The following is a 144,179-nucleotide window of genomic DNA, read 5'->3' as shown; positions in this document are numbered from 1 at the left end:
GCTACCAGCACGATTTGCTGGAACACCTCGACTGGGGAGCCAAGCCCAGCTCTCCACAGCCTCCCCTGCAATTCTCCGAACTCCGATGGATCCCTGGGCGGTTGACCGCGGTCGATGCCCGTTGCTCTGACTTCGACCTCCAAGAAGCTTTTCTTCAGGGAAAGATCCCCGTGAGGTGATGCAGTACTGCAGGTGTGTTCGAACCTGCTCATTGCCAATGTAGTGTCCGAGTATCAATAATACACGGACTGCAGGAGAACAATAATAACAGGTATTTACTGAACAGAGGGTAAGCTTAAAACTGAAAGTACAGAAGCCTGCTATGGCTTTATATACAGGTGTGGTCACTGCCGGTACTACAGTATAAAGTCAGTTCTCTCTTAAAGGTACATACACAACAGGGATGGTGTGTGTGACTTGGAGGGGAACTTGTCTTTCTAGGCGGTGGAGGTCATGGGTTTGGAAGGTGCTGCTGAAGAAGCCTTGGTGACTTGCTGTAGTGCATCCTGTAGATAGTACACACTGCAGCCACAGTACGCCAGTGGTGGTGTTGCCCTTCTGATCCCGTCCATATTCCCATATGTGAGGGGGGGCTCCTTGTCCTGTGCTGAGGACTCATGGTGCTTCAAATAACACTTCAAGCCAATGCCATAATAGATAGGGTGTCCCATTACAGTGCTGTTGGGTAGGCAATTCCAGGGTTTTGACCCAGTGATGAAGAAGGAACAGGTCAATATATGTCCCTGCTCAGCCTGGAGAGGAAACATGATGAAGCAGAGCAGGGGCAAAAGAGGAAGCAGCCAGCAGACTGCCTGTGGCATTTTCAAAATGTTGCATTCTCTTGGTGGAACCTCTGCATTGCATAGACCCCTCTTCTGTATTTCCCCAAGGGCCCTTCTGACGACATCAGAATGCTGGATGCTGAGGACTAACAGATAACTCCAGTATCCGGCGTTAGATACTTTGGGCTCTGTCGGCCCTAGATCCACCAGGAAAACAGGCGGGATAGAGCCAGACAGCCTAGGCCTGAGTGTCTGGAGACATTTTGACTGTACACCCAGATAAGGCTCTCACCTGACATCCAAACATGAGCCCTTTCTAACGGGGGACAAAGAACAGTAATTGGAAGCAGGGACCCTGTCTAATTAAAAAAACTGAAGGAATATTTCAACATGTACATTGATAAACAAGGATCATATCAGAGAATTTATGTTAAACTTGTATAGAACCTTGGTTAGACCACACTTGGAGTACTGTGAACAGTTCGAGTCTCCATATTATAAAAAGGATATTGAGGCTCTGGAGAAGGTGCAAAAAAGATTCACAAGAATTGTTGTGTATGTTGGCCTTCATATCAAGGGGGTTCGAGTATAGGAATAGGGATACCTTACTACAGCTGTACAAGGTGCTGGTGAGACCGCATCTGGAGTATTGTGTACAGTTTTGGTCGCCCCATCTGCGGAAGGATGTTCTTGCCATGGAAAGAGTGCAGCGGCGATTCACCAGGCTGATACCTGGAATGGCGGGAATGACCTACGAGGAGAGATTGAATAGTTTGGGCTTGTACTCACTGGAGTTTAGAAGGTTGAGAGGGGATCTCATCGAAACATATAAAATTATGGCAGGCCTGGACAGGCTGAATTCAGAGAGAATGTTTCCAATGGCAGGGGAGCACAGAACCAGGGGCCACAGTCTAAAAATAGCGGGCAAATCATTTAAAACAGAGATGAGGAAGAATTTCTTCACTCAAAGAGTGGTGAGCCTGTGGAATTCCCTGCCACAGAGGGCTGTGAAGGCTAATTCAATAAATATTTTCAAGAGAGAATTGGATATATTTCTGAAGGCTAAGGGGATTAAGGGTTACGGAGAAAAGGCGGGGACGGGGTACTGAACTGGTAAGATCAGCTATGATCTCAGACGAAGATCAGCCATGATCTCATTGAATGGCGGAGCAGGCTCGAAGGGCCGAATGGCCTACTCCTGTTCCTATCTCTATGTTTACCTTTAAGAGAATAACTGGTCTCAGACTGCAGTACCGGCAGTGACCACCCCTGTATAAAAGGCGCTAGTGAGCCTCTGTTTTTTTCAGTTTCACTATTGACTTCCAGCAGTAAAGACTTGTTTTGTTCAGCTCCTGCTGTCCATGTCTCAATTATTCACGGACGTAATACTGGCGATGAGGATGGGATGGCCAGCACATGGCGAACCACTGCTGCCAGCATTCTCGCCGAGAAGAGAACAGCTGTCAGTGTGCAGAGGAACCTTGATGTGTGGATCCAGAGTAGTAATTCCACCTAAGTTGACGGATAGAGGGCTCAATGAGCTTCATGAGGGTCATCTGGGTGGGGTAAAAATGAAGAACTTAGCCAGAGCGTTTGTGTGGTGGCCGGGAATCGATAGAGAAATCGAAGAGATGACCAAGAGCTGTGCAGGATGCCAGAAGGTCCAAAACGCCCCACCACAAGCTCCTCTGCATCCATGGGAGTGGCCCTCATCTCCATGGCAAAGGGTGCACATTGATTTTGCTGGTCCCTTCATGGACTCGATGTTTTTAATTGCGGTGGATGCACATTCAAAGTGGCCAGAGGTAATAAAAATGTCCTCAACCACCACGGAAAAAACTATCACAGTTTTACGAACCATATTCGCCAGGAATGGGCTGCCTGAACAGATTTGTTCTGACAATGGACCACAGTTTGTGTCTGAAGAGTTCCGGAGGTTCTTAAAGAACAATGGTGTTAAGCATTACACATCTGCCCCATATCATCCAGCCACTAATGGATTGGCCGAGCGGTTTGTCCAAACATTCAAGAAGGCTATCAAGGCCATGTGTAATGAAGATATACCCCTACAACACAAGGTGGACAACTTCTTGTTTGCCTACCGGAATGCGACACATGCGGTTACCAACCAAACTCCAGCCATGATGTTCTTCAATCGAAGACTACGATGCCGCTTGGATTTGGTTAAGCCAAACGTCCGAAGAGATGTGGAGAACAGGCAGTTTCAGAATATGAATGAAAGGCCGACCAGGAGTTTTAAGATAGGTCAACCAGTTTTGGCCCGGGACTACCGCACTGAGAAATGGCAGCCAGGAACAATTTGTACACGGCAAGGACCTCTCATGTATACTGTGGACGTTGGAGAGAGCATTGTAAGACGCCATGCTGACCAGATTCTAGAGTCACTGGAAAACGTCAACTCCACACCACGATCTGATACACCTGGTAATGAAATCGACATACCAATTGCAGCTACCGCAGAACCGGTAATATTGGAAGCAGATGAACCAAACAACGACATTGATCCCGACTCAACATTGCCAGAAGAACCTGATACCCCAAAGAGGCGTTATCCAGACAGAATCAGGAAGCCTCCTCAAAGACTGAACTTATAATTGCTTAAACTTAACCAATGTATCTAGCAACCATAATTGTGATTGTAATTAGTTATCATTTAGTTGTTAAATGAATGTTATGTACTGTTTATCTAAAAGGGGAGGAATTGTTGTGTATGTACCTATAAGAGAATAACTGGTCTCAGACTGCAGTACCGGCAGTGACCACCCCTGTATAAAAGGTGCTAGTGAGCCTCTGTTTTTTTCAGTTTCACTATTGACTTCCAGCAGTAAAGACTTGTTTTGTTCAGCTCCTGCTGTACGTGTCTCAATTATTCACGGACGTAATAAGAATGATACCAGAACTGGGAGGTTATACCAATTGGGAAAGGCTGAACAGGCTGGGGCTCTTTTCTCTAGTAAAGAGAAGGCTGAGGGGTGACCTGATATAGGTCTTTAAGATTATGAAGTGGTTTGAAAAGATAAAGAAAGACTTGCATTTATATAGCTATATGTATTGATAGGGTAGACGTAGAGAAGATGCTTCCACTTGTGGGAGAGACCAGAACTTGGGGGCCATAAATATAAATAGTCATTAATAAATCCAATAGGGAATTCAGGAGAAAGTTTTTTACCCAGAGAGTGACTAGAATGTGGAACTCGCTACCACAGGGAGTCGTTGAGGTGAATAACATTCAAGGGGGAAGCTAGATAAACACATGAGGGAGAAAGGAATTGAAGAATATGCTGATGGGGTACGGTAGCATAGTGGTTATGTTACTTGACTAGTAATCCAGAATGCCTGGATGTAATGATAGAAGACGTGAGTTCAAATCCCACCACGGACAGCTGGGGAATTTAATTTCAATTAAATAAATCTGGAATTTAAAAACTAGTATCAGTAATGGTGACCATGAAACTACCGGATTGTCGTAAAAACCTATTTGGTTCACGAATGTCCTTTAGGGAAGGAAATCTGCCGCCCTTACCCGGTCTGGCCTATATGTGACTCCAGACCCACAGCAATGTGGTTGACACTTAGCTGCCCTCTGCAATTCAAGAAGACGGCTTACCACCACCTTCTCGAGGGCAACTAGGGATTGGCAATAAAGGCTGGCCTTGCCAGTGACACCCAAATCCAATGAACAAATTTAAAAAAAGTAAGGTGGGAGGAGGTTCGTGTGGAGCATAATCACCGCCATGGACCTGTTGGGTCGAATGGTCTGTTTCTGTGCTGTAAATACTATGGCTGCCAATTTAATCGTGCTGAGGGGGTGGGTTTGGAGGCGGCTCCTCTGTCAAAATTGCAAAGATTGACAGCGGGTAGGAAACTCGCTGTCGACACGCTACCATGCGAGTCTCCCAGGTATCGGGTCTGAGACAGAGAACTGACCCAACTCCAAGCGGTGGGGGAGACAATTCAGGTACTTAAATGGCTTGTTAAGAGTATTTTGAGGCCTACTTGTAATTTTACCTTCTCTCCCGTGGGTTACCCGCTGTTCGGGGAACACGCCAGCTCAACCTGGCATGTTGTGAGTCTGCTCTGAGGTTTGTGAAAAGCTGACAGTTGCAGAAATGGTGTAAAGGATGACATGTTGCAGATGATGAGTTTTAGAGCACAGGAACTGTTGGTTACTGCATTTTTAATACATACAGAGATTTCTTTAGCTTACAAGTTTTCAGATCCAACTGTATGTCCTGTGCCACCTCATTGAGAGAACCTCTCTCACCAGTGACAGATAACTTCTGTCATCTTACCTGCAGCTGCCATCTATTCCAGCAACATCGGAGCCAATGAAACAATCAGACCTTGGTCCTCCGAATCCATCCACAATCATCCCCAACACAATCATCATCAACCTCGTCACCAAATTTCATCACCATCACCTGATGCTGCACTGGATACAGGGCATCAGCCCCTGACAAATTTGCTGCCCGGGAGGCCAGCGATGGCATCACCATGGCCAGATTTTCTTCACTTGAAGCTGTAAACCCTGGCTGCCACATGATGCGCCAGGTTGACACCATCCCAGACCAGCACTGTGAAGCATCCCTTTAATGTCCAAGCCATTCCATGCACACTCATCACTAAAATGGTTGGGGTGAGGGGGGGGATGCGGGCGGTGGACTTATGATTGAACAATCACTGGAACTCAATAAGACAATTCTCAAGGTGCGCTCAGATCTGTCCAATAAGGGGCACTTTTTGAAAAAGAGATTTCACTGTATGACATCACATTACCAGAAACTTCACATGGACATTGGCTAAACCTTTCAAGTGCCTACCCTTGTGTGTTGTTAGTTGGTATGCTTGCAGTAGGATGAGGATGAGTGTGAGGGGTGGCTAGTCAGATGGGGAAGTGAAAAAGTAGATAGAGATGGTTGGGTGGAGGTACAAGGTAAGTTGGGCTCCTGGGGAGGTCTCTTCTGCCCTTGGAAGGGAAGAGAACCTCCCTGCGTGCTGTGACTCTCTACATAAGCATATGGAGGGTGTCATTGGAGAGCCAGGGTGCAAGCGTTCACCTTTGTGCAGTGATTGTCAGTGTTTGCTGCACCTGAATGCTGTCAAACACTGACAGAACAACTGTCAAACACCATGTGGACGTTGTCCCATTAAGGAAACCGGCTAATGATGTCATCAGATCCACTTCCTGTTAATTGGACGGACTTAACAAGGCCAATCAAGTTAAAATCACATCTGCAGAGCGGATGCAGCTGGGAGTGGGACTGGAACCCAGAAACCAGCTGTCCTGCCCACATCCCGCCTCCTCAATTAAATTCGCAGCCTATGTAACTATATATATCATTTTGTGACAAAAAATTTGGGCTCGTAAATCTGTACTGAAGGTGAATAATTTTCCAAATTCTTGCTTTGAAATGTGGAGTACGGAATATGTAAATTTTAAATAAGTAAAGTAGTATATTATTCCTTTTCTCCTAATAATACTCTTCTTAGTTTCATATGTTGAAAGCAGTCCATCTGGTCAATTTAATTAACAAGTCATATTTTGTATTTGAACGCATTTCTAATTTATGGTACCTCAAACTGAATTAACACTGAGGAAAATAACATTATTCTGATTCCAAGATCAAAAGTTGCAAGCTTTTACTTTATTCCAGGAATACATTTCTCAGATCTAATAACATCTTCTATTGGAGTAAAAATTGGAGGAAGGCAAATTTCAGTGGGTTGAGAATGGATCTTGTAACATTTGCATATTAAATTATCATTGGCCCGCAGGCATCTGTAAGGAATACCTATTATATTCACATGTGATCACATGCTGAGTTGTCATTGGCCTGCAGGCATCTGTAAGGACTGCTATTGTTTTGGAAGACCCAGGCTAGGGGTCTTAACTCCATCTTGTCCTCACTGTGCTGTATGAGAAAGTTTACAGACCTGATGCTTCATAAAAGAGTTTAAACTGTAAATACTCCGTTGTCCTGCAAGTTATTATTTTATACAAAGTGTGTAAAACAAGACATGGTGTCAGAACAGGGATTTGAAATGGACATCGTTGGAGCTTCCTTACCGCGAATGAATTGGGAATCTTTGAACTTACATAGAGAATGGTGCAAGTTCAAGCAACATGTGCAGTTGATATTCTCGGGTCCGTTGAAAAGCAAAGGGGAGGAAGAAAGATGCAGCTACATACTCCTGTGGATCGGAGAAAAAGGGAGAGACATTTTTAACACATGGTCTCTCACCGCAGATGAAGCGAAGGTATTGAAAAGTTATTTTGACCGTTTTGAAGCATATGTGATGCCCAAGACAAATACGATATTCGCTAGGTACAAGTTTCAGGAGAAAGTACAAGGAGCTAGTGAGTCGTTTGAGCAGTTCGTGACTGAGTTAACACTGCTGGTAAAAGACTGTGAATATGCAGATAAAGATGAGATGGTCAGAGACTGCATCGTGTTTGGAATACACTCAGCTAAAGTGAGAGAGAAACTTTAGAATGTTGGGTCCGGGCTAACGCTGGACAAAGCTATGGACATAGCTAGATTGCACGAGATAGCCCAAGCACAGTTGAAAACCATAACCGGTGCCACGAGCAGCTCGTGTGAACAGACAGTGCACGCAGTTAATAGACACACACCAAAGAACACCGCCCAGAGAGCATGTTTCAGAACAGAAAGAACAGAGAGTGTTCTAAAAATGGGCGACACAGACATAAAACGCTTCAAAAACTATGGATATTGTGGAAACAACTGGCATGGAGAAAAGGAGCATTGCCCTGCCAAAGGAATGCAATGTGCTAAATGTGGTAAACGGAACCATTTCGCTAAAGTTTGCAGGACTGTTTTCGGAAAAACCATACACACAGTGAGTGGCAGCCAAATGCCAGATAGAGAGCCAAATGCAGAGGAACTGTTTATTGATTCTGTGTCGCAGAAAAAACAGATTTCAGAGACTGAGCAAGCCTTTGCCGATATTGAGATAGGAAAACAGGGCAAAGAGCTTAAGTTTAAACTAGACACTGGATCTCAGGGTAATGTAATTCCTCTGAGTGAGTATCATAACTTGAAGGATGAGTGTGAGCTACAGCCCACCTCACGCAGACTGACCAGCTATGGGGGTGAGCAACTCATTGTAAAAGGCACATGCGTGATGAAATGCAAGTACAAAGAAAGCGACATTATGCTGGACTTATACATTATTGACACTCAAGCACCTCCAGTGCTAGGTCTAAAGGCATGTTTAGACATGGACCTCGTCAAGCTAGTGCTATCATTGACAGCACCAGTTGACAAGCAGACAGTCATGGAGGAGTTTGCTGACGTTTTCAAAGGAATCGGAGTATTCACCTTGATCCAGCAGCAACCACTGTGGTTTGCCCACTGAGAAGGATACCCCTTGCTCTATGTAGTCACCTGAAGGAGGAGCTGCATAGCATGGAGAATACAAAAATCATCGTCTGGGAAGCAGAACCGACAGAGTGGGTCAACGCATTAGTAGTGGTTGAGAAACCACGTACAGGCAAGCTCAGAGTCTGTCTCGACCCCAGAGATTTGAACAAGGCTATCAAATGCCCTCACTATCCTCTACCAATTCTAGATGACATCACGCCCAAGCTAGTAGGAGCACGTTACTTCAGTGTAATGGACGCACGATCAGGATACTGGACTATCAAGCTCACGGAAGAGTCATCTAAGCTAACAATGTTCAACACACCATTTGGACGCTACTGATTTCTGTGTTTACCATTTGGTCTTATCTCAGCTCAGGATGAATTCCAGTGGAAGATCGACGAAACCTATGAAGGCCTCAACGGAGTAGTTGCAATCGTAGACGATATCCTCATCTATGGCAGGAATAGAGAGGAACATGACAGGAACCTTTGTGCGATGCTACAAAGATCACGGGAGAAAGGTATCTGGCTCAACCCCGAGAAAAGCATAATCGGATCCACCGAGATCAGTTATTTCGGGCATCGCCTCTCAACTGATGGCATTAAGCCGGATCCAGAGAAAATCACCGCCATCAAGAAGATGGAGCCGCTGAAGAACCACGCAGAGCTAGAGACAGTACTAGGCATGGTTAACTAATTAGTCAAGTTTGCCCCAAGCCTCTCCGAAATCAACGCACCCATGCGTCAATTGCTCAAACAATCCAATGAGTTCCTGTGGGACAAACAACATGACACAGCATTTCAGAAAATGAAACACCTAATCACCAGAGAACCAGGACCCGTTCTTGCCTACTTCGACCCCAACAAAGAGCTCAGACTACAAGTGGACGCGTCAAAGTACGGGCTAGTTGCAGTATTACTGCAAGAAGGAAAGCCCATCAGCTACGATTCCAGATCTCTCACAGACAGTGAAATCAACTATGCTCAAATCGAGAAAGAGCTTTATGCAATTCTGTTTGGATGTAAGCGTTTCCACCAGTATGTCTATGGCTGACAAGTCATTGTGGAATCTGACCACAAGCCCCTCGAATCAATCATGAGGAAACCACTAGCTGCAGCCCCACCAAGGCTACAGAGAATGATCCTTCAGCTACAGAAGTACAACTTCACAATCATTCACCGTCCAGGCAAAGACATTCCTGTCGCAGACACGCTCTCCAGAAAGTCGCTTAGCTACCAGGACAGCAGCCTCAGTGAAGGCATGGATGTGCAGGTGCACATGGTGTACAACAGCTTACCTGTGAGTGACACAAAACTGAAGGAGATCTGAGCAGGAACAGAGAAAGATGCACAACTCACACTGCTGAGCAAAGTCATACATGAAGGATGGCCTGAGGAAAGGAGGAAATGCCCTCAGAGCATATCTGAATTCTGGAACCACAGAGACGAACTGTCACAAATCAACGGAATCATCTTCAAAGTGGAGAAAAATCATCATTCCTACCAGTCTCAGAGAAGAGATGTTGACAAAAACTCATGCTGGACATATGGGCATGGGAAAATGCAAACAAAGAGCACGTGACATTATGTTTCGGCCCGGAATGTGCAAACACATTGAGGACATTGTCGGAAAATGTTCCATTTGTCTAGAATGCCGCCCATCAAATGTCAAAGAGCCCATGATACCTCACCATATCCCAGACAGGCCCTGGCAGGTCGCGGCAACGGATCTGTTCACATGGAACAACGAGGACTACATAGTGACTGTTGATTACTACAGCAGATTTTTTGAATTGGACAAGCTTCACAGCACCACATCTGCAGCTGTGATCCACAATCTAAAGGCAGCCTTTGCCAGGCATGGCATGGTAGAGACTTTAGTCTCAGACAATGACCCACAATACAAATCAAAAGAGTTCGAGTTGTTTGCCAACGCATGAGATTTCACACATGTCACATCAAGCCCACATTACCCTCAAAGTAATGGCCTTGCTGAAAAAACTGTCCAGATTGCAAAAGCACTCATGGACAAAGCCAAAGTGGACAAAAGAGACCCCGACATCAGTCTCCTTGAGTACCGCAACACTCCGGTTGACAACTTCAAGTCACCAGCACAGCTGTTGATGAGCCGCAGACTTCGCTCAATCCTTCCAAGCACCAACCAGCAGCTGCAGCCAGAGGTCGTCAGCTGCAAGCAAGTGCATGCAAAATGTGTACAGAGACAGCAACACCAAAAGAGATACTATGACAGGTCAGCTAGACTACTGCCGTCGCTGCACAATGGAGAATCCATCAGAATCCAGGAGCATGACTACTGGAAGCCAGCAGTCGTCATCCAACCAGCTGACACTGAGCGATCATATCACGTCCGCACCCCAGAAGGACAGGTGTACCGCCGCAATCACAGGCACCTCCTGAACACCAAGGAACAACACCATCATTCCGACGAGAGGATCAGTTCAACAGAGTGTGATGAACAGAGCAATACCCAAAACACATCATACTTACCTGAATCTAAACCTGAACCTGAATTGTTGACCGATTCAGGAGCATGCTTAGTTCCATACCACACAAGGTCGGGACGAGAGGTCAAGCCTAGAGTTATCCTTGACTTGTGAACTGTCAAAGGGTGTAGGCGGATTGCTGCCCTAAAAAAAAACTGTACATCGTTATTGAAATGTTGAGATGTTTTCAGCGCTAGTTAAATGCTGAGTTTACTTATATGTTTATGCTACCGAGAACATTATGTAGAAGAAAGGTTTAAAAGTAATGCATAACATTTTTCTTTTAAAAGAAAGGGGATGTAACATTTGCATATTGAATTATCATTGGCCTGCAGGCATCTGTAAGGAATACCTATTATATTCACATGTGATCACATGCTGAGTTGTCATTGACCTGCAGGCATCTGTAAGGACTGCTATTGTTTTGGAAGACCCAGGCTAGATGTCTTAACTCCATCTTGTCCACACTGTGCTGTATAAGAAAGTTTACAGACCTGATGCTTCATAAAAGAGTTTAAACTGTAAATACTCCATTGTCCTGCAAGTTATTATTTTATACAAAGTGTGTAAAACAAGACAGATCTGGCCCGGGTAAATTGGAATCAAAGATTGGCAGGCACAACTGTAATCGAACAATGGGCTGCCTTTAAAGAGGAGATGGTTCACTTCCCACGAGGGAGAAAGGTAGGGCAACTAAAGTCAGAGCTCGCTGGATGATGAAAGAGATAGAGAGTAAGATGATGCAGAAAAAGGGCGCGCATGACAGATGTCAGGTTGCGAATACAAGTGAGAATTACACTGAATATAGAAAGTTCAGAGGGGAAGTGAAAAAGAAAATAAGAGGGGCAAAGAGAGAGTATGAGAATAGATTGGCAGCTAACTTAAAAGGGAATTCAAAAATCTTCAATAGGCATATAAATAATAAATGGGTAGTAAGAGGAGGGGTGGGACTGATTAGGGACCAAAAAGGAGACCTACGCATGCATGGCTGAGGGCATGGCTGAGTTACTAAATGAGTACTTTGCATCTGTCTTCACCAAGGAAGAAGATGCTGCCTAAGTCAAAGTGACAGAGGAGGTAGTGGAGTTACAGGATGAGATAAAAATTGATAAAGAGGAGGTACTAGAAAGGCTGTCTGAACTTAAAGTTGATAAGTCACCAGGACCAGATGGGATGCATCCTAGGACGCTGAGGGAGGTTAAGGAGGAAATCACGACAGTGCTCGCCATAAGCTTCCAATCCAGAGGACTGGAGAATTGCAAATTTTACACTCTTGTTCAAGAAAGGGTGTAAGGATAATCCCAGCAACTACAGGCCAGTCAGTTTAACCTCGGTAGTGGGGGAGATTTTAGAAATGATAACCCGGGACAAAATTAACAGTCACTTGGACAAGTGTGGATTAATTAAGGAAAGCCAGCACAGATTTGTTAAAGGCAAATTGTGTTTAACCAACTTGATTGAGTTTTTTGATGAGGTAACAGAGAAGGTTGATGAGGGCAATGTGGTTGATGTGGTGTACATGGACTTCCAAAAGGCGTTCGACAAAGTGCCACATAATAGGCTTGCCAGCAAAGTTGAAGCCCATGAAATAAAAGGGACAGTGGCAGCATGGATACGGAATTGGCTAAGTGACAGGAAACAGAGAGTAGTGGTGAATGGTTGTTTTTCGGACTGGATGAAGATGATGTTCCCCAGGGTTAGTACTAGGACCACTGCTTTTCTTGATATATATTAATGACTTAGACTTGGATGGACAGGGCATAATTTCAAAATTTGCAGGTGACACAAAACTTGGAAGTATAGTGATGAGTGAGGACGATAGTGATAGACTTCAAGAAGACATAGACAGGCTGGTGGAATGGGCGGACACATGGCAGATTAAATTTAACGCAGAAAAGTGCAAAGTGATACATTTTGGTAGGAAGAATGAGGAGAGGCAATGTAAACTAAAGGGTACAATTCTATAGTGGGTGCATGAACAGAGAGACCTGGGGGTATATGTGCACAAATCACTGAAGATGGCAGGGCAGGTTGAGAAAGTGGTTAAAAAAGCACACGGGATATTGGGCTTCATAAATAGAGGTATAGAGTACAAAAGCACGAAGTTATGATGAACCTTTATAAAACACTGGTTCAGCCTCAACTGGAGTATTCTGTCCAATTCTGGGAACTGCACTTTAGGAAGGATGTGAAGGCCTTAGAGAGGGTGCAGCAAAGATTTACGAGAATGATTCCAAGGACGAGGGACTTCAGTTACATGGATAGGCTGGAGAAGCTGGGGTTGTTCTCCTTGGAGCAGAGAAGATTGAGAGGAGGTTTTGTAGAGGTGTTCAAAATCTGGACAGAGTAGATAGAGATAAACTGTTCCCATTGGCGGAAGGGTCGATTTATGGTGATTGGCAAAAGAACCAAAGGCGACATGAGGAAAAACTTTTTTACACAGTGAGCAGTTAGGATCTGGAATGCACTACCTGAAAGAGTGGTGGAGGGAGGCTCAATCGTCACTTTCAAAAGGGAATTGGATAAGTAGCTGAAGGAAAAAAATTTGCAGGGCTACGGGGAAAGGGCGGGGGAGTGATTCTATGATTCTATGGAGATTTGCAGAATTAATTTTTCAACAGAAGAAATAAACTGCAGTACCTTTGGACAACGTGTCCTTTATGAGAGATTCATCAGAGCAGGGCTGGGCCTTCTGGCCCAACATGGGTCTAGTTGTGTTTTGTCAAATCCACAGGTAGCCATTCAAGAATCTTAATCATCCTCTCTGGTTCTCTGTCTCTAGTTTGATTCTGTAGCCTCTTTGGCTCTGATTCATGAGCAATTGCAACAACTCCCATTCTCGAGCCTGGATGGTCCATCTTGGTTGCCCCATCTTTTTGGATGAAGGGGAATGAGGTCGTCAGTTTTAATGAGGTTGGAAAGGCATCAAGATGAGTTGGCTTTAGACTGTGGCTTTTCTTTTCAAATCAGATTGTTTTTTCCTATAATTGGCAACCTCGTTATTACAAGTGATGCTGTGATAGACAGAAACCAGATCTCACGCCTTTTTTCCAGCCACAGCTCCCAACCTACTGAGAGTCCTAAACCCTCACTAAGGTTTTGGCATTGTGCCTTAATGATTTGGTCCCTAAACTAGCTTATTCAGATCAGGTGATGTATCTTTCTGTGAGGTGCTCCAATAATGTACGATACCCATCGTTGTTATGCAGGCATCACAGGACTTTTGGACAATCAAGTATGTTGGAATCACAGAATGATACAGTACAGAAGGAGGGCATTCAGCCCATCATGCCTGTGCCAGCTCTTTGAACAAGCTATCCAATTAGTCCCACTCCCCTGCCCTTTCCCCGTAGCTCTGTAAATGTTTCCCCTTTGAGTACTTATCCAATTCTCCTTTGAAAGTTACTATTGAATCTGCTTCCACAGCCCTTCCAGATCATAATAACCCTTGGTGTAAAAAAAAAATCTCCTCATCTAGCCTCTGGCCCTTTTGCCAAATGTTGTCCTTGGAAGGCATTTGATAGGATGGAGGGAATCCCAGTGGTTGAGTTTCTAAAAGAGTGGGGCTTGATGAAGTGTTGAAGAAATTTTGGGGACACTTCTTTTTCAGCCTTCGCTCCTCTGATGTCAGTTTTGCCTTTTACAATGTGATATTCTTTTTCCCTCTCCACCATCACATTTTCTAATGTCATGGCTCGCTCTGAACATTATAACACTTTCTGTGACTATAAACTAATTATGCCAGTGCAAAGGAAATGACTCTAAGGTTGACATTCCAGATGGTTTCCTATTTAAATAGTCTGGGACTGCATTTAAGTGTCTACGCATAAGGATACAGAATGAGCATTTGTAAATGTCCCTGACTTCTATAAATTCCAAAGTTTCATATCAGATTAAGTATCCAACTTGGAGACATTCATTTAAAAAATCAATATCTGACAACGTATCAATTAGGCAATTGGCTTGATTCAGGCTAGCTCGGAGCCCTCAAGATGGAGTTTGTAAGTAAAGATTCGCCCAGAAATTCGGGTCTCCACGGGTGACTCACCCGTAGGCCCAATGAAAGTGCCGGTTTCGTGCATGCACTGCGCATGCGCAGGAAACCGGAATTTCCATTCCCTTAAAGGAAGGGGTTCACAGGTCGAACGCGTGCGCCGAACACGTGCGCCGGAGAGGCAGCGCGTACCCCTGGAACTTCCGTTTTTTTTCCAGGTTTTTCCGGGAGGGTAAGTCTCCAGGAGCTACGCTTTTAAAAAGCAGTTGCAAGCCCTGCTTTTAACAAGGTAAGTGGTGAATTAAGTAAAATTAAAACATTTTTTCCACAGGTTTATTATTTTTAAATACGTTAAAGAAAGGTAAGTTTATTTTTAGCCCCGTTAGAAACTGTAATTAATGTTTTCAAAAATTTAAATTATTGTTTAAAATAGTTATTTTATGTAATTTATAGTTATTTTAAAAATATGATTTAAAAAAAAAAAATTGTTGAAGTTTTAGTTATGTTTTGGGGCTAATTTGTATTTATAGTTTTGAAAGCTCTTCCTGTCAATTCTATGAATACAGATTCCCTGCTACCATTGGCTCCCCATGGCCCACGTGATCCCAGGGGACGCTTCGAACTAACTGCGCCCCTGGGATACGCAAGCACTGCACGCCGGCAGTTGGAGCAGGCCCAGGATCGGAATCCCACGCGGGCCCACAGCACAACGACCGGCGCGCTAGGTAAGTGCAGGTCGGAGGCTTGCACCCGCAGGAAGCCCCTGACCCGAATTTCTGGGCCGTAACAACGCATCAATTAGGCAATTGGTTTGATTCAGACTAACTAGGAGTCCTCAAGATGGAGTTTGTAAGTAAAGATTGTGTTGCTGACTGTTGATGCATATGAAGTTGTTTTAAAGCTTAAACATTTTTTTTTCATTTTTGCTTTACAAAAACATGAAAAAACAAAACTTTTTGTCAGTTGTGGTTCCATTGGTAGCACTCTCTTGCCTCTGAGTCAGGAGGGTATGGGTTCAAGTCCCACTCCACAGACTGGGACTGGAACACAAAAATCAAGGCTGACACTCCAGTGCAGCACTGTCGGAGGTGCCGTTTTTTGGATGATACGTTAAACCAGGCTGAAGTAAAAGAGGCCTCAGCACTATTTTGAAGAAGAGCAGGGCAGTTCGTCCTGGTGTCCTGGGCCAATATATATTCCTCGACCAAAGGCACAAAAAAAAATTATCCGGTCACTGGCACATTGCTGTTTCTGGGAGCTCGCTGTGCGCAAAATGGCTGCCACGTTTCCTACATTACAACAGTGACTACACTTCAAAAGTGCTGGAAAGTGCTTTGGCACATCCTGAGGTTAGAAAAATGCTATATAAATGCAAATTCTTTTTTTCTTTAAGTTAAGTCCAAATAAAAATGTTAGGTTAAGGATTACAAAGCAAACTATCTCCTTTTCCTTCCACTTTTAATGCTGGGCACAGTCAGCATTTGGAAAATTAACTTTCATTTAAAAAAAAATCCCTTCTTGGGATTTCAGCATCACGGGAAAAGCTGGCATTTATTGCCCATCCCTAGTTGCCCTTGAGCAGATGGTGGTGGGCTTTCTGCTCGAACTTCCGCAGTCCGTGTGGTGAAGATACTCCAACAATGCTGTTAGGTAGGGAGTTCCAGGATTTTGACTCGGTGGTGATAAAGGAACGGCGATTTGTCCAAGTCGAGATGGCGCGTGACGTGGAGGGGAACCTTATGCTGCTATCAGGCAGTTGAATCAACTGATCATTGTAGGAGCATTAAGTGATTTGATGGAGATGTCTATTCCTTGCCAGTAGTTTATCAGGTGGGGAGCCTCTTTATTATTTCTGAACTAGTCAAATTAGTCTTTCTAATCCCATTTCCTTCCAGAGTCTTTGGGGGAAAAATTGAGTTGCGCCCCCTTTGGCACTTTGCAGGCCTTCCTCCCCTTCTTAAAGTGAAGGGGCCTTGCGCAGTGCGAACCGGGGCCCAGCTGGACCACCGGGGATCGGAGTGCCGGCAAAAGAACCTGGCACGCAAGAGAATTGCCAGGCTCATGGAGCACAGCCGGCACTCTGTGGGGGGGGGGGGGGCGGTCAGGAGGCCGGGGACAGCAGCGGAGGCAGGTGCTGGCAGGTAGCCGGCAACAAAATGGCTGCCTGTCACCTCGCCTTTAACTAGCGCTGCCCCGGCCGCAGATAGGCCCCCCTGACCCCGTCGTACATAGCGTCTGGCGGTAAGTCAGGGGGCGCTACCGAAGATCGCGGCCGGAGCGCGTTCGGGGCGCTGCGCACGGTGATGACATCATTGCCGGCGGCGCAGCGCCGCAGGGTGCTAACGGTTACCGTCGCCGTTAACCTCCCGCTTAATTTCACGGGAGGCGTTGGCGGCACCGCGCCCGGGCGCTAGTTGCTTTGTGCCCCATTAGTACCCTCTTAGGGCGTTAACGGGAGGCACAAAGCAACCGAATTTTTCCCCCTTTGCGCTTCCTATTTTTGTGCCCTCAGCTGCTAGCCCAGACCACTCTGTGAATCCAAAGAGATGACTGCCATCATTTTCACATCGCTGTAGGCATCTTGGCCAACTCTCCCGCTGCCAAAACCTTAATCTGGCCCCAAATAGTGAAGCTGGGGTTGGGTGTGGGGGTGAGGGGAGATGATCAGGAGAGTTGTTTCCTGATCACACAGGCTGGCAATCATGCGATTGAAAGAGAGGTTGTTTGGTTCTACCATTCACTTGAAGTTCGTCACTTCTCTCTGGCCCCCCCAGAACTTTCTGTCTAACTTCACCCTGAAGCAGAGACTTTGGCCTCTTCTGACGCCAAAGGGGTCATTTTCCAACTTTGCATCTCAGCAGGAAACCTCCCCCGCCCCCCCCCATTGCAAATGTATATTAAAAATTGAGGTCTGCTTCATTAATTTAAATGGCCATTAATTTAATTGGTTAGAAAATCGTGTGCTGCATTTCTGAATTTCCAATATGTGCATTTGTGGCTGGACGGACCCCCCCACCAGTATTACATAGTCGGAAAATTACCCCTTAAAGTTCCTCTACAGCATTAAAGCAATTGATATGAAGTTGGTTCTCCTCTTTTATTTGATGCTTTCATCCATGAATCAAGCGAGTTTCCGCTCAGTCAGATAATGGGGGGGCTCCTATCATAGCTTTGCCAGCCTGCTCTGATAGTACTGCTGAGGTGGTTTCCTTAATTGAGACTGATAATTCCAGGCATGTTGCATGTGCTTCATTCAACTGTGGTATTGGGAGATTTGCACGAGCATTTTATGAGGCGGAAGGCTCTCACATCCAAGCTGTGTATTACTGAGCAGTACTTTTGAAATTCAGAAGTCAGAAACTAATGGCCAGAGAATGTGAAACTCTGCCTATTTTGATTGTGCGGCGGGGGGGGGGTGGATAGCATAGAATCATAGAATGATGCAGAGCAGAAGGAGGCCATTCGGCCCATCATGCCTGTGCTAGCTCTTTGAAAGAGCTCTCCAATTAGTCCCACTCACCTGCCCTTCCCTCCCATAGTCCTGCAAAATTTTCCCCTTCAAGTATTTATCCTATTCCCTTCTGAAAGTTATTATTGAACCTGCTTCCACCGCCACTGGCAGTGCATTCCAGATCAAAATAACTTGCTGCGTAAAATAAATTCTCCTCGTCTCGCCTTTGTTTCTTTCGCCAATCATCTTAAATCTGTGCCCTCTGGTTACCGACCCTTCCACCACTGGAAATAGTTTATCTTTATTTACTCTAACAAAACCCTTCATGATTGTGAACACCTCTGTTAAATCTCCCCACAACCTTCTCTGCTCTAAGGAGAACAACCCTTGTTCAATCCAAGCTGCCTTGAATAATAAGCATACTCTTTTGCCCCTCTCTGTTGCTTGAATCATTTCCTTGTACTGTGAGTTATCATCACTGGACAAATGCACAAAGTTATAAGGTGTGTGTCGGCTGTGGCTCAGTGATAGCACTCTTGCCTCTGTTAGTTGTAAGGTTGTGGGTTCAAGTTCCCACTCCAAATACTTGAGCACATAATCTAGGCTGACACTCCAGTGCAGTAGTGAGGGAGCGCTGCACCGTCGGAGGTGCCGTCTTTCAAATGAGTTGTTAAACCGAGGCCCCCGTCTGTCCTCTCAGGTGGACGTAAAAGATCAAATGGCACTGTTTCAAAGGAGGACAGGGGAGTTCTCCCCGGTGTCCTGGTCAATCCTCAACCAATGGCACTAAAACAGATGATCTGGTCATTATCGCATTGCTGTTTGTGGGACCTTGCTGCACCAATTGGCTGCCATGTTCACTACATTGCAAGATTGACTACACTTCAAAAGGCTGTAAAATGTTTTGGGATACCCCGAGGTCATGAAAAGTGCTATATAAATTCAAGTCTTCTTTCTTTCTTTCTTTCTTTCTTTCATGGAGGCTGGAAGCCAGGTTTCTGTGGACCCTTTCCATGGTTGTCAGCAGTTCTTAGCCTTGTCTGCAAGAACCTGCTTGTATTGGTGTTAAGCCCTTCAGGAACATTTGAAAGTACAGAGGTTATGATTGCACATGTCCTCCAGTTGATGAGATAGCCTTGGCTCTCGGCACGAGGTAAATCCAGTTTGGTTTTAATCTCCAGAGAACACTCCTGCCACTGACAGATGCCCGCCTCTGTGCTACTGATCCTGGCTTCAACTATTTGGAGATGGAAGCACATTGCCTGAATTATGAACCTGAGTGTGGAGGAGGAAACAGTTTGGCTCTCTGATTGAATCTCAGAATAGGAGCGGCAATGTCAATGAAAACTACACTCTTTCGGTTCTGCTGATGAAATATAACATGACTGGCTGTCTCTCACTTTCCTGGTGTGAAATGCTTCTTCACAAGTATTTGAATATATTTTATTGAATTTTCTTAGTGATCCCATATACTGCTGCCACTGCTGAAGGCTTGATCCTTCTGTTTAAAAATAATTCTATTTATGTCGCACCTTATCATGTCATTGAAGCATCTGAAAGCACTTCACACTGAATTATTTTTGGAGTGTAGTGATTGTTGTTATGTAGGCAAGCGCAGCAGCCATTTCACACCAGCGACATTATGGAAGCAGCAATGAGATGGTTGACCAGCTAATCAACTGGTACCAGGACTTAGAGGGTTTCATTATGAGGACGGATTGCATAAGCTCAGCCTCTGTTCCCTTGAGCATAGAAGATTGAGGAGTGATCTGATCGAGGTGCTTAAAATGTAAAAAGGATTCGATAGGGTAGATACGGAGTATTTCCTCTGGTGGGGGAATCAAAAATGAGCGGGACACATAAGAACATAAGAACATAAGAAATAGGAGCAGGAGTAGGCCAACCGGCCCCTCGAGCCTGCTCCGCCATTCAACAAGATCATGGCTGATCTGATCCTAACCACCAATCTACTATCACAGAACCATCTCCTGAATCTAACAGAATTAGACACACGAAATAGGAGCAGGATCAGGCTACACGGCCCCTGGGCCCGCTCCGCTACCCACAGGGCCATGACCGATCCGAACCTAGACTCATGTCCAAATTCCTGCCCGCTCCCTGTAATCCTTAATTCCCTTTACTTCTAGGAAACTGTCTATTTCTGTTTTAAATTTATGCAATGATGTAGCTTCTACAGCTTTTTGGGGCAGCATATTCCATGGACCTACCACCCACTGAGTGAAGTAGTTCCTCCTCATCTCAGTTTTGAAAGAGCAGCCCCTTATTCTAAGACTATGCCCCCTAGTTCTAGTTTCACCCATCATCGGGAACATCTTCCCCGCATCCACCCGATCCAACCCTTTCACAATCTTATATGTTTCAATAAGATCGCCTCTCATTCTTCTGAACTCCAATGAGTAGAGTCCCAATCTGCTCAACCTCCTCATATGTCCATCCCCTCATCCCTGGGATTAACCGAGTGAACCTTCTTTGTACTGACTCGAGAGCAAGTATGTCCTTTCTTAAGTATGGACACCAAAACTGTACGCAGTATTCCAGGTGCGGTCTCACCAATACCTTGTACAACTGAAGCAATACCTCCCTATTTTTATATTCTATCCCCCTAGCAATGAAAGCCAACATTCCATTGGCCTTCTTAATCACTTGCTGCACCTGCATACTAACCTTTTGAGTTTTGTGCACCAGGACCCCCAGATCCCTTTGTACTTCAATACTTTCCAGTTTCTTGCCATTAAGATAATAACTTGCTCTACGATTTTTCCTGCCAAAGTGCATAACCTCACACTTTCCAGTATTGTATTCCATCTGCCAAATCTTTGCCCACTTACTTAGCCTGTCGATGTCCCCTTGCAGGTTTTTTATGTCCTCCTCACTCACTACTTTCCCTCCCATCTTAGTATCATCTGCAAACTTTGATATGTTACACTCGGTCCTCTCCTCCAAATCGTTAATATAGATTGTAAAGAGTTGGGGACCCAGCACTGACCCCTGCGGAACACCACTAGTTACTGATTGCCAGTCTGAGAATGAACCATTTATCCCAACTCTCTGCCTTCTGTTAGATAGCCAATCCTCTATCCATGCCAGAATATTACCCCCAATCCCGTGATTTTTTATCTTAAGCAATAATCTTTTGTGTGGCACCTTGTCAAATGCCTTTTGGAAGTCTAAATACACTACGTCCACTGGTTCCCCTTTATCCACCCTATACGTTACTTCCTCAAAGAACTCCAGCAAATTTGTCAAACATGACTTCCCCTTCATAAAACCATGCTGACTTTGTCTTATTAAATTATGATTATCAAAATGTCCTGCTACTGTCTCCTTAATAATGGACTCCAAAATTTTACCTACCACAGATGTTAGGCTAACCGGTCTATAGTTTCCAGCCTTCTGTCTACTGCCCTTTTTAAATAAGGGTGTTACATTAGCAGTTTTCCAGTCTGCCGGGACCTTTGCCAAGTCCAGGGAGTTTTGGAAAATTATTACCAATGCCTCCACAATCCCTACCGCCACTTCCCTCAAGACCCTAGGATGTAAGCCATCAGGTCCAGGTGATTTATCCGCCTTGAGTCCCATTATTTTACCGAGTACCACTTCCTTAGTGATTTTGATCATGTTTAGCTCCTCCCCCCCTTTAGCCCCCTGTTTGTCCAGTGTTGGGATATTCTTAGTGTCTTCTACTGTAAAGACTGATGTAAAATATTCATTCAGTGTTTTTGCCATCTCCATATTTCCCACCGTTAATTTCCCGGTCTCATCCTCTAAGGGACCAACATTTACTTTAGCCACCCATTTTCTTTTTATATAACTATAAAAACTCTTACTATCTGTTTTTATATTTTTTGCTAATTTACTTTCATAATCTATCTTCCCTTTCTTAATCAATCTTTTTGTTATTTTTTGCTGTCTTTTAAAGTTTTCCCAATCCTCTATCCTCCCACTAGATTTGGCTACCTTATATGCCCTTGTTTTTAGTCGAATACTATCCTTACTTTCTTTACTTAGCCACGGATGGCTGTCTTTTCTTTTACACCCTTTTCTTCTCAGTGGAATATATATTTTTTGGATGTTGTAAAATAACTCCTTAAATGTACACCACTGATCATGTATCGTCTTACCCTTTAATCTATTTTCCCAATCCACTCTACTCAATTCCGCTCTCATACCTTCATAGTCTCCTTTATTCAAGCTTAGCACGCTTGTTTGAGATCCAACCTTCTCACCCTCTAATTGAATATGGAATTCAACCATGTTATGGTCACTCATTCCAAGGGGATCCTTTACTAGAACATTTTTAATTAATCCCGTCTCGTTACACAGGACCAGATCTAAGGTTGCTTGCCCCCTGGTCGGTTCAGTTACATACTGCTCAAGAAACCCATCCCTAATACACTCAATGAACTCATCCTCAAGGCTGCCCTGCCCAATTTGATTTGTCCAATTAATATGATAGTTAAAATCCCCCATAATTATAGATGTTCCCTTATTACAAGCCTCAACTATTTCCTGATTGATACTCCGTCCAACAGAGTTGCCACTGTTCGGAGGCCTATAGACTACACCCACTAGTGTTTTTTTCCCCTTATTATTCCTTACCTCCACCCAAACTGTTTCATTATCCTGATCTTTTGACCCAATATCATTTCTCTGTATTACAGTGATTCCTTCCTTTATTAACATAGCCACCCCACCTCCCCTTCCTTCCTGCCTGTCCTTCCTGATCGTTAAATAGCTTGGTATGTTTAATTCCCAGGCATTGTCACCCTGCAGCCATGTTCCTGTAATGGCCACAAGATCATACCCATATGTAGTTATTTGTGCCATTAACTCATCCATTTTGTTACGAATGCTATGTGCATTCAGATAGAGAACTTTCAAAGATGTTTTGTGACACTTAGTTCCTGCTTTTGCCCTTTTTATTACAATCACCTTTTACTCCATACCTTCTGCCCCTTCCTGACACGCTCTGGTTTTTAATTTCCCCACTGCTACCTAAGTCTATGACCTTCTCTGTTGTCATTTTTATTATTTGCTCTCTAGGAACCTCCCCCCCACTAGTTAGTTTAAAGCCCTCTCTACAGCCCTAGTCATATGACCTGCCAGGACTCTAGTCCCAGCACTGGCCAAGTGAAGCCCGTCCCAACGGAACAGCTCCCTCCTGCCCCAGTACTGGTGCCAGTGTCCCAGGAAGCAAAACCCATTTCTCCCACACCAGCCTTTGAGCCACGCATTTAACTCTCTAATTTTATTTGTCCTAGCCAAATTCGCTCGTGGCTCAGGTAACCTTGTGGTTCTGCTTTTTAATTTGGCCCCTAGCTGCTCAAACTCCCTCAGCAGAACCTCCTTCCTTGTCCTATCTATGTCGTTGGTACCAACATGGACCACGACAACTGGATCCTCCCCCTCCCACTCCAAGTTTCTCTCCAGTCCAGAGGAGATGTCCTTAACCCTGGCACCGGGCAGGCAACACAGCCTTCGGGACTCTCGCTCTCGGCTGGAAAGAACTCTATCTATCCCCCTAACGATACTATCCCCTACCACTACAACATTTCTTTCAACTCCCCCCACTTGAATGGCCCCCTGCTCCATGGTGCTGTGGCCAGGTTGCTCATCCTCCCTGCAGTCCCTGCTCCTGTCCCCACAGGGAGTAAGAGCCTCGAACCTGTTGGACAAGTGCAAGGGCTGCGGCTCCCCCAACACTACCTCCTGGATCCCCGTACCTGCCTCACTTCTAGTCACACCATCCTGACACTGGCCACGGACTACATCTGAATTAATTAATCTAATTGGTGTGACTACCTCATGATACACAGAGTCCAGGTAACTCTCCCCCTCCCTGATGTGTCTCAGTGTTTGAAGCTCGGACTCCAGCTCTTCAACACGGAGCCGGAGTTCCTCGAGCAGCCAACACGTACTGCAAATGTGATCACCGTGAGCATCAATGGTGTTCACCAGCTCCCACATATTGCAGCAGCAACACATCACCTGATCTCCCATTCTATGTAATTAATTACATTTATTAATATTATTCTTAAATATCCTCTGCCCCGATTTTAGATGGTGAATATCACACCTTAGAACTATAAACCAAAGAGATTTAAGCTTAAAAGGGAGAAATACTCACCAACCAATCACTTACCCACTTTCTGGTGACGTCACACTTGGATTACTTTTTACCTCTCTCCTTCCAGACTGGAGACTGGTACACCTTACCTGGGTCTCTGGGACTTTTATACCCCGCTCTGCCGCTCAGGTTTCCCGCCGACGCTGTGAGGCCTTACCTGGGTCTCTGGGACTTTTATACCCCGCTCTGCCGCTCAGGTTTCCCGCCGACGCTGTGAGGCCTTACCTGGGTCTCTGGGACTTTTATACCCCGCTCTGCCGCTCAGGTTTCCTGCCGACGCTGTGAGGCCTTACCTGGTCTCTGGGGACTTTTATACCCCGCTCTGCCGCTCAGGTTTCCCGCCGACGCTGTGAGGCCTTACCTGGTCTCTGGGGACTTTTATACCCCGCTCTGCCGCTCAGGTTTCCCGCCGACGCTGTGAGGCCTTACCTGGGTCTCTGGGACTTTTATACCCCGCTCTGCCGCTCAGGTTTCCTGCCGACGCTGTGAGGCCTTACCTGGTCTCTGGGGACTTTTATACCCCGCTCTGCCGCTCAGGTTTCCCGCCGACGCTGTGAGGCCTTACCTGGGTCTCTGGGACTTTTATACCCCGCTCTGCCGCTCAGGTTTCCTGCCGACGCTGTGAGGCCTTACCTGGGTCTCTGGGACTTTTATACCCCGCTCTGCCGCTCAGGTTTCCCGCCGATGCTGTGAGGCCTTACCTGGGTCTCTGGGACTTTTATACCCCGCTCTGCCGCTCAGGTTTCCCGCCGACACAATCTTGCAATTGGAGCCGGGCCATTTAGGAGGGAAATCAGAAAGCACTTTTTCCACACAAAGGGTAGTAGAAATCTGGAACTTTCTCTCCCAAATGGCTGAACATGCTGGGACAATGGAAACTTTCAAGTCTGAGTTTGATAGATTTTTGTTGGGTAAGGTTATCAAGGGATATGGAGCTAAGGCGGGTACATGGATTTGAGGTACAGATCAGCCATGATCTAATGTAATGGCGGAGCAGGCTTGAGGTGCTGAATGGCCTACTCCCATTCCTATATTCTCAGAAGCACTCTCCGCTGCTCTTTTTCAAATAGTGGCAACCCGTCCTGCCAAAACGTACCTCAGCTTACTGCCAAATTCACACCTTTGGTTTGTGCCTTTTCCTTTTTCTCTCTCCCACATGGCAGCTGTCTCTCATTCTGCCAGCGTATTTCACACTTCATCTAGAGCCATCCTTTGTCTCTTTACCTGTCCTATTACCATCTCATCTCGTCTTGAACACCTCTTAATGTCTCTTCACCTCTCAGACCTTCCCTTTTGTTCTTTCATCCCCTCCCCCATTTCCCAGCCCCCAAACTGGCCTTTTAATCTGTTTCATTTCCTGCTTTTTTTTCCCAGTTCTGAAGAAGGGTTTCGACCTGAAACTCTCTTTCTCTCTCCACGGATGTTGCCTGGCCTGCTGAGTTTTTCCAGCGTTTTCTGTTGTTATTTCAGATTTCCAACATCCGCAATATTTTTGCTATCGTAGTAACGTGGGCAATGTTGACTTTGAGCGAGTGTAAAATGGGGCGATATCGATTCAGCGTGCCTGTTAAACATCGCTCCCAATTTTCATTTCCGCAATGGAAATCGGGAGAGGCGTATCGTGGGCGGCTGCTCCGATGGCGCCTGCTTTACAGCCTCGCCCAAAGTCAAAATCCCCACCCCAATGCCTCTGACAATACCGCACTTCTTCAACACAGCACTGAAGTGTCAGCCCAGCTTATGTGCTCAAGTCCCAGTGTGGAGCTTGAACTCACAGCCATTGCCCCAGAGACAAGAGTGCCACTAGCTGAGTCAGGTTGAGCCCTACTTAATTCTTCCACCTGACTCTTTTGAGATAAGGAGAGAAATAAAATCAATCGCAAGGATTTGTATCAATTTCCCTCTCTCTCACCCACCTTTAATATTTAATTAGGAACAATGGTAGCAGAAGATCTCACTTTCCTGGTGACGGATAGATATAATATTAAAGATTACGTAAAACAATTAAGAAAATAAGATGCTTATTTCCTTCTGCATATTCCACTGCATTGGCTGTTCAGTAAAACAAGAAAGGAAGAAGCTTTTACGTTCGACTTTCATGGACTAACATAACTTCTGATTTCAGATTTTTAATTAAATTTAATCAAAAATATATGCCAGCGACATGCAAAAATTGAAAAACCATCTTTTTAATGGTTTCTAAAACACTACTTTGTAGCGTTTAAAATGAATTTTTAATGCAATTATATATCTCCTGCAAATTGTTAGTGAGGGTTCATAAAAGGCCACTGTTGAGTTTGATTACGGTTATTATAGGGAGCAAGCTGAAAATTACGCAGGTGTGTGTCATTATCCTAATTAGAGAATTAAGCAAAATGTCCTCTTCACCGGGAAGAGGTGACGAGAGCAAGAGTGGAAAATCTTAACAGGGATTTGCTTTATTTGCACACATTTGCATTCAAGGGCAGAGAATATACAGCTAACATTTTTTTTTTGGAGCAATTTGGTGCCCAAACTTCTCAGGTTCTTTTTATTTTAAACGCTGCATTTCTCAAAGCCCGCTCAGGAACGGTCTCATGACCTGTCGGCCAAGCATACAGCCTCTTCCCGACAGCACCGACGCTTGATGCCACTTTAAAACCTTTTCGGAACCTTTCCCCAGCTGTTCGGTTTTGGTAAAATGCTGAGTTTCTGTCATTAACGAGCAATTTGCATTTTCATTCCGGCTCCTTTTGTGTTTTGTTCCAGATGAGCTAAATTTTTATTGTTATCAAAAAAAAAAGCAAACTCGTCGAATTCATCTGATGTCTTTTGCTCTTGCCTGGCAATTGTTCAAAGAATGGCACTTAAAAGAAATATGCCCTGCATTCTTAAAGATGCACTATCCCTTTTTCAACAACAGCATGTATTTATATAGCGCCTTTTACGTAGCTAAACATCCCAAGGTGCTTCACAGGAGCGTTATTAAACACAATTTGACACCGAGCCACATAAGGAGCTATTAGGGCAAATGACCAAAAGCTTGGTCAAAGAGGTAGGTTTTAAGAAGCATCTTAAAGGAGGAATGAGAGGGTGAGAGGCGGAGAGGTTTAGGCAGGGAATTCCAGAGCTTAAGGCCTAGGCAATGGTGGAGCGATTAAAATCCGGGATGGTCAAGAGGCCACATTTAGAGGAGCGCAGATGTCTCAGAGGATTTTGGGGCTGGAGGAAATTACAGAGATAGGGAGGGGCGAGGCCATGGAGGGATTTGAAAACAAGGAGGAGAATTTTGAAATCGAGGCGTTGCTTAACTGGGAGCCAATGTAGATCAGCGAGCACAAGGCTGATGGGTGAACGGGACTTGGTGCGAGTTAGGGCACGGGCAGCCGAGTTTTGGATGACCTCAGTTTTACGGAGGGTAGAATGTTTTCAAGGAGAAACTTGTCAGCCTTATGACATATGGCATAGCTGTTCTGAGATGTCTTTGAGCATTTGCCAGAATGAGCCATCTGTAACCAGGTTCATACAAATGAACCATATTTTTACAAGTAAAGGCAGCGGTTTATATGATTTTTTTGGGCAGAATTTCTGAATGGATTGCCAGGTCTTTTGTGTTTGATACATTTTATCATTTTTTCTCATTTTTTCTCAAGTTTCGGACAGTTTACCACTTTAGCCCAAACTGATGATGCTACATGTGATGCAACAAGCTGTCCCAATGTGCCATAAAGAACATCCAATAGGGAAAGATGCATGACCACTTTGATTCCACCTGACACCTGTGTTAGGTTTTTCATTTTTTTCCCTACCTTTCATTACAGATTACATATTATTGTGGAAAACTTACAGCACAGGAACAGGCCATTCGAAGCAGCTGCACGCGAGCCTCCCTCCACCTTACATCACCTCACCCTATCAACATATCCTTCCAGCCCTTAAGAGGAGCAACTAACAAAAAAACTGCCGGTATTAGAAATCTGAAACAAAAACAGAAGATGGTGCTGAGCATTCCCAAGGCTGAGGAGATCGGATTATTATTATCTAGATTATTGCAGCTCGCTTACCTAAGATCACTCTTGCTGGTGTGTCTTAGATCCCCAGTACCTTCAGGAGTGCCTGTCCAAATCTTGAGATCAAAGTAAGCTGTCAGTAATGTGCCCAGGATAACAAACAGCAAACCTGACCGACAATTGTTTTTAAGCGACTGAAATTCATCTTATGCTGTCTCTTCAGTCTTTGAACGTGGTAGATCATCACCTGAGATCTTACTTGAAGTTTAAACGAATTTATTAAACAATGAATTAACATATAATTTGAGTAATGTAATATAATACAGTCTATTATCTAATTTCTTGAGTAGAAAAGAACGGCCTCCTCTGCGTGGTCTAATTTTATGATTCTGAAAGAATTTCATGCTACTAAATGTTACCAGGTTCAAAAAATTCTATAGCATCTTTCATAACTTCAGGACATCCCAAAGCAATTTACGGCCAATTAAGTACTTTTGAAGTATAGTCAGTGTTGTAATCTAGGAAAGTCAACAGTACAGTTGTGTTTTCACACTATGACATTCTTTTATAGATAATTATCAAATATGTAATCCTTTACTTGTAATCTTTTCTGACTGCGGGAACCAGCTATTCCATCTTAGCTTCGAGAGATGCATGACAGTGAGGATAGGAAGGCTGGTTCCTATGGCTGCTTCTGGTTCCGCTCCTGGTGTTGGTTCTGTAGCATGTTTCATGCAGCGAGTTACCGTGACAACCACGCAGAGACTCACTGCAAAAACAGAGGCCCAGAAATTCAGGTCGTGGGCTTCCCGCGAGTGCAAGCCCCCGACCTGCACTTACCTAGCGCGCCGGCCGTTGTGCTGTGGGCCCCCGTGGGATTCCAATCCCGGGGCTGCTCCAACTGCCGGCGCGCAGTGCTTGCATATCCCAGGGGCGCAGTTAGTTCGAAGCGTCCCCTGGGATCACGTGGGCCATGGGGAGCCAATTGGAGCAGGGAATGCCCATTCATAAGTTTGACAGGAAGACTTGTCAAACCTATAAATACTATGGCCTAGAAATTCAGTCTAGCCACTTTTGGGGCGGTAAAGTCGGGCAGGCGGTAAAGTTAGCGCCCGCCGGAAAGTGGAGGCCACTTCGCCGAAATTCAGTAGCTTTGGCCAAGGAGTTTGGGCGAGCGCTGAAACTGGCGTTGCACTCCTATCTTTAGGCGCTAAGCCGGCGGTGTGGACTGATAACGCCGAGGCCGGGCTCAGCGCAGGTGCGGTCATGTTTTGATTGACAGCAGACACCCTGACGCCGGCCAGCTCTTAAAGGGGGAAGGGTCGACTTTGTCTGCTGCCACGCCCTGGATAGTGGAGCCCTGCAGCTAGGCCTGAACACTGCTGGTGGACCCAAATAGCACCTGAAGCCATGCAGAAGGCCCGTGAACGAGCGCAGCACTTCTCAGAGCATGCTTTGAGGGTGCTGCTTAGGGGGTTGGAAAAGAACAGAGAGATCTTGTGCCCGGACAGTGGCAAGAAGGCTCCCAGGAGGCAGTACAGGAGAGCCTGGAGGGAAATCGCCCTGAGGGTGTCAGCCAACAGCGATGTCCCCAGGACTGGTGACCAATGCCGCAAGAAGTACAACGACCTCACTCGGTTGGTCAGGGTGAGTACCCTTTCCAGTGTCCTCCTCATCCTTGCATGTGCACCTCACATTATGGGCAAAGGGACCTCAAAGGGCTAATGGCCAGCCCTCCTCCCGCAGCTATGGCACTGGCATGATCATCAATAGCACTTTCTGCACGTCACACACTGGCCAAGCTATTCGACCATGGGAGGCAGTGCACACAACAACAGGGCACCACACTGTACTGAGAGGCCATCCTTTCTCTTGCAGGCCAAGCTGGTGCAGAATCTGAGGAGCCGGACTGTCACCGGGGGAGGGCGTGCCCAGTTCCAGGAGCTCAGTGACCTGGAGGAGCGCGTGGCTCGACTCATGCGTGCCCGGGTGGTTGGCCCCGTTGCTATTGGAGATGCCGACCCTATGCTGGGCCCCAATGGTAAGGACATGACCGTTTGCACCTCTCTCGTTCCCCTTGCGCTTCAGATCTACATCCTTTGCCACTGTCCCACCAATGCGCATAATGCCACCAATCATGCCTCCCTCGCTGACGCCCTGTCCTCACTCTAAAGCTACTCTTGTGCCTTCCTGCTTTCAGCTGGTGAGGAGGAGGTCCCTGAAGCTGAGCGTGCCAGTCCCTCTGAAGAGGAGGACGACGAGGACCAAGAGGAAGGCGGCACATCGGGGGAACCCTCATCCGCGCCAGGGGATGGCAATGGAGGGGACACGTCTTGCCTGGAGGAGAGCCAGGGGGAAGTGTTGCAGGGGGGTGTAGCTCCTGGGCCCAGTGGCGTCCAGGCACGCGGGAAGGGTCGGGCAGCACGGCTGCCTTCTCCCCAGAGGGGGGAAGTGTTGCAGGGGGGTGTAGTTGCTGGGCCCAGTGGCGTCCAGGCACGCGGGAAGGGACGGGCAGCATGGTGCATTTCTCCCCAGAGGGGGGAAGTGTTGCAGGGGAGGGCAGTTGCTGGGCCCAGTGGCGTCCAGGCACGCGGGAAGGGTCGGGCAGCTCGGCGGCCTTCTCCCCAGAGGGAGAGTCCAGCCTCCAGTCCTGAGACGGTCCTCGCCCAGGAGGTGCGCCTCCTTGATGAAATGTCCGCGGCCTCGGAGCGGCGCCACAACGAGTTCATGGGGGTTGTGGGACAGTTGCCTCAGGCCATTGAGTCCCTGGCTCATAGTGTGGCCGATTTCGGGGACTCACAGGCCAGGGGTGTCGACCAACTCGCGGCAGCACAGGACGCGAGTCGAGAGTTCATGAGTGGTGCCGTGCAGACACTGGCTGATCTGATGCGGGCACAGACCAGGGCAGTTCGGGCACTCACTTCTGCCACACTCGCTGTGTCACGGAAGCATCGCCAGGGCACCCGCCGCCCTGCTGCAGCACAGCGGTCTGACCTTCACCAGATTGCTGCGCTTGCTGCAGTGCCAGCCCGGCCGAGTGCCAGTGTCTCTGGCGGCCAGCGAGCGCCTGGCATCAGCCAGCTTGCCCCCATTGATGCAGCCGCCACTGCCACACCCCCAGCCAAGCTGCGATGAGCTGCTGGAGAGACTGATGCTGCCCAGCCACAGCTGCAGCAGTCAGCAGCCGGCCCCTCCAGGGCCGGACCTCGTCTAGGCCGACCCCCAAGGGCATCTGCCGTCACGCATTGTGCCCCTCAGGAGCCTTCCCCCAGCCTTGCAACACCCACAGGGCCCAGGTTGAGGCGGAGCAACAGGTCGGGCAGGGGCCGGAGAAGCCTGCACAAGGACTCGCCCTGTCGGCACACCAAGTAGAGTGTGTTGCCAAATGTTTTTTTATATGGGGGTGTTTGTGTTCTGTATGGGGGGGGCTTATTTTGCTAACGCCGAAGATGAAGGCAACTGTTTTTTTATATGGGGGTGTTTGTGTTCTGTATGGGGGGGTTTGTCTTGGTTAGGCCGAGGACGAAGGCCAATTGGATGGATAAGTTTTGTTATTCCTCCCCAGGTTGTGGGAGTGAGATATGTTTTTGACTGTTTTTTGGGGGTGTTGTCTGTTTTTCTGTTTCATGTGGGAAGGGCCCTGAGTTTGTTAAATAAAGCTTTTTATTTATTCAGCTTGTCCAGGTGTCATGTTTCAAGTGGTTGTTGCGTTAAACGGCTGAGGGCTTGCGGAGCGGCTGCATTCAGGTGCGTTCATTGCCACAAGCCATTCCCTGACAGGGGGCCTAGAAGTGTCGTTCAATAAGCCGCCGGCGGACGGCCCTTGGACCTTGTGGCTCCCTCCTGGGCTGGTACTCCTCCTCCTCATGTTCCTCCTGCTCGTCCTCCTGAGGTGGTGGTCCAACGTGAGGTGGCAGTGCCTGAGTCCTGCGGATAGCCAGGTTGTGCAGCATGCAGCAAACGACGACGAACTGGGAGACTCTATCCGGCGAATACTGTAGAGATCCGCCGGATCGATCCAGGCAGCGGAACCGTTGCTTGAGGACGCCAATCGTTTCCTCTATGATGTTCCTTGTGGCTTGATGGCTTTCGTTGTATGCCTCCTCCGCAGGGGTCCTGGGCGCGCGGAGCGGGGTCATGAGCCATGTACACAAAGGGTAGCCCTTGTCCCCAATAAGCCATCCCCTTGGTGGAGGCTGTGCCTCGAACATGTCAGCCACAGTAGTCTGGCGCAGGATAAATGCATCGTGACTGCTTCTTGGAAAGCGGGCATTGACAGCTAGGATGCGCTGCCTGTGGTCACACACCAGCTGTACATTGAGGGAATGGTAGCCCTTCCGGTTGCGGTAATCCTCGGCATTGTCGATAGGTGCCCGCATAGCCACATGCGTGCAGTCAATGGCGCCCTGCACCATGGGGAAGTCGGCGATCCTGGCAAATCCGACTGCACGCTGCTCCTGCCTCTCTAGGGTCATGGGGAAGGAGATGAATTGGTGTCTCCTTGCGAAAAGGGCATCGGTGACCTGCCGGATGCAGCGATGCACGGCGAACTGGGAAATGTTCGCTATGTCCCCAGCAGCGGCTTGGAATGAGCCGCTTGCATAAAAGTTCAGAGCCACCGTGACCTTCACTTCCATCGACAGAGACGTCCTGCACATCAGCTGTGGACGCAGATCTCTGTGAAGCAGCTGGCAGATCTCTGCAACCACCTCCCTTCTGAAGTGCAGCCTCTTAACACAATGCGCGGCAGTCATGGTGAGATAGGACACCTGCTGCCGGTATTCCCTGAGTGGGTAAGGCCTACGTTGCCGACGCCTGATGGCCCCTCTGCGTCTAGGCATGGCTGGCCCTCTCACACAGCGTCTGTGAGCCCTTCGCACATAATGCTGGAACTGAGGGTTGGAACCCATGCAGCCCCCATAATAAACTTGCAAACAGTGAAATCACAATGAGTGAAATTTCCAAGCTCTGGCCAGAAGCCAAAAATACCTCTCCTATGTTGTCCCAAATCAGTAAGGTCTTTTCCTTGGTCTCTGTCCAGAAATCCAAAGCACTAAAGTCATTGCAGCAAAATGGCTGGCCTTTATAGTTCAGTCTAAGTGCCCTTTAATTAGCACTCCCCGAGGCCCGCAGGGCCTCTGCTGCGTTCCACTTCACAGTTCTTAACAGCGCCACGCCCACATTGGGCGGGCGCCACTGAATTTCCGGTTTGGGGCGCACAAACAGCGTTGCACGACGAAATGACGTCATAAGCTGCGCGCGCAGCTGAGCGGGCGCAAACACTTTGCGCCGGCGCTAAATGTCAACTGAAGTTGGGCGTAGGCGCAGATCGGCCTGCGCCCGGGTGCTAAGTGCCTAGCGCTGGAAATCTACCCCTCTTATGGCGCTAACGGCTGGCGGACGCAACTGAATTTCTAGGCCTATAAGCCCCAAAACATCACTAAATCTTCAAATAATTTTTTTTTTAAATCACATTTTTTAAATAAACTATAAATTACATGAAATAACTATTTTAAACAATAATTTAAATTTTTGAAAAAATAATTTTATTTTCTAACGGGGCTAAAAATAAACTTACCTTGCTTTAAAGTATTTAAAAATAATAAACCTGTGGAAAAAATGTTTTAATTTTAATTAATTCACCACTTACCTTGTAAAAAGCAGGCCTTATGCTTGCTTTTTGTACGTGTAACTTCTGGAGACTTACCCTCCCGGAAAAACCTGGAAAAAAAACGTAAGTTCGATGCGCACGCGCAGCCTCTCCCACGCACGTGTTCGAACTCTGCACCCCTTCGTTCAGGGGAACGGAAGTGCCGGTTTCCCGCACATGCGCAGTGCATGCAGGAAACCGGCACTTCCATTGGGCTTACGGGTGAGTACCCCGTGCGTACTCACCCGTGGAGACCCGAAGTTCTGGGCCAGAGACTTTTCCACAAGGCCAGTTGCTGTCCCTGTGCAAGTGCGCACACGGGGCTCCGTGAATAGATATGCCTCCAAACTAACCTGTAACTATGGTAGTAATGTGATTGTAAACTGGGCAGTTTTTCCTAAAGTTAAGCAGGTTAAGGTATGATTTGATTGAGGTTTTTTTTCCGATTTTGAAAGGAATTGATAGGGTTGATACAGAGAAACATTTTCTGCTGGTGGTAGGCTCTAGGACAAGGAGACATAACCTTAAAATCAGAGCCAGGCCATTGAGGAGAGAAGGTAGGAAACACTTCTTTACGCAATAGGTGATAGAAGTGTGGAACTCTCTCCCACAAAAAAGCAGAAGATGCTAGTTCAATTAATAATTTTAAATCTGAGATTGATAGATTTTTGCTAGCCAAGGGATATGGAGCCAAGGTGGGTGGGTGGCATTAGGATACAAGTCAGCCATGATCCCATTGAATGGTGGAACAGGCTCGAGGGGGATAATGGCTTACTCCACTTCCTATGAACCTATGTCCAGCTGGTGCACGCAAAACTAACTACTAGTAGATAAATCATGGAATATGCACATAATCAGCTTGACTTTTTTACTACACAAAGGGCGTGAATGAAGCCATATAGTCTATATGACTGTATGGCCTATATTGTGAAAGTATATGTGTATATAAGTCCGATGTAATGTGGCCGCAGTGTAACGTGAACAGTACTTTCAAAAAAGAATTGGATAAATACTTGAAGTTGAAAAATGTGCAGGGCTATTGGGAAAGAGCAGCGGACTGGGACTAATTGGATAGTTCTTTCCAAAAGCCGGCACAGGCACGATAGACTGAATGGCCTCCTTCTGCGTGGTATAATTGTACGATTCTGAAATAATTTCAGGCTGCTTAATGTTACCAGGTTCAAAACTGATCTATAAAAATCCCATTGAGCCATCCAGATCCGGAGGGTCCCAAGTTCAATTATCCATACCCACTGCAAAAGTAAAAATTTTACAGACAAATCTGTGGGGGGCGGGGGGGGGGGAATTTTGCCAGCCCTGAGGAGGCGGGTTTGGAGGCGGGACTGCCGGGAAAATGGCAGAATCTGGGAGCGGGTACCTACCCCGCTCCCAACCCGCCTCCGTGCCATCTTCCCGGGAGGCGGGTCCCCGAGTCGCGCAGGGACCCGTCTCCTCGAGGCAGGAAGGGGATTAGAGCCAATTAACCGCCTGTGAACAGGTAGTTAACATGCAGTTTTGAGGCATTTCACCATTTTACGCCCGCAATTGCGGGCTTCCCAATGGCTGTGAACCTCGCCAGGGTCAGCGAGGGGTCGAAATGTCCGCTGTAGTGGTGAGTGATGGGTGCAAGTTTGGACAGGTAAGTATGAGAGGTGAGTGTAAAGTGTTGGAAAAAGTTTCCTTACCTTTGCTTCTTTCTGCAGGCTTCAGCCGTTGAGGACCCGGAGGTTCCTCATCTCAACGGCAGAGATGACAGAACGGCTGCTGCATTCTCAGATGCTGCAGCCATCTGCTTTCTGCTGAGGAGAGAGGTTTTGGTGAGTCTTTGAGCAAGGGCTCACCTTAGAGCACAGATTGTCAATGTTTGGCAGCTTCTCAAAGCTGTCAAAAGCTGACAAATCATCTGTCAAAATTTTTTTGACAGATGAAACATCATACGCTGATGCCATCTGTCACCGGCTTTCCCTTAATTGGCCAGGCGGGCTTAACAAGGCCAATCAAAGGAAAATAGCGTGGGTTCGCCAGACATCGTTGGGGGTGGGACTAGAACCTGGAAGGCAGCAGTCCCACCCCCAACTCGTCTCGGCTGGCAAAATCCAGCCCGTGGTTTCTATGAAACGAAACTTGACAAAATCTGAGATAGCATGCTGCAGGATAAACAAGCTATCCTTATACCATTGAGTTATACACCGTAAATAAGGGTGATGCCATAGATCTCTGCAATGGCTGGAAAAACAACAGAGATAGGTATTGTAGTTCAGGCTAAACTACTAATTAGAATTTATTGTGAGATATAGATTTTTACAGAAGCAAGAATGAATCAGAAGATACACAATAATCCAATACTTAACTTTGCACTATCTGTCTCAAACAATAAAGGATACACTTTACAGGTGTTGGATTTTCTGATACAGCCCACATTCAGGTAATGCTGTTTGCCTTGGAACAGACTTTGTACAACTTCGCTACATAGTTCGGAGATCTTAGAAGTTCCCTTCAATCATGTTTTAATCTGAGTCTGTGAGGAGAAGCTTTATGTGAAAAATGATCCCTCAGGAAGTCTTTATTCACCTCCAATGCATATCGCAGCATAGCCAAATAGCGTAAACCGTAGAACATGGGGCACCAGCCTGATTATATGTCTCTCTTTTTCCTTTGATGTCTAAATTGGCACAACGGAAGTTTAAAAAAAGGTGCACTTCATAATTAATCAAAACTGTCACAGCTTGAATTACTTTCTGCAGTGAAAGTCTGCAGACAAAGGGAACTCAAAGATATAAACAACTTCAAGACTCCTGCCAAAGATAAAGTAGCTAACAGAACCAGTGTAAAGCTTCCAACAGAGGTGTATGTTTGGTTTTGCCGACAGAGCCTCCTGTTAAAAAAGAGGAAATGGTACTGAGCACAGTGGCCATGACATATCAGTGCTGAGGCTAAGGTACAAGTTAAAATATAATGATATAAAATACATTAATGTATTACAGTATAAGGTTAAACAATAAAATGCATTTATATAGTGCCTTTAACATAGTAAAATGTCCCAAGGCGCTTCACAGGAGCGTTAGCAAACAAATTTTGACACCGAGCCACATAAAGAGATATTACGACTGGTGACCAAAAGCTTGGTCAATGAGATAGGCTTTAACGAACTTCTGAAAGGAGGAGAATTTTAGGGGGAGAAGTCCTGAACTCAGACTTTCCGACAGTGCAGCATTTCCTCAGTACTGCTATGAAGTGTCAGCCTAGATTTTGTGCTCTAGGAGTGGGGCTTGACCCCCACAAACTTCTAGACCCAGAAGTGAGTGGGCTATCAACTGAGCCACAGCTGACACCTAGCATTGTTACCTAACAGCACTCTGGAAAGCAATAGAAGGTGCGTGAATAGCACTTAATAAAGGAAAGAAAGATAGTAAGAAGGGAAGAAGAGAACGGAAAGGAGAAAAGACTTTTGTGTTCACATAATGCCTTACTATTTTTTAAATGTTTCAAAGTGCTTCACACAATGAATGACATTTGTAGTGTAGTGAGTATTGATGTGTTGGCAAATCTCAATTGCAGCTGCATCAATATCCCTTAGTTGGAGGTGGGCAATGAATAGACGCTCAAGACAAATGAAGCACAGGTGAAGGGAATTGGGCTGAAAGCAGTGGGGAGGCTTAACGTTTAGGGCCTCTGTGTAACTTGATCTTTTGGAAGATAATGCCACAGCTGTGGTTTAACTTGCCATTTTTTTGCTCTGGTAAACTGGCATCACTGAAACTAGTATCAGCTCACCTTGGAGACATCCTGAAAGTCTTCAAATTAATTCTTTGAGTAGTTTTAAATGTACGCTCAGTGCATAGTCAGCCATCTCTCACAACAAACTGCACTGAAGAAAAAAACACATGGGAGCGTGCTGAGCGTAGATGAAACATGTATAAACAGCGATTTCCATCAGCTACCTTGATAAAATAATGCAGCGCCGACTACACAGGTGTTTGAGATACAAGAACAGTAATGAGTTTCATAGTCAATGATGCAGTTCCCCTCTGAGCAAATCAATGACTCAAAGAATGTCAAACTTCGATAACAATTTCATGAAATTACTGAAGTATGAGCTGGGGAAAAAAATGTAAAAATATCTGTTTCCCGCAGAGCAGGCAATGGTTTGTACAAATTTACTATAATTTACTGCATTAAAATAGTAGGAATTACTCGTCACTGCAACAGCTTCTACTGTTTCAGAAATTCTTCCAGTGTAAGATAATACCGGTATTAAGACGACACAGTTGTAAACATGTTGGATTGTCCTGGTTATAACAGAGAAAATGCGGGTTTAGAATTGGATCGTGAGGGACAAGAAAAGGAAATAGACTTTTTCAGGAATGGAGAAGGCCCAACAAATCCTCCTTTTTCTTTATAGATCTGCCCAACCTTTCATCAAATCCCTTAATTCCTCTCCGGAAACAGTTGTAATTGCTTCTTAAATCCACTCAGACTATCCCCCTTCAATGGCCTTTGCTGAGCTTGCATTGAAAAATCTGGCTCACTTAGCCTTGCAACAGAATGATAGATTCACTTTTTTCTGGGACTGTTCTGCCACTGAGTTGTATTTAATAATGCCTACTGGAAAATGAACTAAATGAGCCGTAGCAATCTAACATTCCTCACCTCCTCACACTAGGGCTGTCATATATCTCTAGAGATCTTCTTCCTCCGCCCCCCTCCCCCCGCACTAAACACATATCTGTTTGTATTGCAATTCTTAAACTTGCCCTTTGGAAGTGGATTGAGGCTTTCATGGCTAGGATTATGAAGTGGAGTGAACTGGAAGGTCAGTATGAAGCCTGCAGCCTTATCCGCTCCTCAACACTGGGATTGTAAATAAGATCCTCTCTGGGGATCTTACCTCAACATCAGTGACAACAACTTGCATTTATATAGTGCCTTTAGCATAGTATAACATTCCAAGGCGCTTCACAGATGCGTTATCGAACAAAATTTGACGCCGAGCCACATAAGGAGATTTTAGGGCATATGACAAAAAGCTTGGTCAAGGAGGTAGGTTTGAAGGAGCGTCTTAAGATACCCTGTGAAGAGGCTTCAAGGGGATCTCGACAGGCTCAGTGAGTGGGCGAGAACATGGCAAATGGAATATAATGTGGATAAATGTGAAGTTATCCACTTTGGTAGAAAAAACAGAAAGGCAGAGTATTTCCTAAATGGTGAAAGATTGGGGAATGTAGATGCTCAAAGGGACCTGGGTGTTCTTGTAAATGAGTCACTGAAAGTGAATGTGCAGGTTCAGCAAGCCATTAGGAAGGCAAATGGTATGCTGGCCTTCATTATAAGAAGATTTGAGTACAGGAGTAAATAAATCTTACTTCAATTATATAGGGCCTTGGTGAGACCACACCTGGAGTACTGTGTACAATTTTGGTCTCCTTTCCGAAGGAAGGATAAACTTGCCATAGAGGGAGTGCAACGAAGGTTCACGAGATTGACTCCTGGGATGGCGGGACTGTTGTATGAGAAGAGATTAAGTAAACTAAGCCTGTATTCTCTTGAATTCAGAAGAATGAGAGGGGATCTCATTGAAGCATACAAAATTATTACAGGGCTTGATAGGGTGGATGCTGGGAGAATGTTTCTCCTGGCTGGGGAGTCTAGAACCAAGGGCCACAGCCTCAGGATAAAGGGTAGGCCATTCAGGACTGAGATGAGAAGAAATTTCTTCACACAGAGGGTGGTGAATCTTTGGAATTCTCTACATAAGAACATAAGAAATAGGAGCAGGAATAGGCCACTTGGCCCCTTGAGCCTGCTCCACCATTCATTAAGATCATGGCTGATCTTGGGCTCAAAGCCACTTCCCCCCGCTTGCTCCCCATAACCCTTCACTCCCTTATCTTGCAAAAATCTGTCTATCTCCAACTTAAATGTATTTAATGACCCAGCCTCCACAGCTCTCTGGGGCAGAGAATTCCACAGATTTATGACCATCTGTGATAAGAAATTCCTCCTCATCTCAGTTCTAAAAGGGTGATCCTTTATTCTAAAACTGTGCCCCCGCGTTCTAGATTTCCCCACGAGGGGAAACATCCTCTCTGCATCTACCTTGTCGAGCCCCCTCAGTATCTTATATGTTTCAATAAGATCACCTCTCATTCTTCTAAATTTAAATGAGTATAGGCCCAGCCTGCTCAAGCTTTCCTCATATGTTAAACCCCTCATCTCTGGAATTAACCTAGTGAATCACCTCTGAACTGCCTCCAATGCAAGTATATCCTTCCTTAAATAAGGAGGCCAAAACTGTACGCAGTACTCAAGGTGTGGTCTCACCAATACCCTGTACAGTTGTAGGACTTCCCTACTTTTAAACTCCAACCCCTTTGAAATAAAGGCCAACATTCCATTTGCCTTTTTGATTACTTGCTGTACCTGCATGTTAACTTTTTGTGTTTCATGCACAAGGACCCCCAGGTCCCTCTGAACTGTAGAATTTTGTAATCTCTCTCCATTTAAATAATAATTTGCTTTATTATTTTTCCTGCCAAAGTGTATAACCTCGCACTTTCCCACATTATACTGCATCTGCCAAATGTTTGCCCACTCACTTAGTTTGTCTATATCCCTTTGCAGGTTCTTTGAGTCCTCTGCACAACTTGCTTTCCCACCCATTTTTGTATCATCCGCAAACTTGGCTACATTACACTCGATCCCTTCATCCAAGTCTTTAATGTAGATTGTAAATAGTTGAGGCCCCAGCACCGATCCTGTGGCACCCCACTAGTTACCGTTTGCCAACCGAAAAATGACCCATTTATCCCGACTCTCTGCTTTCTGTTAGTTAGCCAATTCTCTATCCATGCTAATATATTATCCCCAATTCCGTGAGCTCTTATCTTATGCAATAACCTTTTATGTGGCACCTTATCGAATGCCTTCTGGAAATCCAAATACACCACATCCACTGGCTCACCTTTATGCACCCTACTCGTTACCTCCTCAAAGAACTCCAGCAAGTTTGTTGAACATGATTTCCTTTCATAAAACCATGCTGACTATGCTTGACTGCATTATGATTTTCCAAATGCCCTGCTATTGCTTCCTTAATGAAGGACAGATGTTAGGCTAACTGGTCTATAGTTTCCTGCTTTCTGTCTCCCTCCTTTCTTAAATAGGGGTGTTACATTTGCGGTTTTCCAATCCGCTGGGACCTCTCCAGAGCCCAGGGAATTTTGGTATATTGCAACCAATACATCCACTATCTCTGCAGTCACTTAATTTAAGACCCTGGGATGCAGGCCATCTGGTCCAGGGGACTTGTCATCTTTTAGTCCCATTATTTTACCAAGTACTATTTCCTTAGTGATAGTGATTGTCTTTAGTTCCCCTCCTTGTGGCCCCTTGATTGTCCATTATTGGGATGTTGTTAATGTCTTCTACCATGAAGACAGGTACAAAATATTTGTTCAGAGTCTCTGCCATTTCCCTGTCCCTCATTATTAATTCCCCAGTCTCAAATTCTAAGGGTCCAATGGTTACTTTAGCTACCCTCTTCCTTTTTATATACCTGTAGAAGCGCTTACTATCTATTTTACTGTTTCTGGCCAGTTTACTCTCATAATTCATCTCTCTATTATTTTTTTAGCCATCCTTTGCTGGTTTTTAAAAATTTCCCAATCCTCTAATCTCCCACCAATATTGTCAACATTGTATGCCTTCGTTTTCAATTTGATACCATCTTTTACTTCCTTAGTTAGCCATGGATGGTGCTCCCTTCTCTTAAAATCTTTCTTTCTCACTGGAATATATTTTTGTTGAGAGTTATGAAATATCTCCTTAAATATCCGCCACTGCATTTCAACTTTCTTACCCTTTAATTTATTTTTCCAGTCCACTTTAGCCAGTTCTGCCCTCATGTAATTGCCTTTGTTTAAGATCAGGACACTGGTTTGAGATACAACTTTCTCACCCTACAACTGAATTTGAAATTCAACCATGCTATGATCACTCTTTCCGAGAGGATCCTTTACCATGAGATCATTTATTAATTCTGTCTCATTATATAGTACCAGAGCCAAGATAGCCTGCTCGCTGGTTGGTTCCATTATATACTGTTCCAGGAAGCCATCCCTGATGCACTCTATGAACTCCACCTCAAGGCTACCATGGCCAATTTGATTTGTCCAATCAATATGGAGATTAAAATCACCCACGATTATTACTGTACCTTTTTTACAGGGCTCCATTATTTGTTGATTTATACTCTGTCCGACAGTATTACTACTGTTCAGGGGCCTGTAGACTACGCCCACCAGAGACTTTTTCCCTTTATTATTTTTTATCTCCACCCAAACTGATTCTACATCTTGATCTTCTGAGCCAATATCACATCTCACCACTGCACTGATCCCATCCTTTACCAACAAAGCCACCCCACCTACCTTTCCTTTCTGTCTATTCTTCTGAACTGTCAAATACCTGGAATATTCAGTTCCCAGCCCTGACCATAACATCTGGACCCTCCCCCTCCCACTCCAAGTTTCTCTCCAGCACAGAGGAGATGTCCTTAACCCTGGCACCGGACAGGCAACACAGCCTTCGGGATTCACGCTCTTGGCTGCAGAGAACAGTGTCTATCCCCCTAAGTATACTATCCCCTATCACTACAATATTTTTTTTTGCTTCCCCCCAATTGAATGGCTCCTTGTACCACGGTGCTGCGGTCAGATTGCTCATCCTCCCTGCAGTCCCACACAGGGAGCAAGAATCTCATACCTGTTAGACAAGGCCAAGTGCTGAGGCTCCTCCATCATGACTCCTGGATCCCAATACCTGCCTCGCTCATAGTCACACCCTCCTGTCCCTGACCATGGGCCAATTTGGAAGTAATTACTCTAGCGGGTGTGACTGCCTCCTGGAACTTAGTGTCCAGTTAACGCTCCCCCACCCTAATGAATCCCAGACTCCAGCTCATCAAGTCTGACCTGAAGTTCCTCGAGCAGCCAACATTTGCTGCAGATGTGGTCACCCTGGACCTCAATGGTGTCCACCAGCTCCCACATGCAACAACAACAACACATTTCCTGGCCTCCCATCTCAATTAATTAATTTAGTTTTAAAATTTGGAACACGCATATCTTTTAACCTACACCAAGGCACTTAAATATAGATGCCAAAGTTTGGAAAAAAAAGCGAGAAATATAGAAATACTCACCAACCAATCACTTACCTGCTTTCTGGTGGCGTCGCACTTTGATTACTTTTTACTTCTTTACACTCACCGGTCTGTTGTAGCCATTTCCCTGGGCTCACGCTGTTTTAGTCGCTCCGAACTCTCGCTCTCTCCTGGGCTCCCGCTGTTTTAATAGCTCCGAACACTTGCTCTCTCCTGGGCTCCCGCTGTTTTAGTAGCTCCGAACTCTCGCTCTTTCCTGGGCTCCCGCTGTTTTAGTAGCTCCGAACTCTCGCTTTCTCCTGGGCTCCCACTGTTTTAGTAGCTCCAAACTCTCGCTCTCTCCTGGGCTCCCGCTGTTTTAGTAGCTCCGAACTCTCGCTCTTTCCTGGGCTCCCGCTGTTTCAGTAGCTCCGAACTCTCGCTTTCTCCTGGGCTCCCGCTGTTTTAGTAGCTCTGAACTCTCGCTCTCTCCTGGGCTCCCGCTGCTTTAGTAGCTCCGAACTCTCACTCTCTCCTGGGCTCCCGCTGTTTTAGTAGCTCCGAACTCTCGCCCTCTCCTAGGCTCCTGCTGTTTTAGTAGCTCCGAAATATCGCTCTCTCCTGGGCTCCTGCTGTATTAGTAGCTCTGAACTCTCGCTCTCTCCTGGGCTCCTGCTGTTTTAGTAGCTCCAAACTCTCGCTCTCTCCTGGGCTCCCACTGTTTTAGTAGCTCTGAACTCTCGCTCTCTACTGGGCTCCTGCTGATTCAGTAGCTCCGAACTCTCGCTCTCTCCTGGGCTCCCACTGTTTTAGTAGCTCTGAACTCTCGCTCTCTACTGGGCTCCCACTGTTTTAGTAGCTCCGAACCCTCGCTCTCCTGGGCTCCCGCTGTTTAAGTAGCTCCGAACTCGCACTCTCTCATGGGCTCCCGCTGTTTTAGTAGCTCCGAACTCTCGCTCTCTCCTGGGCTGCTGCTGTTTTAGTAGCTGTTATAACCGAGTGGTTAAGGTCCAAATAAGGGATATAAGTGAGACTTCAGGAACTCAAAACTTTACTTTTAATTTACACAGAATAAAGGAGCGAACAGAGCTCTTACAAGCTACAAGCATGCACTTGTAATTCAACTGCACGAGCAATCTAAGATGGTGGATCCTATGATGTCATTCTACCCATAATGCAATTTTACCTTAAGACTAGTAATTATAATCCCTTTGCATTTGACTCCCTCTGGTGGATAACTTAAGCATTACATCCGAGATTACTATATCCCCGCCCCCTCTTAAGTTACAACAATTCTTAACAACATTCTTTAAAAGTCCATAAGGAAACTCCTTTAACGATAGTCCATCCTGAACGAATTTAACAGGTCGTGATCAATCGCTCTGGCGGCTTGTGAGACCTTGTTGAACGTCTTACAGTCAAGTCCCTGCTTGGTTGTGGTAAAGCCACCTGCTGCTCTTGAGCAGTACTCAGAGTATCTGACTCTGCTACGATGGTTTCCTCTTGATTAAGGGGTCCAGGTATAACGGTCTCTGTTCGTGGTGCTGGTACCACCAGTGCATTTGGATAACTGGGGACCAACCTGTCCTCCAACATTTCCTCTGGAACCTCCAGTTCGATCTCCCATTGTCTGGTCAGTATCTGATCCACATGTCTGCGTACTACCTGACCAGTTCCCACCATGACCGTATATGAAACTGGACCGGTCATTGAATCTATGATGCCAGGAATCCATTTTGGACCATAACTGAAATTTCTGGTAAGGACCGCATCTCCTTCTCCAAAACTGCGGCTCTTTGTCCTTCTGTCATGGTTCTCCTTTTGGTTGAACTGTCGGTTTTCCACCTTCCTTTTTAGATCTGGGTGAACCAGGTCAAGAGTGGAGCGTAGTCGACGTCCTAACAATAACTCAGCAGGAGAGAGTCCTGTGGTAGATTGAGGTGTTATTCTGTAGCTGAACAGAACTCATGACACCTTTGCTGTCAAACTCCCTTCCGCACTTTTTTTCATCACCTCCTTAAATGTTTGTATGGCTCTCTCCGCAAGTCCATTTGTAGACGGATGATATGGAGCTGAAGTCACATGCACTATGCCATTGTTTCTCATGAACTCTTTTGTTTCTGTACTCACAAAACATGTGGCATTGTCACTTACTATGATCTCTGGTATCCCTTGATTACTAAAACTCCTACGCAGGCAGTCTATAGTAACTGTAGATGAAGCAGAATTTACAGGATACACATCCATCCATTTGGAATGTGCATCAATGATTATGAGGAACATCTTTCCCATGAATGGACCTGCATAATCTACATGTAATCTCCTCCATGGTTTATCCAGCCACTCCCAGGGGTGGAGTGGAGCCACTGCTGGTGCCTTCCTGTGTTCTTGACAAGTGCTGCATGCCTTGACAAGATTTTCTATCTCCTCATCTAGCTTTGGCCACCACAAGTAACTCCTTGCCAAGGCTTTCATGCGCAAAACTCCAGGATGACGCTGATGTAGCTGCACTAGGATAGACTGTCATGCTGGCTGTGGAATAATCACTCGAGCTCCCCACAACACGCAACCATCCTGCACACTCAGCTCTGTCTTCCTGACACTGTAAGGTGTGAAATCAGTCCCTTCCGGCTGTTGTGGCCAACCCCGCATTACATATTCTTGGACTCTAGACAGTACTGGATCTTTACCTGTCCATGTCCTTACTTGTTCTGCAGTCACAATTGCCGTGTCCGTGTCCTCCAACATCAAAACTCTGTCCTCTGGAGCTGCACGGATAGGTGTACCTGGTAGTGGAAGATGGCTCAAGGCATCTGCGTTCCCATGATACTTGCCCACTTTGTAAACGATGACATACTCATATGCCCTCAACGTCACTGCCCATCTCTGGATTCTTGTTCCTGGGACTAGGGACAGGGTCACTGGCAAGGCTTGGAAGCAAAGCAGAGCCAGGCCTGGTTAGTACCTGGAGAGGTGACCATCAGGGAAAACCAGGTGCAGAAGGTCATGGAAGGAGCCCCAAGGAGGGGCGGTTGATGAGAAGGTCACGGAAGGAGCCCCGGGAGGGGCGGCTGGTGAGCAGGCCCGGGCGTTGGGCTGAAGATTGTCGGACAGGAGGAACGGTGGAAATGGAATGGCGGCGCGCACAGACGCAGCGGCTTTGCTTCTCCCAGGGCGGTGCTATTTACGTTTAATGTTATTTGTACTGGACTCATGGGAGCTTGCAAGATCACATTTCGTTGTTCATGTACTTGTGCAATGACAATAAAAGTTGAATTATTATTATTCGGGGTGACACCATCTGTGGTACTGCTTTCATCTCATTAAAAAGAGATAGAAGAGGTTTATGATTGCTGCATATGGTGAATTTCCTGCCATATATGTATTTGTGAAACCTCTTTAACCCAAACATTACTGCTAATCCCTCTTTATCTAACTGGGAATAGTTTTTTTCCACTGGTGTCAGAGTTCGAGACATAAACCCTATTGGTCTTTCTGTTCCATCTTCCATACAGTGTGAAAGAACTGCCCCACCCCATAAGGTGAAGTCTCACAAGAGAGAATGATGTCTTTCTCTGCATTGTAGTGAACCAACACATCCGAGGATAGCATAATTTTCTTGGATTGTTCAAATGAAACCCTCTGTTCCTCTTCCCACTGCCACTCTGTCTCCTTGCGCAATAGTTTGTGAAGAGGTGCTAACACTGTTGACAAGTTTGGCAAAAACCTGTTATAATAGTTTAACAGTCCCAGGTAAGCTAATGGGCCAGAAATTCCAGAACGGGGCTTGCAGCGCGTGCAAGCCCCGTATTTGCACTTACCCCGCGCTCCTGCCAATCAGCTCCAGGGACGCCTGCACTTCCAGAAACTGAAACAAGAATCCCGGGCAGCGTATGACGTCACGCCGCCCAGGAGTGCAGCCAGCGCGGACCCAGGAGCGTGCAGTGTAAGTGAGACACGCCCCTTGAGGTCTCAGTTTCACTGGACACGCCCCCAATGTTTCTGTCAAGCTGCTTTGCTTTTTTACATGCAAAGCAGCAGTTTAAATAGGTTTTTGGAAGTTTTTTCAAGATTTTGGTAACTTTTATAAAATTTTTAAAATGTTTACATTATTTTGAGTAATCTGAAGTAGCTTTAAAGAGAATTAAAGCAATTTAAAGACTTTTAAAAGCCCTAAAAGAATTTTTTTAATTCCATTTATTTATTTAGCAATGTCGTCATCATACATGTCTTCACACTGTTCCCTTTGGGGAACTGTATGAAGTGGTGGAAGGATTTATGGCTGTGATTAACGCTCATTCCGTGACCGTAACCATCTTTGAACCAGCCATTAGGGCGGTTAGTCCTATGGCGGGAGGGTTTTACGGGCTCCCACAAGCTATACAAGGAGGGGGGGCCACCCACACCCACGGACGCAAATATCCCACTGGATGTCAACCCAGAATTTAGAGCCGGAGCTCCGACTCCACTTGCCGGGACTGTCTGGAGCGGGGTTCGAAACCCTACCCTGATCTGGCCCAGCGGCGGGGATCCTACCGCTATGACAAAGGCCCAATCCGATTAGCAACGTGAAATGGCAGCATAGGGCTCCAGTCAAGGGGAGGGAAAAGGCGCAGGAAACGTATGGGTGTCACCTTTTGTGCGGAGTGGGCCTTTTGCGTAGCAGTAAGCATCCCCTCCGCTGGGCCAGAAGGAGTAGGGTTTTGAACCCCACTCCAGACAGTCCCGGCAAGTGGAGTCGGAGCTCCAACTTTAAATTCTGGGTGGACATCCAGCGGGATACTTGCGTCCGTGGGTGTTGGTGGCCCCCCCCTCCTCAGATGGGTTGTGGGAGCCCGTAAAACCCTCCCGCCATAGGACTAACCACCCTAATGGCTGGTTCAAAGATGGTTACGGTCACGGAATGAGCGTTAATCACGGCCATAAATCCTTCCACCACTTCATACAGTTCCCCAAAGGGAACAGTGTGAGGATACGTCCGATGATGACCTCTTGCGCAATGCACCTCCTTGGACCCTCAGTCGCAGATGCGAGGGGGCAAGTCGTGCAAGTGTTAAATTTTTTATTTTATTGACATGTAAAATGTTGACCCAATAATTCCCTTCCAAATGCGCTAGTACGGTCGGGGTACTTACGCATCTGGCCGGATGAAATGCCGGTTTTCAGCATGCACAGTGCATGTGGGGAAAACCGGCATTTCCTGTCCTCTGAACGAAGGGGTTCAGAGGCAGAACGCGTGCGACTGCACATGCAGCGCGTGCGCAGTATAATTCGCCGCTTTCATTAATGCTTTCAGTGAGGTCCAGTCATTACAACTTACACATGAAAAAAGCATGGGTACAGTTGCTGCAGAGGCTGCGGAGGAAGATATTTCTTATCGTGGAGCTTCTGAAAGTATGTATGTCTGTATATATTCCTTTGCGTGTTATGTATATATTCCTTTACTTATGTGTATGAATGTATTATTTAATTATGACTTTCAGAGAAAGTAACTTTTTGGAAAATCATAATTAAAAACATACATTCATAGTAAAGGAATATAAAACATACATACATATACGTAAAGGAATATATGTGGACATACATACGTAACTCATTCTCACATTCCATTCACACAGCCACAATTGCTCCTTCTACCTACCGTTCTGAAAACCCTTTAAAAAAAAAAAAATTTTAACTTTAAAACTTACTTAAAATTTCTTAAAATAACTTCCCTCCCTTTCCCAAACAAAAATATTGCATTTCAAAAGCTCCACGATAAAATATATCTTCCTCCGCAGCCAATGAACCACTTTACACTTGCTTTTTTTCAGTGTAAGTTCTGAGGACTTACCCTCACGGATTTCATGAATGAAATCCACGAAGTTCACTGCGCAAGCGCTGCCTGTGCAGTCGCACGCGCTCGAGGTCTGGAAATGCCGGCGTTCCCCGCATGCGCTGTTCCTGCTGAACGCCGGCATTTCCAACGGCCAGAAGCGTGAGTACCCCGAGCGCACTCACGCTTCTGGCCTGGAATTTCTGGCCCTTTAACTCAGTCACATTTGTAGGATCTGGTGCCTCCTGCAATGCTTTTACCTTCTCCTTGATTGGATGGAGCCCTGTGGTGTCCACTCTGTGTCCCAGGAACACGGCCTCATTCCCCATGAAAGTACACTTACTCCTTTTGAGCCGTAACCCAGCCTTATCCAATCTTTGAAGTACCTCTCAGAGTGCTCAGATGCTTCTGGTTGGTTCTTCCCGTCACCAGAATATCATCCAGATAGATGGAAACATGTGGAATCCTTTGCAGTACACCCTCGATAGTCCTCTGGAAGATAGCTGGACTAGATGAGACACCAAATGGTAAGCGGTTATAGGTAAACAAACCCTTGTGTGTATTTATGGTTACATACTTTTTGGATTCCTCATCTAGTGTAATCTGCAAGAATGCATGACTCATATCCAGCTTCGTGAATTTCTTCCCTCCAGCCAGGTTTGCAAAACGATCCTCAGTTTTAGGAATAGGATACTGTTCTAGTTTAGATACCCTATTTACAGTCAATTTATAATCTCCACAGATTCTTCCCGAATTGTCCGGTTTTAAAACAGGTACAATTGGAGCTACCCATTCTGAACATTTCACGGGTTCCAGAATGTTCTCCCGCAAAAGACGATCAAGCTCTGCCTCTACCTTCGGTTTCATGGCATAAGGCACAGGTCGTTGTTTAAAAAATCTTGGCAGTGCTTCCTTGTCGACATAAATCTTAGCTGGGGGGCCATTAAATGTTCCAAGTTCTTCCTTGAACACATTTTCATGTTCAATCAAAACTTCTTGCAAAGACAACTGGTTGCCTCCTTCCATTTGATTTATTGCTCCCCAATCTAATTTAAGTTCTCGTATCCAGCCCCGACCTAACAAGTTTGGTCCAGAACCCGATTCTACAACTATAGGTAGCTGTTCCACGGTGTCCCTGTGTTTCACAGTTACAGTAGCTGTGCCCAAGGTTGTCACTCGTTCACCGGTATAGGTTTTAAGCTTCATAGAGCAAGACTTTAACTCTGGAACTTTTGCACAGTTCCACAATTTTGAATACTGTTCCCTGTTCATTATGGTAACACCACATCCAGTATCCACCTCAAAGTTGACCTTAGTGTCATTTACTATCAGTTGCAAAGTGATAGGATCCACTTTTGGAATGTCCTCTACCATACTATGCATTATGAACACGTCGTCTTCTTTCTCAGCTTCTCCACTGATGTGATGTGCTCCCTGTTTTTTCACTTCTCTTACCAGGTTTTGCTTTTCTCCCCCTTTAGGTTTGTATACCTCCCGGGTAGCTTTTGCTCTACATGCACGTTTTATATGTCCTTTTTTTCCACACTTGTGGCACTTTTCCTCCAGAAACCTGCATTCCCTTGCCAGGTGATCTCCATTGCATCTATAGCATGCTTTTAAATGCACACGTTGTGGTGTACGACTCATATTTAACTTGTGCACCAGCGCCTGACCTGCAACTTGCTTTGTAGTAGACCAGTCGCAACCTTATATTTCTTTCACATCACGGCTAGCTGTCTCTATGGCTTGAGCAAGTTCCAACGCTTTTTCATACATAAGCCCAGTCTCGGATAATAACCTCCTCTGCATTTGAGCATCCATTACCCCGCAAACCAGCCTATCTCTCAGCATGTCTTTCAAGCTGTTCCCGTAATTGCAATCATGTGCCAGTTTTCTCAACACCGCTACATAATCCAACACAGTTTCTCCCGGTATCCTGTTCTGTGAATTAAATTTGAAACGCTGTACAATCTCACTCGGTCTGGGATTGAAATGTTCCTTTAGCAAGTCCACTAATTCAGTAAATGATTTATCTCCAGGCTTTACAGGACTGCATAAGTTTCTCAATAAACTATATGTTAGACTTCCCACCGAAGTGAGCAAAATAGCTCTCCATTTTCCAACATCGACAATATCATTTGCTACAAAGAAATGCTCCAATAACTCACAGTACTCGATCCAAGTTTGTTTTTGAACATCAAAAGCAGAAATCTCTCCTACTCGAGTAGCCATGATTCAGATGCAGTGTTCTTGTATTTTCCCTTCTTCAAGTTGATATCTGTTTATTCTCATCACCAAAATGTTATAACCGAGTGGTTAAGGTCCAAATATATAAGGGATATAAGTGAGACTTCAGGAACTCAAAACTTTACTTTTAATTTACACAGAATAAAGGAGCGAACAGAGCTCTTTCAAGCTACAGGCATGCACTTGTAATTCAACTGCACGAGCAATCTAAGATGGCGGATCCTATGTTGTCATTCTACCCATAATGCAATTTTACCTTAAGACTAGTAATTATAATCCCTTTGCATTTGTCTCCCTCTGGTGGATAACTTAAGCATTACATCCGAGATTACGATAGTAGCTCCGAACTCTCGCTCTCTCCTGGACTCCTGCTGTTTTAGTAGCTCTGTACTCTCCCTCTCCCCTGGGCTCCTGCTGTTTTTGTAGCTCCGAACTCTCGCTCTCTCCTGGGTTCCCGCTGTTTTAGTAGTTCCGAACTCTCACTCTCTCCTGGGCTCCTGCTGTTTTAGTAGCTCCGAACTCTCGCTCTCTCCTGGGCTCCCGCTGTTTTAGTAGCTCTGAAATCTCGCTCTCTCCTGGGCTCCTGCTGTTTTAGTAGCTCTGAACTCTCGCTTTCCTGGGCTCCCACTGTTTTAGTAGCTCCGAACTCTCACTCTCTCCTGGGCTCCCACTGTTTTAGTACATCCGAACTCTCGCTTTCCTGGGCTCCCGCTGTTTTAGTAGCTCCGAACTCTCGCTCTCTCCTGGGTTCCCGCTGTTTTAGTAGCTCCGAACTCTTGCTCTCTCCTGGGCTACCGCTGTTTTAGTACATCCGAACTCTCGCTTTCCTGGGCTCCCGCTGTTTTAGTAGCTCCAAACTCTCGCTCTCTCCTGGGTTCCTGCTGTTTTAGTAGCTCCGAACTCTCACTCTCTCCTGGGCTCCTGCTGTTTTAGTAGTTCTGAACTCTCGCTTTCCTGGGCACCCGCTGTTTTAGTAGCTCCGAACTCTCGCTCTCTCCTGGACTCCCGCTGTTTTAGTAGCTCCGAACTCTCGCTCTCTCCTGGGCTCCTGCTGTTTTAGTAGTTCTGAACTCTCGCTTTTCTGGGCTCCCACTGTTTTAGTAGCTCCGAACTCTCGCTCTCTCCTGGGTTCCTGGTGTTTTGTGGCTCCGAACTCTCGCTCTCCTGGGCTCCCACTGTTTTAGTAGCTCTGAGCTCTCGCTCTCCTAGGCTCCTGCTGTTTTAGTAGCTCCGAACTCTCACTCTCTCCTGGGCTCCCGCTGTTTTAATAGCTCTGAACTCTCACTCTCCTGGGCTCCTGCTGTTTTAGCAGCTCCGAACTCTCGCTCTCCTGGGCTCCCGTTGTTTTATTAGCTCCGAACCCTCCAAAAGGGTTGTGGAGGCTCAGTCATTGTGTATATTCAAAACAGAAGTCGATTATTTTTCTGACTAGTAAGGGCATCAAGGGATATGGCAATAGGGCCAGTGAATGGAGTTGAGGCAGTAGATCAGCCATGATCTCATTGAATGGCGGAGCAGGTTCGAAGGGCTGAATGGCCTACTCCTGCGCCTATTTCTTATGTTCTTAAAGGAGGAGAGAGAGGTAGAGTGGCAGAGCAGTTTAAGGAGGGAATTCAAGAGTTTAGGGCCTAGGCAGCTGGATGCACGGCCGCCAATGGTGCAGTGATGAAAATTGGGGAAGCGCAAGAGGCCAGAATTGGAGGAGCGCAGAGATCTCAGAGGGTTGCAGGGCTGGAGGAAGTTACAGAGATAGGGAGGGACGAGGACATGGAGGGATTTGGAAACAAGGATGAGAATTTTAAAATTGAGGTGTTGCTTAACCGGGAGCCAATGTAGACATGCGCTAAAACCCAGAACTTGTGATCTGTCAAGAATCTTCTTAACAGATTCTCCGAATCCCCGGGAGAAGGGCCTCCGCGGGCAGAGAGTTGCACTATTTGCCCAACTTCTGCCCAGCGAATGCCCGTGAAATTCTTACGCCTGGTAAAAAGCAGGCGTAAGGCGTAAGAGTTTTAAAAAACAGAAAATAAAAATTTTATCAATAATTTATACATTTTAAAACTTTTTAAATAAGATAAGTTTTTTTTTTGCCCCATTAAATTGTCAATTTATTTTTCAAAAAAATAAATTTTTGTTATAAATATTTAATTAAATGCCATTTTAATTAATTTTAAATATGTGATTTAAAAAAATATATTTGAAGTTTAGGTGTATTTTTTGGAGTATTCCCATTCATGCTTATGGGCTTTCCAGACATCCGGACTCCCGATAAGAATGAACGGGGATCCACTTCTGTCATTCGTTGGGCCGGCCCACGTGATCCCAGGGCTGCTCACGGACCGCCTGTGCCCCTGGGATACGTGGGCCTCTACCCGCGGGTACTGATGTGCCTCAATAAATCCGAGACTCAATGTTAGCGGAACAAAACAAGGCTTTTATTAACTTAGAAGGTAACACACAGTGGAGAGGTATCTTCCATCCAGAGGTCTGCTGTACTGGATGTGAGGCAGGCTGGGCCTGCTTACATAGGGGCCAGGTATGGGCGGAGCCCTACACACAACACAATACAATGGTGAGGAAACGGAACTGAGGTAAGGGAAATGAAACTGAAACCAAACCACAGTCACAGGCAGAGAATACCGATGAGTGATGAATGGCATATTTCATCACATTCACCCCTTCTATAGATTTAGTCTGTTCGGGGGTTTGATAGTTCTCTGTGACCGACGTGGCTGTTGTGGTGCCGCGGGTGTCGGCTGGGTGTCCCCGGTGGCCTCCTGGGTCTCTGCCGGGGGTGCCGCCGGGGTTGTTGAAGGGGTAGTTGGTGGGGGTACCGTTGGTCGATGTTCTTCCGGGGTTGATGAAAGAGTAGTGGGTGGGTAAGAGTTGCTGTGATCATTGTTGCTGCTGTTGTCGTGGTTGTTGTCATTACCGGCTGGGGCGACGTCTTTTATGGACACGGTGTCCTCCCTTCCGTCGGCGTGCCAGACATACACGTATTGGGGGTTGGCGTGGAGTAGGTGCACTGACTCCACGAGAGGGTCCGTCTTGTGGCCCCTCACATGCCTTCGCACGAATACCGGACCTGGGGTGGAGAGCCATGATGGCATGGATACGCCTGAGGTGGATTTCCGGGGAAAGACAAACATTCGCTCATGAGGCGTGGCATTAGTGGCAGTACACAATAGCGACCGTATCGAATGGAGCACATCTGGGAGGACTTCCTGCCAGCGGGAGATAGGGAGGCCCTTGGTCCTTAGAGCTAGAGTGACTGCTTTCCATACTGTCCCGTTCTTTCGCTCCACTTGACCGTTACCCCGGGGGTTGTAGCTGGTGGTACGGCTCGTGGCGATCCCCCTGGACAGCATGTACTGGCGTAGCTCTTCACTCATGAAGGACGCCCCCCTATCCGTATGGATGTAGCTCGGCATACCGAACAGGCAGAACAGGCTGTTGAGGCATTTAATGACCATGGCGCTGGTCATGTCTGGGCAGGGGAAGGCGAATGGGAAACGGGAGTATTCGCCCACAATGTTCAGGAAGTAAACATTGCGGTCGACGGATGGGAGGGGGCCCTTGAAATCTAAGCTGAGCCGCTCAAAGGGCCGTGTAGCTTTGATTAAGTGGGCTCTATCTGGGCGGTAGAACCGAGGCTTGCACTCAGCGCAAGTGCGGCAGTTCCTGGTCAGAGACCGAACTTCCTCAATTGAGTAGGGTAATTTGCGGGACTTTATGAAGTGGAACAGCCGCGTGACCCCTGGGTGGCAGAGGTCGTTGTGGAGGGTCTGTAGCCGATCCCCGATGGCGTTGGCACACATCCCTCGTGAGAGGGCGTCGGGGGATTCGTTAAGGGCCCCCGGCTGGTATATGATGTCGTGCTCGAAGGTGGAGAGCTCGATCCGCCACCTAAGAATCTTATCATTTTTAATCTTCCCCCTCTGTTTATTATTGAACATAAACGCTACCGACCGCTGGTCGCTAAGTAGGGTGAAGCGTTTGCCGGCTAGGTAGTGGTGCCAGTGGCGCACTGCCTCCACGATGGCTTGGGCCTCCTTTTCCACGGAGGAGTGTCTGATCACGGGCCCTTGGAGGGTCCTCGAGAAGAAAGCTACGGGCCGCCCCGCCTGGTTGAGGGTGGCCGCCAAGGCAAAGTCAGACGCATCACTTTCCGCTTGAAAGGGAGTGTTCTCGTCCACTGCCTGTAGCGTGGCCCGCTCAATATCCCGCTTAATGCTTTTGAAGGCGGCGTGGGCCTCAGCAGAGAGCGGAAAAGAGGATGCTTTCAAGAGGGGGCGGGCTTTGTCAGAGTAGTTGGGGACCCATTGGGAATAATAAGAAAATAACCCCAGGCACCTTTTCAGGGCTTTGGGAGTGTTGGGCAGGGGCAGCTCCCGTAGGGGGCGCAATCGGTCGGGGTCTGGTCCGATTTCCCCATTCGCCACCACGCTGCCTAGTATGCAGAGGCGCGTGGTGTTGTAAACGCACTTGTCCTCGTTGTAGGTGAGGTTGAGTTTTTGTGAGGTTTTCAGGAACCTCTCGAGGTTCGAGTCATGATCCTGCTGGTTGTGACCGCAGATGGTGACGTTGTCGAGGTAGGGGAAGGTTGCCTGCAAGTGGTGGTCATCGACCATGCGGTCCATCTCCCTCTGGAAGACCGAGACCCCATTCGTCACCCCAAAGGGGGCTCTGAGGAATTGGTAGAGGCGTCCGTTCGCCTCGAAGGCGGTGTACGGGCGGTCCTCTGGTCTGATAGGGAGCTGGTGGTACGCTGACTTGAGGTCGATGGTGGAGAACACCCGGTATTGGGCGATTTGGTTCACCATTTCTGATATGCGGGGTAGCGGGTAGGCGTCTAGTTGGGTGTACCTGTTGATCGTTTGGCTATAGTCGATCACCATCCGTTTCTTCTCGCTACCCCTTACCACCACCACTTGGGCGCGCCACGGGCTGTTGCTGCGTTCAATAATGCGCTCCTTCAGGAGCCTGTCTACCTCGGTCGCGATAAACCGCCTGTCCTCCCAGCTGTACCTCCTGCTTTTGGTCGCTATTGGCCGGCAGTTAGGGGTAAGGTTCGCGAATAGCGAAGGCGGCTTTACCTTCAGGGTAGCCAGACCGCACACTGTGAGGGGCGGCTGGGACCCACCGTAATTGAGCGTGATGCTTTGGTGGTAGCACTGGAAATCCAGGCCCAAGATCACGCTCGCACATAGATTCTTCATGATTAGTACTTTAAAATTATCGTATACAGTTCCGTTAACGGACAATTGTACCGTGCAGTAACCCATAATGGTCGATGTCTGGGTTTTATCAGCCATAGAGATGGTACCCCAAGTAGGGACCACCTTTAGGGAGAGTTGTTGTGCCAGTTCAGGGTGGATAAAACTCTCCGTGCTTCCACTGTCAATTAAACATTTAACCCCGCACCCGTTTACCTCGATGTCCGCCATTGATTTGGATAGCGGGTGCGACCTGGTCTGGTCCACTGTGACCGATGCCACTGTAGGGCCCTGCTCACAAGATGGCGGACCCCACGAGGTCGGGCAAGATGGCGTCCAAGATGGCCACTCCCATGGCGCACACGCGGCGGTGACGGGTTTTCCGGCGGGGTTCCCTCTGCACACCTTCCCGAAGTGCCCCTTCTTACCGCACTTAAAGCAGGTGGTGCCTTTCGCCGGGCACAGGTTTCTGGTGTGCTTCGGCTGCCCGCAGAGGTAGCAGTTGGGTCCCCGACGCGTCGCGGCTGTCGTAGGACGTCTGGGGGGAGAGCGGGGCCCCGACGGTGTCGGGCTGCCAGGCGGGGAAGATGCCTTCCAAGATGGCGGCGCCCTTGGTGCACACGTGGCGGCGTGGACGGCGCGGGCTGAAGAGTAGGCGTCCGAGTTTCTCTGGGCCACATCCAGGGATCGCGCTGTGTCCACGGCCTGTTTCAGGTCCAATCCCGTTTTTTCCAGCAGTCTCTGCCGGATGTAAGTGGAGCTGAGGCCTGTGATAAAGGCATCGCAAACAAGCTCATCAGTGTACACTGCGGCTTTTACATCTTGGCACTTGCAGTCTTTGCCAAGCGTTTTCAGGGTGCCTAGGAACTCATCCAGCGATTCCCCAGGTCGCTGTGCGCGAGTAGCGAGCAGATGCCTAGCATACACCTCATTCGTAGGCTGCTGGTAATGTGCCTTTAAGATGTCGCAGGCGGCCGGGTACGTGTCGGCGTCTTGGATGAGGGGGTAAACCCGGTGGCTTACCCAATTCCGCAGAATTCCGAGTTTCATACTTGCAGCGTCCGTAACGCCTGTGACGGCTGCGGAATTGTCCAGGAAGAATTCCATACACATAAACCAGTGTCCAAAGCGTGCCGATGCGTCCGAAGCATGCTGGTCCAAATCCAAACGTTCGGGTTTCAAGAGTTGATCCATTGTGTTGAAATAAAATTGATGTGCCTCAATAAATCCGAGGCTCAATGTTAGCGGAACAAAACAAGGCTTTTATTAACTTAGAAGGTAACACACAGTGGAGAGGTATCTTCCATCCAGAGGTCTGCTGTACTGGATGTGAGGCAGGCTGGGCCTGCTTACATAGGGGCCAGGTATGGGCGGAGCCCTACACACAATACAATACAATGGTGAGGAAACGGAACTGAGGTAAGGGAAATGAAACTGAAACCAAACCACAGTCACAGGCAGAGAATACCGATGAGTGATGAATGGCATATTTCATCACAGGTACCCAGCGAGGATCGCGACCGCGAGTCTCCGTGCCTCCCGGACCATCAGGTAGGCGCGATTTTATTTGCGGATCGGCGGCATTTCCCCGCGGGAAGCCTCCATCCGCAAATTCAGGGCCTACGTTAGCTTGAGTATTATTAGGCAGCAGCTAAACTGGAGTTATCCCATCTGACGCTGGTATCTGGCAGTTGCGACGCATGGTTGGCAGATCAGAGTTATACTGCAGACTGCCCTCAGTCTGAAGTGTGCCACGGTCCAGTGACAGCAGAGCTCTGCTCAAGCACGTTTCGACGCCTGCGTAGAGCTGTGTGTTCGCTGATAGCGACTTCTTAGTGTTCAGAGTAAACAGCATCCATTACCTCTTAATATTGGTAAAGGTTCTGTGCAAAGTATTCAAAGTCACTTGGAGATTCAATAGCGTTAGAGTTGTGCTGTAGGTGATTTCAAAGTGGTGCGAGATGAAGACCCTCTTACTGCAAATTTAGCAAAGGTGTGAATCGTGGGTCTGTGCCTATGTTAAAAGAGAGGGCAAAGAAAGTTTTTGCAAACATTGTTGCGTCAGTTACTAATATTGCAATTCAACCCGTAAGTAGCTAAAGTACAGTAAATTCTTTCTTATCCGGCACCTATAGGACCAGGATGGTGCCGGTTGATGAAAAATTCTGGATAACAGAGAGGTATACCTACCACGGTGCTGCGTTTCCACTCACCATCACCACTGATTAACTCGGCCACCGTGGGAGACTCGGACTCGACAAAATGAGTGCTGGATGGATTCGGCAAGATTACCGGTTATTGAGGTGTTGTTTTGTATTGAGATATAGCTATTTTGCCGGCCACTAAAGCATTCCGGATGCTAAAGTGCCGTTTAAACAAGAATTTACTGTAATTGGTAGAAGGATTAGAGGGGAGTTGAGGAGAACTTTTTTCACCCAGAGGGTGGTGGGGTCTGGAACTCACTGCCTGAAAGGGTGGTAGAGGCAGAAACCCTCATCACATTTAAAAAGTACTTGGATGTGTATTGATTTCTTTGTGGGTTCAATGACGAGACATTTATGAAAGAGAATGTCTTTTAATCTAAAGTCTGTTCAACTCTTTATACAGCTTTACAGGAGACACGATGCTAGTGATGCATCTAGAACGAAACTGAAACTAAACTGAACGGCCTTGCTTGTCTCGGTCACATGACCTCTGCTGGTCAGTCATAAGTAATCAATACCTGCAAACATGCTGATAAGGCATCATAATCAAACAGGCAAATAACATCACTATTTGCTGATATCATTACATCTCCTTTTCTTAAAACAAAAGTATTTTACTTTTAACTAACAACATGTTTTCTTTGTATTAATCTGCATTTTAACTGTAACACTTAATGAACTTACATTATCATTATCATGATCAAGGTTTTTTCACCTTGCTTTGTGTGTTCACATGAAATATGTCAATACACTAGAACTTGAAGAAAGAATAAGATAACATTACTTCCTTCTATAACAATAGTCCTTAAATTTGCTCAATGAGTCTCTCAGGAGGCTTCACGTTACAGGATGTGCACTTGAAGTGCCGTAAACTGCATGGCTACGGACCAAGAGCTGGAAAGTGGGATTAGGCTGAATAGCTCTTTTACGGCCGGCGCGAACACGATGGGCCGAATGGCTTCCTTCTGTGCCGTAAACCTCTATGGTTCTATGATTCTAAGTGTGGTATAAACAGAGTACAGGACTTAGACTCTGAAGACAAAACCACTTTTCATGCAGGTATTCTTTGATTATGATGCCAGCGAGACTTATTATTCATCAACTAGTGCTCCCTGTTGTGTATACTGTGAATGTATTAGCTTTCTTATATTTAGTATGTGCTGCATGCAGAAAATGATTGAATTTTAGACGGTACCTGATAGGTAACATGAGACTGCAATATTTTATGAGTGTAATTTACTTTTGCCATTCATACGGTGTTGGCTGCAGCTAATAGATCACTGTTGCTTTCTATGATTTTTATATAACTAATTCTATGGTGATGCAAACTGGAGTTACTTTATTGGCCATCCTTTATTTTTCATTGGACATTATACTACCAGAGAGCGGTGAGAATGTGGAACTCGCTGCCACATAGAGTAGTTGAGGGGAATAGCATAGATGCATTTAAGGGGAAGCTAGATAAGAATATGAGGGTGAAAGGGACAGAAGGTTATGCTGATGGGGTGAGATGAATTAGGGGTGGGAGGAGACTCGTGTGGAGCAGAAACACACCGGCATGGACCAGTTGGGATGAAAGGCTTGTTTCTCTGTTGTAAATGTTATGTAATACTCCTCAACCATTGCCACAAGATATAGGTGCTTTGATTAAGTACTTGGTGAGTTAACAGTATATGTCAACAAAATGACCGATCCCCCATCTGCAGCAGGGAATTTCTCTCAGTAGGCTGCGGTGGAGTTGCTGCTGCTCTGAATTTGTGCCGTTTACATTTGTGGAGGGATTTGGAAAGACGGCAGAAACACCGAAGGGAGTGCGCAAGTACAAGATTATATGTGTAGAGTTGTTCAAAAGTTGTGTTTGTGACTTTGGGGGAGAAATTCGGTTGCTTTGCGCCTCCCGTTAGCACTCTAAGAGGGCGTTAATGGGGGTGCAAAGCAACTAACATCCGGGCGCGGTGCGGCCAACGCCTCCCACGAAATTCAGCGGGAGGTTAGCGACGGCGGTAACCATTACCGCCCCGCTCGCGCCCCGGCCGCGATCTTTGATAGCGCCCCCCTGACTTACCGCTGCTATGTCCAATGTGGTCAGGGGAGGGCCTACCTGCGGCCGGGGCGCCGCTAATTAATGGCGAGGTGCCGGGTGGCCATTTTTGTTACTGGCCGCTGTAATGTATAATATACCTTAAGGGAGAGAACTACTTTTTACAGCTCCTGTATACTGTAGTACCGGCAGTGACCACACCTGTATATAAACCCTGAGTAGTGATCTGTAAAGTTAGTTCTAGAGTAACCCTCATTCAGTAAACACCTGTTGAATCGTTCCCTGCAGTCTGTTGTCTGATTATTGAAGGACACAACATTAAGATACACGGATATAACAGCCGCCTGCCAGCACCTGCCTCCGTTGCCGTCCCCGGCCTCCTGACCCACCCCCCCACGGAGTGCCAGCTGCGCTCCATGAGCCTGGCACTTCTCTTGAGTGCCGGGCTCTTTTGCCGGCACTCTGATCCCGGTGGACCAGCTGGGCCCCAGGTCGCGCTGCACAAGGCCCCTCCCCTTTAAGCCGGGGAGGAAGGCCTGCAGTACGCGCAGCACATAGTGCCGCGATATTCCCTCACAGCGCCCCAAGAGGGAGGTGGGGTGCTTCCAGTAGCGCCCTGCTTCCCTCTTGGGGAGCTACCAATGAATTTCGGCCATGGGGGGCGCAAATTTTTTCGGGGCACCAAAAGTAGCGCCCTGGCAAAGTTAGCGTCCCAAATGGGGCGTGACTCAATTTTCCCCCCTTTATGTTTCTGGCTGCGGGTCTTTCGCAATGTCAGTGGAAGATGTGTACATGGGACCATTGTGAAAATTGCATTGTTGACCTGCATGGGAAAGCTGAGGGCTTGGCTCATGCAGGAAGGCTGAGAATTCGGACTGTACAGAAAGGCTAAAGGCTCGGCCTTACAGGAAGGCCGAGGACTCAGCCAGTTCACGAAGGCTGAAGGCTTGGCCTTACAGGAAGGCCGAGGACACGGCCTGCACAGAGAGGCTGAAGTTTCACCTGTCCATGAAGGCAGATGGCTTGGCCTTATAGCAAGGCCGGAGACTCGACTTACCCATAGCCAGAACAAAATGATGCTTACTAGCAACAAACGTAGGTAGCTGCCCTTTATGTTTACAATTGAAAATTCTTTGCCTACAGAGGCTGCAAGTGAAATCACCTCATGAGGTAGCATTCTGAGCCTTTCGAGGCCTGTACACCATCTCAATAGACAGTACTGATTCATGAGATGTTATTAATAATGATGCCGGGGATAAAAGGGTTAAATTAGGAGGACAGGGTTTCATAGACTAGACTTATATTCCCTTGAGTATAGAAGATTAAGGGGTGATCTAATTGAGATGCTTAAGATGCTTAAAGGATTTGATACGGTAGATAGAGAGAAACTATTTCCTCTGGTGAGGAGAGGCCAGAACAAGGGGGCGTAACCTTAAATTTAGAGCTATGCCGTTTAGGGGTGAAGTCATGAAGCACTTCTTCACACAAAGGGCAGTGGAAATCCGGAACTTCCTCCACCAAAAACTGCTGTGGCTGGGGGTCAATTGATAATTTAAAATATGGATTGATAGATTTTTGTTGGGTTCAGTGTGCCAGTGCAGCCTTCAGTCGCCAGAGGAAGAGAGTGTTTGAAGGCCAGGACCTCAAACCCGGCACCAAGCTCATGGTCTACAGAGCAGTAGTGATACTCGCCCTCCTGTATGCTTCAGAGACATGGACCATGTACAGCAGGCACCTCAAAGCACTGGAGAGGTACCACCAACGCTGCCTGCGCAAGGTCCTGCAAATCCATTGTCAGGGTAGGCGCACCAACATCAGTGTTCTCGCTCAAGCCAGCATTGAAGCTTTGACCACGCTCGATCAGCTCCGATTGACAGGTCACATTGTCCGCATGCCCGATATGAGACTCCCAAAACAAGCGCTCTACGCGGAGCTCCGGCACGGCAAGAGAGCCCCAGGTGGGCAGAGGAAACACTTCAAGGACACCCTCAAAACCTGCTTGAAAAAGTGTAACATCCCCATCGACACCTGGGAATCCCTGGCCCAAGACCGCACAAAGTGGAGGAGAAGCATCCGGGAAGGCGCCGAACACCTCGACTCTCTTCGCCAGGAGCAAGCGGAAGCTGAGAGCAGGCAGCGCAAGGAGCGCACGTCAACCCAAGCACCCCACCCACCCACCCCTTCAACCACCGTCTGCCCCACCTGTGACAGAGACTGTAGGTCCTGCATTGGGCTCATCAGTCACCTGAGAACTCATTTTTTAATGTGGAAGCAAGTGATCCTCGGTCCCGAGGGACTGCCCTAAGAAGAGAAGAAGAAGCATATAGAGAGATCTGGAGTTAAGATGCCGATCAGCCATGATCTGATTGAATGGTGGAACAGGCTCCAGAGGCTGAATGGCCTGCTCCCATCCCTATATTGAGTGGCTCCAGCGTTGTAATGTGAACAGGGTTTGATGTATTTTGCGGCCGTGTGTGGACATGCACTCAAAGTAAGTGCTGCCTCTGTACATGATAAAATGTTGATCTAATTACAATCTGGAAGTGGCTGCAGCAGTGCACCTTCAAGCTTTTGAGGTTTTGAATTTCCTCACAGCTCACTGAAGGCCCATCTCCTTCAGCAGGCCTTTAATGCAGGTGATTACCAGAATCAAATCTGGAGGAAGGAAGCCGGAGGAAAAAAAATTGATTCATCTAAGGCTATTTTCCCGGCACCGGTAATTGTAAATAACGTCTTTGTGGCTCAGCTGTGGCAAATTTATTGCATTGTATGTGACTGTGCTTTTTTATATATATATATATAAAATCACATAGACTGCACCCAGAGCCATAGCATAGAACGTAAGCCTTCATCTAGCTTAGGGGTGATAACACAGTGCGGCACCAGCTGATCTCTACATGACACAGTGAAAGATAACAGCTGGTATGGCGTTAATATATACACCACTGGGAATGAAGCTATCATTGCCTCAGTGCAGATGTGGAAAAACAAATTGCCATTTTTCAAGTGAATACATTCATCCAGGTTAGCGACAACATTGCTAGGAGGTGCAATTTCACCTCATCCCATGTTGTACCCAGTAACACTTCCTACATCAGGTGTGGCTCGGTGGGTAGTCTCTGCAGTCTCAAAGCCATGGGTTCAATTCCTGCTCCAGAGACTATGAGCGCGTAATCTAGGCTGACACCCCTGTGCTCTCTGGCCTACGTTGGCTCCTGGTTAAGCAATGCCTCGATTTTAAAATTCTCATCCTTGTTTCCAAATCCCTCCATGGCCTCGCCCCCCTCCCTACCTCTGTAATCTCCTCCAGCCCCACAACCCTCTGAGATTTATGTGCTCCTCCAATTCTGGCCCCTTGAGCGTCCTCCGATTTTAATCGCTGCACCATTGGTGGCCCTGCCAAGGCCCTAAGCTCTGGAATTCCGTTCCTTCACCCCTGTGCCTCTCTATCTCTCTCTCCTCTTTTAAGACGCTCCTTAAAACCCACCTCTTTGACCAAGCTCTACCCTAATATCTCCTTATGTGGCTCAGTGTCAAATATTGTTTTATAACGTCCCTGTGAAGGACCTTGGGACATTTTACTATGTTAAAGGCGCTATATGAATATGATTGTGGGACCTTGCTGTGCGCAAATTGGCTGCTGTGTTTCCTACATTACAACAGTAACTACTCTTCAAAAGTACCGTGTTGGCTGTAAAGCACTTTGGGACGTCCGGAGGTCATGAAAGAAGTTGTAGAAATGAAAGGTCTGATGAAAGGGTGGAACTGAAAGAAATCAGTATTTGTAGGGAAATGGTGTTAGGAAAATTGATGGGACTGAAGGCCGATAAATCCCCAGGGCCTGATAATCTACATCCCAGGGTACTTAAGGAAGTGTCCCTAGAAATAGTAGATGCACTGCTGGTCATCTTCCAGAACTCGATAAACTCTGGAACAGTACCCATGGAGTATAGGAATAGGAGGATAGAGCAGATGAATGCGTGGCTAAAGAGTTGGTGCAGGAGGGAGGGCTTCAGTTTCCTGGATCACTGGGCCTGCTTCTGGGAAAGGTGGGACTTGTACAAGTCGGACGGGTTGCACCTGAACCAGAGCGGGACAAATATCCTTGCGGGGAGGCTTGCTAGCACTGTTCGGGGGGGTTTAAACTAAAATGGCAGGGGGTTGGGAACCTGAGCAGGGAGACAGAGGAAAGGAAAACAGGAATAAAAGCAAAAGATAGGAAGGAGAAAAATAAAAGTGGCAGTCAGAGAAATCAATGGTTTAAATCAAACGTGGCCACAGTAAATAATAATTCTAATAGGTCTAAGAGCGTTAAAAAAACAAGCCTGAAGGCTTTGTGTCTTAATGCGAGGAGCATTTGTAATAAGGTGGATGAATTGGCTGCGCAAATAGAGGTAAACGAATACGATTTGGTTGGGATTACAGAAACGTGGCTCAAGGATGGCCAAGACTGGGAACTCAACATCCAGGGGTATTAGATATTCAGGAAAGATAGGCAAAAAGGAAAGGGAGGTGGGGTAGCATTACTGGTTAAAGAAGGGATTAATACAATTGTAATGAAGGATATTAGCTCTGATGATGTGGAATCTGTATGGGTAGAATTGAGAAGTACTAAGGGTAAAAAACATTAGTGGGAGTGGTATATAGACCTCCAAACAGTAAGGTGGAGGTTGGGGATGGCATTAAAAGGGAAATTAAAGAAGCGTGCAATAAGGGCACAGCAGTCATCATGGGTGACTTGAACCTACATATAGATTGGGCCAACCAAATTAGTAACAATACTGTGGAGGAGGAATTCCTGGAGTGTTTACGGGATGGTTTCCTGGGCCAATATGTCGAGGAACCAACCAGAGATCAGGCCATCTTAGACTGGGTATTATGCAACGAGAAAGGATTAATTAGCAATCTTGTTGTACGAGGCCCCTTGGGTCGGAGCGATCATAATATGATCGAATTCTTCATTAAGATGGAGAATGAAGTAGTTGACTCAGAGACAAGGGTCCTCAATTTAAATAAAGGAAACTACGATGGTCTGAGGAGCGATTTGGGTAGGATTGAGTGGGGAATGGCGCTCAAAGGGTTGACGGTGGATAGGCAATGGCAAACATTCAAAGACCGAATGGATGAGCTACAGAATTTGTTCATCCCAGTTTGGCGTAAAAATTTTTTAAAAAGGTGACTCAACCGTGGCTAACAAGGGAAATTAGGGATAGCATAAGATCCAAGGAGAGGACATATAAATTGGCTAGAAAAAGCAATAATCCTGAGGATTGGGAGCAGTTTAGGAGTCAACAAAGGAGGACAAAGGGATTAATTAAGAAAGGGAAAATAGAATATGAGAGTAAGCTACCAGGGAACATAAAAACTGACTGTAAAAGCTTTTATAGATATGTGAAGAGAAAAAGATTAGTGAAGTCAAGCATAGGTCCCTTGCAGTCAGAATCAGGGGAATTTATAATGGGAAACAAGGAAATGGCAGACCAACTAAATGCATACTTTGGTTCTGTCTTCACAAAGGAGGACACAAATAACCTCCCAGAGATGCCGGGGAACATAGGGTCTGATGAAAGCGAGGAACTGAAAGAAATCAGTATTTGTAGGAAAATGGTGTTAGGAAAATTGATGGGACTGAAGGCCGTTAAATCCCCAGGGCCTGATGGTCTACATCCCAGGGTACTTAAGGAAGTGGCCCTAGAGATAGTAGATGCATTACTGATCATCTTCGAGAACTCAATAGACTCTGGAATGGTACCCATGGATTGGAGGGTAGCTAATGTTACCCCACTATTCAAAAAAGGTGGTAGAGAAAAAGCGGGGAATTATAGACCGGTAAGCCTGACATCGGTAGTGGGAAAAATGCTAGAGTCTATTATAAAAGATGTAATAGCAGAGCACTTGGAAAGCAGTGACAGGATCGGACAAAGTCAACATGGATTTACAAAAGGTAAATCATGCTTGACTAATCTACTGGAATTTTTTGAGGATGTAACTGGTAAAATAGATAAGGGAGAACCAGTGGATGTGGTGTATTTGGACTTGCAGAAGGCTTTCGATAAGGTCCCACACAAGAGATTAGCGTGCAAAATTAAGGCACATGGGATTGGGGGCAAGGTATTGACTTGGATAGAGAACTGGTTGGCGGACAGAAAGCAAGGAGTTGGAATAAACGGGTCATTTTCCGAGTGGCAGGCAGTGACTAGTGGGGTACCGCAAGGATCGGTCCTAGGACCCCAGCTGTTCACAATATATATTAATGATGATCTGGACGAGGGAATTGGATGTAATATCTCCAAATTTGCAGACGACACAAAGCTGGGTGGGAGGGTAAGCTGTGAGGAGGATGTCATGAAACTGCAGTACGATTTGGACAGATTGGGTGATTGGGCAGAAACATGGCAAATGCACTATAATGTGGATAAATGTGAGGTTATCCACTTTGGTGGCAAAAACAGGAAGGCAGATTATTATTTGAATGGCAATAGATTGGGAGAAGGGGAAGTGCAAAGAGACCTGGGTGTCCTTGTGCACCAGTCGCTGAAGGTAAGCATGCAGGTGCAGCAGGCGGTTAAGAAGGCAAATGGTATGTTGGCCTTCGTAGCAAGAGGGTTCGAGTACAGGAACAAGGATGTCTTGCTACAGTTGTACAGGGCCTTGGTGAGACCGCACCTTGAGTATTGTGTGCAGTTTTGGTCACCTTACCTGAGGAAGGACGTTCTTGCCATGGAGGGAGTGCAGCGAAGATTCACCAGGCTGATACCTGGGATGGCAGGAATGACGTATGAGGAGTGATTGTGTCGATTGGGCTTATACTCACTGGAGTTTAGAAGATTGAGAGGGGATCTCATCGAAACCTATAAAATTCTGTCAGGTCTGGACAGACTAGATGCAGGAAGGATGTTTCTGATGGCCGGGGAGTCCAGAACCAGGGGTCATAGTCTAAGGATAAGGGGTAAGCCATTTAGGACTGAAATGAGGGGGAATTTCTTCACCCAGAGAGTGGTGAACCTGTGGAATTCTCTGCCACAGAGGGCAGTGGAGGCCAGTTCATTAAATATATTCAAAAAAGAGTTGGATATATTTCTTGAGACTAAAGGGATCAAGGGATATGGGGAGAAGGCAGGGACAGGGTACTGAATTTGAATGATCAGCCATGATCTCATTGAATGGCGGAGCAGGCTCGAAGGGCCGAATGGCCTACTCCTGCTCCTATCTTCTATGTTTCTATGGTTCTATGTTTCTTCCTTTTATTCTCTTTTTTGGGCGTTAGCACAAATCCAACGATTGCAAATTGGCAGCCCCGTTTTGCACTATGCCGATTATCTTTTCCATTGACTTCAAGGTGAATTTATCGCCCTAGGTCTTCGACTGGTTGTCTCAAGGGAAGGCAGAAATGATTTACAGTAGAGAAGATTTTCCTTTCATGTGACCAAGGAGGAAGCGAGTATTTGAGGCCCCTGTTTTTTTATATATATACCAGGTCATGCTTGGTGCTGACAGCAATTATAGAAGCCTCTGTCCAAATTCTTTCCCCATCTACTGGCAGTAACTGCAGTCACATTGGGGGCGATTTTCCCACTGGAGGCGAGATGGAGGCGGGTTTCGGTTTGGGTGGGTTTGAAACCCGCCTCCACTGTTGGTTTTCAAAAAATTGCGATTTTCCCCTGATTGGCCAGTTGATTTCAGAGGTGAGGTTTGCCCTTGGTCGATTAGTGTTTTGGGACTGAAACTCGCCTCTGCTGACATCACTTTTCCAGCCTGATTTCATGGCTTCTTGCTGCCTTGGATCATTCCACAGGATTTCTGCCTATGCTGCACCACCTGCAACATATTCTGAGAAACCACTATGTCCAATTCCAAGGCAAGGGCCTCCCCGAGGTTCTCGGATGAGGCGCTGCAAATGTTGGTTGAGGGGGTGAGAGCTAGCAGGGAGGTGCTCTTCCCCATATCTGGGAGGAAGAGGCCTCCCGAAGAAACCAAGGCCGTGTGGGTACAGCTGGCAAGGGATATAACCTCCAGATCTATGTGCAGATTGGGTGAATGTTTCTGTGTATTGATGAAATGCCATCCCTGTTGGAAAGTTTTAAAATGATTTGATGCCAAAATGTTGGCGCGATGGCATCTGTTCTTTCGCCTTAGGCAGCTCCACATTGCGGGCTCCGCCATACTTGCGTTGTCAGGTTGGTGGCCTGAGTGAAACGAGGCCAGAAAGTCATGTCCATTTTCAATGATGTCTTAGGATGATGCCAAGGACATGTGTCAACTTGGGCAACCTATGCAAATCTGGTCAGGATTAGTTCATCATGTAGGTATTCCGGGCAGCCATGTGCTCGCATGCTGCCGTTGCTGCTGGTCAATACGCCGGTGCTCTGACTTCCTCCTGCTCCTCCTCCTCCTGCTCCTCCTCCTCCTCCAGATCCTTCTCTTCAGCCTCCTCATCCTCCTTCTCAGCCTCCTCCTCCTCATCCTCATCTGAGGAGGGCTGGAACTGAGCCACTTGCTCATGAGAAAGCTGCAAGCCACGACACTGTGCGATGTTGTGCAGTGTACAGCAGACCATGACCATACTGGAGACCCTGTATGGTGTATACTGCAGGGCTCCACCTGATCGGTCAAGGCAATGGAAGCGCATCTTCAACAACCCAATGGTCTGCTCTATGATGGACCTGGTCGAAATGTGGCTGTTGTAGCGTCCTTCAGCCTTGTTAGCTGGCCTCCTGATTGGCATCATTAGCCACTTCTTCAGGGGGTAGCCTTTGTCACCAAGGAAGCATCCATTAAGTTGGTTTGGCAGATTGAAAAGCGGAGGAACACTAGAGTGCCGCAGGATGAAAGAGTCATGGCAACTACCACAGAACTTGGCGCAAACATGCAAGAACTCCTTCTTGTGGTTACACACCAGCTGTACGTTGAGAGAGAGGAAGCCCTTTTGGTTGACAAAGATAGCTGGGTTTTGATGGGGTGCACTAAGGGCCACGTGTGCAGTCTATGACGCCTTGCACCAATGGCATGCCTGCCATATTTGCAAAGCCAACCGAATGCATGGTTATACTTGCTTGATCCCTTGAGAACTGGATGTAATTGTGGGCCTTAGCAAAAAGGGCATCGGTAACCTGCGTGATGCAACTGTGGGCGGCCGACTGGGAGATGCCGCTGATGTCTGCTGATAATCCCTGGAACAAGCCTGAGGCAAAGAAGTTGTGTGCAGTGGTGACTTTGTCAGCCACTGGTAAGGGGTGTCCACCCGTTCCTCTGGGCACCAGGTCTTGCTGCAGCAGTCCGCAGATCTCTCGGACAACCTCTTGCGAAAGTCTCAGCTTCCTTTGGCACTGCTGCTCACTCATGTTGAGGTAGCTCATCCTCTGTCTGTAAACCCTCTGTCGGGGGTATCTCCTGCGGCGAGGTGCCTTGATCTTAGTGCCTTCCTTATCTGAGGAAGGATGTTCTTGCCATGGAGGGAGTCCAGCGAAGATTCACCAGACTGATACCTGGGATGGCAGGAATGATGTATGAGGAGAGATTGGGTCGATTGGGCTTATATTCGCTGGAGTTTAGAAAAATGAGAGGGGATCTCATTGAAACTTATAAAATTTTAATAGGACTAGACAGATTAGATGCAGGAAGGATGTTCCCGATGGCGGGGGAGTCCAGAACCAGGGGTCGCAGTCTAAAGATAATGGGTAAGCCATTTAGGACAGAGATGAGGAGGAATTTCTTCACCCAGAGAGTGGTGAACCTGTGGAATTCTCTGCCACACAGGGCAGTTGAGGCCAATTCATTGAATATATTCAAGAAGGAGTTGGATATATTTCTTGAGGCTAAAGGGATCAAGGGATACGGGGAGAAAGCAGGGACAGGGTACTGAATTTGGATGATCAGTCATGATCTTATTGAATGGCGGAGCAGGCTCGAGGGGCCGAATGGCCTACCCCTGTTCCTATCTTCTATGTTTCTATGTTTCTGTGATGCGCTGGCGTCTTCTGCCCTGTGCAGCATCAGATGGGTGAGCAGGAGGTTGGGGCTCCTGCTGCTGTTGCTCCTGAGCTGCCTGGTTCTGCTGCTGCCGTGGATGCTCCTCATCCGCAACTGAGGTCCATGGTGAAAGAAAACGAACGGTTCCCATGCTGCTTGCAGATGCCTCCGTTGGGGAAGCGCTCATCGCAAGCGGAGAGAGGATCGTCCAAGGAGGTCCCACAGTTGATAGATACAAGCTGCAGCATCTCCGACTTCGGAACACCTTCTAAAAGTGCTCAAAGACCTTTTAAAGCAAAGATCTGCCACCTGCAACAAATCCCTGGTGAAATAAACGATTTAATGTTGTACCTGCAGGTGTAGCTGGCGTGGTTTAGGAGGGTCGTGGAACACACCAAAATGGTCGAAAAATCACGAGGGCCTCTCAAGATAGGCTTAGAGAGGCCCTTAACGAGCATTTAAGCCTCTTAACAAGCTCTCTGGGCAGCTGGAGGCGGGACCGTTTCCCGCCCTGCAAAACAGGCACCGGAAAAATCCCGTGTAGGCGCACTCATTGTTTCCGATTTTCCCGCCTTTCCTGCCTCCAAACCCGCCTCCTTGGACGTCAGAAAATTGGCCCCTAAGTCTTCAAATGATTGTACATGCCGTCAGATATTGAGCACAAGACAATTCTCGCTGACAACAGCTGAGAGTTCACTGATGTAAAATAGTTAGCATATCTTTTCCTTCAAATACTTCATGAGCTTTCATGGTTTGAAGGATTCTCACCTGTTGCAGCTAAAAGATTCATCGCATATAAATCCAGCCATTTTGTTGGTGTAAGTCTAAGCAGGTGATGGATGACAGACCAGTTTAATGGTATGCTATCGTTGGCTGTTTGATTTTTTTAAAATCAGTATTGATGTAAAATTATTCTTGGGAAATGGACATTGATAGCAAGCCCAGCATTTAATGGCCATCCTTCGTGGGCTTTGAGAAGGTGGCGGTGGGCCTTCTTCTTGAACTGCTGCAGTCCGTGTGGTGAAGTTGGGAGGTTCCAAGATTTTGACCCAGCGATGATGAAAATATGGTGATATATCTCCAAGTCACGATGGTGCGTGTCCTGGAGGGAAACTTGGAACTTGAAGGTCTTGGTGTTCCCACACACCTGCTGCTCTTGTCTTCTTAGGTGGTGGAAGCCGCGGGTTTGGGAAATGCTGCCGAAGAAGCCTTGGCGACTTGCTGCAGAGCATCCTGTCGATAGTACACACTGCAGCCGCGGTGTGTCGTTGGTTGGTGGGAGTGAGTTTCTACCCTTCTCTTCTGAAGACAGTAAACCGTGTTAGGGTACAGGTCAGCAGACGGCAGCAGTGCCCAGTAACTTTGCATTCTTTGTGTGTGACGCCGGATGGTGAATTTCACTGTGGCGTCACCAAGAGAGCTTCTGAGCCGATTCCAGTCACATCCTTCTCCTGGTATCTGGACACTGACTTCCAGCAGGTATAATTGAATCAGAAGTGGGAGCAAACATTGACTCCCCACGACAACACCCCCTCTGCCCCACACCACCACATAGCTTGGAGAGCAGTGTTGAACATGTTGAAGAGTTGAGGGTTAATAATCAAACTAGTCTTACGGACGCACAACTGGTTGGTGGGCCAGCCGGTTGTCTGGGAAAAACAACAAGTAATGTAACAGGAAACATGAACCAATGGGTTCTATTCCACATCAGAATCCTGCTTATCACTTGCAATACAAGGGAAGGCTGGCTTGAAAGTTCATCGAGCATGAGTGATTAATGTAGAATAATGTAGCACCACAATTCATAGTATAGATGCTTTGAAAGAAACAACAAGTGTAATCACATAAAGGAGCTAGCAGTTTGAAGGCCTGTCTACACATGACATGTCATCTTTGTGGTAAACACCCACGTGTATAAAGAGGGTGAAGTTATTTGTTTTATGGGATGTGGGTGTTGCTGGCAAGGCCAGCATTTACTGCCCATCCCTAATTGCCCTTGAGAAGGTGGTGGTGAGCCACCTTCATGAACCGCTGCAGTCCGTGTGGTGAAGGTACTCAGTGCTGTTAGGGAGGGAGTTCCAGGATTTTGACCCAGCAACGATGAAGGGTCGGCGATATACTTCTAAGTCAGGATGGTGTGTGACTTGGAGGGGAACTTGGAGGTGGTGGTGTTCCCATGCGCCTGCTGCCCTTATCCTTCTTGGTGGAAGAGGTCGCGGGTTTGGGAGGTGCTGCCGAAAAAGCCTTGGCGAGTTGCTGCAGTGCATTTTTTAGATGGTACACACTGCAGCTATGGTACGCTGGTGGTGGAAGGAGTGAATATTTAAGATGGTGGATGGAGTGCCAATCAAGCGGGCTGCTTTGTCCTGGATGGTGTCGAGCTTCTTGAGTGTTGTTGGAGCTGCACTCATCCAGGCAAGTGGAGCGTATGCCATCACATTCCTGACTTGTGCCTTGTAGATGGTGGAAAGGCTTTGGGGAGTCAGGAGGTGAGACACTCGCTGCAGAATACCCAACCTCTGACCTGCTCTTGTTACCACAGTATTTATGTGTCTGATCCAGTTAAGTTTCTGGTCAATGGTAACCCCCAGGATGTTGATGGTGGGGGATTTGGCGATGGTAATGCCGTTGAATGTCAAGGGGCGGTGATCAGACTCTCGCTTGTTGGAGATAGTCATTGCCTGGCACTTCTGTGACGCGAATGTTACCTGCCACTTATCAGCCCAGCCCTGAACGTCATCCAGGTCTTGTTGCAAGGCTATAGTCAGGTAGTTGGAGAGAGAGACAAACCCAAATTGCTACCCTTTGTATTATATGGACTTATCATCTATATTATACAGCTAAAGTCTGTTCCGTATAGTCTCGTGCCTATTCAAAGTGCAGTGCAACTACCACAAAGAGAAGGAGGTGAACGATTAACAGGCAGCAGGCGATATCATGAAATAATCCTCCTATCCATTAGGAGACATGCGAGTTTTTATTTTCCTCATCCAGTTATAAGTTTTGAAAACAGGTCATACACCTGGGAAAGCACCACTAAGATGATCATCAGGTATTTCTTAATGAGACAAGTATCCTTGCTGTTCATCGATGGTAATCACGATGTGAAAATTCGGAACTTGTTAACAGCACAGAAAAATACTTAAATTTTATTGTTGTTTTTTTCATTCCGACTAAAAACAAAATCTTGACATCTCTATAATTGAACATAATCCTTCAGGGTGTTAAAGGAATGAGGAATTGTGGATTCAGAGCTTTATCCACACAGACACCAATGCTCTCGTCACCATTTTGGATTAAAATGGTTACCACTTAGAAATCAAAAAAATGAAGAAAGCCAGGCTGTAGTGTTTAACAACATTATATAATTGAATGTGCATCCAGCAGAGACAACCCAGCCCTCGAGGTAACGCTATCATTCATTTGGGAAGCTCTCGGCTGAGGGGAAGAAAATTAATGAGTTGGAATATTGCCGTTGAATAAAGAGAAACACTCGCAATAGGAATAGTTTCTCTTCAATTCTCTTCTAATGTAGTTCTGCATGGATAACGACGGAACACAGGATCAGGTTGAGGAACAAGAGGTAGATTTGGCCCTCAGGAGAAAGAATATATTGTTGAAGCTCACAGACTTTGTTACATCCCCATATGGAAGCTGGAAAAATAAAGATTGATGCCTTGTGCAACAGTAACATGCCCGTGTACAGCTCAGTGTATAGGAACTGAGTGTCAGCTTGGCTTAGTTGGTAACACTCTCACCTCCAAGTCGGAAGGTTGTAGGCCAACCTTTGCTCCAGTGTGTTCCAGGTTGACACTGCAGGGCAGTACCGAGGGTCGTGCATTGTCAGTGGGGCTGTCCTTTGGAGGAGATGTTAAACCAAGGTCCTGTCAGCCAACTCCACTGGTGGCAGAGGCCATTGAAGTTCCTGTGGCACTCTGCGCAGGAAAGCAGGGGGTTGTCCCAGTGTGTCAGTGCTCCTGCAGACACTTGGGAGGTGGGAGAGGACGCACATCCGTGCACTAGCTATTCCGGGGGTCAGGCCCACCCATCGCTTTAACTTTCTGAGGTTGGTGGCGTCAAATGCGCCACTAGAGGCAACTCCGGGGCATCCACCATGTTTGAGATCCAGGAAGGTCCAATGGAGGAGTGCCGGGGAAGAGGGATGTAGCCCATTTTCCTCACACCGGAAGAACTGTCAGGGTGCTCCCCTGCTCCGTGGCCCCCTTTCTCAGGGGCAATTATAAAAATTGTTAACAGTATTGATACTGTGGAGAGAGTGGAGAAGCTGGGGTTATTCTCCTTCGAGCAGAGAAGGTTAAAGGGAGATTTGACAGAGGTTTTCAAAATCATGAGGGGGATGCTGCTTCTACAGACAGGAGGGTCAGTAACCAAAAGGACATATATTTAAGGTAGTTGGCAAAAAATCCAAGGGGGAAATGAAGAGAAATTCTTTTACGCATCTGGAATGCATTGCCTGAAAGGGTGGAGGAAGCAGATTCAGTCGTAACTTTCAAAAGGAAATGGGTCTGTTCTTGCAGGGGCTATGGGGAATGAGCAAGGGAGTGGGTCAAATTGGATAGCTCTTTCAGAGAGCCAGCACAGACACGATGGGTCGAATGGCCCCCTGTGCCATTCACCCAGAGAGTGGTGAACCTGTGGAATTCTCTACCACAGAAGGCAGTTGAGGCCAATTCATTCAATATATTCAAGAAGGAGTTAGATATATTTCTTAAGGCTAAAGGGATCAAGGGATATGGGGAGAAAGCAGGGGCAGGGTACTGAGTTTGGATGATCAGCCATGATCTCATTAAATGGCGGAGCAGGCTTGAGGGGCCGAATGGCCAACTCCTGCTCCTATCTTCTATATTTCTATGTTTCTATGTGCAGTAAGATGGAGTGATTCAATGATTCTACGATGCTATGATTCTATGCCGTTGACTTTCAGAACACCAAACAGCAGTACTAACCTAACTACTTGGATCAAGAGCTGCGGGAGGCATTCTGCGAATTTACATGCCATGTGGTACCACCCAGGCAGCTTTCCGCCATTGCCACAGGGCACTGGGGATTGAAAGCTTCAAGTTCTGATTCAGATAATGGCAGCTGCTCAGGCACAGAGGGAAGTGGCGTACTTCAATTTTGGTCACAATGTTTAGATGAAAAGTATCTATGATATGCATCAGGTTCTGCAAAGGAAAGATGTCATCGTTGGGCAGCTTCAGAATCTTTTGGAGAGTTACACAGAAAATATTTTCACCCCCCCCCCATCGCCCCAGCACCCCTCCTCCCCACCCCACCCCGCCAAGATCTTTGAGGGGTGGAGGTCTAGATCTTGGCTTGGGGCCTCCACGTGCTCCCCACTTCCACCCTGGTCAGGGAGGTACACATCGCTTCGTGTACAGGTCTGGCCTGGTTTCCAGCCATTCCATCAAGCCTACGCCATGGTCCCAGTGAAGGAAGCTCCCACATTCAGAGTCTCCGTCCCCGACCTCGTTCCCCTCCTAATCCGGCGGCAGCATTTAGGGCACCAGAAACTCCAGCCCCAAGAGACCATTCAGCAAACTTTGTGGCCCGTTCGTGACCTGGTGTATCCAAGGCCCGCCCTTGTTTACGATTTTTGCCGTATTACATCAGGTGTCCAGTGGAACACACATGGATGGCCCACGGATATTATCGAACCACTAGATTGCTTCTGGGGCCAGAGCTGTGATGTAAAGATACCAGCAGTGCAACCTTAATGTAGGGGTCTTACAACCAACAAATCTGGGGCTGAGACTCATGCAGATCAGGTGCCCCTTTTTCTAGATCACCATCTGTTACAAAAACTGCAGGTGTGACTGAGACACAGGATGTTTGTTGTCTGTAAAAATTAATGTCAGCTTCACTCGGTGCTTTGTATTTAAATTAAACAGACTGAACATTCTCCAGTGTGACAGAGACCATGGAATTAATTCACTGATTTTGACTAATGTACCCTAAAGTATGCCATACAGTCTGTTGCTGTTTATTAGAGAAGAATAATTTTACAAGTAATGTTCATTTAATTTTGGTGTATTTTCTCCTGAAAAATTCTATAAAACTGGAAATGCCATCATTAATAGTAAGGGATGGACTCTTAACACATCCTTAGGATATTCCATTGTCTAGTGATATTTGAGTGATCTGTTCTTTCAGAGAAGCCCAGAACTTGGAAGTGTCAAGAACCAGGGGGCATAATCTTAAAATTAGAGCCAGGCTATTCAGGAGAAAATCAGGGAGCACTTTTTCACACAAAGCGGAGTAACGATCAGGAACTCTCCCCCCCCAAGAGGCTATGGATGCTTGGGGTCAATTGGAGCTTTCAAGACTGAGATTGATAATTTCTTGTTAGGTAAGGGTATCGAGAGATATGAAGCAAATGGCGGGTAAATGGTGTTGAGGCGTAGATCAGCCATGATCCAATTGAATAGTGGAGCAACCCCGAGGGGCTGAATGGCCTCCTCCAGTTCTCATGCTTCTAATTTGCATTTATATATCACCTTATCACCAAAGTGCTTTACATCCAATAAATTACTTTTTTGAGGTGCTGCATTGTTGCAGTCTGTATGTACAGTACACAGCAGCCAGCGGAGTTAGTGAACTATAGCTAACACTGAGGAAGAATGCAACATGATACAAGAAGCCATTAGGCAGTTGAGTAGCAAATGAACTTTAACATAGATAAATGTGAGGTGATGCACTTTGGTAGGAAAAACAGAAACATCACTTACACCTGAGAAAAGAAGAAACTGAATGGGGAAGAAGAGCAAAGGGATCTAGGGATACAAGTGAGCAAATCATTAAACACAGCAGGTCAGCAAAGCAATTAAAAATGCTAACAAAGCACTGGGATTTACATCTAGGTGTATAGAATTCAAAATAGTGAAGTTATGTTAACCTGGTCAGGCCGCACTTAGAGTGCTGCGCACAGTTCTGGACTCCATACCATAAAAAGGACATAAAAGCACTGGAAAGAGTGCAAAAAAGATGGACAAGGATGGCACCAGAACTGAGAGATTACAGATATCGGGAAAGACTGAACAGTGTTGGGGCTTTTTTTCCTTAGAAAAGAGAAGATTTAGAGGTGACCAGATAGAGGTCTTTAAAATGATGAATGGGTTGGACAGGATAGATGTAGAGAGAATGGGCAGGATTTTCATTGGGCCGTGGAGGCAGTATTGGAGGCGTGTGGGGGGTTAAAATCCTGAAATCGGGGGTCCCGAACCCATCCCGCCCCCAACCCGCCCCCATGCCAGTTTCAAAGGAGGTGGATACCCGACCTGTGCTGGGATAACAACAGAAAATGTTGGAAATACTCAGCAGGCCAGGCAGCATCCGTGGAGAGAGAAACAGATTTACCGTTTCAGGTCTGGGACCCTTCATCAGAGGCGGGAACGGGATTAGTGCCAATTAACTGCCTGTTAACAGGTATGGTGTGGAGATGCCGGAGTTGGACTGGGGTGGACAAATGTAAGAAGTCACACAACACCAGGTTATAGTCCAACAGCTTTATTTGAAATCACAAGCTTTCGGAGCGCTGCTCCTTCTTCAGGTGAAGTGGAGAAATGCATAAAGACACAGCTTATATAGTCAGAGAATCATGTCAGATGTTTACAGGTAACCTTTCCAACTGCCATTTATCGCACCTCGGCAGAGAGATAATCACAGCAGTCAAAGGTGTGAATGGTGTCCAAACAGGTCAGTCAGGGAAACATTACATCAAAGAACAATGAGGTGGGGTCACAAGGGGTCAAATATTGCAGATGCTGGGGTCTGTATGAAAAACAAAAAAACAGACAAAAAACATTTTTTTTGGCTGGAAATCACAGCAGGTCCGGCCGCATCTGTGTAGAGAGAACAAGCCAATGTCGACTCGAGTCTGGATGACCCTGCATCAGGTGGGGTTACATGTAGCGTGACATGAACCCAAGATCTCGGTTGAGGCCGTCCTAATGAGTGCGGAACTTGGCTATCAGTTTCTGCTCGACGATTTTGCGTTGTCGTGTGTCTCAAAGGCCACCTTGGAGAATGCTTACACGAAGATCGGAGGCTGAATGTCCTTGACTGCTGAAGTGTTCCCCGACTGGGAGGGAACACTCCTGCCTGGTGATTGTTGCGCGGTGTCCGTTCATCCGTTGTCGCAGTGTCTGCATGGTCTCGCCAATGTACCATGCTCCGGGGCATCCTTTCCTGCAACGTATGAGGTAGACAACGTTGGCCGAGTCACATGAGTATGTACCATGTACCTGGTGGGTGGTGTCCTCACGTGTGATGATGGTATCTGTGTTGATGATCTGGCATGTCTTGCAGAGGTTGCTGTGGCAGGGTTGTGTGGTGTCGTGGTCGCTGTTCTCCTGAAAGCTGGGTAATTTGCTGCGAACGATGGTCTGTTTGAGGTTAGGCGGCTGTTTGAAAGCGAGTAGTGGAGGCGTGGGGATGGCCTTAGCGAGGTGTTCGTCGTCATCGATGACATGTTGAAGGCTGCGAAGAACATGGCGTAGTTTCTCCGCTCCGGGGAAGTACTGGACGACGAAGGGTACTCTGTTGGTTGTGTCCCGTGTTTGTCTTCTGAGGAAGTCTATGCGATTTTTCGCTGTGGCCCGTCGGAACTGTCGATCGACGAGTCGAGCATCATATCCTGTTCTTACAAGGGCGTCTTTCAGTGTCTGTAGGTGTCCATCGCGTTCCTCCTCATCTGAGCAGATCCTGTGTATTCGCAGGGCTTGTCCATAGGGGATGGCTTCTTTAACGTGGTTAGGGTGGAAGCTGGAGAAGTGAAGCATCGTGAGGTTGTCCGTGGGCTTGCGGTAGAGTGAAGTGCTGAGGTGTCCGTCTTTGATGGAGATTCGTGTGTCCAGGAATGAGACTGATTCTGAGGAGTAGTCCATGGTGAGTTTGATGGTGGGATGGAACTTGTTGATGTTATCGTGTAGTCTTTTCAGTGATTCTTCGCCGTGGGTCCATAGGAAGAAAATGTCGTCGATGTATCTGGTGTGTAGCGTTGGTTGGAGATCCTGTGCAGCGAAGAAGTCTTGCTCGAACTTGTGCATGAAGATGTTTGCGTATTGGGGTGCGAATTTGGTCCCCATGGCTGTTCCGTGTGTTTGGGTAAAGAACTGGTTGTCGAAGGTGAAGACATTGTGGTCAAGGATGAAGCGGATGAGTTGTAGGATGGCGTCTGAAGATTGGCTGTTGTTGGTGTTGAGTACTGAGGCTGTCGCAGCGATGCCGTCATCGTGGGGGATACTGGTGTAGAGTGCCGAGATGTCCATCGTGGCGAGGAGTGTTCCTGGTTCAACTGGTCCGTGGGTGCTGAGCTTCTGTAAGAAGTCTGTAGTGTCGCGACAGAAGCTGGGGGTTCCCTGTACGATGGGTTTCAGGATGCCCTCGACATATCCAGAGAGGTTCTCACACAGGGTTCCGCTGCCTGATGCGATAGGACGTCCAGGTGTGTTGGCTTTGTGTATCTTTGGGAGGCAGTAGAAGTCTCCCACGCGGGGAGTACGTGGGATGAGAGCATGTAGGATGCTTTGAAGGTCTGGATCGAAGGTTTTGATCAGTCTGTTGAGTTGGCGGGTGTGTTCTTTGGTCGGATCTGCGGGTAACTGTCTGTAGTGTTCCTGGTTGTCCAGTTGTCGGTATACTTCTTTGCAATAGTCCGTTCTGTTCTGTATGACGATGGCACCTCCTTTGTCTGCTGGTTTGATGACAATGTTGCGGTTGGTCTTGAGAGCGTGGATGGCGTTGCGTTGTGCTCGGGTGACATTCTGGACTGTCTTGTGAGTGCGGCTGATGAATCTGGCGTTGATGCATCTCCTGACAGCTTGAGCATACATGTCAAGCTTAGGGCAGCGACCCTCCGGAGGGGTCCAATTTGACTCTTTCTTCTTCGGTTGCTGCACTGCGTCGTCCAGTACTTCCCCGGAGCGGAGAAACTACGCCATGTTCTTCGCAGCCTTCAACATGTCATCGATGACGACGAACACCTCGCTAAGGCCATCCCCACGCCTCCACTACTCGCTTTCAAACAGCCGCCTAACCTCAAACAGACCATCGTTCGCAGCAAATTACCCAGCTTTCAGGAGAACAGCGACCACGACACCACACAACCCTGCCACAGCAACCTCTGCAAGACATGCCAGATCATCAACACAGATACCATCATCACACGTGAGGACACCACCCACCAGGTACATGGTACATACTCATGTGACTCGGCCAACGTTGTCTACCTCATACGTTGCAGGAAAGGATGCCCCGGAGCATGGTACATCGGCGAGACCATGCAGACACTGCGACAACGGATGAACGGACACCGCGCAATAATCACCAGGCAGGAGTGTTCCCTCCCAGTCGGGGAACACTTCAGCAGTCAAGGACATTCAGCCTCCGATCTTCGTGTAAGCATTCTCCAAGGTGGCCTTTGAGACACACGACAACGCAAAATCGTCGAGCAGAAACTGATAGCCAAGTTCCGCACTCATGAGGACGGCCTCAACCGAGATCTTGGGTTCATGTCACGCTACATGTAACCCCACCTGATGCAGGGTCATCCAGACTCGAGTCGACATTGGCTTGTTCTCTCTACACAGATGCGGCCGGACCTGCTGTGATTTCCAGCCAAAAAAAATGTTTTTTGTCTGTTTTTTTGTTTTTCATACAGACCCCAGCATCTGCAATATTTGACCCCTTGTGACCCCACCTCACTGTTCTTTGATGTAATGTTTCCCTGGCTGACCTGTTTGGACACCATTCACACCTTTGACTGCTGTGATTATCTCTCTGCCGAGGTGCGATAAATGGCAGTTGGAAAGGTTACCTGTAAACATCTGACATGATTCTCTGACTATATAAGCTGTGTCTTTATGCATTTCTCCACTTCACCTGAAGAAGGAGCAGCGCTCCGAAAGCTTGTGATTTCAAATAAAGCTGTTGGACTATAACCTGGTGTTGTGTGACTTCTTACATTTGTTAACAGGTAGTTAACAGGCAGTTTTTAGCCTAATCCCTATTTTTAATGTTGAAATGTAGGATTCCCAACGGCTCCAAACCACGCCAAGTTAGAGGAGGCGGGCCGTCGGGTTGAAAGACTTGGAGGGGTCGACACGTCCAGTGTTCAGGTGAGTGATGGGTGCATGAGTGCAAAGGTAAGTGTGTTTGGTGTGTGTAAAGTGTGCAAATAAGTTTTACATACCTTTACTTACCTTTACAGCCTTCCTTCAGGTCTCGGGAGTCCCTCATCTCACCGGCACAGAAAGCAGAATCGCAGCGAGCTGTCAAAAATTGCAGCATTCAGCTTTCTGTTCCGGGGAGATCTCTAAATCATCCTGAGAGGAAGGAATTAACTTAGAATACAGATTGTCAGTGTTTGACAGCTTCAAACAGCTGTGAAACGCTGATATTTCATCTGTCAAAATGTCTTGACAGATGAAATGTGAATCTGTGACGTCACCTGTTGCCGGGTGGCCCCTAATTGGCCTGCTGAGCCCACTGGGTGGGCTCAACAAAGTCAATCAAGTCAAAATCGCGTGGGTTGGCTACAACTCGATGGAGGCGGGACTACAACCCCGAAAGTTGTAGTCCCGCTTCCTACCTGACTTCTGAATGAAAATCCAGCCCAATGTTTCCACTTGTGGGAGAATCTAAAATTATCGGCCATAAATACAAGATAGTTACTAATAAATCCAACAGGGAAATAAGGAGAAATTTGTTTACTCAGAGAGTGGTTAGAATGTGGAATTCGCTACCACAGGAAGTGGCAAATAGCTTTCAACAGGAAACTAGTCGAGTACATGAGAGAAAAGGGAATAGAAAGATATGCTGAAAGGCTGAGATGAGGTAGATGGAATGGGAGGAGACTTGTGTGGAGTATAAACACCGGCACAGACTAGTTGGGCCGAATGGCCTGTTTCTGTGCTGTATTTTCGAAGTAATTCTATATTTTGCACACAGCAGAGTTCCACAAACAGCAAATGAGGCAATCATTTATGCTGTAGGTTGAGGGAGTAATGTTGATCAGAACACCTTCCTACTCTTGAATGAGGATGTTTCGCGTCCATCTGAACAGGCAGTCCAGGCCTCGGCTTAACATTTCATCTGAAATACGGCGCTTCCAGCTGGGCAACATGACCACTGTGTTGCAATTCAATGTCAGTGGCCCTGAATTTCCACATAAGTTGTCCCGATCTCATGCAGGAGTTCAGCAAAACCCAGGAAGAGCAGCGTAAGTGGCAGGTGATTCGGTCAACTCCCATGAATCTCATGGCCTATGTGCCTAAATCCAGCAGTGGAGTTTTGAATGGGATTGAACCCATAACCTGCTGAATCAAACTCAAGTGCTACGAGCTAAGCCAAGCTTGTGCTTAGCCAAATTAAAAATAAATTGATTAACACCTATGTTAAAGTAAAGCCACACATGTATTCAATATTCATCTACTCATATCTTCAAAAGTTACTTCTTGGTTCCAGTGTTCTGGACAGCCAATTTTTTTTAAGACCGAGCATTTACTTAAATGAATGGTACTCATAATAAGGCCTGTGGATAGTTGAGGCCTCTCTTTGACTTGTAGTCCTTGGTAGACCGCTAACCTATCAGCCTCCTCCTATCATTCGAAAAATGATGGAAGGAGCCATCAATAATGTCATCAAGTGGCATCTACTCATCAATAACCTGCTGATTGATGATCAGTTCGGTTTCTGTCACTTGAACCACTTGGCTCCAGAACTCAGGCTAGACAGACTGGATGCAGGCAGAATGTTTCCCCTGGCTGGGGGGTCTAGAACGAGGGGTCACAGTCTCACGATATGGGGTAGGACATTTAGCACTGAGATGAGGAGAAATTTCCTCACTCAGAGGGTGGTGAACCTATGGAATTCTCTACCACAGAAGGCTGTGGAGGCCAAGTAACTGAATATATTTAAGAAGGAGATAGATAGATTTCTAGACACAAAAGGCATCAAGGGGAATGGGGAGAGAGCGGGAATATCGTATTGAGATAGAGGATCAGCCATGATCATATTGAATGGTGGAGCAGGCTCAAAGGGCCAAATGGCCTACTCCTGCTCCTATTTTTCCATGTTTCTATGTTTCATCACAGGCCCAATCCAGAAATGGACACAGGCGTTGAATGTGGCTGGACAGGTAAAGGTAACTGCTCTTAATATCAAAAGGCAGCATTCAACCAAGTATAGCACCAATGAGTCCTAGCAAAACTAAGATCAATGGGAGTCAAGGGTAAAATCCTTCAGTGGCTGTACTCATACTTGATGTACAGAAAGATGGTGGTGCTTTTGGAGGCCAATCATCGCAGCCACAAGACATCACTGCAAATGTTCCTCAGGGCAATGTTTGCGGCTCAACCATCTTCAATCTTCAGTTGCTTCATCAATGACGTTCCCTCTGTTACCAGGTTAGGAGTGGGGCTTCACTGCAGATTCCACATTGTTCAGCTCCATTCACAGAAATCCTCCAATAATCAAACAGTGCATGCCAGTCTACAGTAAGAGTTGGACAAAAAGCAGGCAGTAACATTCGTGTCGCATTTGTGGCAGATGATGACCATCTTGAAGAAGGTCCAACCACTTCCCCTTGACCTTCAGAGGCAACCCCATCGTCGAGCTTCCTCGTACCATCAACGTCTTGGGGTTTACCATTGAACAGAAGCTTAACTGGACAAAGTTTGATCAGCACCGTGACTACAAGAGCAGGACAGATGGCTGACCGCTTGTTTCAGCCGGGCGCTTTGGCTGCCTAGTGGTAGGCCTCTGTGAAAGTTACAGAGAGCTGATGGTTGGGGTTAACTTGGCGGTAAGGCTCCCAACCTCATGTTTAGGCTCTAACCACCCTGTTGACTGCTCTTAACATCAAGGCAGCATTAGACCAAGCATGGCATTAAGGAGGAAAAATTGGGTGAGGGCATGCCTTTTGGGGCACTAACGTCACCAGGGCGCTAATGTTAGTGCCCCGAAAATGTCTGCACCCCTTCCGCCGTAATTTCAGTAGTAGCGCCCCAAGCAGGAGGTTGGGTGCTACTGGAAAGCCCTCCACCTCCTGCTTGGGGCACTACTACTGAAGTTCGTGGCGCTACGTGCGACAGCGCCATGCACGGTGGCATGTAGCGCCGCATCATTGCCGGCCTCCTCCCTTGATTATAGGGGAGGGCCCTAGTGCTGCGTGCACCGGGGTCCTGTCGGACCACCGGGGAGTGGGGTGCCGTGGGAACAGCCTGGCACTCAAGAGGAGCGCAAAAGAGCCCTCACTCTCTGGGAAAGAGTAGGGAGTTGGACCTGCACAATGTCTCCATCAATTTTATCTGGAGTGGGGGGACGGGGTTAGAGTGCAGCAGGGAAGGGTATGCGTTTGGATAAGGGGCAGTGTCTGATGAAGTAACGTTTGGGTTAATGATGGTCTGGGTAGATTTTTGAAAATCCAAATGTTGCTTAGTTTCTCTTTTATTTAGATAAAATACTATTATTTGTGAAACATAAAGGGGGGAATTTTTCAGGGGGTCAGCGGGCGCGATCGGTAGGAATAAAACTTTTTTGACAGCAGGTCGGGATCGCACTGTCAACCCGCTGCCATGCGTCTTTCCCAGATGTCAGGTCTGTCAGCGCTGAACAGATCCGACATGCAGCGACGGGGGAGGCAATTCAGGTCATTATGACCTTGTTAACAGCCCATTATGAAGTATTTTGAGCTCACCTTTACATTTCATGAGGTTGCCCACGGGGTCCACACTGCTCTGGGATCACGTCAGGTCAGCAGGTCGGGAGTTGTGTGACCATTTCTATATTTCTTAAGGCTAAAGGGATCAAGGAATATGGGGAGAAGGCAGGGACAGGGTGTGATAATAATAATAACTTCCGGGAAGTTATGTGCACATCACTTCCTGTGAACTGTGAACTGTGAACTCTGTACATACATCACTTCCTGTGCATACGTCACTTCCTGTGTTTGGACTAGTATAAATACTGAACTGCTCAGTATGGTAAAAGGGCTTCACCTAGAGGCATGGTGAAGACCGCTCTTGTATATAGTTTAATTATAAGTTGCTTAAAGCTTACTTTAAAGTTCCTTGATGTGTGAGACTCTTTTGTTACATCACAGGGTACTGAATTTGGATGATCAGCCATGATCTCATTGAATGGTGGAGCAGGCTCGAGGGGCCAAATGGACTACTCCTGCTCCTATCTTCTATGTTTCTATGTTACCATGGAATCATCTCATTACTTGACAGCTGCAAATGTGCTATAAAAGCTCCCATCTCACAGCTGTTCACTTTCCAAGCTCAGAAGCTGTTGCTTACTGCATTTGGAAGACAGATTGAGCATTATGCAAGTGTTTGGAGCAAACTCCCCATTCAGTGTCACCTCATTGGAACAACTTCTCTCACCACTCAGAGATCGATTCTGTCATCTCAAGTTCATCTGCCATCTAGTTCATCTGCCATCTATTTCATCAGCATTGGTGCCCTTGAAACTATCTCACATTGGTCCGCAGAATCCCGCCACAATCAACCCCAACACCAGTATCACCAGGCAGCTGCACCAAGAACAACACCAACCTTCTCCACAATCAAGTAATGCTGAACAGGCAGAGGGCATCCGCACCTGACCACATTGCTGCCTGGGAGGCCAGGATGGCCTCACCATGGCCAGATTTACTTTACTTGATGCTATACACACTGGCTGCCTAATGATGCACCAGGTTGGCACCACCCCACACCAATACTATAAGGCATCCCTACAATGCCCAAGCCATTCATTTCACATTCATCAGCATTGCGGGGGTTACAGTTATGTCTCACCATTTACTGCAACTCACTAAGCCACTTCCAAAGGTGCGCACTGATCTGTACAAGAACGCAAAGAATTGAAAATAAAGTTTTCAATGTTTGACACTACATTAATAGAAACTTGACATGAACATTGGCTAAAACACCCAAGTACCTACCCTTGTGTGTTGATAGTTAGTATGATTGGACTAGGATGAGGGTGAGTGTCAGGGGTGGCTAGCGAGATGGGGAAGTGATAATGTAGATAGAGAGGGATGGGTGGAGGTGCAAGGTAAGTTGGTGTGAGTAAGGATGTGCAGACGTATGGTAGGGAAGGCAGAGTGAAGGGGATGTGAAGAGTGGCTCAGCACGTTAACATTTCGTGATCTACTGAGATCATTGAAAGGTTTGCGTCATTGCAGCCTGGTCTTCCTGATGACATCCCTGCTTGTGTCCTCCTGTGCAATGTGCAACCAGGTTGCGTTGGTCTCCTGGGGAGGTTTCTTCCACCCATTGGAGCCTGTGTGCCGCCGTGCACCTCTGTGCAGTGCTTGCCAATGTTTGCAGCCCGTCGATGCTGTAGAACACTGACAGCACAAATGTCAATATCAATTTGCGCACGGTCCCTTTAAAGAAACCGGCTGATGACGCGTCATCAAATGATGTCATCAGACCCGCTTTCTTTAATTGGCCGGCAAATGCGCTGGGCGGGCTTAACAATCCCAATCAGGGGAAAATCATTTTGGATATCGTGCTAGAGCCAGCAGCGAGACCGGGACCTGCCACCGACGTCGCCCGCCACGGACCCGCCGAGGTTGGTAAAATCCAGCCCGAGTCCTTAAAATGGACCAGAATTTTTCTTTATTCATTCATGGGATGTGGATGTTATTATGTCCGTGTATGATTGAGACATGGACTGCAGGAGTTGATTATAACAAGTCTTTACTGAATGGAGACAACCTGGAAACTGAAACTACAGAAGCCTGCTAGGGCCTTTTATACAGGGGTGGTCACTGCCAGTACTGCAGTCTGAGACCAGTTATTCCCTTAAAGGTACATACACAACAATTCCTCCCCTTTTAGATAAACAGTACATAACATTCATTTAACAATTAAATGATAACCAATTACAATTACAATTACGGTTGCTAGATACATTGGTTGAAATTAAGCATTTATAAGTTCAGTCTTTGAGGAGGCTTCCTGATTCTGCCTGGATAACGCCTCTTTGGGGTATCAGGTTCTTCTGGTAAAGTTGAGTCGGGATCAATGTCGTTGTTTGGTTCGTCTGCTTCCAATATCACCGATTCTGCGGTAGATGCAATTGGTACTTCGGTTTCATCGCCAGGTGTATCAGATCGTGGTGTGGAGTTGACGTTTTCCAGTGACTCTAGAATCTGGTCAGCCTGGCGTCTTACAATGCTCCTGGTCAGCCTTTCATTCATATTCTGAAACTGCCTGTTCTCCACATCTCTTCTGATGTTTGGCTTAACCAAATCCAAGCGGCATCGTAGTCTTCGATTGAAGAACATCATGGCTGGAGTTTGGTTGGTAACCGCATGTGTCGCATTCCGGTAGGCAAACAAGAAGTTGTCCACCTTGTGTTGTAGGGGTATATCTTCATTACACATTGCCTTGATAGCCTTCTTGAATGTTTGAACAAACCTCTCGGCCAATCCATTAGTGGCTGGATGATATGGGGCGGATGTGTAATGCTTAACACCATTGTTCTTTAAGAACCTCCGGAACTCTTCAGACACAAACTGTGGTCCATTGTCAGAGCAAATCTGTTCAGGCAGCACATTCCTGGCGAATATGGTTCGTAAGACTGTGATAGTTTTTTCTGTGGTGGTTGAGGACATTTTTATTACCTTTGGCCACTTTGAATGTGCATCCACCACAATTAAAAACATCGAGTCCATGAAGGGACCAGCAAAATCAATGTGCACCCTTTGCCATGGAGATGAGGGCCACTCCCATGGATGTGGAGGGGCTTGTGGTGGGGCGTTTTGGACCTTCTGGCATCCTGTACAGCTCTTGGTCATCTCTTCGATTTCTCTATCGATTCCCAGCCACCACACAAATGCTCTGGCTAAGTTTTTCATTTTTACCCCTCCCAGATGACCCTCATGAAGCTCATTGAGCACTCTATCCTTCAATTTGGGTGGAATTACTACTCTGGATCCACACATCAAGGTTCCCCTGCACACTGACAGCTGTTCTCTTCTCGGCGAGAATGCTGGCAGCAGTGGTTCGCCATGTGCTGGCCATCCCTTCACCGTTAAATCATAGACCCAGGATAGTGTCGATTCATTTCGTGTTTCCTTTTCTATGTTTGCATTCGTCACAGGGAGACACTCGACTATGGTCGAGTGGAATATCTCCACTGGATCCACTGCAAGTTCTTCTTCCACCGTCGGCAACGGTAGGCACGACAATCCATCAGCATTCCCATGCTGTTTAGTTCCTTTGTACTCAATGTCATATTGGTGTGCACCTAGGAAAAGGGACCACCTCTGTAGCCGTTGTGCTGTCATTATCGGTACGCCCTTCTGAGGGTTGAAAATGGAGACAAGAGGTTGATGATCAGTTAGTAGAGTAAATTTTTGACCGTGCAGGTAGTGATTGAACTTCTTCACCCCCACACCAGGCTGAGGGCCTCTCTGTCAATCTGGGCGTAGTTACGCTCGGCTGAAGTTAACGAGCGTGACGCAAAAGCTATCGGCCTCTCTAAACCATCAAGGAATTTACGTGACAGTACCGCCCCAATGCCGTAGGGAGATGCATCACACGCCAGTCTTATCGGTAGTGATGTAGTGAGCCAATACTTCACTTGAAGTGATTAAGTCCTTACTCTTCTGAAAGGCCCGCTTACATTCATTGCTCCATTTCCATGCTATTCCCGTTCGTAGTAGGGCATTCAGTGGGTGCAGAATTGTGGACAAATTCAGCAAACACTTATGGTAGTAATTCACCAATCCGAGGAATGACCTCAGTTGCGACACATTTTCAGGCACTGGAGCCTTAACTACCGCTTCAATTTTGTCAGGGGACTTATGTAACCCCTCTTCATCAATCACGTGGCCACAATACGATAGCTGTTTCTTAAAAAACTCGCACTTGGGGCGATTGGCTCATAGCCCATGTTCACGTAGTCTAGTGAGCACCTGTTCTAGGTTGGCAAGGTGTTCACTGTCATCTTCACCTGTCACTAGGATGTCGTCCAAGTAACACTGAGTCCCCGGAATCCCTTGCAGGACTTGTTCCATCGCTCTTTGCCATATCGCCGGAGCTGATGCTACTCCGAATACCAGTCGATTATACTGGTTAAGACCTTTGTGAGTATTTATCGTGAGATACTTCCTAGAGGATTCTTCAACCTCCATCTGCAAATATGCTTGTGCTAGGCCAATTTTTGTAAAACGCTTCCCTCCAGATAGTGAGGCAAAGATATCTTCTATCCTTGGAAGAGGATATTGTACTGTGTGAAGGATTGGGTTCACCGTCACCTTGAAGTCCCCACAGATACGAACCTTCCTTGGCTCCTCAGACTTATTGTTTAACGTTTTCTTCATGACAGGAACGATGGGTGTCACCCACTCGCTCCAGTCTACCTTAGATAACATGCCTGCCTTCTCCAGATTCTCCAGCTCTGCCTCGACGGCTGGGCGAATTGCATATGGTACCGGTCTTGCTTTGAAAAACTTGGGAATTGCATTCTCTTCTATTTTTATCGAGGCGGTTACGCCTTTAAGAGTGCCCAGTTCTTGTTGAAATACCTCTTTGGCGTTAGCTAAGATTGTTGACAATCGACCAGGAGTGACGTCGTCATCCTTTTTACCAGCCGCCGTCATTGCCTGAATGGAGTGCCAGTCTAAGCTTATCTTTCTGATCCATTCACGTCCCAATAACGGTGGTCCACCATCTTGCAGTATGTAGAGATACAATTTCCGTATTTTCTTGCCGTTGTATTTGACAGGCGCCCTTATTTTTCCTCTGGGGTATACTTTTTGCCCCGTATACGTCCTCAAGATGATGGATGTCTCTCTCAAGGGTATATATGAGAATAGCCGCTCGTAGTCTCGTCGATTCATGACGGTTAGAGCTGATCCTGTATCCAATTCCATTTTGACTTGGGACCCTGCTATCGTGAGGGTGGCCCAAAGGGTTCGGTGATCCTCTTTTGTGATTACATTGTGAAGTTTGAGACAGCTTAGTCTCTTGTTCCCGGACTCACTATCGCTCATCTGTTCTTCGGAACTACTGTCCGTCATCTTTTGTACTTTCTTGTATGGCTCCTTAGTAGCCTTTTTGTTGTCATTGGTCTTCTTCCCAGGCCTGCAAACTCGTGCAATGTGTCCCATCTTTCTGCATTGCCTGCATATTTTGTCCTTGGACCAGCAGTCCTTCTGGTCATGGGTTGTTCTGCTGCAGCGATAACATTTTGCAAATCCCCGTGTCATTTCATGGGTGCCGTATTCCTGTGGCTTTTGTTGTATTTCCGCAGCTCCCCTGGCTGCTGCTTCATACGATACTGCCACGCTGAAAGCGTTATCTAGCGTCAGCTCTTTCTCTGAGAGTAACTTCTTCTGGGTTCCTTCACTCAGGAGTCCACAGACACATTTGTCCCGTAGGGTATCTGCCAGTCCTGCTCCGAACTGGCAGTGCTTTGATAGCTTGCGTAGTTCCGTAAGGTAATCAGCATTGCTTTCATCTTTATGCTGAGTTCTCCTTTGGAATTTAAATCTTTCTGCTATCAGCAGCCATGCAGGGTTTAGGTGTTCCTGTAGGATAGCAACAATTTCGTTAAAACTCTTCGCCTTCTGTAACGATCAATAACATGTCATTCTATAGTGGACACTAGGTGGAGCTGTAGAGCTGGATATAGCTGTATGTACAAGACTACACTACCCAGCTATATATATATTAAGACTACATTACCCATGAGGCACTAGTACCCACAAGGCAACAGTCAAGATGGCAGCCTACACACAGGAGCACACATGCTGCATCTCTACAGGTACTGTACCTAGAGAACGTATACTGAATAAATGACTAGCTAGAAGCTAGCTGTGTTCATAATAAGAATGTCTAGTTATTAATGAACATAACATGGTACCAGGGTGGTGAAGATCTGCTGAAAATTGTGAAAAGCGACATGGAGAATTTGAAGCCACCAGAGCGTTTGAATCTCGAGGGAAATGTCGACTACAATTGATGGATTTTTAAACAACAATTCGAACTCTACATTGCAGCCATCGGATTCGGTACGAAGCCAGACGCAAGGAAGATAGCGTTGCTGCTCACGGTTGCAGTCCCACAGGCGATAGAGACTTGATTCGATACTAGGTGACAAAGCTTGTGAAGACTTAGCACCGGTCAAGAGAGTCTACCGTATAAACTATGCCATAAGCAGACCAGATGACTCAGGTGATGAAGCAGAGAGCCCATCAAGGATGAAAAGGCCAAAGGGTATCCATGTCTTCAAAAAGCCTAGTTTCTCCAAGAAGAAAGAAAAAGACTTTAAGGTCAAAGAGAAGCCAAAGGAAGAAAAGCACAAAGAGGAAAAACACAAGGAGAAAAAGTCCAAAGATATAACCGCAGCAGATGTTGTTAAGCAGTGGAAAGAGAAAAAGAAAAAGAAGAAGCCTGCACCAGAGCAGGAAGCAGTTCCGGTGGATACTCCTCCTTCCCTCAGGCCAATCTTTGGTGTTCCATTAGCCGAGGCTGCTGAGAGGACTATGCTGTATGATGGGATCCAGCTGCCAGCAGTTTTTTGAGAGTGCATTGACTACATTGAGAGTTATGGCATGAAGAGTGAAGGAAACACTGAAACCCTCTCCAAGCAAAGATCGCAAAGAGACCTCGATCTATACAAGAGCAGATTGATGACAATGCCGCAACTGCATCTTGTCATTCACCGCCAGAACAATCTCATGAAGACACATCAGACTTACCCATGTTGAGAAGATCCACACGTGAAGTAAAAGAGCCTGATAGACTTAATCTTTGAGTACAATGTAAAGCTTTGAAAATGTGTTGACTGTTTTGAAAATGTTTATGTTTATAGAGCACTAACAAAAGTGTTACTGATATTATCTTTATTGTTTTCTTGAAAGTTGATTGATATAGATTTTGTTAAACCTCAAAGAAAGGGGATGTTACGATCAATAACATGTCATTCTATAGTGGACACTAGGTGGAGCTGTAGAGCTGGATATAGCTGTATGTACAAGACTACACTACCCAGCTATATATATATTAAGACTACATTACCCATGAGGCACTAGTACCCACAAGGCAACAGTCAAGATGGCAGCCTACACACAGGAGCACACATGCTGCATCTCTACAGATAATGTACCTAGAGAACGTGTACTGAATAAATGACTAGCTAGAAGCTAGCTGTGTTCATAATAAGAATGTCTAGTTATTAATGAACATAACACCTTCGGTTTGGCTGGAGTAATCAGGTCCCGCAATAGGCCGTACGTTCTTGTGCCCATTAAGTTTAGCAGTACCGATGCCTTTTTCTCATCGGCTATTTCGTTTGCCTCGCAATATACCTCGACTCTTTCCACATACGTGGCCCAGTCTTCTATTGCATTATCGAAGGCAGTGATATAGCCAGTCTTCGGCATCTTGGAAATCTAAAATGGCGCCTCCCGCGCTTTGCCTTCTTCCCCGATTTAACAAAATGGCACCTCCCGCGCTTTGTCTTCTTCCCTGCTGGATTAAGATGGTGCCTCCCACGCTTTGCCTTCTTCCCCGCTGTTGCTAGCGCTGCTTTCCGCGGTTTCCGTGGCAAACTGCAGCTCCTTGCGGCTTTCTGCGCGTTTAATTTTTTTATTTTATTATTTTCCCGTCGTCGGAACAACCCTGCAGGACTCTTGCCTCCCTCTTCTCGGGTCTGTATGCTGCCCGGCTTCGTAGCACCGGCCGCGCCCTGTGTGCTCCACCCTCTCTCTCTCTCCTCTTCCCGACAACGCTGCTCGGCCCCGTTGCAAGCCACCCGCTCGAGTTCTAGACCGCCGCAGCCCAGGAAGGATCCAGCCCGATTAGCTGAAGCACCGTCGACAGGATAACCAAGCCCCGCTCTCGACAGCCTCTCCTGCAAATCTTCAACTCCGCTGACTCAGAGGCGGATGCCCACGGTCGACGCCCATTTCTACTGTTTCTATCTTCATTCTGGCCTCGACCTCTGCTCACTTCGCTTCAGGGATGGATCCCATGAGGTGGTGCAGACTGTAGGTAAGTTCGTATCTGCTCGTTGCCAATATTATGTCCGTGTATGATTGAGACACGGACTGCAGGAGTTGATTATAACAAGTCTTTACTGAATGGAGACAACCTGGAAACTGAAACTACAGAAGCCTGCTAGGGCCTTTTATAGAGGGGTGGTCACTGCCGGTACTGCAGTCTGAGACCAGTTATTCCCTTAAAGGCACATACACAACAGATGTCACTGGCAAGGCTATCATTTATTGCCCATCCCTAATTTCCCTTGAGAAGGTGGTGTGAGTCGCCTTCTTGAATACAACTGAATTTCTTGTTCGGCCATTTCAGAGTTAAGAGTCAACCACATTGCTGTAGGTCTGGAGGTACATATGGGCCAGACCGGGTAAGGATGGGAGATTTCCTTCCCTAAAGGACATTAGTGAACCAGATGGGTTTTTATAACAAGCCGATAGTTTCATGGTCACCATTACTGATGCTAGCTTTTTATTCTCGATTTATTTATTTAGCTGAATTTAAATTACCCAGCTGCCGTGGTGGGATTATGAATTCATGTCTCCTGAATTATTAGCCCAGGCCTCTGGATTACTTGTCCAGTAACATAACCACTCTGCTATCGTATAGATTTTTGGGGCTGGATTTTTTCAGTCCTGAGAAGGCGGGCATGGAGGCGGGACAGCCAGTAAAGTAGCAGAAAGTGGGGGCGGATGGCAAACCCACCCCCATCCCACCTCCGTGCCCTTTTGCCAGGAGGCAGGAAGATGTCATAGAGTCATAGAGTTATACAGCACAGAAAGAGGCCCTTCGGCCCATCGTGTCTGCGCTGGCCATCAAGCCCTGTCTATTCTAATTCCATTTTCCAGCACTTGGTCCATAGCCTTGTATGCTATGGCACTTCAAGTTCTCATCTAAATGCCTCTTGAATGTTGTGAGGGTTCCTGCCTCTACCACCCTTTCGGGCAGTGAGTTCCAGATTCCAGCCACTCTCTGGTGAAAAGGTTTTTCTTCAAATCCCCTCTAAACCTCCTGCCCCTTACCTTGAAACTATGCCCCCTGGTTATTAACCACTCTACTAAGGTTCCTTTCTATCTACCCTATCTATGCCCCTCATTTTATTGTACACCTCAATCTGGTCCCCCCTCAGCCTTCTCTGCTGTGAGTCTAGGGTTCTCAAAATTCGCGCACTCCCCGAAATTATGGATCAAGGGACCCTGTTTGGTCAAGTTATTAAAAACAGGGTACCCAAAATGGCTTCTGTAATCTCGTGACCAAACCGACAGGATTTTAAAGCAGGGCTCTGCAGACAGGCAGGCCCGGAGACGAAACTTAAAATGCAGGAATCTGTGAGAAGGACTCTGTGGAGACAGACAGCCAAAGTAAACACAGAATATGCATTCATTTGACTTGTAACAAATCAAGCTAGAATGGGCCTAAAATCATGGCCATTAGGTTTCTGCATATTTAATCGGTAACAGCTCACAGTAGCCATCAAGTCAGGATGGGGACAATTAAGTTTCATCCATGACAAACAACCAGGACATCGGGGACATTAGACCCGGAGACAACCACTCCACAAGTCGTTAAAATAAATGGCTGTAATCAGTTTAAACGAGCCCGCCAAAAGCAAAACAAAGGACTGACCTGATTTGGCGCGCAGATAAGGAGTTGAAGAATGGGTATAATTGTAGGCCCATCAGTGGAAATTGCTCTCTTAGCTCTCTTATCACTTGCTTGTGGCCTTGGCCTGTTGCCTCTCGTTCTCGTGCCCTGGCCTCATGACGGGCTCTCTTCTCGCTCCCCGCACCACTCAACAACCAAGGACGCCCATTACACCGGGGCCAAATGCGGGAGGAGAACGAGACCCGAGTTCAAAACCACACAGGACACACAGGCCACAAACGGGCAGACGAGACGAGATGAGACGAAGAAGAAGGTAAACCGATAAAAGCAGAGAAGGGCAGTGAAAGACGCATTGGGAAAAACCAAACGCCTAGTTATAAGCTGGCGTTTGGTGAATAAGTTGGCGTTGCATGCATGGACATTAAAAACCATTGTGACGAATAAGCTGGCATTCAAAGAGTGGGTAGCAGCGCCCGTGACGAATAAACTGGCGTTCGAAGCATGGGTAGTAAAATCTTTTAAACGGTAAAAACCGCCAACCGACCCCCGACCGTGACGTTACCGCCGCCGACCGCCCGAGGGAGAAGAAGAAGAGAACCCATCGCGACTCGACGACGACGGTAGCTGAGGAAAAGGAGGGTGCTTTGCATCAACAACTTCAGCACCGCGCCCTGAGACCACGTGGCGATGGGATACCCCAAAGGACAGCAAGAGCGGACCTCAAAACAACCCAATTAAGCGACAGGTTTTGAATTGGTGCGCATGAATTCCTGGCCCCTCATAGCTCAATCTAGTTAGGTATAGGGGGTGGGATAATGATAAGGGGATTGTTAATGTAATTGTTTTCCCTCGATGTGCCGTGTGTTTCCCATTCCCATATAAGTGTAATTGTTTGTGCCTGTATTTTCATACCAGTAATTTTCATAAGATTGTTTTATTCTGCTTTTAATAAAATTTTGGTTTTCTTACACCAAACCACTTGTCTACTCGATTTTCTGTATCGCCGCCTGTACCTAAGTCCGGTGTCTAGAACCCAGGGGTGTGGGAGCGATTCGAACCGCTCTAAAGACAGTCAGAGGCGAAGCTGACTGGGCACTCGCCAACCCCCCTTACACTGCTCTAAGGAAAACAACACCAGCCTGTCCAGTCTCTCTTCATAGCTGAGGTGCTCCAGCCCAGGTAACAACCTGGTGAATCTCCTCTGCACCCTCTCCAATGCAATCACATCCTTTCTATAGTGTGGTGACCAGAACTGCACAAAGTATTCCAGCTGTGGCCTAACTAGCATTTTGTACAGCTCCATCATAACCTCCCTGCTCTTATATTCTATGCCTCGGCTAATGAAGGCAAGTATCCCATATGCCTTTTTAACCACCTTATCTACCTGTCCTGCCTTCAGGGATCTACGTACATGCACACCAAGGTCCCTCTGATCCTCTATTCTTCCTAGGGTCCTACCATTCATTGTGTATTCCCTTGCCTTGTTAGTCCTCCCAAAATGCATCACCTCACACTTTTCAGGGTTAAATTCCATTTGCCACTGTTCTGCCCATCTGACCAACCCGTCTATATTGTCCTTTAGCCTAAGGCTTCCCTCCTCGCTATTTACCACTCCAACAATTTTCATGTCATCTGCGAACTTACTGATCATACCTCCTACATTCATATCTAAATCATTAATGTACACTACAAACAGCAAAGGACTCAGCACCGATCCCTGCGGTACACCACTGGACACAGGCTTCCAGTCACAAAAACAACCTTCGACCATCATTTTTTGCCTCCAGCCACTAAGCCAATTTTGGATCCAATGTGCCAAATTGCCCTGGATCCCATGGGCGCTTATCTTCTTGACCAGTCTCCCATGTGGGACTTTGTCAAAAGCTTACTGAAGTCCATGTAGACTACATCAACTACACTACCCTCATCCACACAGCTAGTCAATGCCTCAAAAAATTCAATCATATTGGTTAGACATGATTTCCCCCTGACAAAGCCATGCTGACTATCCTTGATTAATCCTTGCCTCTCCAAGTGGAGACTAATTCTGTCCCTCAGATTTTTTTCCAATAATTTCCTTATCACTGATGTTAGGCTCACTGGCCTGTAATTCCCTGGTTTATCCCTACTACCCTTCTTGAATATTAGTACTACATTAGCTGTCCTCCAGTCCTCTGGCACTTCCCCTGTGGCCAGAGAGGTTCTGAAAATTTGTGTCAGAGCCCCTGCAATCACCTCCCTTGCCTCACACAGCAGCCTAGGCTACATCTCGTCTGGGCCTGGGGATTAATCCACTTTAAAGCCCACTAAAACCGCTAGTACCTCCTCCCTCTCAATATTAATTTGTTCAAGTATATCACAACCCCCCTGCCTGATTTCTATGCCTACATCGTCCTTCTCCATAGTGAACACAGATGCAAAATATTCATTTAGAACCTTACCCACATCTTCCGACCCTACACACAGATTGCCACGTTGGTCCCTAATGGGCCCTACTCTTTCCCTGGCTATCCTCTTGCCCTTAATATATTATAAAACACCTTGAAATGTACCTTTATTTTGCCCACCAGTGTTTTTCATGCCCCTCTTCGCTCTCCTAATTTATTTTTAAGTACCCCTCTGCATTTTCTATACTCCTCTAGGGCTTCCACTGTTTTTAGTCCTTTGTATCTGCCAAAAGCCTCCCTTTTTTTCCTAATCCATTCTTGTATATCCCTTGACATCCAGGGTTCCCTGGGCTTGTTGGTCCCACCCTTGACCTTTACCGGAACATGTTGGCATTGTACTCTCTCTATTTCCTTTCTGAAAGACTCCCACTGCTCTGATGTGGATTTTTCTACAAGTATCTGATCCAAGTCCACTTTGGCCAGATCCTGCCTTATCATATTAAAATCGGCCTTCCCCCAATTTAGAACCTTTATTTCTGGTCCATCTTTGTCCTTTTCCATGACTACCTTAAATCTCACCGAATTATGGTCACTGTCACCAAAATGCTCTCCTACTGACACTTCTACCACTTGCCTGGCTACACACCCTAGAATTAGGTCCAGTACCGCCCCCTCTCTTGTAGGACTTTCTACATGCTGGCTCAAAAAGTTCTCCTGGATGCACTTTAAGAATTCTGCACCCTTTAAGCCTTTCGCACTCTGACTATCCCAATTATTACCCTATTATTTCCACACTTCTCTGAGATTTGCCTACATATCTGTTCCTCTATCTCCCCCTGACTGTTTGGGGGCCTATAGTACACTCCCAGCAAACTGCTTGCCCCCTTTTTGTTTTTAAATTCTACACATATAGCCTCATTAGTGGAACCTGCTAAGATATCATCCCTCCTTACAGCAGTAATTGACTCCTTGATTAATATTGTGACACCCCCTCCTCTTTTACACCCCCCTCTGTCTCGCCTGAAGATTCTATACCCCGGAATATTGAGCTGCCAGTTCTGCCCCTCCCTCAACCATGTCTCTGTGATAGCAAAAATATCATACTTCCATGTGTTCATCAACACCTTCAATTCATCGTCCTTACTCGCAAGACTCCTTGCATTAAAATAAATGCCATCCAGCCTTGCCTTACTCCCTTGTGCCGTTATATATTTGCGCTGCCTTCCAGGTTGACTTGTTTTTTCCTCTATATTTGGCCATGCATCACCCTCCACTATAGCACCACTCCGTATCCCATCCCCCGGCCAAGTTAGTTTAAACCCCCCCCCAACAGTACCAGCAAACCTCCCCGCAAGGATGCTGGTCCCGTTCCGGTGCAACCAGCCCGAATTGTACAGGTCCCACCTTCCCCAGAAGCAGACCCAGTGATCCAGGAAAGTAAAGTCCTCCCTCCTGCACCAACCCTTTAGCCATGCATTCATCTGCTCTATCCTCCTATTCCTATACTCACTTGCACGTGGCACCGGGAGTAATCCAGAGATTACAACCTTTGAGGTCCTGCTTTTTAATCTGCTACCTAGCTCCCTAAATTCTTGTTGCAGGACCTCATCCCTCTTTCTACCTATGTCGTGTGTACCAATGTGAACCACAACTTCTGACTGTTCGCCCGCCCCCTTCAGAATGCCCTGCAGCCGTTCAGTGACATCCTTGTCCCTGGCACCAGGGAGGCAACATAACATCCTGGCGTCACATCTGCGGCCACAGAAATGTCTATCTGTTCCCCTTACACTAGAATCCCCTATCACTATTGCTCTCCCACTCTTTTTCCCCCCCTCCTGTGCAGCTGAGTGACTCGTACTGCCACGGACTTGGCTCTTGCTGCATTCCTCTGAGAAACCTGCTTTGGTTCCCATTTCCTCGAGGCAGGAAAGGGATTAAATCCTTTTAACTGCCTGTTAACAGGTAGTTAACAGGCAGAAAAAAGGATTAGTGCCATTTTACCCTTTCAGGTGCAAGCTTCCCGACCTTGGAGAATCCCGTTGAGTTGGAGGAGTCGAGTAGGAGGTCTGCAGCGGTCAGAGGTGTCTGGAAGTGAGATGTAGAGGTGAGTGATGGGTGCAAATGTGAAGCGGTAAGTATGTGAGTTGAGTGTTAAGTGTTATAAAATGTTCACTGACCTTTGTTTCTGCCTACAGCCTTCAGTCGCTGTGGTTCCAACATCTTCGTTGTAGATTTCACAGACTGGCTGTTGGATCCTCCGAACCAACAGTCATCTGCTTTCTACAATTGCTGAGTCCTGAACACAAGGACTCATCAAACTACACAGAATGTCAGTGTTTGACAGCTTCACAGAGCTGTCAAACGCTGACATTTCTTCTTTCAAGAAGTCTTGACAGATAGCACGTCAGACGTTGACGTGCTCTGTCAATGACTTCCCCCTAATTGGCCTGCTGAACCTGCAGGGCGGGTTTAACAAGGTCAATCAGGGGAACATCCCTCTGGTTGGCCAGTACATGATGGAGGCGGGACTTAGACCCGACAAGCAGCAGTCCCGCCTCCAGCACGTCTCCATTCACAAAATCCAGTCCATGGACTTGAGGGGAATCAAGGGTTACGGAGATCAGGCGGGAAAGTGGAGTTGAGGTCGATGATCAGCCATGATCGTATTGAATGGCGGAGCAGGCTCGAGGGCCCGTATGGCTAACTCCTGCTCTTGTTTCTTATGTTTCTTATGTCTCCCCTAATGCATCATCTTTAACTTTGAAAAAAGTCTGCAATTTATTGTGGGTGTGACGTACGAAAACTACTAGGCACTTGGTCTAAGTATTAAACAAGGCTTTAATCAACTGTTTTTCAACATGGAGATCAAGTTGTGTCCTTCACTAGTTCCTGTTAAAGAATGTCCTGAGCAAGCTGGGCCCATGCCCGAGTATTTATACTCTCCCTGGACAGCGCCACCAGCAGGCCGCCCAGTATTATTTCATGAGTCATTTCCACATGAATGTCAAGATTCATGTCAGGGTGTATGTCCTTGAACTTCTCGCCTGGAAAGGAACCACCGATTTAGTGCCTTCAACATTTAGATTTTACTTTACAACCTTTCACCTACAAGTGAAAGAATGTTGTGTGCTGCTGCTGCTTATGACACAAAGCCTGGGTCAGGGTGGTTCTTGCGCATTAACATTCTGGGGTCTGTGTCAGCTTCTTTGGTAGCTGTTGCTTAGATTGTGCTAGCTTTTCAAAGTTGGCATGTAAAGCATGAAACCCTCGCGCTGTCCGTGATGGCAGTTTAAAATTCATCAACCCACTCGTCTGTTGTGAACGCTATTAGCTCCACATAATGGGAATAAGAATCAGCCCTTAAACATGTCCAGTTAGAAAGTATTCAACGTAGGTGATGAAAATTTTACTAAGGGGGAGATTTTCCCAAGGCATCCATGATGAAGTGCCATGGAACTGATTGGGAATTTCATGGAGGAAGTTTGCCCCTGGCTAAAGCCTGCCTACAAAAGGGACCCTATGAATCAGAAAGTAAGACTGCTGCCTGCTCAGTCTTTCACTGTTGAACTGGATCTCAGAGGGGGATAGCCTGCTTCTGCCTTTCTGTTAATTGACTAAATGTAAAAATGCCATGGTATTTTTACCATTTGAAAGACAAAAGACCTGCCTTATGGTTTAAAAAAAAACCTCACTGTGGCCTTTTTACTCTGCGTGTGAACTTTAACTGGCTTGCAATTTTAAGGTATTTGCCACTAATGGCAGTTTTTACCTTGATGGTTTGCTCATGGCTCCACCCATGGGATATCCCTGTGGCCAACAGCAGACAGAAATACAAAGGAGATATACGGCAACTACACGCAACACCCGGAGATTTGCAGGTCCTAAAAGCCGCTGCTGGCAGTGACACAAACCATAAGAACATAAGAAATAGGAGCAGAAGTCGGCCATTCGACCCTTCGAGCCTGCTCCGCCATTCAATAAGATCATGGCTGATCTTCTGCCTCAATTCCATTCACCGGCCTTATCGCCATGTCTCTTCATACTCTTACTAGTCAGAAATCTATTGACTTCTGTTTTGACTATACCAATGACTGAGAATCCACAGCCCTCTGGGGTAAAGAATTCCAAAGATTCACCACTCTCTGTGTGAAGAAATTTCTTCTCATCTCAGTCCTGAATGGCCTACCCTTTATCCTGAGGCTGTGGTCCCTGGTTCTCGACTCCCGAGCCAAGGGCATCATTCTCCCAGCATCCACCCTATCAAGCCCTGTAATAAGTTTGTATGCTTCAATGAGATCCCCTCTCATTCTTCTGAATTCAAGAGAATACAGGCCTAGTTTACTCAATCTCTTCTCATACGACAGTCCTGCCATCCCAGGAATCAATCTTGTGAACCTTCGTTGCACTCCCTCTATGGCAAATATATCCTTACTTAAGTAAGGAGACCAATATTTCACACAGTACTCCAGGTGTGGTCTCACCAAGGCCCTATATAATTGGAGCAAGACTTCTTTACTCTTTTACTCAAATCCTCTTGTAATGAAGGCCAGCATACCATTTACCTTCCTAATGGCTTGCTGTGCCTGCACATTCACTTTCAGTGACTCATGTACAAGGACACCCAGGTCCCTTTGAGCATCTGCATTCCCCAATCTTTCACCATTTAGGAAATACTCTGCCTTGCTGTTTTTTAAACCAAAGTGGATAACTTCACATTTATCCACATTATAATCCATCTGCCATGTTCTCACCCACTCACTGAGCTTGTTGAGATCCCCTTGAAGCCTCTTCACATCCTCTTCACAACTGACACTGCCACCTAGCTTTGTGTCATCAGTAAATTTGGAAATGTTACCTTTAGTGCCCTTATCCAAAACACGAGCCACCATCCTATCAACAGGCCCAAATAAAACATAAAAGAACTTGCATTTATGCAGCACCTTTCAGGACCTCAGAACGTCCCAATGCGCTTTACCCCAAATTAATACTTTTGAAGTGTAGTCACTGTTGCAATGTAGGGGAAAGTGGCAGCCAATCTGCGCACAGCAAGCTCCCACATACAGCAATGAGATAATGACCTGAAAATCTGTTTTTTTTTCTGGTTGAGGAATAAGTATTGGCCAGCACACTGGAGAGAACTCCCCTGCTCTTCTTCAAAATAGTGCCATAGGATCTTTTACGTCCACCCGAGAGGGTAGACGGGGCCTCGGTTTAACGTCTCATCCAAAAGACGGAACCTCCGACAGTGCAGCACTCCCTCAGCACTGCACTGGAGTTAGGGGGTGGGAGCACACTGTCAATCAGAGGTTGTGGGTCTCGACTTGAACACCATTCTCCCGCCATCCTAGCCAACATCATAAAAATGGCAAAATGATGTCCTTTAGAGCTTGAGCCATGAAACTAGAACAGCAAGTTCGTGTAGCTGACAAAAGGTCTCAACTGAGTGGGCACTTCCATATTCCAGGAACATTTCTCAATGGTGCATTGGAGTGCTGGTACTGCGGAAGTGCTCTGACATCATGAGGGAGCTTGCATAGAAGACGGAATAATAGAAAAACAAACGTGCATGTTGCATGATGTAAGAAAACTACTAGGCACTTGGTCTAAGCATTAAACAAAGCTTTAATCAACTGTTTTACAACATGGAAGTCTAGTTATGTCCTTCACTAGTTCCTGTTAAGAATGTCCAGCGCAAACTGGGCCGAGTATTTATACTCTCCCTGGACAGCGCCACCCGCCGGCTGCTCAGTATTATTTCATAATTCTTTCTTTCATGAATGACTGATTCATGTCATTGCATTTAAATTGTTGCCTCTTGAGAAGGTGGTGGTGAGCCACCTTCTTGAACCACTGCAGTCCATCTGGTGAAGGTACTCCCACAGTGCTGTTCGGGAGGGAGTTCCAGGATTTTGACCCCGCGACAATGAAGGAATGACCGATAGATTTCCAATTCAGGATGGTGTGTGACTTGGAGGGGAACTTGGAGGTGGTGGTGTTCCCTTGTGCCTGCTGCCCTTGTCCTTCTAGGTGGAAGAGGTGGCAGGTTTGGGAGATGCTGCCGAAAAAGCCTTGGTGAGTTGCTGCAGTGCATCTTGTAGATGGTATACACTGCAGTCACGGCGCGCCGGTGGTGGAGGGAGCGAATGTTTAAGGTGGTGGATGGGATGCCAATCAAACGGGCTGCTTTGTCCTGGATGGTGTTGAGCTTCTTGAGTGTTGTTGGAGCTGTACTCATCCAGGCAAGTGGAGAGTATTCCATCACACTCCTTACTTGTGCCTTGTAGATGGTGGAAAGGCTTTGGGGAGTCAGGAGGTGAGACACTCACTGCAGAATACCCAGCCTCTGACCTGCTCTTGTTGCCACAGTATTTATATGGCTCGTCCAGTTAAGTTTCTGGTCAATTGTGACCCCCAGGATGTTGATGGTGGGGGATTCGGCGATGGTAATGCTGTTGAATTTCAAGGGGAGTTGATTCATGAATGTGTTTCCGGCCTCTAACTGTGTTCAAAATCCACCCAAAAATGTTTGTTATCTGGAGGACAGTCCCCTATGCTTTAGAAGTAAGGAATAGGTTTCAGTGTAATTTCAAGATCAGGCCTCCTGACCTGCTGACCATGTATGGAGTTAAAGAACACTCCAACAGAGTTGCAATGTCGTATTCCCTGGAAATTCCTCATGGGTTCTCCTTGCCATAACTTTGGCGAATGATCAGTGGAATCCTGGTAGAAACGGCATTAGGTCTTTTCAGGGTTTCCGACAGTCTCTCACTGGAGGTTTTTGTTAGGCGAGGGTATTAAGGGTTACGGTACCAAGGCAGGTAGATGGAGTTGAGATACAGATCACCCATGATCTAATTAAAAGGCGGAACAGGCTCGAGGGGCTGAATGTCCTACTCCTGCTCCTGTGGTCCTATGAGTTATGGTCTGTGGCCAATGGCAGCTTCAAGGAATTTCAGCACCTCTTACTATGGGGAATATCTATGAAGTGTACACAATTCTGTATTAAATGGGTCATTCAATCAACAGGAACTGACTATATTACTTAACAAAGTTGCAAAGTATTTACAGCAGAGAAACAGGCCGTTTGACCAACAGGTCCATGCCAGTGGTTATGCTCCACATGAGCCTCCTCCTATCACACTTCATCAAATCCCATCAACATATCATTCAATTTCTTTCTCCCTCATGTGCTTATCTAGCTTCCCCTTGAATGCATCTATGCTATTCCCCTCAGCTACTACTTGTGGTAGCATGTGCTAATCACTCTCCGGGTAATGAAGTTTCTCCTGAATTCCCTATTGGATTTATTAGTAAGAGGCCCTGAAATTCTTTGGAGCTGCCATTGGCCACAGACCATAACTCATAGGGATATAGGAGCAGGAGTAAGCCATTCAGCCCCTCGAGCTTGTTCTGCCATTTAACTAGATCATGGCTGATGTGTACCTTATATTCATGGCCCCTAGTTATGGTCTCCACCACAAGTGGAAACATCTTCTCCACGTCTAGCCTATCAAACCCTTTCATCTTGAAGACCTCTATCAGGTCACCCCTCAGGCTTCTCTTTACTAGAAAAAAGAGCTTCAGCCTGTTCAATGTTTCCTGATAGTTATAACCTCTCAGTTCTGGTATCATTCCAGTAAATCTTTTTTGCACCTTTTCTGGTGCCTCTATAATATGGAGACCAGAACTGTTCACAGAACTCCAAGTGTGGTCTAACCGAGGTTGTATACAAGTTTAACATAACACAGTTCCTCTCTGAACTTTCCATGCTCTTCTTCATCCTTGCACCCTGAATCTGTTGAAATCAGGATGCATTGTATTGTCTCCTATTCTAACTCACTCCTTCAGAAGACCTCAAAGCCTACCTCCCTCCCTCATACAACCTACAGCTCTTGGACTTTAAGTTTGGCATCATCTAAACATTAATTCCTGTACCTTCTAACCTCTCCTTTTACGTCTTTAACCTTGATGTCGATGTCCATACTTTGGACCTTAGGGTTTCACCTTGCTTTCTCACGGCTAACCCGTCACAAACATCCTGATCGTAAATGTCTGGCAATGTAACAATGCAATCAGGACTGCTAATGTAAAATATGAATTTAAGAGATCAGTCTCAACAGTAAATGATAAAATCAATAGGATTTGATGAGTCTCTCAGATAGATTCTGTGGATATCATTATGAGTCTCAATAACAGAGTACAGTGGAACTTGCTGCCTGTGCCCCTTTTATCTGCACTCTTGATTACCCTTGAGGTTATTCTCATGGAAGGGGAGGGTGTCACAACTTTCTTGAGAGTTGGGTCCTCAGGTTGGAAGACCAGTGGGAGTCAAGGCTATAAGAATCTTCACTATACAAAAGAAAATAAACAAGTAGTTCAAAATAAAACACGGAAGTTAATTTAAACCCACCCCCCCCCACCCGTATCTTTAAAAAAAGGGTCAAGGAATGAACCCACAAATTAACAGATGTGTGAACCTGGCTTTGAATTTGGAATATGCTTGAGACATTGATGAGGAATGGTGTGAGAGATCATCTGGAAGGATAGGGTCTGATGAAGAGAGAGTCAATAAGAAGAACAACAACTTGTATTTATGTAGTGCCTTTAATGTAGTAAAACGTCCCAAGGCGCTGCACAGGAGTATTTTAAGACAACAAATTTAACACCAATCCACATAAGGATAAATTAGGGCAGGTGACCAGAAGCTTGGTCAAAGAGGGTAGGTTTTAAGGAGCGTCTTAAGTGAGGAAAGAGAGGTAGAGAGGCGGAGAGGTTTATGGAGGGAATTCCAGAGCTTAGGGCCTAGGCAACAGAAGGCATGACTACCAAAGGTTGAGCGATTATAATCAGGGATGCTCAAGAGGGCAGAATTAGAGGAGCGCAGATATCTCGGGGGGTTGTGGGGCTGAAGGAGATTACAGAGATAGGGAGTCAGCATGGGTTGAAGAGCTCCCATTTTAATTCTCCATGCCGTTCCCACTCTGACCTCTCTAACCTCGGCCTTCTACACAGTTGCAGTGAAGATCAACACAAGCTCAAGGACCAGCACCATGGGGGTAACTTTAACCTTTGGTGATAGTGTAAAACGGGCAGTATTGGGTCAGTCGCCTGTTACACACCGCGCCTGATTTTCCTTACCAAGGAAGTCAATGGGCGAGGTGCACCAAGGGCAATAGATTCGACGTTGCCTGTTTTACACTATTGCCAAAAGTTAAAATTACCCCCTGATCTTTCTATTAGGCACTTTGCAGCCACCTGCCTTAATATTGGCTTCAACAACTTCAGACATGAACCACAGCTCCCATTTATTCTCTGACAGTAGGTTCTAATAATGTAGGGTGGCTGTATCGGCACCTGGGTTTAGGGGGAGGGGGAAGTTTGGTGCTTGGAATGGGGATCCCCCATCAGTACACTGCAAGTGGAGTTGTCTGTACCCCTCGTGTCAACCTGCCTTTTTCTTCCACTGACTCATGAGCCATTGGAGCCTACTCAGCTTTTGCTAGGTCTTCAGACTTCCCTCTACAATGTAACTAACCTGCTTTAGTGACGCGGGCAGGAGGGAGCAGCTGATTGGGTGAGTACGGCCAGGTGAGTATTTATACTACTCTATAGTTTGACAGTTAAGATTCATAGGCCTAGAAATTCATTGACGCCACTTTTGGGGCGCTAAAGTGGGGCGTCCGCTAAAGTTTGCGGCCGCCGCCAAATCGATGCCACTTCTCCGATATTCATTAGCTTCGCCCTAGGAGTTCGGGCGAGCGCTAAAACTGCTGCTGGACGCCTCTCTTTGGGCGTTAAGCCGGAGGTGGTGATCGATAGCGCCGAGGCCGGGCGCAGCGCAGGTGCGGCCATCTCGTGACTGACAGCAGACACCCTGGCGCCGGCCAGCTCTTAAGGGGGAAGGGTCGACTGTGACTGCTGCCACGCCCTGGATAGTGGAGCCCTCCAGCTAGGCCTGAACACTGCTGCTGGACCCAAATAGCGCCTGAAGACATGGAGAAGGCCCGTGAACGTGCGCAGCGCTTCTCAGAGCGTGATCTGAGTGTGCTGCTTGCTGCTGTGGAGAAGAGGCGCCATGTTTTGTACCCGGACAATGGCAAGAAGGCGACGGTCCGCGTCTACAGGAGAGCCTGGAGGCATGTCGCCACCAAGCTGTCAGCCAACAGCGACGTCCCCAGGAGCGGTGCCCAATGCCGCAAAAAGTTAAATGACCTCACACGCATTGTCAGGGTGAGTACCCTTTCCAGTGACCTCCTCATCCTTGCATGTGCACCTCACATTATGGGCAAAGGGACCTGAAAGCTCTAATGGCCAGCCTTCATCCAGCAGCTATGGGACAGGCATGAGCATCAATTGCACATTCTGCACTTAACACACTGGCCAAGCTATTCCACCATGGGAGGCATTGCACACCAGATCATGGCGACACACTGGCCAGGCTATTCCACCATGGGAGGCAGTGCACACCAGATCATGGTGACACACTGGCCAGGCTATTCCACCATGGGAGGCAGTGCACACCAGATCATGGTGACACACTGGCCAGGCTATTCCACCATGGGAAGCAGTGCACACCAGATCATGGCGACACACTGGCCAGGCTATTCCACCATGGGAGGCAGTGCACACCAGATCATGGCGACACACTGGCCAGGCTATTCCACCATGGGAGGCAGTGCACACCAGATCATGGCGACACACTGGCCAAGCTATTCCACCATGGGAGGCAGTGCACACAAGATCACGGCGACACACTGTACTTAGAGGCCGTCCTTTCTCTTGCAGGCCAAGCTGGCGAATAATCGCAAGAGCCGGACTGCGACCGGGGGAGGCCGACCCCATATCCAGCCACTCACCGACCTGCAACATCGCATGGAGCGCCTCATGGGTGGCCGGGTGATTGGGCCCGTTGCATGTGGAGATGCCGACCCTGTTCTGGGCAGCAATGGTAAGGACATCAGCTTTTGCACCTCTCTCGTCCCACTTGCGCATCAGATCTACATCCTTTGCCACTGTCCGACCAATGCGCTGAATGCCACCACTCATGCATCCCGCACTGATGCCCTCTCCTCACTCTAAAGCTACTCTTGTGCCTTCCTGCTTTCAGATGGTGAAGAGGAGGTCCCTGAACTTGCCAGTGACAGACCCTCCGAAGAGGAGCAGGAGGAGGAGCAAGAGGAAGGCGGCCAATCAGGGGAACCCTCAGCCGCGGCCACCCAGGCCAATGTAGGGGACACGTCTTCCCTGGAGGGCAGCGTGGCGGAAGTGTCGAAGGGGAGGGGAGCTCCTGGGACCTGCGGGCTGCAGAAAGGCGGGAGGGGGGTGGAAGCTCGGCGGCCTTCTCCCCAGAGGGGGGAAGCATCGGAGGGGAGTCCAATTGCTGGGCCCAGCGGCCTCCAGCAACGCAGGAAGGGTCGGCCAGCTAGGCAGCCTTCTCCCCAGAGGGAGAGTCCGGCCTCCAGTCAGGAGATGCTCTTCGCCGAGGAGATGGAATGCCTCGAAGACTTGTCCGCGGACTCGGAGCGCCGGCACACGGAGCTCATGGCGGCAGTGGCACGGTTGCCTGAGTCCATCGATTCCCTCTCTCGGAGTGTGGCCGAGTTCGGGCCCTCAGAGGCCACCAGTCGGGCGGAATACCGGGCAGATCAGGCAGCGAGTCGGGTGGAATTCGGGGCAGCTCTGTCAGCGACTGGCCAGGTGATCAGTGGTGCCGTCCAGTCACTGGCTGCTCTGATGCGGTCAGTGAACAGGTCAACACGGGCACTCACTGCTGCCACACTCGCTGTGTCAGCCAGGCATCGCCAGGGCACCCGGCGCGCTGCAGCAGCACAGCGGTCTGTCCCTCGGCAGATTGGTGCGCATGCTGCAGTGCTGGCCCGGACGAGTGCCAGTGTCTCAGGCGACCAGCGAGCGCCTGCCATCCACCAGCTTGCCGCCATTCCTCCAGCCGCCACTGCCAGTCCCCCAGTGGAGCTGCCAGGAGCTGCTGCAGCGACTGATGCTGGCCAGCCACAGCTGCAGCAATCAACAGCCGCCCGCTCGACGGCCAGACCTCGACTAGGCCGACCCCCAAGGGCATCTGCCGTCACGACATGTGCCCCTCAGGAGCCTGCCCCCAGCCTTGCAGCAGCCAATGGCCTTACTTTGAGGCGGAGCAGCAGGGCGGGCAGGGGCCACCCAAAGATGGCCAAGGCATCGCCCTAGCGGGCCAAATAGTCGAATGTGTGGCCATTTGTGTTTCTTTCTTGAGGCCGAGAATTGGATGTTTGTTTTTTGAAGGCCGATGATGTGATGTTTGTTTTTGACGAAGGCCGAGAATGACGGCCATTTTAGTTGCCCTATTTTGTTAATCCTCTCCAGGTTGTGGGAGCGAGTAATGTGTTTGAGTGTTTTTTGGGGGTTTCGTCTGTTTTTGGTTTTCATGTGGGAAGGGCCCAGAGTTTGTACAATAAACCATTTTATTTATTCACATTGTCCATGTTTGATCTTTGAAGTGTTTGTTGCCTTAACCGGCTGAGGGCTTGTGGAGTGGCTGCAATCATGTTCTATTATTGGCACAAGCCATTCCCTGACAGGGGGCCTAGAAGTGACGTTCAATAAGCCGCCGACGGGCGGCCCTTGGACCTTGTGCCTCCCTCCTGGGCTGGTACTCCTCGTCCTCGTCGTCCTCATGCTCCTCCTGCTCCTCCTCCTGAGGTGGTGGTCCAACGTGAGGTGGCAGTGCCTGAGTCCTGCGGATAGCCAGGTTGTGCAGCATGCAGCAAACGATGACGAACTGGGAGACTCGATCCTGCGAATACTGGAGGGCTCCCCCGGAGCGATCGAGACAGCGGAACCATTGCTTGAGCACGCTGATTGTTTGTTCTATGAGGTTCCTTGTCGCTTGATGGCCCTCGTTGTATGCCTCTTCAGCAGGGGTCGTGGGTGCGCGGAGCGGGGTCAAGAGCCAGGTACACAAAGGATAGCCTTTGTCCCCGATAAGCCATCCTCTTGGGGGAGGCTGTGCCTGGAACATGTCAGCCACAGTTGTCTGTCGCAGGATAAAGGCATCGTGGCTGCTGCCTGGAAAGCGGGCATTGACAGCTAGGATGCGCTGCCTGTGGTCACACACCAGCTGTACATTGAGGGAATGGTAGCCCTTCCGGTTGCGGTAATCCTCGGCATGCTCAAGAGGTGCCCGCAAAGCCACATGCGTGCAGTCAATGGCACCCTGCACCATGGGGAAGCCCGCTATTCTTGCAAACCCCACTGCACGCTGCTGCTGCTTGTCCAGGGTCATGGGGAAGGAGATGAATTGATGTCTCCTTCTGAAAAGGGCTTCGGTCACCTGGCGGATGCAGCAATGCACGGCAAACTGGGAGATGTTAGCGATGTCCCCAGTAGCGGATTGGAAGGAGCCGGAGGCATAGAAGTTGAGAGCCACCGTCACCTTCACTGCCACCGACAGAGACGTCCTGCGCATCAGCTGTGGCTGCAGATCTCTCTGAAGCAGCCGGCAGATGTCTGCAACCACCTCCCTTCGGAATCGCAGCCTCTTAACACACATCGCGGCAGACATGGTCAGATAGGAGGTCTGCTGGCGGTATACCCTGCGTGGGTAAGGCCTCAGTTGGCGACGCCTGTTGCCCCCTCTGCGTCTATCCAGGGCTGCCACTCTCTCACGGCGTCTGTAAGCCCTTCTGGCATAAGGCTAAAATTCAGCGTTGCCACCCAATGCAGCCCCCATTATATGCTGGCAAACACTGAGCTCTGAATGAAGGCAAAGATAATTGGTAAGCTCTGGCCTGAGCCAAAAATACCTGTCCAAGTGTTGGTCCAAACCAGTAAACTCTCCTCCTTGGTCTCTGTCCAAAAAACCGTTGCACAAGAGTGAATGCTGCAAAATGGCTGGCCTTTATACTGCTGGGTAAGTGCCCTTTAATTTGCGCTCCCCGCGGCCCGGCTGGGCTGTGTACCATTCCACTTCACAGTCGCTCGGGCCGCCCGGCGCACAATGGGCCGGCGCGAGTGAAGTTCCAGTTCGGGGCGCACAAAAGGCGTTGCACTAGCAAATGACGTCATGATGTGCGCGCGCAGCAGGGCGCGCGCTAAGACTTTGCGCTGGCGCTAAATGTGTACTGAAGTTGGGGCGAGGCGCAGATCGCGCTGCGCCCGGCCGCTAAGCACCTAGCGCTCGAAATCTACTCCTCCTAAGGCGCTAATGGCTGCCGCGCCCAACTGAATTTCTAGGCCATAGTTTATAAAGTTTAGAAGGTCTTAATTATTTTGTGGTATAGTTTCTAGTGCGAGTAACCAAGGGGCCTTGAGTATATCATTTAATTGTAGTGTAATTGGTGGTATTAATTTGATTTAAGTTAATTTTAATGAATTGAAGGGTAAGTCATGATAGGACAGCTCGGTGCCGTTGTATGCTCCTCCTGCACTATGTGGGAATTCAGGGACACTTCTTGTGTCTCTGACGACCATGTGTGCGGGAAGTGTATCCAGCTGCAGCTACTGACAGACTGCATTGCGGCATTGGAGCTGCGATTGGCTACATACTGGAGCATTCGCAATGCTGAGGACATCGTTGATAGCACGTTTAGGGAGTTGGTCACACCAAAGGTAAAGGGTGCACAGGCAGGAAGGGTATGGGTGACAGCCAGGTAGAGTAGTAGGCACAGGCGGGTAGTGCAGGGGTCTGCTGTGGCCATCCCCCTCTCAAACAGATATACCACTTTGGATATTGTTGGGGGGGGTGGATTTTCGGGGGAAGACAGCAGCAGCCAACTTCCTGGCACCATGGATGGTTCTGCTGCACAGGACAGGAGGAAAAAGAGTGGGAGAGCTATAGTAATACGGGATTCTATTGTAAGGGGAATAGATAGGCGTTTCTGCGGCCGGAAACAAGACTCCAGGATGGTATGTTGCCTCCCTGGTGCAAGGGTCAAGGATGTCACGGAGCGGCTGCAGAGCATTCTGGAGGGGGAGGGTGAGCAGCCAGTTGTCGTGGTGCATATAGGTACCAACGATATAGGTAAAAACCAGGACGAGGTCCTAAAAGCTGAATATAGGGAGTTAGGAGGTAAATTAAAAAATAGGCCCTCAAAGGTAGTAATCTCAGGATTGCTACCAGTGCCATGTGCTAGTCAGAATAGAATTAGAAGGATATTTCAGATGAATACGTGGCTGGAGGAATGGTGCAAGGGGGAGGAATTCAAATTCATGGGACATTGGAACCGGTTCTGAGGGAGGTAGGACCAGTACAAACTGGACGGTTTGCACCTGGGCAGGACCGGGACCAATGTCCTCGCGGGAGTGTTTGCTAGTGCTGTTGGGGAGGGTTGAAACTAAAAAGGCAGGGGGTTGGGAACCAGTGCAGGGAGACAGGAAAGGGAAGCAAGGATAGAAGCAAAGGACAGGAAGGAGAAAAGCAAAAGTGGCAGGCAGAGAAGTCAAGGGTTTAAATCAAACAGGGCCACTGTAAATAATAGTTCTAAAAGGTCTAAGAGTGTTAAAAAACAAGCCTGAAGGCTTTGTGTCTTAATACGAGGAGCATTCGTAATAAGGTGGATGAATTAGCTGCGCAAATAGATGTAGATGGATATGCTGTGATTGGGATTACGGAAACATGGCTCCAGGGTGACCAAGGCTGGGAAATCAACATCCAGGGGTATTCAATATTCAGGAAAGACAGGCAAAAAGGAAAAGGAGGTGGGGCAGCATTGCTGGTTAAAGAGGAGATTAACACAATAGTAAGGAAGGATATTAGCTCTGATGATGTGGAATCTGTATGGGTAGAGCTGAGAAATACCAAGGGGCAGAAAATGTTAGTGGGAGTTGTATACAGACCCCCAAACAGTAATGCCGAGGATTAGGATGGCATTAAATGGGAAATTAGAGACGCATGCAATAAGGGCACAGCAGTTATCATGGGTGACTTTAATCTACATATAGATTGGGCTAACCAAATTAGTAACAATACTGTGGAGGAGGAATTCTTGGAGTGTATACGGGATGGTTTCCTGGACCAATATGTCGAGGAACCAACTAGAGATCAGGCCATCTTAGACTGGATATTATGTAATGAGAAAGGATTAATTAGCAATCTTGTTGTGCGAGGCCCCTTGGGGCAGAGCGATCATAATATGATAGAATACATCATTAAGATGGAGAGTGAAGTAGTTGACTCAGAGACTAGGGTCCTGAATTTAAATAAAGGAAACTATGATGGTATGAGGTGCGAGTTGGGTAGGGTGGATTGGGGAATGTTACTTAAAGGGTTGACGGTGGATATGCAATGGCAAACATTTAAAGAGCGCATGGATGAAGTACGGAATTTGTTCATCCCTGTTTGGCATAAAAATAAAACAAAAAAGGTGACTCAACCGTGGCTAACAAGGGGAATTAGGGATAGCATAAGATCCAAGGAGAGGACATATAAATTTGCCAGAAAAAGCAGCAAACCTGAGGATTGGGAGCAGTTTAGGATGCAGCAAAGGAGGACAAAGGGATTAATTAAGAGTGGGAAAATAGAGTATGAGAGTAAGCTTTCAGGGAACATAAAAACTGACTGTAAAAGCTTCTATAGATCTGTGAAGAGAAAAAGATTGGTGAAGTCAAGCGTAGGTCCCTTGCAATCAGAATCAGGGGAATTTATAAAGGGGAACAAAGAAATGGCAGACCAATTAAATACATACTTTGGTTCTGTCTTCACAAAGGAGGACACAAATAACCTTCCAGTGATGTCGGGGAACATAGGGTCTAATGAGAGGGAGGAACTGAGTGAAATTAGTTTTTGTAGGGAAATGGTGTTAAGGAAATTGACGGGATTGAAGGCGGATAAATCCCCAGGGCCTGATAATCTACATCCTAGTGTACTTAAGGAAGTGGCCCTAGAAATAGTAGATGCATTGCTGGTCATCTTCCAAAATTCTATAGATTCTGGAACAGTTCCCATGGACTGGAGGGTAGCTAATGTTACCCCACTATTCAAAAAAGCTGGTAGAGAGAAAATGGGGAATTACAGACCGGTGAGCCTGACGTCAGTAGTGGGGAAAATGCTAGAATCCATTGTAAAAGATATAATAGCAGAGCACTTTGAAAACAGTGACAGGATCTGACAAAGTCAACATGGATTTACAAAGGTAAATCATGCTTGACTAATCTAATGGAATTTTTTGAGGATGTAACTGGTAGAATAGATAAGGGAGAGCCAGTGGATGTGGTGTATTTGGACTTTCAGAAGGCTTTTGATAAGGTCCCGCATAAGAAATTAGCGTGCAAAGTTAAAGCACACGGGATTGGGGGCTGGCACTGTCTTGGAGAGAGAACTGGTTGGCAGACAGGAAGCAAAGAGTTGGAATAAAAGGCTCTTTTTCCGAATGGCAGGCAGTGACTAGTGGGGAACCGCAGGGATCAGTGCTAGGACCCCAGCTATTCACAATATTTATTACTGACCTAGATGAGGGAACTAGATGTAATATCTCCAAGTTTGCAGATGACACAAAGCTGGGTGGGCGTGTGTGCTGTGAGGAGGATGCCGAGAAACTCCAGTATGATTTGGACAGGTTGGGTGATTGGGCAGATGTATAGCAGATGCAGTAAAATGTGGATAAATGTGAGGTTATCCACTTTGGTGGCAAAAACAGGAAGGCAGATTATTATCTGAATGGCAATTGATTGGGTGAAGGGGAAGTGCAACGAGACCTGGGTGTCCTTGTGCACCAGTCGCTCAAGGTATGCATGCAGGTGCAGCAGGCATTTAAGAAGGCAAATGGTATGTTGGCCTTCATAGCGAGAGGATTCGAGTACAGGAACAAGGATGTCTTGCTGCAGTTGTACAGGGCCTTGGTGAGACCACATCTTGAGTATTGTGTACAGTTTTGGTCGCCTTATCTGAGGAAGGATGTTCTTGCCATGGAGGGAGTGCAGCGAAGATTCACCAGACTGATACCTGGGATGGCAGGAATGACGTATGAGGAGAGATTGGGTCGATTGGGCTTATACTTGCTGGAGTTTAGAAGAATGAGAGGGGATCTCATTGAAACTTATAAAATTCTAACAGGACTAGACAGACTAGATGCAGGAAGGATGTTCCCGATGGCGGGGGAGTAAGAACCAGGGGTCACAGTCTAAAGATAAGGGGTAAGCCATTTTGGACAGTGATGAGGAGGAATTTCTTCACCCAGAGAGTGGTGAACCTGTGGAATTCTCTACCACAGAAGGCAGCTGAGGCCAATTCATTAAATATATTCAAGAAGGAGTTAGATATATTTCTTAAGGCTAAAGGGATCAAGGGATATGGGGAGAAGGCAGGGACAGGGTACTGAATTTGGATGATCAGCCATGATTGCATTGAATGGCGGAGCAGGCTCGAGGGGCCAATTGACCTACTCCTGCTCCAATCTTCTATGTTTCTATGTTTAATTTCACACGTTCTCTGTGTCTTGTGTATGGCTTTGATTTCTCTCAACGTGGCTCCTTTTTGTCTTTTTCTGTTGTCATTGCTGCCATTTACCCATTTTCTGTTCTCTACAATCACTTTACAGCTCCTCCTTTCTCTTTTCTTCTATGCGTGGTCCTCTCCACCAGCTCCCCATTTCCCCTTGCTCTTTTCCTTCTGTTCGTCAGCAATATATTCCATTTCTGATGAAGGGTTGTAAATGAAACTTTTTTTCTTCCTTTTTCTTTACAGATGCTGCCTGACCTCCTGAGTGTCACCAGCATCTTCTGTGTCTGGGGTTCAAAAGGGCCAAGTTATGTCTGACTAAATGAATGAAGTTCTCCGAGAAGGTTACAGATAAGAGTGAGGCAGTGGAAGTTATCTACCTGGAGTTCAGGAAGGAATTTGACCTGGTCCCACAACAGACTGAATTGCAAGGTGTATGCCCATGGACAATGTATTAGTTTGGATTGATGTGTGCCTGAAAGATAGGCAACAAAGTGTGGGTACATAGAAATTACAACGCAGAAGGCCATTCGGTCCACCCAGTCTATGGTGCTGTTTCTCTCCTCTGTATGAGCAGTGGTCCTAATATCACTTACCTGCTCCATTTTCATATCAACCTTTCCTTCAACTACCTACCTAACATATTCTTAAATGTTGAAATGGCCTCTGCTTCAATCATTAACTCTGGTAATGTATTCCACAGTCTCATAACCCTCTGTTTAAAAATGTTTCTCCTGCTCTCTATCTTAAATCTCTTACACTTAATCTTGTATCTGTGCCCCCTTGTTCTACACCCCTCAATCACTGGAAACAGTCTTATTTCTATTTACTTTCTTCCATCCCTTCATAATTTTAAACATCTCTTTCAAATCAGCCGGTAGTCTCCACTGGTCTAATGCAACTGTCCCAATTATGCATCTCATACCAGGCAGCATCCTGGTGAATCTCCGCTGTGCATCTCTATTGCCTATAGGAGGGGCCAAGGATAGATCCTTGGGGAATTTCAGAGGTAACGGTGCGGGAGTGGGAAGAGAAGCCATTGCAGGTCATTCTCTGGCTATGATTGGATAGATAAGAATGGAACTTGGCGAGCAGAGGCTTTGGAGGAGGAGGGTGTGGTCCATCATGTCAAAGGCTGCAGACAGGTCGAAAAGGCCGAGGGGGGGTATAGTTGTTTATCTTTGTTACAGTCACATAAGATGTCATTTGTGACTTTGGTAAGGCCGTTTCAGTGCTGTGGCAGGGGCGGAATCCTGATCGGAGGGGTTCAAACATGGAGTTGCCGGAAAGTTGGGCATGGATTTGGGAGGTGACAACACATTAAAGGAATTGGAGAGGAAAATGGAGGTTGGGGATGGAGCAGTAGTTTGCAAGGACAGAGGGGCATGGGTAGGTTTTATGAGGAGAGGAGTTATGATGGCAGATTTGAAGGGAAGGGAGACAATACCAGAGGAGAGAGAACCGTTAACAATATCAGCTAACAGAGTACAGGAACAAAGATGACTTGCTGCAGTTATACAGGGCCTTGGTGAGGCCACATCTTGAGTATTGTGTGCAGTTTTGGTCGCCTTATCTGAGGAAGGATGTTCTTGCCATGGAAGGAGTTCAGCGAAGATTCACCAGGCTGATACCTGGGATGGCAGGAATGATGTATGAGGAGAGATTGGGTCGATTGGGCTTGTACTCGCTGGAGTTTAGAAGAATGAGAGGGGATCTAATTGAAACTTATAAAATTCTGACAGGACTGGACAGACTAGATGCAGGAAGGATGTTCCCGATGATCGGGGTGTCCAGAACCAGGGGTCACAGTCTAAGGATAAGGGGCAAGCCATTTAGGACAGAGATGAGGAGGAATTTCTTCACCCAGAGAGTGGTGAACCTGTGGAATTCTCTACCACTGAAGGCAGTCGAGGCCAATACATTAAATATATTCAAGAAGGAGTTGGATATATTTCTTAAGGCTAAAGGGATCAAGGGGTATGGGGAGAAAGCAGGGACAGGGTACTGAGTTTGGATGATCAGCCATGATCACATTGAATGGCGGAGCAGGCTCGAGGGGTGAATGGCCTACTCCTGCTCCTATCTTCTATGTTTCTATGTAACACGGGGGCCCAACAACAACTTGCATTTATATAGTGCCTTTAACATAGTACAATTTCCCAAGGAGCTTCACAGGAGCGTTATCAATCGTATCTGTCTTCGTATTTGTATTTCCTCATTCCAGGCAGCATCCTAGTGAACCTCTGCTGTACCCACTCTGTTGCCTCAACATCTTTCCTATAGTGTGGAGCACAATACTACTGTTTATGATACCTCATAAAGCTAAGCACTCAACTCCTTCTGCTCTTCCATATCATCCAACTCTCCCCCATTCAAAGGAGAATAATTCCTTTTATTATTTTTTACCACAATATACCACCTCATATTTACTGACATGGAATTCCACCTGCCACTTTTTTGCCCATTCCACCACCAACTTATTAGTAGGTCATTAAAACTGTTGGCTCAGTGTTTGCAGGCAGTGAAGAACGGAACTGAAATATTGGGACGTATATCTGCGGGGGAGACTTATAAGTCTAAGGAGGTGGTGTTGAAGTTGTATCTGGTCTTGTTGAGGCTGTATCTATTCAATTATGGTCTCCATGATTCAGGACAGATAAGGACTTAATGGAAGGAGTCCACAGAATGGCTACAGAGCTGATTCCTGAACTTAGAGGTCAGAGTTCCGAGAAACGATTGTCTTTCCTGGGACTTTACTCTCTGGAGAAAGGGTGATGACCACATAGAGGTCTTCAAAATTTTCACGGGTATGGAGAATTTGTATCCAAGAGAATTCTTCTGTTAGGCACAGGATTCGAGAACCGGTTTAAAACTAAGGGTATCAAAAGAACATTTTTAAAAAGCCTGGTTGAATACCTGTTCGTAAGCAGGACTATTAGTTCCAGAATCAAGGTAATCAAGGAAACTGATGGGAGGTTAGGAAAGGTAGTCTGGATGCACCACTGGTCTTCTTCTGGCCAAAACATTACTATGTTTCTATGAAAGGAGTTTTGGGGAATCTCAATAAACCACCCCATCTCATTATCCACTGGGTTGGGATGGGGGGGATTTCCAAAATATGGACAATGGAAATTGACTACAGTGATCCCTTTACTGGCAGTTCCCTCTGTGATTCTACTCTATGTATATTTATAGATGTTCATTACTTCAGTTAGTGTTGATATTTCACATCAGTTTGGGTACGTAAACAAGAGACATAAGAACATAAGACATAGGAGCAGGAGTAGGCCATTTGGCCCCTCGAGCCTGCTCCGTCATTCAATAAGATCATGGCTGACCTGATCTTGGCCTCAACTCCACTTCCCTGCCCGCTCCCCGTAACCCTTGTCTCCCTTATCATTCAAAAATCTGTCTATCTCCACCTTAAATATATTCAATGACCCAGCCGCCACAGCTCTCTGAGGAAGAGAATTCCACAGATTCACGACCCTCTGAGAGAAGAAATTCCTCCTCATTTCCGATTTAAAAGGGTGCCCCCTTATTCTGAAATTATGCTCCTTAGTTCTAGATTCCCCCACGAAGGGAAACATCCTCCCTGCATCTACCTATCAAGCCCCCTCAGAATCTTATATGTTTCAATAAGATCACCTCTCATTCTTCTAAACTCCAATGAGTATAGGCCCAACCTGCTCAACATTTCTTCATAAGACAACCCCCTCATCTCCAGAATCAACCTCGTGAACCTTCTCTGAACTGCTTCCAATGCAAGTATATCCTTCCTTAAATAAGGAGACCAAAACTGTACGCAGTACTCCAGGAGCGTTATCAAACAAAATTTGACATCGAGCCACATAAGTAGATATTAGGACAGGTGACCAAAAGCTTGGTCAAAGAGGTAGGTTTTAAGGAGCGTTTAAATAATGGATTTAACACAGATTGTTCCAGCCCTTGTACCGAAGATGGAGTTCTATAACAAGGCTGCTACAATGTTTTCAAGCAATATTCCTTTTTCATCTAGCCTCGGAATACAAAGTTTAACAAAACCTTCTCCTTACACCCAGCTGCTGCACTTTTGGAGGAATTCTCTCAGCCTCGTTTCACCCTGCCACTGCGGAACTTGAAATCCATAAAGATGAGCCACTCAGACATAGACTGAGGAAAGCTGGATTAAAGTGGCTGTGAAGGACTACATTCAGACGGCAAATTAATGAGACACACAGCACTGCAGAAGCAACATTTAAAAACGCGCTGAAATCTTATTTTTCTGGATAAGCTTCACAAAAATGTTTAGGACGACAATTAAAACCAGTTTCCTTTCCACCCCCCACATTCTTCTGGTGAATTTATGTGTAGTTTATCTTTTTTAAGGTAAACCTATGGGTTTTAATAACATCAAACCTCGACACTATCTTTGTTTCCTAAGGGCATCACAGTTCATGAGCTGATCTGCAATGCTTGTAAATAACTAGTTTGGAAGCATGCTGTGGAACTGTGATATGTGCAAGGCAAATCCTCAGAGAGGCAACATGTTCTTTCTTAAAGGTAGACTACGCTTTTACAGATTCCTTATTGGCATCATGCCCCCACCCTCCCCATCCCCAACCCCGCACTGCGACACTGTTACTGGTATTAATTTACTGAAGAAAAATCAGAAACTGTGGGAAATATTGACCAATTCCATCATTATAAACCAGCAACAGCAGTTGGCATTTCTAAAGCTCCTTTATGACTAGGTATCACAGGGTGCTTCATAAGCGGGAGGGGGTTGGAGAGGGGGAGGTGCAGTGGCAGGAGGCTGTTGAGCAGGGGACGGAATGGGTTGTGGGCGAAGAGATCAGGATGGATCGGAGGTAGAGTCAAAGGACACATTTTGTTTGCATTTTTACAGCACCTTATTGCATCTCTCAGGAACATCCCAAAGTGCTTTTGAAATGCCGTCCTAGCTGCGATTTTGGTATATGTGGCAGCCATTTTGCACACAGCAAGTTCCCACACAAGCAGCAAGGAGATGAGTGGCTACTTAATCGGTTTCTGGTGATGTTGTTTGAGGGAGGAATGCCGGCCAGGAGACTGGGAGAATTCCTTAATAAAAACAGAAAATGCTGGATATACTCAGCAGGTCAGGCAGCATCTGTAGAGAGAGAAACAGAGTTAACATTTCAAGTCGATGAGTATTTCTAGCATTTTCTGTTTTTATTTCAGATTCCCAGCATCCGCAGTATTTTGCTTTTGTGGGAGAATTCCCTGTTCTCCTTAGAATAGTGCCAGGAGATCTTTATCATCCACCTGAGCCACTAGATCAGGAAGACAAAGCCTTGGTTTCATGTCTCAAGCAAAAGCAACTCCTCAAGCTATAGAGAACTCCCTCAGTAATGGACTGAAGTGTCAGCCTGGATTGTGTGCTCAAGTCCTGGTGTGGCTGTTGAAGCTACAACCTTCGGACTCAGAGGCGATTGAGACAAGCTCAGAGGGCTTTATAACTGAGAAGGAGATAGGAAGGGTGTGGGGGGGAAACATAGGTTGAACATAGGTTTTCAAGAAGGAGGGGAGTGAGCTAACCAGTTGCTCTGCATCTGAAAAGAGATAAGGAAGCGTAACATTTTGAGTAGAGACCAGTTGTCAGGCATTTCTGCGGCTGCAAATGAGACTCCAGGGTGGTAAGTTGCCTCCCTGGTGCAAGGGTCAAGGATGTCTCGGAGCGGCTGCAGGGCATTCTGGAGGGGGAGGGTGAACAGCCAGCTGTCGTGGTGCATATAGGTACCAACGATATAGGTAAAAAACGGGATGAGGTCCTAAAAGCTGAATATAGGCAGTTAGGAGGTAAATTAAAAAATAGGACCTCAAAGGTAGTAATCTCAGGATTGCTACCAGTAGAAATAGAAGGATATTTCAGATGAATACGTGGCTAGAGGAATGGTGCAAGGGGGAGGGATTCAAATTCCTGGGACATTGGAACCGGTTCTGGGGGAGGTGGGGCCAGTACAAACTGGACGGTTTTCACCTGGGCAGGACTGGGACTGATGTCCTAGGGGGAGTGTTTGCTAGTGCTGTTGGGGAGGGATTAAACTAAAATGGCAGGGGGTTGGGAACCTGTGCAGGGAGACAGAGCAAAGGGAAGCAAGGATAGAAGCAAAAGACAGGAAGGAGAAAAGCAAAAGTGGAAGGCAGAGAAATGAAGGGTGCAATTCAAACAGGGCCACAATAAATAATAAATCTAAAAGGACTAAGAGTGTTAAAAAAACAAGCCGAAAGGTTTTGTGTCTTAATGCCAGGAGCATTCACAATAAGCTGGATGAATTACCTGCGCAAATAGATATAAACGGATATGATATGTTTGGGATTACGGAGACATGGCTGCAGGGTGACCAAGACTGGGAATTCAACATCCAGGGGTATTCAACATTCAGGAAGGACAGGCAAAAAGGAAAAGGAGGTGGGGTAGCATTGCTGGTTAAAGAGGAGATTAACACAGCAAGGAAGGATATTAGCTCTGATGATGTGGAATCTGGATGGGTAGAGCTGAGAAATACCAAGGGGCAGAAAATGTTACTGGGAGTTGTATACAGACCCCCAAACAGTAATGCTGAGGTTGGGGATGGCATTAAACGGGAAATTAGAGATGCGTGCAATAAGGGCACAGCAGTTATCATGGGTGACTTTAATCTACATATAGATTGGGCTAACCTAATTAGTAACAATACTGTGGAAGAGGAATTACTAGAGTGTGCACAGGATGGTTTCCTGGACCAATATGTTGAGGAACCAACTAGAGATCAGGCCATCTTAGACTGGGTATTATGTAATGAGAGAGGATTGATTAGAAATCTTGTTGTGCGAGGCCCCTTGGGGAGGAGCGATCATAATATGATAGAATTCTTCATTAAGATGGAGAGTGAAGTAGTTGACTCAGAGATTGGGCCTGAATTTAAATAAAGGAAACTACGATGGTATGAGGTGCGAGTTGGCTAGGATGGATTGGGGAACATTACTTAAAGGGTTGGTGGTGGCTAGGCAATGGCAAACATTTAAAGATCACATGGATGAACTACAGAATTTGTTCATCCCTGTTTGGCATAAAAATAAAACAAAAAAGGTGACTCAACCGTGGCCAACAAGGGAAATTACGGATAGCATAAGATCCAAGGAGAGGACATATAAATTTGCCAGAAAAAGCAGCAAACCTGAGGATTGGGAGCAGTTTAGGATTCAGCAAAGGAGGACAAAAGGATTAATTAAGAGGGGGAAAATAGAGTATGAGAGTAATCTTACAGGGAACATAAAAACTGACTGTAAAATCTTCTATAGATATGTGAAGAGAAAAAGATTGGTGAAGTCAAGCGTAGGTCCCTTGCAGTCAGAATCAGGGGAATTTATAATGGGGAACAAAGAAATGGCTGACCAATTAAATACATACTTTGGTTCTGTCTTCACAAAGGAGAACACAAATAACCTCCCAGAGATGTTGGGGAACATAGGATCTAATGAGAGGGAGGAACTGAATTAAATCAGTATTTGTAGGGAAATGGTGTTAGGGAAATTGATGGGATTGAAGGCCGATAAATCCCCAGGGCCTGATAATCTACATCCTAGCCTACTTAAGAAAGTGGCCCTAGAAATAGTAGATGCATTGCTGGTCATCTTCCAAAATTTTATAGACTCTGCCATAGTTTCCATGGATTGGAGGGTAGCTAATGTAACCCCACTATTTAAAAAAGGTGGTAGAGAGAAATCACGGAATTATAGACCGGTAAGCCTGACATCGGTAGTGGGGAAAATGCTAGAGTCCATTATGAAAGGTCTAATAGCAGAGCACTTGGAAAGCAGTGACAGGATTGGACAAAGTCAACATGGATTAACAAAAGGTAAATCATGCTTGACTAATCTACTGGAATTTTTTGAGGATGTAACTGGTAGAATAGATAAGGGAGAACCAGTGGATGTGGTGTATTTGGATCTTCAGAAGGCTTTCGATAAGGTCCCACGTAAGAGATTAGCGTGTATACTTAAAGCACATGGGATTGGGTGTAAGGTACTGACTTGGATAGAGAACTGGTTGGCAGACAGGAAGCAAAGAGTTGGAATAAACGGGTCTTTTTCCGAGTGGCAGGCAGTGACTAGGGGGTCCTGCAGGGTTCGGTGTTAGGTCCCCAGCTATTCACAATATATTTTAATGATCTAGATGAGGGAACTAGATGTAATATGTCCAAGTTTGCAGATGACACAAAGCTAGGTGGGTGTGTGTGCTGTGAATAGGATGCCAAGAAACTCCAATATGATTTGGACAGGTTGGGTGATTGGGCAGAAGCATGGCAGATGCAGTATAATGTGGACAAATGCGAGGTTATCCACTTTGGAGGCAAGAAGAGGAAGGCAGATTATTATCTGAACGGCAATAGATTGGGAGAAGGGAGGTGAACGAGACCTGGGTGTCCTTGTGCACCAGTCGCTGAAGGTAGGCATGCAGGTGCAGCAGGCGGTTAAGAAGGCAAATGGTATGTTGGCTTTCATATCGAAAGGATTCGAGTACAGGAGCAAGGATGTCTTCCTGCAGTTGTACAGGGCCTTGGTGAGACCACACCTTATTGTGTGCAGTTTTTGTCGCCTTATCTGAGGAAGGATGTTCTTGCCATGATTCACCAGACTGATACCTGGGATGGCAGGAATGACGTATGAGGAGATATTCGGTCAATTGGGCTTATATTCGCTGGAGATTAGAAGAATGAGAGGGGATCTCATTGAAACTTATAAAATTCTAACAGGACTAGGCAGACTAGATGCAGGAAGGATGTTCCCGATTGTGGAGTCCAGAACCAGGGTCACAGTCTAAGGATAAGGGGTAAGCCATTTAGGACAGGGAGGAGGAGGAATTTCTTCACCCAGAGAGTGGTGAACCTGTGAAATTCTCTACCACAGAAGGCAGCTGAGGCCAATTCATTAAATATATTCAAGAAGGAGTTAGATATATTTCCTAAGGCTAAAGGGATCAAGGGATATGGGGAGAAAGCAGGGACAGTGTACTGAATTTGGATGATCAGCCATGATCTCATTAAACGGTGAAGCAGGCTCGAGGGGCCGAATGGCCTACTCCTGCTCCTATCTTCTATGTTTCTATGTTTATGTTCCTCCCTATTTATCATGGGTTATTCTACTATTTCTCAAAATACTCCCCAAGTGTATTTACATAAACTGTTTGGATATTACTCCAGCAAATAAACTTTCAATTTGATGACGGGGGCTAATCACCCCGGTAGCTTTTAAAGTCGAGAATGAGCTATTACCAGCAGCCTGGCCCTAATTAACATAATGTGCCCACATAATTCATTGCCACTAATGTGGTCAGTCATTAACAAGTACCATATTGAGTAGCATCAGCATAATACCATCAGGCAGTTCCAATATCTCCCTGCAGAGCAGTCCTTGCAGTTAAGCCGTACAATACCTTTTACGATCTATCGGGCCTGTTATCAAACAGTTAGTGCCATCAAAGAACTATTTGGAGTTGATTATCTCGAATAATTCCCTCATTTTGTAAGCCAGATGTGACAGGAAACCGCCACTGATTGATTGGCAGATGTGATGCCCATATACAAGGCACCACAAGTTCCTTGATACTAAAGCTTAACTGTTTGTACGGCCTTTCCATTTACCTTAGCTAACTCTCCTCTTTTAACACATTTCTTTTTGGTTAACAAGCAGAGCTATAATGAATGTAACTTTTTACTGAGAAACACAGGAGATATTAGGAAGGGTGACTAGAAGCTTGCTGGAAGAGTTGGGTTTCAAGGTTGTCCTCCCACCTTGCACCCTACATAAACTTAACCTTTTCCAAAGCTCTGCTGCCCATATCCTATCTCATACCAAGTCGGTTAACCCATCACCCCTGTGCTCGCTGACCTACATTGCCTCCCAGTCTGGCAACGCCTCGATTTTAATATTCTCATCCTTGTTTTCAAATCCCTCCATGCCCCGCCACTCCCTATCTCTGTAATCCTCCTCCAGCCTTACAATCCTCCGAGATCTCTGCACTCCTCCAATTCTCTCCTCATGCACACCCCCAATTTTCATTGCTCCACCATTGGCAGCCGTACCTTCAGCTGCCTGTGCCCTGAGCTCTGGAATTCCCTCCCTAAACCTCTCCGCCTCTCTACTTCTCTCTTCCTGTAAGATGCTTCTTAAAACCTACCTCTTTGACCAAGACCTGTCCTAATATCTCCTTATGTGGCTCGGTGTCAAACTTCGGTAGTTAACGCTCCTGTGAAGCACCATGGGACATTTCATAAGTTAAAGACGCTTTATCAATGCAAGTTATTGTTGTTGCGGATTTTAATGGAGGAGAGGGAGGTGGAGAGGGGGAGATGTTTAGAGAGGGATTCCATAGCGTAGGGTCCAGTCGGCTGGGACCAGCGTGCAGAGAGTAAAAGATGGGGAAGGCATCAGAATGATGCTCTCGTTATTTAACCATTTAAATGGAGCTCACATCTGTTTCAAATGGGAATTTGCTGCACCCACCGGAAATGCAATTCATGCACAAAAGGTGGCGGAGACCCGCCTTTACGAGTCTCAGCTCTTTCTTCCTGTCACTAATATTCTTGAACAGTCACATCAGACAGAGCAATTTTGGACGGGCGGAGTGAGCATCAAAGCCAACCATCATCACTAGTTTGAGACTTGGGCTATTTTAAGACCCCGCGGCTCATTTGCATCCTGCCAGCCTGTAGCCCGCCCGAATCAGGCGGAGAGTGGCAGCGAGCCAGCTTCAGGAAGGTCAAAATTGCAGGGCCATGAGGCCCCCCCCACCGCTGGCTCCATGGCATTCGTGGGGATGGTGGGGGGGGGTGGGGGGAATAGGGCTGTTTTGCCGGTAGGAAAGGATGGGGTGGCACGGGGTGGGGGAAGCCCGAGGCCCAGAGTGGGGGGGGGGGGAGGGGTGGGGGAGCCCAAGGCCCAGAGTGGGGGGGGAGCCCGTGGTGCTGAGTGGGGGGGGGGGGGGAGGGGTGGGGGAGCCCAAGGCCCAGAGTGGGGGGGGAGCCCGTGGTGCTGAGTGGGGGGGGGAGCTGAGGCCCAGAGTGGGGGGGGGGGGTTAGGGGTGGGGGAGCCCAAGGCCCAGAGTGGGGGGAGGGAGCCAAGGCCCAGAGTGGGGGGGGGGGAGCCGAGGCCCAGAGTGGGGGGGGAGGGGTGGGGGAGACCAAGGCCCAGAGTGGGGGGGGAGCCCGTGGCACTGAGTGGGGGGGAGGGGTGGGGGAGCCGAGGCCCAGAGTGGGGGAGTGGGGGGGAGGGGGGAGCCCGAGGCCCAGAGTGGGGGGGAGGAAGCCCGAGGGACAGAGTGGGGGGGGGAGGGGGAGGGGAGTGGCGGGGGGAGCCCGAGGGACAGAGTGAGGGGGGGAGGGGGAGGGGAGTGGCTGGGGGAGCCCGATGCCCAGAGTGGGGGGGGGGAGGGGGAGGGGAGTGGCGGGGGGAGCCCGAGGGACAGAGTGAGGGGGGGAGGGGGAGGGGAGCCCAAGGCCCAGAGTGGTGGGGGAGGGGGAGGGGAGCTCGAGGCCCAGAGTGGGGGAGTGGGGGGGGGGAGCCCGAGGCCCAGAGTGGGGGGGGGGGAGCCCAAGGCCCAGAGTGGGGGGGAGGGGGAGGGGAGGGGCGGGGGGAGCCCGAGGGACAGAGTGGGGGGGGGAGGGGAGGGGAGTGGCGTGGGGAGCCCGAGGCCCATAGTGGGGGGGGAGAGGGGTGGGGGGGAGCCCGAGGCCCACAGTGGGGGGGGGAGAGGGGTGGGGTGGGGGAGCCATGGCCCAGAGTTTTGTTGTGAAGCCTGGAGGAGCACCGCTGCTCCGCCTAGCCCCATTAGGGAAAGTTTTTGATTCTTCTCAGAAAGAAGAAAGAAAGACTTGCATTTATATAGTGCCTTTCACGACCACCGGACATCCCAAAGCGCTTTACAGCCAATGAAGTACTTTTTGAAGTGTAGTCGATGTTGTAACGTAGGAAAAGCAGCAGCTAATTTGTGCACAGCAAGCTCCCACAGTGTGATAATGACCAGATAATCTGTTTTAGTGATGTTGATTGAGGGATAAATATTGGCCAGGACACCGGGGAGAACTTCCCCGCTCGTCTTCAAAATAGTGCCGTGGGATCTTTCACATCCACCTGAGAGAGCAGACGGGGCCTCGGTTTAATGTCTCATCCGAAAGACGGCCCCTCCGACAGTGCAGCACTCCCTCAGTACTAGCACTGGCGTTTCAGACCTGGATTTCTGTGCTCAAGTCCCTGGAGTGGGACTTGACTCTCTGCCGCAGAGGGAAGGGGTGCTGCCAACTGAGCCAACGGCTGACATGGCTGGCCTCCTCCACTGCCCCACCAATGTTTAACCATGCCAGGTACTCTGCTCAGTGGACCATACTCAAAAGGAATAAAAGGCTAGACTCCGCAATTTGTCCTAATAATTTAAGCCTTTTAGCCCCGGTATCATTCTGGTGAATCTGCAACCCCCTCCAAGCCCAATACATCCTTCCTGCGGTGCGGTGCCCAGAACTGCCCGCCAGCTCATCCGTATCCGTTTTTTTTCCCACAGCTATGCATCTGTTAAGCTGTTCAATGTTACGGAACACTGGTACCGTATACATCCAGCTATGTGAAGCTCGTGATAATGATAATCGCACATGGGAGGTTTAATATCCTTTGGTTTGTGCGCTATTTTGTAGCAGTTGTTATCCTGTTTATTTTCAGCGTGCAAATGACTGAATTAAATCGCACAGAAGGAATTAACATGGATTCATTCAGCAGCGAAGCAACAACCTTGCACTTATATAGGTCCTTTTGCATCCTCAGGAAATCCCAAAGTGCTTCACAGCCAATAAATTAAAACGTTAAAGAACAAAGTTAAAAAAACTGAATAATTCAGGTGGGTTGGAAAGAAAATTGAAGAATTAAGAGGACTTTAAACCCTTGTACCTTCTTTTTCTCTCTTGGCTGCTTTTATGTCGGGCTATGTGCTGTTGTGGTACTATCAGTTCCTGATTCGCAGGTCTCATGCATTCTGTGGCACCATTAAAATAAGCTTGCTAGATTTTCTGAGGTCCATCGTGTTAGTTGGCCTCCCGGAACACCAGTCTGACAGAAACTGGCAAGTTTACTCTGGTGTTGCCGAATGTTTCCCGGTGCACAGCGCTCGAGCAATATAAAAGCTGCTTTTGGTGTTTGTTACAAATAAGAACATAAGAACATAAGAATTAGGAGCAGGAGTCGGCCATACGGCCCCTCGAGCCTGCTCCGCCATTCAATAAGATCATGGCTGATCATCGACCTCAACTCCACTTTCCCGTCCGATCTCCATATCCCTTGATTCCCCTAGAGTCCAAATATCTATCTATCTCAGTCTGGAATATACTCAAAGACTCAGCATCCACAGCCCTTTGGGGTAGAGAATTCCAAAGATTCACAACTCTCTGAGTGAAGAAATTCCTCCTCATCTCAGTCTTAAATGGCCGACGCCTTATCCTGAGACTATGCCCCCTAGTTCTAGACTCTCCAGCCAGGGGGAAACAATCTCTCAGCATCTACCCTGTCAATCCCCCTCAGAATCTTATATGTTTCAATGCGATCGATCACCTCTCATTCTTCTAAACTCCAGAGAGTATAGGCCCAATCTACTCAGTCTCCCCTCATAGGACAGCCCTCTCATCCCAAGTATCGATCTAGTGAACCTTCATTGCACTGCCTCTAAGGCATGTATGTCCTTTCTCAATTTGGGCCTTCTGTAGATACTGTCTCGATGCTCACTCCCTTAAGTGCTCTGAGCATTTTACTTTTAACAGAGTTGACTCACATTGCCCTTTATCTGCATGTACACTAGCACAAACCACCGCTGTAACAGTAGCATCCTCTTGTGATCATGACCAGATACTCATGTCTTTCAAACATGCATTGCTTCAGTCTCCCCCACAGAGCACCGAGTCATCATTAGGGGAGGCAAAATTGTTAAGCTGCTTTTATTCCACAGTGAGGTGATGATTCAGAAGAACAGCTACAATTAGTTTCACTTACTTCCATCCAAACAACTTGGGGGCGGTTTTCGCCGAATACTTTCGGCCCTAAAGAGTCTCTGAGGTGGCCAAGATGGAGTCTTGAGCTGAAGCGCTGGTTTAGCCCGTGTTTAGCACAAGACGCAATTTGGTAAGGGAGTTGAAGCCTGTGCTAGGAACGGCCGCCCGGAGGCTCGTTAAACGGCTGATTGCCACTTAAAATGCCGGCTAGCACTCGTCCTCATGCCCTCTCCTGACAGCGACCAGCTGTTTGGGAGTAAACATGATGTTGATGTCGATTTCAAGCGCTACTTAAAGAGATACTCAGCATTTCGTGTTCGTTGCTGCTGGAGCTGTGAAGAGGATCCCCAAAACACATCGGGAGACTTTCTGGGACACTTTGTCAAGACTTCACCACCGCCCGAGCAACATTTATTCCAGAAATTCTCTGAGGATTTCACCTAAAAAGAGTGCGTGCTGTGCTACTCCACCTTATTGGACACCTTATAGGAGTCACCAGGAGAAAGGGAGTGCTTGGTCATGGGCCTCTTGCTAGGGGTCCCCTTGGTCCGGATGAGGAGTTTAGAAGAATGAGAGGTGATCTCATTGAAACTTATAAAATTCTAACAGGACTAGACAGACTAGATGCAGGAAGCATGTTCCCGATGGCGGGGGGAGTCCAGAACCAGGGGTCACAGTCTAAGGATAAGGGGTAAGCCATTTAGGACTGAGATGAGGATGAATTTCTTCACCCAGAGAGTGGTGAACCTGTGGAATTCTCTACCACGGAAGGCAGACGAGGCCAATTCATTAAATATATTCAAGAAGAAGTTAGATATATTTCTTAAGACTAAAGGGATCAAGGGATATGGGGAGAAAGCAGGGACAGGGTACTGAATTTGGATGATCAGCCATGATCTCATTAAATGGCGGAGCAGGCTCGAGGGGCCGAATGGCCGACTCCTGCTCCTATCTTCTATGTTTCTATGGGAGGAGAACATGAGGCCAGGCAGAGCAGCACCAGCTGCTGCAGGAGAGGGGGCCAGAAGGACGAGGAGGGCGCGGTGGCATTCTTCCCCCAGGACATCCCTCCTCCTCTGGACCTCCTCCACCAGGATCTCCAGTGCCGCATCCGAGAACCTTTGCGCCCTCTCCCTCGGTCCCTGAGCCATCCTGAAACCTGCCGCTGTGTGCCAGCCAGAGCACTCCACACCTTCAGTGGAAATGGGCACGAGGAGCCCACATGTACTGCTCCATCAAAATTGAGACTTATCAGTGGTTGAGTGTTGAACCTGCAGGTGTTTGATTTAGTGCCTCCAGGCAAGTTCAAATTATGGTAATCAGCAATCAGGGCCAAAATTGCGTGCTAAATCAAGACTTTCAAACAGGCGTGTCTTATTAGCCCTGCACCCATTCAGCACCTTTTTTCAACCTTTGGCTGAAATAATCACCATAGTCTTTACATAATAATATAAAAATAACGAACACGCTACACTACCCCACTTCAATAGGTCACTTTGCTTGACTTAACTCTCCTCTACTGTGTTCCATCCTGCTAGCAGCCTTTTCCTGTTTGAATGGCCACCAGCTTACACAGCTCTCTCTGTTTTTAAAGAAACGGACTCTAGTGCCAGCTTTTGGTAAAACTGACTGCAATGCACGAGCCTTACTTGGCAACGAACACTGCTGAGTTAACATGAATAGAGTTGTCACGGGAGCAGTCAATATAAATGATCACTGCAATATTAAACTATTTTTCATTGTTTCCAGGGCTCTGGCTGGGACAGATGGCCCGTCTTAAATCTAACCGACACTTGAAAACTCTGGGCATCCTGTGAATTTACTCCGTGAGACCACAGTTTAGCTCAATAGCAGCATTTTTGACATGAATTGCACCAAAGTCCCCGGTAGCTATCATGAATTTCATGAAATCCCAAAAGGTGACAGTGTTACTCGCTCACAAACCATATTAAAAAGAACAGCTGATCAACAAAAGTACTGGATAGAAAGGGCACAGCTGAGCATTTATACTTCACCAATGAAGGTCACATGACCACCCTGGAGTGGTGATATCACTGGCATAGTATGATGATGGTACAGGAAACTCACTTTTTACCGGCACCTAAATAACCGGAAATCTCTCTTAACCGGCAAAATTCAGGAGTGGGTTCAGGTAAGTTTTAGTTCATATTAGCGGCCGTGTAACCGGGGTTCCTGGATCTGTGGCCGTGTAACCGGGGTTCCTGCACCTGTTGCCATGCAACAGGGACGCCTGGATCTGTGGCCGTGTAACCGGGGTTCCTGCACCTGTTGCCATGCAACAGGGACGCCTGGATCTGTGGCCGTGTACGGGGCTCTCGTACCTTAGTAAGTATACCTCTCTATAATCCGGACTTTTTGATCAACCGGCACCACGCCGGTCCCGTCGGTGCCGGATAAAAAAGAGTTTCCTGTACCTGCTTAAAGTGATGCAGGCTGGCAGATCTGAGTCATACTGCTGACTCTGCTATGACCGAGGAAGGTGGCACTCTGTGCACCCATTCACGCACGTATGCCATCTAAATTTTAATGCTCGCAAAGTGTTGATTGACTCATTCCATTCAATTCTCACAGAATTAAAAAAATGCAAAATTAACTTTCCAAACTCTGGCCGTCGGTATACCTCAGCGAGTTTGAAGTCAAAGTAGTAGGGTCTTCTTTGGGGTGGTTTTTGCACCAATTCCCCAAATTCAGTTCGAGTGACTTCCCACCTGAGTTACATTGATCTGAAGCTCAAACCTTGTATTAACTGTGTAGGAAGAACTGCCCTGTGTGTGTGTGCTCTTTACTCTAGAAAAGGTGACCCGATAGAGGTCTTTAAATTATGAAGGGGTTCAGTAGAGTAGATGTAGTGAAGCTGCTTCCTCTTGTAGGGGGAATCCAAAACTAGGGGTTAAAATTATTTGATAGTCACTAATAAATGCAATGAGGAATTCAGCAGAAACTTCTTTACCCAGAGGGTGATTAGAATGTGGAACTCGTTACCACATTAAGTAGTTGAGGCAAATAGCATAGATGCACTTAAGGGGAAGCTAGATGAGGGAGAAAGGCAAATTTTAATTTGATTAATCGGGTTATTTAAAGGGTTTATTTGTTTAAGGGTTTATTTTTTTTGGGTTCAAACAAAAGAGGTGAGGGAGAAAGGAATAGAAGGATACGTTGATAGGATTAGATGAAGTAGGGTGGGAGGAGGCTCACGTGGAGCATAAATACCAGCATAGGCTTGTTGGGCCATATTTCTGTGCTGTAAATTCTATGTTGTATGTGCGTAGAATCCGCTTGCTACGTACAGAATACCAGATGGGAAGATGCTAAGGGCAACATTTATTCTACAAATGAAGGAAAACAGACAACCCTGGAACAATGTAGTCAGAAGTGAGTTATACAGGTCTCCTGGAATAAACCTATTAAACAATTCAGGTTCATCTCATCCATTTCTAGAATGCACATCTTCAAGTTTGATGAGGTTTTATTAATATTTAAAATAAACTTACTTTTTAGTGATTGAATTTGGCCTGATATTGTGTTCTTCTTCAATGCAGCAGTGCTATGAAGTGTATGCCACAGTTGCTATGGTGACGCCAGGATGCTCGCAGACGCAGGCAGCCAGTGTGAGGGTGCCTGATTGTTTCATTGTGTTGGCTGTGTAGCGGGTCAGTGGCACTTACTAGACGCGGGTTGCCATGACTACAGCTGACACTTGCTGCTGCTGAATGCCCGAGTACAGCTGTTTGATTTTTGTTTGCTGAATTGATGTCGGCTCATGGGACAACAGTTCTGTCCTGGTTATTACCTCACTAACATGGACTTAATCCCACATTTCACACGCTGTCACCTGATCAAAGTAGCCAGCCATGCACGTTGACAAGGAACTTGTATTTGCCGTGTCCCTCTGTAAGAAGAGTTGCTAAAGGTACCTCCCGATGGTCATCCAGACCAGCAAAGACCCGGGTTCAACATCTGGCCTACGCTGAAACAGCTGTTCTCGGCTGAGGCAGTTAGGGACTCTGAAGACAATCGTAGCACCCTTACTGCCATCCCATCTGACTAACCCCTGGAATTACATGGTGGGGTACCAGTGAATTAGCACTCGATGCAAAATTCCTCTCTCCATGACGAGGCTAACCTTTTAAAAATAAATGGAGTTAACACCTCCTCGCGCTGAGAGGAATTTCAGAGAAAAGCATTAAACATTTATACGCGAGTGCCCTATTCCCTTATCATTTCAGGACCTGCCTCGGTCTTGCTGGTCTGTATGGCTTCGTACTATGTCGGGCAGTGCATTTACTAACTGAGCCATTGGCACAAGGCGCAGGTTTAAGCCATTTAATATTGCTACGACTGTTCACAAACTAAATTACAGAAACAATTGTTAGAAACTTAGAGGTGCCTAAAAATGTACATAGCTCAAATAGCTGCAAGTTGCTATGTATTTTTGAAAGGGAAAAAAAGTATAAAGCAACAGCTATTGAACACTGAAAGCAGCGCAAAACCAAAATTCATGGGAATGTAAAAGTTCTGAGAGAAAAGTTCACAGCAGAAAGAGGGAGTAAATCATAGACCTCATTTGTGAAGGCCAGAATGGTGAGATAGCGACTGGTTAATGTGTGATAGCTGTGACTGAGGCCTTGTACTTGCTGGGGAAAAAAGGGGAGGGAGTAAAAAGAAATAAGATGGATTCCAATGGAGGAACCTTCAAAATGTAAAAACAAGGATGGAGTAATGAGACCTTCTTTTGGGGAGGGCTTTCATCCAAACACCAAGACAAAGAACTTAAGCTGTCATTGGTTGATGAAGTTTTGGAGGAACCTCTATAGGTTAAATGGTCTTGTCAATAACTTGGCCTCAGGCCCACACCTAAAAAGAAAATAAAAAGTGACACCCCAAGGGGTTGCCCACACAGACTGCAGAAGGGAGAGCCGAACAGCTGGTCGAAGGCTCTTTTAAGAGTGATCCCATGCTCACCATCGAAGGCCCAAGAGAGAGAGAAAAAGAGAGAGACCAGAAGCCAGAGAACTGTTCACGCATGCCAGCCGTCTCTCTGACCAGGTCCGGTACAAGCTGTTTGTCACGGTCGTATGTTTTTGCTGTATTACAAGTGTGTTATGTTCTGTCCTAAACTCTGATTAAACACAATATACCCACCATATTGGTTTGCACTCGATCCTGTTTACCAGAGATACGTGAATCTCTACACAATGTCACGCATCATGCGAAAAGTAAGGAGTAAACATGCAAAAATCAATGAACAACATGCACTAGTCAAACCCTGGAACTAAATCTGCAAACAGGTATCAGAATGAAAACAGCTCGAACTTATTCACCGAGCAGAAATATGTGCATATTTAATTTTTATGTTGACAATTATAAGCTGAAAGAACTTACTGACTGTAGCGGTGAATGTATGAACATAAGAACATAAGAAATAGGTGCAGGAGTAGGCCATATAACCCCTCGAGCCTGCTCCGCCATTCAATAAGATCATGGCTGGTCTTCTACCTCAACTCCACTTTCCTGCACTATCCCCATATCCCTTGATTCCCCTAGAGTCCAAAAATCTATCGATCTCAGCCTTGAATATACTCAATGACTGAGCATCCACACAGTCCAAAGATTCACAACCCTCTGAGTGAAGAAATTTCTCCTCATCTCAGTCCTAAATTGCCGACCCATTATCCTGAGACAGTGACCCCTAGTTCTAGGCTTTCCAGCCAGAGGAAACAGCCTCTCAGCATCTACCCTGTCAATCCCTCTCAGAACCTTGTATGTTTCAGTGAGATCCCCTCTCATTCTTCTAAACCCCAGAAAGTATAGGCCCATTCTACTCAATCTCTCAGGGGACAGCCCTCTCATCCCAGGAATCAATCTAGTGAACCTTCGTTGCACCTCTTCTACAGCAAGAATTTCCTTCCTTAAGTACGGAGACCAAAACTGTACACAATACTCCAGGTGTGGTCTCACCAAGGCCTTGTAAAATTGCAGCAGGACCTGTTTACTCATGTACTCCAACCCCCTTGCAATAAAGGCTAACATACCATTTGCCTTGCAAATTGCTCGCTTTACCTGCATGTTATCTTTCTGGATTTCTGTACAAGCCTACCCAAATCTTTCTGAACACCAACATTTAATAGTTTCTTACCATTTAAAAAATATTCTGCTTTTCAATTCTTCCGAACAAAATGAATAACCTCACATTTCCCCACACTGTACTCATTCTTGCCTATTAACTTAACCTGTCTTTATCCCTTTGCAGGCTCTTTGGGCTGGATTTTGATACTGGGGCGGGCTGGGGACATGTAATCCGCATTTCGTGTTAGCCACCCGATTCTAAATCGATGTGGGAAAATGATGCCATTTTAACTTAATTGGCCAATTGAGTTCCAACGTGTGGGAACCCATGGCCAATGAGTTTTTCCAGTCTGAAAGTCGCCTCCGATGACGTCATCATTGCTGCTGCATTTAAGGTCTGCAACAAGCCTTGCTTCTTCTGCAGACTGCCAAGCTTTTGCCCTTGCATGTTAGAGGCACCTGCAGGAAGAATGGCCAGCCAGAGACCTATGTCTGCACCCCGCTTTGATGACGTTGCCCTGCAGGCTTTAGTAGAGGGAGCAAGAGCAAATAAAGAGGTGCTCTTCCCTTCTTCAGGGAGGAAGAAGCCTCCCCAGCAAACCAAGGCTGTGTGGATCCAGGTGGCAGAGGAGCTCAACTCTTTGTCAATAACCCGCAGAACCTGGCTTCAGTGCAGGAAGAGGTTTCATGACCTTCTGCGCACTGGAAAAGTGAGCATGAATTTCCCATCACCCTCAATCTGATCCCCATTGCATCTCCTCACCAGCACTCAGCTTTAGCAATGTCTTCCTCCACATCCCACTTGACACTGACATCCATGCACCCTTACCCATTCCCACTCTCTCTATGATCACATTCACCTAACTATTCGACTATGAAGCCCTCACACTCCCTATCACTCTGATGCAATTACAACTTACAACACACAGGGGGGGCCCTTGGTCTTGCCACCTCACTCCATCTTTGTCTCCTTCTAAGCATCTATGCTATGGATTCTCTACACTCACTCCTTCATTCTCACTCAAACTCCACTTGTCTCCCTCATTGCAGGAAAAGAGAGCTCACAATAAGAGGGAAAGAGCGAGGACAGGAGGAGGGCCACCCTCAGTAGCCCAGCTCACCATCTGGGAGGAGGCGGTCCTGGAGATCATGGGAATGGAGGAAGATTCCCAAGTGGGGGACGGACAGACAGGCGCATCACAGCAAGCTGGTGACAGAATAGTTTTCCATCTCTCTCAATGACATTGCATGAGTCAGTGATAATGATTCTGAAGCTCTAACAGATGGACTTATGATCATCTGCAATATGCAATGTGCATGTAAACTTGGCCTCACATCTCTGACTCTTTCATTTACTCCCCCACAGGACCATCGCAAGCACCCGTCCCCACTATCCAGGAGGAAGAGCATGAGACTCAAGACTTCTCAGAGGAAGCTGCAACCTCTGAGGGCGCAGTATCAGCAGAATTCACCGCACCCAGCACCAGCGCAGACACTCACACCTCGGAGGGAACATCGCGAGATAGAGTAGTGTTGTCACCTGGTGTATCACAGCTCACAAGTGAGCATCAGCAGATTGTGGAGACAGGGACAGCAGTGGAGAGTCCTAGTCGGAGGGCGCAGGACTCTGCCAGCTCGGCTCAGCTGTATGTCGACCCTCTGCCATGTCCATCCATAAGATCAGCGGTGCTGGAACTCCAGGAACAGATGCAGGAGTCTCTGGCAGGTTTTGTCCCCAGGGTCACTGCGAGTGTGGAGCAAATGGAGGAGTCCATTGCGAACATGAGCAGAGCCTTTGTGGAGTCATTGGCACATGAACGCATCACCATGGAAAGGATGGCAACCTCCATGGAGGTGATAAGTCGCCAGAGTGCAGAAAACATGGTGAGTGTTCTGAATAGAATGACATCTCTGGAGGAGCGATGGTCATCTATTGAACAGAGAAACCAGCCCTTCATGGAAGTCCTTCTGAGTAGAACTGCCAGTGCAGATACGGGTCCCCATGATCCCCCTGATGTGCAGCAAGGTGCTCTCAAACCACTTGCAAGCGCTGAGGGGGACCTGACCCATCAGAGGGAAGTTGGTGGCAGACATCAAGGAAGTGGGGGCACCTCTCCAAGTGCTCACATTTCCATGCCACTGCAGAGCCCTCGGTCAGAGCCCCACCAGAGTCCACACCCAATGGAGATAGAGGTCTCAAACCCTGCAGAGCCGCAGGAGCAGCAGACTGTTGGCGAGCCCTCACAGGTTTGCAACCCCAGAGGACGCCCGCCAAACATGTCGAGACAGGAGCAGCAAGAAAGTGAGCAAGGGGCCTCCACATCTGCTGAAGCCACAGGGGAAGCACCACGTAGGAGCACGTGTAAGAGAAAGATACTGCACAAATAGTCACAAGGGTAGTCACTTGGGTGAAATTTGATGTTTTATGTTAAAAAGCCATCAGATGATTACTGTAAATAAAAAGCTGATGGCTACTGCTGTAGTTGTGGCGTGTGTCATTTCGCAAATGGGACTTCCACATTGAGGGCTTAGGATTACTTGCAATTGTCAGTATGGTGGTCAACTTGCTAGGAATCCGCTGGTTCTTGGCCATTGTCGATGCTCAGGTAAGAAGCTCCGAGGCAAAGGTGCTTGATTGGAGAGGCTAAGCAAATCTGGCCAAGGTGAGTGCGTTCCTTGCATCCATGACAGCAATGTTCTCACGTACTGCTGCCGTCGGTTGATGGGCCTCTGCAAGACGGTCGTTTTCACTCTCCTCCTCCTCCTCCTCCTCATCTGAGGATATGTGACGAGCCACTTGGTCCTCAGGAATCTGCAAGCCATGACGCTGTGCCATGTTGTGAAGTGCACAGCAAACCACGACGATTCTGGAGACCCTGGCTGCTGAGTACTGCAGGGCTCCACCTGATCTATCCAGGCATCTGAAGCGCATCTTCAGCAAACCAATGATGTGCTCGATTATGGCTCTGGTGGACATGTGGCTGGAGTTGTAGCGCTCCTCAGCTTCATTGGATGGGCTCCTCAACGGCGTCATTAGCCACATCTTCAGGGGATAGCCCTTGTCTCCAAGTAGCCATCCGTTAAGTTGATCTGGCAGACTGAATAGCGGAGGCACACTAGACTGGCGCAGTATGAAGGAGTCATGGCAACTGCCAGGGTACTTGGCACAAACATGCAAAATTTCCTTCTTGTGGTCACACACCAGCTGAACGTTAAGGGAGTGGAAGCCCTTGTGGTTGACAAAAATACCTGGATTGCGGTGGGGTGCCTTAAGGGCCACATGTGTGCAGTCAACGATGCCCTGCACCCTTGGCTTGCCTGCCAGATTAGCTAATCCAACCGCACGCGCCATGACACTTGCTTGATCCTTGGTGAAATGGATGCAATTGTGCGCGATGGCAAAGAGGGCAGCAGTTACCTGCGTGATGCAAGTGTGTGCGGCCACCTGGGAGATGCTGCTGATGTCTGCTGCTGATCCCTGGAACGAGCCTGAGGCAAAAAATTTGAGTGTGGTGGTGACTTTGATGGTCACTGGTAAGAGTTGTCCACCTGCTCCTCTGGGCTCCTGATCTTGTTGCAGCATTGCGCAGATGTCACCCACTACCTCTCGCGAAAGTCGGAGCCGCCGTTGGCACTGCTGCTCAGACATGCTGAGGTAGCTGACCCTGTGTCTGTAGACCCTGTTTGGGGGGTATCTCCTGCGCCGACGGGCTTCCATGCGCTGGCTCCTTCTGGCCTGTGCAGCTTCAGGTGGGTGAGCAGCAGCTTGGCGCTCCTGCTGTTCATGGTTCTGCTGGTGCCGCGGCTGGTCTTCGTCCTCATCTGATGTCCAGAAGGGAAGGAAGTAAATGGCTCCCATGCTTCTGGTATATGCCTCAGTTGAGGAAGTGCTCAGTGAAGGTGGCGAGAGAGGTTTCCCAGGAGGTCACACTGGAGATGGGTGTCAGGCTCCAAACTTCCACAGCTGTGGTTATGCCTTCTAAAAGTTCCCCCAGACCTGAGAAAACAAAGTCCTGCCACCCGCAAATGATGGCTGATCAAATCTCCTATTTAATGGTTGAGCTGCAGCTGATAGTCAGCAAGCCAATTGTGCTACCACCAGGTTTCACCGTCATGTTTCAGAACAGGCGTGCTTCACGTGGGAAAAGGGTTAAAATCACAAAGGCCTATCAAAATGGCATTATAGAGGCAATTTATTGCTTGTTAAGGACCTTAACGGCCTTTCCCGCCTCTTGGAGGCGGGACGGAGATGTGACCAGCAGACACGATTTAATGAAAATTGCTTGGAGGCGGGGTTGGGCCTGCCCGCCAGTTTTTGCAATTTTAACCCCCCACATGCCTCCAATCCCACCTCAACGGCCCGATGAAATTCGAACCCCTTTTGTCGTCCTCACAGCTTACTTTCCCACCTAGCTTTGTATGGTCAGCAAACTTGGATATATTACACTCGGTCCCTTCATCTAAGTCAATGGGCCAGTAATTCCGGTCCCAACGCGTGAGTACAGACGGTGCACTCACGCGTGGCCCCATTGGAAGTGCCGGATTTCAGCATGCACAGCGCATGCGCGGGAAACCGGCATTTCCTCTCCATCGAACTAAGGGGTTAAGAGGTCCAACGCTGCGCGCACGCGTTGAACTTCCTTCTTTTTGACAGGTTTGCGCGTGTGCAAGGGCCTGAACTTTTTAGAAATGAAAAAAGGAGGCGTAAGGAGTGGATTCTTGAAGGTAAGTGGTCTATTATTTAAAATTATTACATTTTTTCCACAGCTTCATTGTTTTTAAGGACTTTACAGGAAGGTAAGTTTATTTTTAGACCCGATTTCGTACAAAATTATTTTTTTCAAAAATTTTATTAATTGTTTTAAATAGTTTTTTAAAGTTATTTATAGTTCATTTAATTATTGGGATGTTTTTTAAAATATTAATTAAAGTTAAACTAGTCTTTTGGGCGCCTGTACTTTTCATGAGTTTGACAGTCTTTACTATCAAACTCATGAATGAGTTTCCCCTCCCCTGATTGGCTGCAGAGTGCTCACCTGATCTGAGCCGGCACATCGCACTAACTACGCCGCTGGATCAGGTAAGCACATCACGCCGACATCTGAACCGGGCCAGTGACAGGAAATGCAAGCAGGCCCAGGCTTCAGATGTCAGCGCGCAGGGTGAGTGCAGATCGGGGGCTTGCACGCGCGGCAAGCACCCGATCCTAATTTCTGGCCCATTGATATAGATGGTAGAGAGCTGAGGCATAGCTGAGGAATTACACCAGTTGTTCCGTTGGGGGTCCACCATGAACTAATGCTGCATTTATTCTGCAGTTTGTGCTTTGAAATGAATTCGGTTTCACGTCGTACCAATGCAAATCACATTGTTAGTGTAGTGTATGTATCTTTAAGAGAGAACTACTTTTACAGCTCCTGTATACTGTAGTACCGGCAGTGACCACACCTGTATATAAGCCTTGAGCATGCCTCTGTACTGTCAGTCTTTAGACTACCCTCCTCCAGTAAACACCTGTTGATTGTTAAGTTACAGCCTCCGTGTAGTTATTGGAAAACATCATACTTTAAGGATCACGGATTCAAAAGTGGCGACGAGGTCGATTCGAATCTACCTGCAACTCTGCATTTCCCTTCAAGGATTCGCTCCGGGAGGACGGTGGAAGAAAGTCGAGGCCAGAAGCACGGGCGTCGACCACGAGCAACCGCCGAGTCATCCGGCAGAGAGTGAACATCGCAGGGGAGGCTGTTGAGAGCCGGGCTTGGTTCCCCAGCCACGACGATCCAGCAACAGACTGGCAACAGGTACAGCGCAGACCCTACCTGGACAGCGGCGGCTGGAGCCGACCGATGGCAGAGAAAAAGCCGAGCAGCGTCGATGGGGTAAGAGAGAGGGTGAAGCGCACAGGGTGCAGCCGAGGGTTGAAAACCGAGAGGAGTCGAGTAAAAACAAAACAGAGAGAGAGGGTAAAGCAGCAGCCGGGTTCAGGACCGAGCGGCGGCAATGGGAAAGGCGCACAGGAGAACGCGCAGAGCACAGCCAGGGCTCAAGGGTTGAACAGCGTCCGCGGGGAGAAGAAGGGAGAGCGCGGGAGACGCCATTGAGCCGCGGAGAAGAAGGGAGAGCGCGGGAAGAAAGGAAAGCGCGGGAGATGCCATTTTGTGCCAGGGAGAAGAAGGGAGAGTGCGGGAGACGCCATTTCAGACAGTTAAATCACACCCAGGGGTGCCGAAGAGTGGCAGTATCACTGCGTTCGACAATGAAGTCGAAGATTGGGTGACATATGTGGAACGCATTGAGGTGTACTGCAGGGCGAATGAAGTGCCAGATGCTAGGAAAGCACTGGGTTTGTTAAATTCCATCGGTGCAAAAACTTATGGCTTACTGCGAAACCTAATAACCCCAGAGAAGCCCGTGGATAAGAATTTCGAAAGCATAGTAGAAATCCTACATGACCACTTAAACCCCACACCGCTGCTGATAGCAGAAAGATTTAAGTTCCACAAAAGGAACCAGCATAAAGACGAAAGTAATAAGAACATAAGAACATAAGAAATAGGAGCAGGAGTAGGCCAATCGGCCCCTCGAGCCTGCTCCGCCATTCAATAAGATCATGGCTGATCTGATCCTAACCGCCAATCCGCTATCACAGAACCATCTCCTGAATCTAACAGAATTAGACACACGAAATAGGAGCAGGATCAGGCTACACGGCCCCTGGGCCCGCTCCGCTACCCACAGGGCCATGACCGATCCAAACCTAGACTCATGTCCAAATTCCTGCCCGCTCCCCGTAACCCTTAATTCCCTTTACTTCTAGGAAACTGTCTATTTCTGTTTTAAATTTATGTAATGATGTAGCTTCTACAGCTTTTTGGGGCAGCATATTCCATGGACCTACCACCCTCTGAGTGAAGTAGTTCCTCCTCATCTCAGTTTTGAAAGAGCAGCCCCTTATTCTAAGACTATGCCCCCTAGTTCTAGTTTCACCCATCATCGGGAGCATCTTCCCCGCATCCACCCGATCCAACCCCTTCACAATCTTATATGTTTCAATAAGATCGCCTCTCATTCTTCTGAACTCCAATGAGTAGAGTCCCAATCTACTCAACCTCTCCTCATATGTCCATCCCCTCATCCCCGGGATTAACCGAGTGAACCTTCTTTGTACTGACTCGAGAGCAAGTATGTCCTTTCTTAAGTATGGACACCAAAACTGTACGCAGTATTCCAGGTGCGGTCTCACCAATACCTTGTACAACTGAAGCAATACCTCCCTATTTTTATATTCTATCCCCCTAGCAATGAAAGCCAACATTCCATTGGCCTTCTTAATTACTTGCTGCACCTGCATACTAACCTTTTGAGTTTCGTGCACCAGGACCCCCAGATCCCTTTGTACTTCAGTACTTTCAAGTTTCTTGCCATTAAGATAATAACTTGCTCTACGATTTTTCCTGCCAAAGTGCATAACCTCACACTTTCCAGTATTGTATTCCATCTGCCAAATCTCTGCCCACTTACTTAGCCTGTCTATGTCCCCTTGCAGGTTTTTTATGTCCTCCTCACTCACTACTTTCCCTCCCATCTTAGTATCATCTGCAAACTTTGAAATGTTACACTCGGTCCCCTCCTCCAAATCATTAATATAGATTGTAAAGAGTTGGGGACCCAGCACTGACCCCTGCGGAACACCACTAGTTACTGATTGCCAGTCTGAGAATGAACCATTTATCCCAACTCTCTGCCTTCTGTTAGATAGCCAATCCTCTATCCATGCCAGAATATTACCCCAATCCCGTGATTTTTTATCTTAAGCAATAATCTTTTGTGTGGCACCTTATCAAATGCCTTTTGGAAGTCTAAATACACTACGTCCACTGGTTCCCCTTTATCCACCCTATATGTTACTTCCTCAAAGAACTCCAGCAAATTTGTCAAACATGACTTCCTCTTCATAAAACCATGCTGACTTTGTCCTATTAAATTATGATTACTGAGTACTTAACGGAACTGCGCAAGCTATCGAAACACTGCC

Source organism: Somniosus microcephalus, chromosome 8 (assembly GCF_052327205.1).
Source record: "Somniosus microcephalus isolate GS21.2 chromosome 8, FLI_Smic_1.0, whole genome shotgun sequence".
NCBI lineage: Eukaryota > Metazoa > Chordata > Chondrichthyes > Squaliformes > Somniosidae > Somniosus > Somniosus microcephalus.
This window is presented reverse-complemented; position numbering follows the sequence as displayed.